The sequence below is a fragment of the Daldinia decipiens genome (genome assembly GCF_022478715.1).
Source record: "Daldinia decipiens strain CBS 113046 unplaced genomic scaffold F4813scaffold_15, whole genome shotgun sequence".
Classification (NCBI taxonomy): Eukaryota; Fungi; Ascomycota; class Sordariomycetes; order Xylariales; family Hypoxylaceae; genus Daldinia; species Daldinia decipiens.
Window position 1 is genome coordinate 592,374 of NW_026054558.1, and position 130,149 is coordinate 722,522.

The 130,149-nt window shown below is 47.7% G+C and overlaps 40 protein-coding genes and 1 non-coding gene across 41 annotated transcripts; 22 read left to right on the forward strand and 19 right to left on the reverse strand.

The window, feature by feature from the left end:
• Positions 1-11,180: 11,180 nt before the first annotated feature.
• Positions 11,181-16,897, reverse strand: F4813DRAFT_67212 (histidine phosphatase superfamily-domain-containing protein). The gene is made up of 4 exons (XM_049248747.1): positions 15,583-16,897; positions 12,493-15,524; positions 11,990-12,432; positions 11,181-11,879 (listed from the first exon to the last, which is right to left on the reverse strand). Exons 1-4 carry the CDS (start codon positions 16,622-16,624, stop codon positions 11,486-11,488), a joined length of 4,911 nt encoding a protein of 1,636 aa, XP_049099952.1. The 5' UTR covers positions 16,625-16,897; the 3' UTR covers positions 11,181-11,485.
• A 900-nt stretch (positions 16,898-17,797) lies between these two features.
• Positions 17,798-21,736, forward strand: F4813DRAFT_358717 (WD domain-containing protein). Its single transcript, XM_049243261.1, has 3 exons — positions 17,798-18,036; positions 18,103-20,782; positions 20,842-21,736. The coding sequence occupies exons 1-3, from the start codon at positions 17,926-17,928 to the stop codon at positions 21,177-21,179; spliced, it is 3,129 nt and encodes a 1,042-aa protein (XP_049099953.1). The 5' UTR covers positions 17,798-17,925; the 3' UTR covers positions 21,180-21,736.
• Positions 21,737-22,607: 871 nt separating this feature from the next.
• Positions 22,608-24,999, forward strand: F4813DRAFT_67260 (MFS general substrate transporter). The gene is made up of 6 exons (XM_049248748.1): positions 22,608-22,801; positions 22,884-23,360; positions 23,434-23,952; positions 24,000-24,150; positions 24,210-24,542; positions 24,592-24,999. Exons 2-6 carry the CDS (start codon positions 23,005-23,007, stop codon positions 24,943-24,945), a joined length of 1,713 nt encoding a protein of 570 aa, XP_049099954.1. The 5' UTR covers positions 22,608-22,801; positions 22,884-23,004; the 3' UTR covers positions 24,946-24,999.
• F4813DRAFT_67309 (uncharacterized protein) lies at positions 24,836-26,121 on the reverse strand. The gene has a single exon (XM_049248749.1). It carries the CDS (start codon positions 25,795-25,797, stop codon positions 25,054-25,056), a length of 744 nt encoding a protein of 247 aa, XP_049099955.1. The 5' UTR covers positions 25,798-26,121; the 3' UTR covers positions 24,836-25,053.
• Positions 26,120-28,272, forward strand: F4813DRAFT_358724 (uncharacterized protein). Its single transcript, XM_049243262.1, has 7 exons — positions 26,120-26,447; positions 26,554-26,646; positions 26,819-26,863; positions 26,911-26,976; positions 27,040-27,393; positions 27,450-27,549; positions 27,717-28,272. The coding sequence occupies exons 1-7, from the start codon at positions 26,418-26,420 to the stop codon at positions 27,749-27,751; spliced, it is 723 nt and encodes a 240-aa protein (XP_049099956.1). The 5' UTR covers positions 26,120-26,417; the 3' UTR covers positions 27,752-28,272.
• Positions 28,273-28,848: 576 nt separating this feature from the next.
• Positions 28,849-30,477, forward strand: F4813DRAFT_380691 (extracellular mutant protein 11-domain-containing protein; the record flags this gene model as incomplete). The annotated part of the gene is made up of 1 exon (XM_049245586.1): positions 28,849-30,477. The coding sequence occupies one exon, from the start codon at positions 28,849-28,851 to the stop codon at positions 30,475-30,477; it is 1,629 nt and encodes a 542-aa protein (XP_049099957.1).
• Positions 30,478-30,607: 130 nt separating this feature from the next.
• On the reverse strand, positions 30,608-31,896 carry F4813DRAFT_67328 (P-loop containing nucleoside triphosphate hydrolase protein). Its single transcript, XM_049248750.1, has 2 exons — positions 31,403-31,896; positions 30,608-31,325 (listed from the first exon to the last, which is right to left on the reverse strand). The coding sequence occupies exons 1-2, from the start codon at positions 31,698-31,700 to the stop codon at positions 30,739-30,741; spliced, it is 885 nt and encodes a 294-aa protein (XP_049099958.1). The 5' UTR covers positions 31,701-31,896; the 3' UTR covers positions 30,608-30,738.
• Positions 31,897-33,086: 1,190 nt separating this feature from the next.
• F4813DRAFT_358740 (NAD(P)-binding protein) lies at positions 33,087-36,228 on the forward strand. Its single transcript, XM_049243263.1, has 4 exons — positions 33,087-34,280; positions 34,339-34,767; positions 34,896-35,500; positions 35,569-36,228. Exons 1-4 carry the CDS (start codon positions 33,228-33,230, stop codon positions 35,864-35,866), a joined length of 2,385 nt encoding a protein of 794 aa, XP_049099959.1. The 5' UTR covers positions 33,087-33,227; the 3' UTR covers positions 35,867-36,228.
• Positions 36,229-38,896, reverse strand: F4813DRAFT_358741 (uncharacterized protein). The gene has a single exon (XM_049243264.1). It carries the CDS (start codon positions 38,479-38,481, stop codon positions 36,499-36,501), a length of 1,983 nt encoding a protein of 660 aa, XP_049099960.1. The 5' UTR covers positions 38,482-38,896; the 3' UTR covers positions 36,229-36,498.
• A 295-nt stretch (positions 38,897-39,191) lies between these two features.
• F4813DRAFT_t70 lies at positions 39,192-39,308 on the forward strand. Its single transcript has one exon. It is a non-coding gene; the product is annotated as a tRNA-Pro (tRNA).
• A 286-nt stretch (positions 39,309-39,594) lies between these two features.
• F4813DRAFT_358743 (glycoside hydrolase family 27 protein) lies at positions 39,595-41,781 on the reverse strand. The gene is made up of 2 exons (XM_049243265.1): positions 40,632-41,781; positions 39,595-40,573 (listed from the first exon to the last, which is right to left on the reverse strand). The coding sequence occupies exons 1-2, from the start codon at positions 41,201-41,203 to the stop codon at positions 39,718-39,720; spliced, it is 1,428 nt and encodes a 475-aa protein (XP_049099961.1). The 5' UTR covers positions 41,204-41,781; the 3' UTR covers positions 39,595-39,717.
• A 1,558-nt stretch (positions 41,782-43,339) lies between these two features.
• F4813DRAFT_389261 (uncharacterized protein) lies at positions 43,340-43,821 on the forward strand (the record flags this gene model as incomplete). The annotated part of the gene is made up of 2 exons (XM_049246801.1): positions 43,340-43,654; positions 43,726-43,821. The coding sequence occupies 2 exons, from the start codon at positions 43,340-43,342 to the stop codon at positions 43,819-43,821; spliced, it is 411 nt and encodes a 136-aa protein (XP_049099962.1).
• A 931-nt stretch (positions 43,822-44,752) lies between these two features.
• Positions 44,753-46,052, forward strand: F4813DRAFT_358745 (S-adenosyl-L-methionine-dependent methyltransferase). Its single transcript, XM_049243266.1, has one exon. It carries the CDS (start codon positions 44,979-44,981, stop codon positions 45,918-45,920), a length of 942 nt encoding a protein of 313 aa, XP_049099963.1. The 5' UTR covers positions 44,753-44,978; the 3' UTR covers positions 45,921-46,052.
• Positions 46,053-46,931, reverse strand: F4813DRAFT_358748 (uncharacterized protein; the record flags this gene model as incomplete). Its single annotated transcript, XM_049243267.1, has 2 exons — positions 46,839-46,931; positions 46,053-46,748 (listed from the first exon to the last, which is right to left on the reverse strand). Coding segments are annotated over exons 1-2 (386 nt in total), but the record flags the coding sequence as incomplete, so codon positions are not given.
• A 556-nt stretch (positions 46,932-47,487) lies between these two features.
• Positions 47,488-48,225, forward strand: F4813DRAFT_389264 (uncharacterized protein; the record flags this gene model as incomplete). Its single annotated transcript, XM_049246802.1, has 3 exons — positions 47,488-47,545; positions 47,726-47,793; positions 47,914-48,225. 3 exons carry the CDS (start codon positions 47,488-47,490, stop codon positions 48,223-48,225), a joined length of 438 nt encoding a protein of 145 aa, XP_049099965.1.
• A 417-nt stretch (positions 48,226-48,642) lies between these two features.
• On the reverse strand, positions 48,643-50,492 carry F4813DRAFT_396127 (uncharacterized protein; the record flags this gene model as incomplete). The annotated part of the gene is made up of 5 exons (XM_049247788.1): positions 48,643-48,830; positions 48,939-49,116; positions 49,175-49,212; positions 49,337-49,628; positions 49,731-50,492. The coding sequence occupies 5 exons, from the start codon at positions 50,490-50,492 to the stop codon at positions 48,643-48,645; spliced, it is 1,458 nt and encodes a 485-aa protein (XP_049099966.1).
• Positions 50,493-51,197: 705 nt separating this feature from the next.
• F4813DRAFT_67518 (P-loop containing nucleoside triphosphate hydrolase protein) lies at positions 51,198-53,967 on the reverse strand. Its single transcript, XM_049248751.1, has 2 exons — positions 53,515-53,967; positions 51,198-53,450 (listed from the first exon to the last, which is right to left on the reverse strand). Exons 1-2 carry the CDS (start codon positions 53,695-53,697, stop codon positions 51,204-51,206), a joined length of 2,430 nt encoding a protein of 809 aa, XP_049099967.1. The 5' UTR covers positions 53,698-53,967; the 3' UTR covers positions 51,198-51,203.
• Positions 53,968-54,008: 41 nt separating this feature from the next.
• F4813DRAFT_67589 (synaptobrevin-domain-containing protein) lies at positions 54,009-55,197 on the forward strand. The gene is made up of 2 exons (XM_049248754.1): positions 54,009-54,396; positions 54,458-55,197. Exons 1-2 carry the CDS (start codon positions 54,359-54,361, stop codon positions 55,134-55,136), a joined length of 717 nt encoding a protein of 238 aa, XP_049099968.1. The 5' UTR covers positions 54,009-54,358; the 3' UTR covers positions 55,137-55,197.
• A 236-nt stretch (positions 55,198-55,433) lies between these two features.
• F4813DRAFT_67585 (uncharacterized protein) lies at positions 55,434-56,526 on the reverse strand. Its single transcript, XM_049248753.1, has 2 exons — positions 56,124-56,526; positions 55,434-56,060 (listed from the first exon to the last, which is right to left on the reverse strand). Exons 1-2 carry the CDS (start codon positions 56,211-56,213, stop codon positions 55,659-55,661), a joined length of 492 nt encoding a protein of 163 aa, XP_049099969.1. The 5' UTR covers positions 56,214-56,526; the 3' UTR covers positions 55,434-55,658.
• A 1-nt stretch (position 56,527) lies between these two features.
• F4813DRAFT_67584 (NAD(P)-binding protein) lies at positions 56,528-58,052 on the reverse strand. The gene has a single exon (XM_049248752.1). The coding sequence runs from the start codon at positions 57,912-57,914 to the stop codon at positions 56,652-56,654; it is 1,263 nt and encodes a 420-aa protein (XP_049099970.1). The 5' UTR covers positions 57,915-58,052; the 3' UTR covers positions 56,528-56,651.
• Positions 58,053-58,131: 79 nt separating this feature from the next.
• Positions 58,132-59,062, reverse strand: F4813DRAFT_358765 (uncharacterized protein). Its single transcript, XM_049243268.1, has one exon. The coding sequence runs from the start codon at positions 58,738-58,740 to the stop codon at positions 58,336-58,338; it is 405 nt and encodes a 134-aa protein (XP_049099971.1). The 5' UTR covers positions 58,741-59,062; the 3' UTR covers positions 58,132-58,335.
• A 312-nt stretch (positions 59,063-59,374) lies between these two features.
• On the forward strand, positions 59,375-60,365 carry F4813DRAFT_358769 (uncharacterized protein). Its single transcript, XM_049243269.1, has one exon. It carries the CDS (start codon positions 59,502-59,504, stop codon positions 60,204-60,206), a length of 705 nt encoding a protein of 234 aa, XP_049099972.1. The 5' UTR covers positions 59,375-59,501; the 3' UTR covers positions 60,207-60,365.
• Positions 60,366-60,619: 254 nt separating this feature from the next.
• Positions 60,620-63,630, forward strand: F4813DRAFT_67623 (Sec1-like protein). The gene is made up of 6 exons (XM_049248755.1): positions 60,620-60,850; positions 60,968-61,138; positions 61,243-61,280; positions 61,364-61,451; positions 61,508-61,857; positions 61,917-63,630. The coding sequence occupies exons 2-6, from the start codon at positions 61,105-61,107 to the stop codon at positions 63,579-63,581; spliced, it is 2,175 nt and encodes a 724-aa protein (XP_049099973.1). The 5' UTR covers positions 60,620-60,850; positions 60,968-61,104; the 3' UTR covers positions 63,582-63,630.
• A 1,415-nt stretch (positions 63,631-65,045) lies between these two features.
• On the reverse strand, positions 65,046-67,460 carry F4813DRAFT_389272 (uncharacterized protein; the record flags this gene model as incomplete). Its single annotated transcript, XM_049246803.1, has 3 exons — positions 65,046-67,111; positions 67,167-67,300; positions 67,363-67,460. The coding sequence occupies 3 exons, from the start codon at positions 67,458-67,460 to the stop codon at positions 65,046-65,048; spliced, it is 2,298 nt and encodes a 765-aa protein (XP_049099974.1).
• A 1,213-nt stretch (positions 67,461-68,673) lies between these two features.
• F4813DRAFT_358774 (ribosome 60S biogenesis N-terminal-domain-containing protein) lies at positions 68,674-72,398 on the reverse strand. The gene is made up of 2 exons (XM_049243270.1): positions 72,101-72,398; positions 68,674-72,032 (listed from the first exon to the last, which is right to left on the reverse strand). Exons 1-2 carry the CDS (start codon positions 72,258-72,260, stop codon positions 68,752-68,754), a joined length of 3,441 nt encoding a protein of 1,146 aa, XP_049099975.1. The 5' UTR covers positions 72,261-72,398; the 3' UTR covers positions 68,674-68,751.
• A 653-nt stretch (positions 72,399-73,051) lies between these two features.
• F4813DRAFT_380699 (cell morphogenesis N-terminal-domain-containing protein) lies at positions 73,052-81,229 on the reverse strand (the record flags this gene model as incomplete). Its single annotated transcript, XM_049245587.1, has 6 exons — positions 73,052-75,841; positions 75,878-76,136; positions 76,167-76,200; positions 76,234-80,014; positions 80,069-80,854; positions 81,206-81,229. 6 exons carry the CDS (start codon positions 81,227-81,229, stop codon positions 73,052-73,054), a joined length of 7,674 nt encoding a protein of 2,557 aa, XP_049099976.1.
• A 3,278-nt stretch (positions 81,230-84,507) lies between these two features.
• F4813DRAFT_67682 (NADPH-cytochrome P450 reductase) lies at positions 84,508-87,064 on the forward strand. Its single transcript, XM_049248756.1, has 3 exons — positions 84,508-86,409; positions 86,459-86,737; positions 86,851-87,064. The coding sequence occupies exons 1-3, from the start codon at positions 84,628-84,630 to the stop codon at positions 86,866-86,868; spliced, it is 2,079 nt and encodes a 692-aa protein (XP_049099977.1). The 5' UTR covers positions 84,508-84,627; the 3' UTR covers positions 86,869-87,064.
• Positions 87,065-90,829: 3,765 nt separating this feature from the next.
• Positions 90,830-92,708, forward strand: F4813DRAFT_389276 (uncharacterized protein; the record flags this gene model as incomplete). Its single annotated transcript, XM_049246804.1, has 7 exons — positions 90,830-91,728; positions 91,788-91,878; positions 91,932-92,021; positions 92,072-92,163; positions 92,222-92,464; positions 92,522-92,560; positions 92,618-92,708. 7 exons carry the CDS (start codon positions 90,830-90,832, stop codon positions 92,706-92,708), a joined length of 1,545 nt encoding a protein of 514 aa, XP_049099978.1.
• A 481-nt stretch (positions 92,709-93,189) lies between these two features.
• Positions 93,190-94,807, reverse strand: F4813DRAFT_358788 (RIO1-domain-containing protein). Its single transcript, XM_049243271.1, has 2 exons — positions 94,577-94,807; positions 93,190-94,507 (listed from the first exon to the last, which is right to left on the reverse strand). Exons 1-2 carry the CDS (start codon positions 94,637-94,639, stop codon positions 93,329-93,331), a joined length of 1,242 nt encoding a protein of 413 aa, XP_049099979.1. The 5' UTR covers positions 94,640-94,807; the 3' UTR covers positions 93,190-93,328.
• Positions 94,808-95,279: 472 nt separating this feature from the next.
• Positions 95,280-98,565, forward strand: F4813DRAFT_67836 (26S proteasome regulatory complex, non-ATPase subcomplex, Rpn1 subunit). Its single transcript, XM_049248757.1, has 4 exons — positions 95,280-95,521; positions 95,575-95,645; positions 95,706-98,195; positions 98,263-98,565. The coding sequence occupies exons 1-4, from the start codon at positions 95,383-95,385 to the stop codon at positions 98,287-98,289; spliced, it is 2,727 nt and encodes a 908-aa protein (XP_049099980.1). The 5' UTR covers positions 95,280-95,382; the 3' UTR covers positions 98,290-98,565.
• F4813DRAFT_358791 (ATP-dependent RNA helicase dbp10) lies at positions 98,545-101,669 on the reverse strand. Its single transcript, XM_049243272.1, has 2 exons — positions 101,264-101,669; positions 98,545-101,174 (listed from the first exon to the last, which is right to left on the reverse strand). The coding sequence occupies exons 1-2, from the start codon at positions 101,532-101,534 to the stop codon at positions 98,650-98,652; spliced, it is 2,796 nt and encodes a 931-aa protein (XP_049099981.1). The 5' UTR covers positions 101,535-101,669; the 3' UTR covers positions 98,545-98,649.
• Positions 101,670-101,699: 30 nt separating this feature from the next.
• F4813DRAFT_67838 (DnaJ-domain-containing protein) lies at positions 101,700-103,083 on the forward strand. Its single transcript, XM_049248758.1, has 3 exons — positions 101,700-102,102; positions 102,158-102,201; positions 102,260-103,083. The coding sequence occupies exons 1-3, from the start codon at positions 102,022-102,024 to the stop codon at positions 102,786-102,788; spliced, it is 654 nt and encodes a 217-aa protein (XP_049099982.1). The 5' UTR covers positions 101,700-102,021; the 3' UTR covers positions 102,789-103,083.
• On the reverse strand, positions 103,083-105,535 carry F4813DRAFT_67849 (uncharacterized protein). The gene is made up of 2 exons (XM_049248759.1): positions 105,006-105,535; positions 103,083-104,937 (listed from the first exon to the last, which is right to left on the reverse strand). The coding sequence occupies exons 1-2, from the start codon at positions 105,399-105,401 to the stop codon at positions 103,378-103,380; spliced, it is 1,956 nt and encodes a 651-aa protein (XP_049099983.1). The 5' UTR covers positions 105,402-105,535; the 3' UTR covers positions 103,083-103,377.
• Positions 105,536-106,096: 561 nt separating this feature from the next.
• Positions 106,097-108,629, forward strand: F4813DRAFT_67895 (uncharacterized protein). The gene is made up of 5 exons (XM_049248760.1): positions 106,097-106,873; positions 106,929-106,997; positions 107,050-107,235; positions 107,297-107,671; positions 107,724-108,629. Exons 1-5 carry the CDS (start codon positions 106,249-106,251, stop codon positions 108,533-108,535), a joined length of 2,067 nt encoding a protein of 688 aa, XP_049099984.1. The 5' UTR covers positions 106,097-106,248; the 3' UTR covers positions 108,536-108,629.
• Positions 108,630-108,797: 168 nt separating this feature from the next.
• Positions 108,798-109,543, reverse strand: F4813DRAFT_389283 (uncharacterized protein; the record flags this gene model as incomplete). The annotated part of the gene is made up of 4 exons (XM_049246805.1): positions 108,798-108,878; positions 108,941-109,002; positions 109,065-109,244; positions 109,339-109,543. The coding sequence occupies 4 exons, from the start codon at positions 109,541-109,543 to the stop codon at positions 108,798-108,800; spliced, it is 528 nt and encodes a 175-aa protein (XP_049099985.1).
• A 665-nt stretch (positions 109,544-110,208) lies between these two features.
• Positions 110,209-113,144, forward strand: F4813DRAFT_358802 (MATE efflux family protein). Its single transcript, XM_049243273.1, has 5 exons — positions 110,209-111,434; positions 111,491-112,030; positions 112,097-112,341; positions 112,416-112,744; positions 112,814-113,144. The coding sequence occupies exons 1-5, from the start codon at positions 110,774-110,776 to the stop codon at positions 112,899-112,901; spliced, it is 1,863 nt and encodes a 620-aa protein (XP_049099986.1). The 5' UTR covers positions 110,209-110,773; the 3' UTR covers positions 112,902-113,144.
• A 318-nt stretch (positions 113,145-113,462) lies between these two features.
• Positions 113,463-114,938, forward strand: F4813DRAFT_68010 (Isopentenyldiphosphate isomerase). Its single transcript, XM_049248761.1, has 3 exons — positions 113,463-113,762; positions 113,813-114,151; positions 114,209-114,938. The coding sequence occupies exons 1-3, from the start codon at positions 113,573-113,575 to the stop codon at positions 114,439-114,441; spliced, it is 762 nt and encodes a 253-aa protein (XP_049099987.1). The 5' UTR covers positions 113,463-113,572; the 3' UTR covers positions 114,442-114,938.
• Positions 114,939-116,699: 1,761 nt separating this feature from the next.
• On the forward strand, positions 116,700-117,791 carry F4813DRAFT_389286 (uncharacterized protein; the record flags this gene model as incomplete). The annotated part of the gene is made up of 3 exons (XM_049246806.1): positions 116,700-117,007; positions 117,203-117,455; positions 117,582-117,791. The coding sequence occupies 3 exons, from the start codon at positions 116,700-116,702 to the stop codon at positions 117,789-117,791; spliced, it is 771 nt and encodes a 256-aa protein (XP_049099988.1).
• A 527-nt stretch (positions 117,792-118,318) lies between these two features.
• Positions 118,319-119,462, reverse strand: F4813DRAFT_358811 (replication protein A, subunit RPA32). The gene is made up of 2 exons (XM_049243274.1): positions 119,349-119,462; positions 118,319-119,243 (listed from the first exon to the last, which is right to left on the reverse strand). The coding sequence occupies exons 1-2, from the start codon at positions 119,353-119,355 to the stop codon at positions 118,465-118,467; spliced, it is 786 nt and encodes a 261-aa protein (XP_049099989.1). The 5' UTR covers positions 119,356-119,462; the 3' UTR covers positions 118,319-118,464.
• Positions 119,463-119,991: 529 nt separating this feature from the next.
• On the forward strand, positions 119,992-123,448 carry F4813DRAFT_68209 (ATP-dependent protease La). Its single transcript, XM_049248763.1, has 3 exons — positions 119,992-122,872; positions 122,927-123,096; positions 123,181-123,448. Exons 1-3 carry the CDS (start codon positions 120,314-120,316, stop codon positions 123,266-123,268), a joined length of 2,817 nt encoding a protein of 938 aa, XP_049099990.1. The 5' UTR covers positions 119,992-120,313; the 3' UTR covers positions 123,269-123,448.
• Positions 123,449-124,713: 1,265 nt separating this feature from the next.
• F4813DRAFT_68206 (uncharacterized protein) lies at positions 124,714-125,581 on the forward strand. Its single transcript, XM_049248762.1, has one exon. It carries the CDS (start codon positions 124,945-124,947, stop codon positions 125,482-125,484), a length of 540 nt encoding a protein of 179 aa, XP_049099991.1. The 5' UTR covers positions 124,714-124,944; the 3' UTR covers positions 125,485-125,581.
• The last annotated feature ends 4,568 nt before the right edge of the window (positions 125,582-130,149 follow it).

The following is a 130,149-nucleotide window of genomic DNA, read 5'->3' on the forward strand; positions in this document are numbered from 1 at the left end:
TGTTTCCCCAACGTTGGTTGCCGCGTACAAACGGTATGTGCCACGCCATCTTTCCATAATAACCCAATGGATCCAATAGATATTCCAAACGTTCCAGAAGCCGACGGGACCTTGCAGACCGCCGCGTGTGCGAAAGAAACGCGTGTCTCCCACGTCGCACAGCGTTTGCATGTAGCCCTGCCTAAATCTCAGCTGCCCCCCTTTACCCCCTTACCCCCTTACCCCCTTACCTCCGTTGGGCTGCACGCAGCAGCCTCAACTTTGACTTCATTCTAACCTGATCTTACCTGATCTTTCTCCAACCTCATAGGAACCAATATCCATTGAAACGTGGCATCGCTGTTAGATTGCCTGAAACGTTATCTCCGAAACCAACAATATGATTTTTCTATTTGAGAGTACCTAACAGACATGAATAAAATTTTTGGCGTACTTGCGTACTAATCCTCTTTTGCCGTAACTTCTTTTTTTCTTTTTTTTCTTTTCCCTTTACGCCGAACCAAAAGCCCCTTGTAACAGGAAAGGAGAAAACATGGGCCAAGGTAACCCAGCTGGTTGGTTGTTCACCTTCATATCGTAACCATGTTGGAAGGGTGCCCCTTTGCAACCTGTACGAGATAAAAAGGAAAATGAAACATGGTCCATCGCAAACACGCACTTAACCATTGACAACCCCCAAATCCTACACCTGCGGCAGTTCCAATCGTAATTTAACATATTCCATTGTGCGTTCCGTTGTACAAAAGAAAGGGGATATTTCTATCATGCGCAGACGCCGACCTAATTGGCAATGCTATTCCAGCATGCCTCGAAACTCCGAGAACGACCACAGTAAGAAACGGAAAAATTGGGCCAGTCCATACCCGTGTGGGAAGACACCAGAAACCTGCGCAAAATACATTGTCTATTGGGGTACATGAAGGAAATCATAATCATGAGTTGCCGTCAAACAGGGCCAAGGTGGTGCCGCGTACAGCCTATGACAACAGTGTGACAGTTTGTCGGGAAGTGATCTATCTCATCATCGGGATCTAAGCATATTGGACCGAGATGCGCTGTGGCTTCATCGAGTGGCTGAAAACGTAGGGGCAGGGACCTGAGGGACTGCTGGAAATGCCACTGAGAAGACAACGGTTTAGACCAATAGGATGATGCTATGGCTGTCTTGGCCAACACCTGCAGAATCTTAGCGTTGCCGACAAGGGGCCCCCGGTAACAACTTCCGAATATCCATGGTCATTGCGTGTGTCGAATCTTTTTTCCTGTCGGTGTTCCAGAACCTCGTTATTCTTTTTTCCGTATGTAAATCCTATCCGGTAACGCCAGATGAAAAGGTTCCCTCTAATCGAAAAAAAAAAAAAAAAAAAGTGAAGCTTAGCTTCAAAAGAGCCGGGACCGAGGCTCTGGGACTAAAATGAGCACTTTGTTAGCTTTTTGCTTATTTTTTCTGTCATATTGAAATCCTAGATAATGACATGAGACGTGACAGATACGAGTTTCCCACTTACATCTATGAAAAAGGCCAATAATAATAGAACAGCACGGTCCGGATCCTCCCCGTGCTTAGACATTGTGGACACAAGCCCGGCACGTGTGGATCTTGCAGTATCTACACTCGAAAATCCACCAGTGCGGGCCCGAGTGACACAAATTACAGGTCCATTGGACAAGCGTGCTGTCTGACTTCAGCATCTTGAAAGAGTGCGCGCAGTTGCTTCCCACGGCCATGTCTTAAGAAAGATGTGATCAAGAATATGTCCTAGAAGCCTTTTTTGAACGCTAAGGATAAGAGGGCCGGACAGATTGGGTGATAGTGGGCTTGCTTAGTCCTTCCTAGAGGTGGTGTTAGCCGCATAGTCAACGAATTGGCTTTTAAGTAGTAAGATGCTTACTTGTACAAGTACCGGTGCAGAGGTAAGGGTTAGTTGGCAAGATGGTGTGATGGATGCTGCTGGGTGTAATGAATAAAGAATATGACCGGTAAATATGGAGAAAAGAGTGTCGAAGAGGGAGACTCAAGAGGTGATGGAAGAGAGGCTTTAAATAGTTGACAGGCTACAAGTGAATAGGTAGAAGTGACCTTGAGGTCCAACCAGAGAAACGCGTTGGGTTATTTATTGTTTGCCAAATGTGGGTTTGTGACGGGAAGATAGATGTTTACGGACAGCCTGTTTGTAGTCTAGAGCTGGTAGAGAGTCATGTAGACCAGGCGAGGTGGAAGTTATCTTTTGTAGCAAAGTGAAAACAGTCAATGGGCGGTGGAAGTGGAGAGGGTAGGGGGGGTAAATGTGATGTGTAACTAGCAACTCGACAGGACGTCGTTGCAAGCTTGAAAGCCATGAGGGAGGCTCAAATAATATGTACGTACGGCTCTATCATATCGTCCAGCTTGTGCCTATGACATACGGTCGGCAGTGTTCCCGTTAGGTCCATACTATGTAACTTGGCACCAGGAGCATTACCAAAACCAGGGACGGGTAGTTAGGAGACTAGACTAGGAACAGGACTTGATCTTGGGTGAGGTGATTGACATGAAGGAGTTGGGGTGGAACAGGCGTGTCGTCCGAGATTTTTCGATGACAGGGGAAGTGTCGAGATTTATGAAAGAAAATGATGTTCTGCGACAAGGGCTCGACCTGATCCGGGGGTTTTTTTGACTTCAACCTCCAAGGTTGTCACTTCTAATTAACCTTAATACCTACCTAACCTAATACTGAATGACATGTACCTAGGTACTTAACTCACTAGGTCGGGGGAAGGTACAGAGGGTACTTGATAATTCGTACTTGATGTCTACTTTAGGTAGGTTAGACGTAACTGCCTGAAAGGTGACCGCGTCTGACCTGTTTCTCCTTCTGTAGAAGGTTGGGTCAAAACTACCTTTACAGTCAAACCTAGATACATCAAATGTACGCGAGAAAGTAAGAAGTACATTATAGATGTGTAATTGTGTAAGAGACAAGTACCTATATGTATACCTACCGTATTCATATGTCGAACATGTACCTATTCACATACAAATATTTATGTACGTATGCGTGGTTTGCTATACGCAAGGAATATAGAAGAATCTAAAACGGACAGAAGAAGAAACCCCATTTTTAGTCTAGGTTAAGTAGTTTGGAAGAACAATTAAAAACAACAACAATAAAAAAAAACCAAAAACAAAGCAATAGGAATTTAAAGCGAAGGGACGACCTTAAGCTGCTTTAGGAATCAAAAGCCTAGGCAAAGCACTGACATGTGCATGGGGCAATGACACGACATGGAACGAGAACGGTTGTCACTTATTAATAAGGTTTATTAATAAGTTTATTAAATGCAGATTGTAAATTTAGATCAATTAATATTTTCTTGCCATACATACTGTTGCTGCTGTTGCTGCTGCTGCTGCTCTGGTCTGACTGCCTGCAGCACCAAGACCGGTCTGAATGGCAATACCATGTTTGAAATATGACAATGTACCTTTTTCCATCCGTCCGTTTCTACATGTATACCTCAGGGTGGAATATAAGTTCTCATCAGAGAGTCGAGGTCTGGGATTGGACAAGGTAAGGCGTACAAAAAGGATTCCTACCAGAGCGCTCTAAGCATTCAAGGCCAGTCACAATCCGAAGCTAGCAGACGGCACGTACTCGGAAACGTATTGGTCTTGTCCTTCACCGGTCGGCCCTCGCCGCCTACCCCCTACACTACAGCAATTGCCGAATCGGTAACCAGAGAGGGCCTTACCGGTGACCATATCCTGTTTCCAATGTACCTCGCGTAAAAGTACTCATATACATATATCGTTTGTGCCTAGAAACAATATAGAATCTCGACCAAAGGTTGCATGTTTACGGTTTCCTGTTTTCGATCGGAGAGAATATAGTTCCGCAGGACATAGTACATACATGTAGTAGCAGTCCAGGAACCATTGGCGTACATACACTATGTATGTACATCCTCGAGGTAAGGTGAGCCGGAGCTTGCCAAAGTCTGGCGCGGTTCGCAATGACCGGCACGGTTCGCCAAGGATGATTGTCCATATCTGATTCCTGAACCGGCGCTCTCATTTATTGGTTGGTCTAGGGAGGCACTTCATCGTCCGGGCTATAATACTCCTCTGTACCCACGCAGCGTAGTCCAGCGTAGTCCTGCGTAGTCCTGCGAACGGGTCCGGGGGTCACATTATGTGCGAATGTAGGTAGGTGACTATGTATCCGTAGGTACAAGACCATGCTAAGGTAGCCCTCTGAGGCAACATCCCGACGTGCTACCTGGGGGATTGTTGGATGAGTTCCATCGAACGTGGATTGCAAGATCTGACTACGACGTAGAGCCATTGTGAGGGTATGTGACGTACCCAATATATGTATTGTTTTCCGTGCTACATCGGAGTTATGGGTAATTGGTTGGTGCTGGCGAACGCATAAAGGCAGGGCTAGAGCAAGCATTAGGGCGAGGGCGGGAATTATCAGATCGAAGTCACCGCGAGGCTTGAACAAACCGATGGTTTGGGTTTGACGTTCTACGTGTAGTGTAACATAGTCGACAGTAAGATTCCCGGCTTATTAGATAGGGAGGGCTTTTATAGCTGACTAAACAACCCGGTGTGAGATGGACGGATACATGTAATCTTACATACGGCGGGTTTGACTTTGCGAAGAGGAAAAAAAAACCCTAAGCTAGCGAATTAATGAACATGAACCCCACCACCTCCTTCCGAATTTTAGTCAGGCGAAAATAAGAGCGTAGGTAGGGTATGGACTCATATGTATACGTGCGCATAGGTACGTCAGACATATAAAACTGCGTAATCCGGCATCACGAGCTGCTTCCCCTTATTGAAAGAGAAACTAACTACCCACCTAGGTAAATTATAGGTCGATGCATACTGTACAGCGATAGTGATGGTAAGGCCGATGATGTTTTACTTTGACCTGATATAGTATGACGGGTCTTGCGCACATTGAAGGCATTTCCACTAGCTGCTTCGGGGAGCGCGGGGTGATGTATGATACAGGTAGGTATGTAGAAAACGTACCTACCTAGGTATGTAGGCTGTGTGTTGGGTGTACATATAATGCATTAGGTACCTCTTACCCTCATATACGCGCATATACCCGCCTTAAGTAAGTGACTTACGCATTTGCTCAGGTACATACATACCTTAGGTATGTATATTGCACCTGCTTCATTGTCCACCTATACCTATCATGTAATACGTGCATATTCAGGTACGAAGGAGGGTAGGATGGCGGCGGCTGACTAGCTGCCAGGTGTCATCCACTCAGGTACCGAGGACACGCAACTTCGGGAGCTGAAATATGTAGCGAGCAGTTACATACTTAGGTAATAATACATAGTGGATATTAGGTACCTATATACCTACATACCTAGGTACCCATACCTACATACGACACATACGTGCATGTATTGATGTAAGTAAATGCGCTGCGTTGTGCGTGCATACATGGGTTAGTAATTTCCTTGAATTTACATTCTCATAAATTTTTTTTCTACATAATTAGTGACCTCAGCAACCTTCGGTGTTCCTGCCGACGCCTGTATATACATGTGCCTGGGCGTACCTAATCTAGATGCAGCAGTCGGACCCACGAGTTGCACATTACCCGCAACTGCTTCCTATTTTGAGCCTCCTGCGGCATCTACATACATATGTGTTAAATTGAAGTCTTGAAAGGGGGTTGGTTGCGTCCAAAATCAACTTAATCAAGGAGTTTGACGTCTACGTTTTTAGCCGAGGCTGTCTGGTCTAGGCCTCTACCGTTGCCGTTCTCGCCCAATCCTCATGTCATTGTGACGCTTGGTATTGTACTTGAACTGGCCAAACTGCTATCAGGTAATGTCTTCATACTCTCTCAACTGTATACTACGTACTACATACAGGTACAAGATAACGACTCCGGCGGGCGTGTAAGCGGAATGAAAATCTCTTCCCAATTAAAATCGTCTGTACCTATGGATGTATTTTATTTTACGAACACGAATGCCCCCAACGTTACGAACGGCCTGCCTTCTAAACCATGACCATACGACAATAGAGTAAGCTCTATCTTCAGGCGCCGCTTCGAATTACTACAGAAATGCTTCTGTGCGGGTTCATGGGAGACGGTTCCGGCTGTCCGGTCATAGTCAATTCATCTAGACGACTGCCTCCCATTAGAGCTGCTTTAAACCAGCTCCCTGACCTAGTATAAGCTATATCTGGCTTATTAAGGCTATTGCTTGTTCTATGTAAGGATCCGTACCCCCTGAAGGTTGAAACATTAAACCGCAACTGCAACATGTACACCAATATGATGTACACAGCCAAGCTTATTATCAAGACCCAAGAGCCGGGCAACCCCTAGTAGCGTCGTTTCCTCATTAGCTACCGCTGTAGTGGCAGTACATACACTACGACACCCTGGACCTTGGGGCATGGGATACCCGCTTTCTTGTGGAGATGAATATCTTCATCATAGAGCCCTACGAGTCCCGCGACGTTACCTCAAACCTCCGACATGAGCTTGTCTCGCTTACCAAGCCAGCAAGATTTGCATTATGCCTCGTTACATATCATTCCCCCTTCGGAACTGAATGCCTAGTGTATTGGCTTTCTTTGGTGCGCTTGGGGGCTCCGAGGGAAAAGATGGTGATAATAGCTCGTTCTATACACGGCATCTTGGCGCTTCCCAAAGTGTCGGTAATCTAGGTACTTAACCTTCTCATGTCGGTACCATGTAGGTACATAACCTACATACATACCTACCCAACTTGCTCCAACGTCCATTGTACCTTTATACACACGGACCTGTGTCTTGGGCGCACTTAGAGCCTTGTTAGTGTTAAGCCAACTAAACTAGTTACTACATCCTATTTCATCCTTAAAGTATTTTGTTACGCTGGCGTCTGCTGATGTCTGCTGACCATACCTTCATGCGCAATAACCTGCGGCCGTCCCTGCGACCAGCAGGACCGTGTTTAGGATGCGAGGCCGCGAACCGGTCTCGCTTAATGAAGGATTCTAGCGAGGTGATCCCCGTCTAAAGGTTTCACGCGCTCTACATACATAGGCCCCGGAGAGTTTTAGTGAATAAATCACAAAATTCCCCGACAGCGAGCGAGGCCAAGTCCACGGTCTAGGTACAATACAGATCCAAACCTTCGAAGCAAGCTTCTAGTATCATCCTCCCGGCTCCACCACATAGTGCCGCACAGGCCTAGGAAACCAATGCCGCACGTGGTTTCGACATTGTCGGTTTGTTGGTTCCAAGGTTGTACATAATTCGGTCCCTCCTGGAAGCTGACCCCACTGTCTGACCAGAGCCAGGATAACCTAACCTAGTAATAATTCTGCCGTCTAAAGAACATTGGTCAGCATCAACGCCAATCGGCTGGCTTCCTTCGTCTTCAACTACTTAAGACCGTTTACACCAGGTACACTACAAGGCTGTGATGATAATATGTACAATGTCGACTATGTACCACAATCAGCTGTGGATACGGAATGCTAACGTGCTACCATAGTACTTAGAGAGACGAGGCCACGTATTCCGATGCCATGCCAAATGCCAAGATTCGACTTTGATTATTCGAGTATCCAATTGCTACCCGACAAGTCGAAATCGTGATCGTAGGAGTTTTGTAGTACAAGATTCATCTTTGTCGCGTGCGGGAGTCATCACTCAATTTTTTATGTTGGTCGCCTCTGGTTGGTCACGACGAGATGCAAATGGCCTAAAACGGAAGTACTCCAATTTGCCATGGCACCAACTACCGGCCACATTAAGCTCGTTTAATTGAACTGATTCGCGCGGCGCCTGTTTGGGAACGAATCCAGGAAAGTTGCCGGTCGTATTAATTATCCTAGGAACAAATTTATATATTATAGCTCGGGGGTAGGCTCACCGGTTGGTCGTCAATACAACATCAAACAATCATCAATTTTGTTCCCCGTAGCCAATCGTGGATGATGCAGGCATGGTTCAGTCTAGTAGGCAGCCAGACATCAATGGAATCGAATACGATCTTTTCTTTTCGACATGGGCTAACAACTGGACTTTGGCAAACATGTCTTGCGTGGCTCGCGCAAATACTACGAGCCTATGCACATTCAGGGTATTCCTTTCTCCGAATGCTTTGATGCCAACGGTTCCCATATCAAAGAGGACAAACAAAACTTCGGGAAGGAAACAGGACTACGTATCCACATACGCAATACGCATTACTGCCGACATTGTTGAAACTATCCACCGGTCTGGGTTTGCATTACCTAATTATCCCATTGGTGGACAAAAACATCAACAACCGTGCTCATGAAGCTTCCGTCTCTGTGCGGTTAAGCAGGAGAGCATCGTGAGGTTCCGATGGGCTGGTCTTGAATATCGGTGAGGTTAGTGTCAGTGTCAGTGTCAGTGTTAGTGCCAAGTTGCGAACGGGCTCCCCAACATAATCTTCAGATTCAAGACAACAATTTTACAAATCTATAGGCTAATACCCAAGTGTCCTCATTACATACATACATATGGAGCACCCCCTGTTGTACCTAAGGTACGCAATACGGAATCTGATGAGAAGCCATCAGGGTTCATCGACTACTACGCAATACTGTTGAGGGTGTGAGCTTATTCCGTCCTGCCTAGCCCTGCCAAGACATCCAGATCCAAAGAGACGTTTCAGTACCTGTCTGGTAGTCTCTATAATAGATTGCAACACGACCTGACCTACCGCTCTTTTTGGCTAGCCATGATAGTTAGCTGCAGGTCTATCTGATATAGCACTATGGAGAAGTACCTGTCAGCCTGTCAGACTTTCTTCTTCCCCGTCATCTTCCCTGTATTTATTTTTGTTCCTTATGAGGGGCAGCGCCTAGATTCCCTGTCAGTCCCCCACTATGGGTGTCTCTCTTTTGCCTTGTACAATACACCATGCTTGTATGATCCTCACCAACTTACTGCCCCCACATTGGATGATCCCACGTCACACAGTCCGGTCGACAAAAATCTCTGGAGACAAGGGAGACAGCGATAACTAATTGGTAAAAATGCCGGAGGCGTGGTAAGCTTGACGTGCTTTTATTATGTACAAGGCAGACCATGTTGTGTGTTCAACTTTCTGATATTAGAACGGTCCACAATCAACGTTGTTCTATGTTCTATGTGCTATGCTGCTACTGTTGACAGGGCAAAAGCTCGCTGGTTTTCTCATGGTGCCTGTGGGCCCGCTGGCCATGCCACGGCTCTCGGTTTCCCAGCATGAAGGGTTAATACCAGGGCTCGTGAACATTAAGCGGAAGGAGGTCTAGGAAGAGCCCGAAGTCGCAGATACTATGTAAACAGGCAAGCATCTACTGGGTCAGGTTTTGCCCTGCGTCGAGTATGGTTCGGTAAAATTAGACGGCCGGAAAGTTGATGATGGACGCAATGCGTCCTCCCCCCCTTGGGCTCTGGACGGCTAGCTGTTCCGAACTTGATGACGAGGTTGATGACGAGGTTCTGACCTTCGTTATTGGGCAGTTTATCAGCCTCGTTTGAAGGGGCCTCGAAAACGACGTTACGGAGTTGCACTCGAGCCGGAAGATTCAGAATCAGCCTCAATTTAAGGTGACGCAACGGCCCGTCCTGCTGCCGCATGATATTGACAGCTTATATTTCGTTTCTATTGTACTGGCGATCCGACAGACGCTATTCAACAATCCGGGGGCCGTAGACATATTTCCGTGTTCCTTTTACTCCCCCTCCCCCCCTTTTCCCTTTACTTTTCGGTTCCTAAAATTTGGCGGGGCGGACTACTAGCTGCTCATAATAGTCCAGATTTCGTCTGACAAAGTTATAATATGATTTATCACATTTCAATCCTCCTTGTGGTCTCCCCCCTCCTTCATCCTTCCCACCTCTTAAAAACCCGGCCTCTACATAGTTACCCACCACCGCCACGACCATACCTATGATGTATGTGTCTGCATCTGCATCTGCATCTGTATCTGCCTATCTACCTACCTACCTAGGTAGGCATGCTTCTTAGGCACGAGGAGCTACATGCATAGCCCAATTGGCAGGTCAAAGAAACCTCGGAGATGCAGACCGGCGCTTTTCTCCGTACGCAACGCACTTGCATACACATTAGTGCCGCGCATCATACCTAAACATGTGAGCTGCACCAGCACACAGCGGACGCAAAAATCTGGATCGTCACGGTTACGCATCTCGTCCTGTCAATGATCAGATCAATCATGCCAGTCATCTGCCTGCGAGGGAAGAAGAAGGGGGAGGGGGGGGATGGACGAGAGAAGACTCTCCGAAACTTTCCCTTCCCCCTTTTCTCATATCTTGCATCAAAACTTCCGACCCGAACCCCGAACGATAGGTAACTTTTAGGGACCGGGGGGACAAGGCGCGGCTCGACACTGCAACCTCGCTTCTTGAATGCCGGGATGTCTACCACCTACCTTACACCTACATGCTTACTCGCAATACCTTTAATAACCCAACTTAGACCTTTCCGTCTGGCTGTCACTTTCCTTATCACTTCTTACCAAAAACGAAGACCTAAGACCAAGCCCGGTGACGTTCGATGATGCATCGATGATGAATAGCGCAAGGGGATCCGGGCTCTCTCGCCGGCTGCCGAGAAGGGTTAAAAGAAAGCGGGAGCGGTTGCAGTAACTAACTACCTGTAAAAGAAGCAAGAAAGGAAAGAAGAAAAAAAAAGTCTTCTGAGTCGTCCCCCTTTTTCGGCATGGCGGTGAAGGCAAAGGAAAAAGAAGTCATATTGGCAAGGTTTTTTTTTTTTTTTTTTTTTTTTTTTTCCTGTCCCACGCTCCTTCACATGGTGAAAAAGTGATGGGTCAGAGGGGCTCCCCAAAACAGAACCCGCTTCAGGAACCATCTTGCATCGGCATACGGGACGTCGGGGCCATGCGCGGACAAATCTACGGTTAGGTAAGATCTATTCGTGCTAACAATTCCAATACATGCAGGTGGTCTCTAATTCGTAATAAATCATCTGTCATGCTGACACACGTGGGTTCGGCTCGCTACGGTTCGCTTATCATGTTATGTTCCTCGTCTAACAAATTACAAGCGTACCTATCTGCGCATAACATATGTACCTCATAATAACGCCCCGTCATATTTTAATTTTCGGTAGCGATGAATACGTGCATTACATATCTAACTAACCTAGGTACATACTAAGATGACTACGAAAAGAGAAAAGAGAAAAAAAAAGGGTCCGTTTTAGACGCACGTCATGATGCTTATCTCAGGTCTATTTCCTTTCTTGACCTCGCTGCATGTAATGCTTGTCTTACTCGTTCGACCCCCCGGCCCCCTTACGAGAATTTTCTCACCGCCCACAGGCGGACGAAGGGCGAGGAGGGGGGCGGCCATATCATTGACAAATGTCCCCGTAGCATATCTCCCCTCCTATTAATCCACCGGTTCCTCATCCGGATTCCGTGCCGCTCTTGCAGGAGACAGACAGAAAAAAAAAATCATCATCCCGTCTTAGTGGTATCAGGGTCGACAGTGGTGGTAGTGGTGGTGGTGCCTGCGTCCTTGGTACCTTCTGATTCAGGGGCCGTTGTTCCCGCTGTATCCGCGGCCGGAGGCAGATCAGCCGCATTATTAATCGTTGCAACGGGAGGCGGAAGAGATGTCTGCTGCTCATCATTAATAGTCGACGCCTCAGTGTCGTCACCGCGCGGATCGGCCTTCGCAGGCGAGGACCGCGAGGAGCCCAGCGCTTTCATCTCGAGACCTTCAGTTTCGGTTTCGTTGCCACCGGGATCCTTCTCGAGGCATTCCGCCTCGGAATTTTGCCGCTCCTTCTCTTGGAACGTGAAGGCGTCTGAGAGGTTGACCGCGAGGAAAGTCTTGGGTAATTTGACCCTATTGGTTACCGTGAGTCAGCTGTCCTGCTGTGATGATGATGAAGAGGGAGGTATTCTCTCGTGGTATGACGTCGGGGCTACGTCGTGGAAAGAAAAAAAAATACTTACTGATGGAACTTGGCTCTGAGCGTCTCGATGACCTTCTTCCAATCCGCGTGAGGTGTCAGGCTCCTGCGCGGTGCACATCCTATACAGTGTTTACTGTCTAGTTGGATGTCCAAGGGGTCGAAAATATGGCAACCGGGGCTGATGGTGATGCGGATGCTGTAGTTGAAGGTAGGCTGATCGACGAGGGATGCATCTACTGGGAGTTTAGTCTCGGATTCGTATAGCTCGAAGCAGATCTGCGAGAGATAATCAAGTTCAGGGATCGTCCTGCGGTTGATTTTCGTTTCGATACCACCCTCGAGGATACAGTTTAGCAACGTGTAGATGTGTGATTCCTTGGTGAAATAGAAGAATGACTTGGCGTCATCAGACGCCTGCATCTCTTCGAGGTCTTGGACGATCTCCTTGAGCAAGGGGAGTGATGTCAGGAGTCCGATTTCGAGCTGCAATACTGCGTCAGTCATATATATATACCTGCCTAAAACGAATAGAGATGAACACACCTTTTCGCTGTCTGAAATGCCATACTCCTGCGGGCAGATGAAGTCAAACAGAACTTTGGCAAGCTGGTAAAGTTCCCGCAGAGGTTCGAAACATTCGTCTGTCTTTGCTTTGGTCTGGTTGTTACCTTTAGGTAAGTGAAAATATTCGGCAGGTCTGTCAACCTCATGAGGATGTTTCATCCATGACCTCCTTCGGAAAATACGCTTCATGGTCTTCTCCGACCTCTCGGTCCTCTCCGGCCGGTCCGACTTATCCACCTTATCCCCAGGCGACGAGCCAAGGACTTGGCTCTTGTCTGACTTGTCGTCGGCTGTTTTGCCGCCTTCTTCGGATTCCTTCGGTGAGGCTTTGCCCTCGCGGCTTATGGTGATGCTAAATTCTTCCTCTAGCATATGCTTTGGCGGAGTGAAGACCCATTCGAGAAATTGTCGATTGTGTAAGGCGTCAAACTTCATCGTATCGTACAATTCTGAGATCTTGCTGGGATCAACCTTCTCGTGATCGCAGAATTCCGCAAAGAGTTTTTCCCAACGCTCGCGAAACAATTCCGCATCCTCGCCACAGCACCAGCGAGCTTGGATGCCGTTGATAGCATTGGCTTGAGAAAGTGACGAGGTAACAGATGTACTAGAACTCTCGCTATGAGTCTTATCTGAGCTCGGGGTATTGATAGCGTTGAGGGAATTTACAGCGCCAGTTTGCAGTTTGCTATAATTGTGCTGCATTACGCGACGATGAAAGTTCATCAGCTGCACCACTCGCGTTTGCACTTCAGAAGGCTCTGGCATTCCCTCTGGCCAAGCAAACTGGGATGGCCGCTCGTTCCCCTTTCGCAATAGACCCTTGAGCTTCTTCTTGACTTTATCCATCTCGTCCTTGGCCGCGTTGGAATCATCCAACAAATCCTTCCGTATTGTAATAAAGTCTTCTGGAAGGTCATTCTTCTCTATAAACGATGCTGCCCAAATCTGTGCACTAGCTGTAACTCGTCTCTCAGAGCTACTAAACACGTGAACTTGGTCCAGAATATCACGATTTAGCAGAAGATAGTCATTACGCATATTTTGTGCTAACTCTTGCGCCTGGTAACGTGCCGAGTGAGTCGGCTCGCCTCCCCACTTGACAATAAGCTGCAACTTATCTAAAACGAAACTGTTGTCGGCTGCGGTGAATTTGGACATCGTTACCCCTGACATGGAATCTTGGCGTCGCGGGGGGTGTTTCGGCTGTTGTTCAGAGTCAGATACGACTACTTCCGACGGATCAGGCCGGCGCTGACCGTCTTCGGCTTCCAGTTGCTCTTTTACCGGGGGTTGGTCCGGTTCCTTTTTAGCTTCTGCTTCCTGAGGTGGGGTTTCTACAATTTCAGACTCCATCTTTACTCCCTCGGTGACTTTAGGAGTTGATTCGTTCATCTCGGCCGTTTTCTTCTTACGAAACATCGGCTTGATTTGAACTTTTGTGCCTGCCCACCCCCCTTTCTTAACTAACACATTACGAAGGGACTTGAGCTTATTTCGGTCCTCCTCGCCGGCCTTCAAAGCCAAGTCGACCGCATCGAGGACGCTAGCTAAGGCAGGCTCTCCAATAAGGAGAACCTCTTCTTGGTGGCCTTTTAGAAGGTCGATAAATGGCTGTGTGTGAAAGGTAAACTTGTACTTCTGTTTCGGAGTACGGTCTGCATGTCGAATGACCGAGACCATCCCTTTGAGCTTCCACGAGTGTTTGGGGGGAGGGGGAGGCGGTGTCGGTTCTTCTAGGTGGTCAGCTTGCTCCTCTGCTTTACTTGAGGGTGTAGCCGGAAGAGTTGAAGGGGCCGTAGTCGGTAAGCTGCTTGCAGCAGAGCCACCTGTAAGGTAAGTTATAGGACTAATGATTCCATTTTGCAGTCTTGTTGCGAGACCCGCCACTCCCGTATCAGACTTGGGCGGCGAGGCGTTTGCTGCGCTCTGTTCATCCTTACTTTCTTTATTCTCTTCGGGGGAAAGTGTGCCTACGCTTCCTGCGGACTTTGGCTGTCTTGTGCTAACTACCGCATCTTTTTCCTTGCCACTAAAAATGGCTTGCTTTAGTGGATCGCCAATGTCGGAAATAGTAGGCGATGGGAGAGGCGGCGTTGGCCCCCCACGACGAATCTTCTCCTTGATAAAGATATCCTTCAAGATACTCGCACAGTGATCGTAATAGGTTTCGTTATCTTTGACAAAGCTCCAACCGTTGACATCTATGACATAACTTTTACCACCTGCTCGAAGTAGATCGAACCCGCAGACGCGTTGTCCAAACGTATTGGCGATCTTGCTTGCAATCTCCTTCTCTTCCGGGCCCAACGAGGTGACATAACGTATTTCTTTGCCATGCGTATTGCGCCGAACGATACCATCTACGACAGGGGACTTTCTTGTCTCGGCATGGCAGTAATGCGGTCCAACGGTGTAGGCCTTTACATCTTCTGCGTTATCTACCTGCATAAACTTCTCATAAATGAAGCTACCCTCTGGCTCGGTAATAGCACGGGGAATAATAAGATCTTTGACAAACTCCGAGCTTTTGTTACCAATTTTCCTGAAGAGTTTACGGGCACCCCCGCCAGAAGATTTTGGGAAATAGATAATAATGTTGTGGTCTTCGCCGCTGGTTGGCTTCTCAACAAATGGCTTCTTTAATAGGGCACCGTCTACGCTTAAGATGTCTCCATCGTCAAGCAACTCTACCTTGCGGGGGAAACGATAATTTTCTGGTCCGCTAGGCTCAAGGGTAATGCCGGTAACATCTTTTATATGTTTTGCAACATCCGTGTTTAGCAAACTCGGCCCGCCGTCGCGATTTATTTCGATTCGTTTCGGGGTTGGTACTTCGATCTTGTCAAGTATTCGCAGGCAGAGCCGCCTATCCCAAAGTACCTTTTGCATCGGCACATCATTAACACAGAACGGTTTTCGAGCTTTAACATAGGCTATAGCCTTTTCCAAAGGAAAGCCATCTGAATAGAAAGATATTAAGTAATCGCATATCGGCCAGTTTTCCACTTCTGTTCTGTTGTTAGTATTCTGAGCCACCTCACTTTATTACCAATGGCGTATCCTTACCTTCGTCTAAAATTGTCTTATCCCCGAACACTATAACATCGAATTCACGGTTTGAAATTAATCTGTTAAGAATATTCCTGCTCGGTTTGCTTCTGGCTTTAGCATCCAGCGCGCAAACACCAATAATACCCCATGGTGCTGGTTTAACCTCTTCCTTCTCTTTCACGTGAGGACCTCGCTCGCTGCTAGGGCTGTGGCTACTATTAGCAGTACTGCCGCTCAATCGCCGCTTAGCCCTGCTTCGAGATCGGGTCACCTGGGGCCGAGGAGCTGGGTTCGGCGCAGGTACAGGGTTCCGCTTGACGAGGTCCAGAGGATTGGTATGATGGGTTTCCCGCGGAGTTAACTGAGGGCCGCTAACAGGGTTCGGGTTATTCGAGTTAGAAGATGTGGTGACTGTTACGTTAGACACGCCAGACTCGGATTGACCTGGGGATGGACCCAAGCCTTTGCCAGAAGCCATGATGCCCGATACGGTGCGTTGAATACCGCCGCCGTCCGAGCCGTTTGTGGAGGGAGCAGAGCTTGCAACACCACGAGACGATGCAAGAGAGAAGACGGAAGAGACAGAAATGCGTTTCCCGACCTCGTGCTCTGAGGACGAGGAGGGTATATTTACTGCAGGTTCCGGTAGTTGGCAAGGTGAAGTTGTGTCAGGAACAGAATGACCGGGCTGCTGTTTCGGGGTATTCTCGATGTCGTCGATAGCAACCTCGTCGGTTGTAGCAGTACTAGTGTGAAAGTCTTCATTCCAGGTATTGGAACTGAATGACTCGCGTGTACGGTGAGGAGATGAAGGAAGATGGGGCGGCTTTGATGGCCTAGCTAGAGGTGGCATGGACAAGCTCGCGGGTTCGACTGATACATCGGTAGTCCCAAGAGGCTCGGCATGTCGACTTTTCCCGCTTGCCATGGAACTGGCGATGCTACTAGCTACAGAGGATGGTGAGCGGGTGCGGGAGTGTGAAAATGACCAGGAAAGTCTCTTGCTAGAACCGCTTAGGCTGCGACCCGACTTGTTATTAGTATTATTAGTCTCCATCCTACATGTATGTTCCTAGGACGAACGACCCATAGAGTCTAAAAATCTGTATAGTGGTAAAGTGTACTCGGTACTCGGTACTCGGCAAGTCTGACCGTTTACTGCAGTGTTTCGTCATTCGATAAGTTCCAAGTACCTATCGGCCTGTCGGCGTGGCTAGATAAAACCTTGGATGCTCAACTTCCCACTTCTTTCTTCTCGTAGTAACTCCTAGGCAAGACCTCTACGATCAACCTATAAAGGAATCCAATGTTCGGGTCTTGCTACTGAGTTTATTGCGCATGTGTGAAACTATAAATTATTCGTTAGGAGGAACGGAACTGGGTTAATGGGCTCAGTGTTCAGTGCTCAGTGCTCAGTGTCCCCTCGAAAGAAATATAAAGAAATATCGATTCGGGCCCCGATTTATTTTTAGTTTGCCGCGACTTCGTAAGTGTTGGAAGTAATGTTGGAAGTGGGTTGCAAATACGGCAATTCGGAATATCAAGCGTCAGGGATACACTGCATTATGAACTTCATTGGATCATTGGAAGCTCAGATACTGTAATTATGGAATTTTGTATAGTGGGAATTCTGTAAACCGCATCATTATCATTGGCAATATGATAAGGTACCTCATGGTGGCGTCTTGAGCACATGCCAATGACATGACGTCCAATGCCAAGGTCACAAGGGTAATCAGCCAATAGCATGGAAGAATTGAGGTGGTGTGGCACTCAGTACAACGCTTAGTTTTGTTGTTTTCAACAGGTATTAAGGCGGTGAAAGTAGGAAACAATTGCCTTAAGTACATAAGGTGTTATTAGGATACTGGTATTGATAGTTATCGATAATGATAAGAATTACAGCATTGAAGCTAAGCATATGTACGGATTATGGAGGTACCTTAGATCCCTAGGTATTGAAGTTGAGTAGGTAATTTGTAATAATAAGAGAATCGTTATAAACACAATTGCTAAAGTTATTTGTTACTAGAGTTAATTGCAGTAGTTGTAGATTCTCCCTATAAGTTTCAAATATAAAAGCTCTATCAATATGTAGCAGTCGTACATATCTACCTCTTTACCAGTAGCTTGGGATAAGATCTAGGTAGGTACCTACCTAGTGGGGCCAAGGTACCTAGTACAAGACGCCAAAAATACTTCGCGCTGTTCCGTCCTAAGAAAAAAAAAACCTCCATTTACAAACGGCTCTAAGCAGTCGTTGCGCTGCGATTCTTAGATGCGACTACAAAAGCCCTGGCAGTTAAAGCGCAATTCAAATAGGTGCTAACCGATTATTCCGATGAATAATTCTCTATAATGCCTCATTCAGAGCCAGAAGGACCACTAGTCAAGCGTCAGAAGCTCAATTCTGTCGCAAAATCCGAATCATCCACATCGCAACAGTCTAGGATCTTCGCTCCATATCGGGTATGTTCTATGTTCAAACACTCTTGGAACCGCAATGACCATACCTAGTTCTAATGCAGTATTAAGACAATCGGCCTCGTTTCTCCTACTAATGTGCCCTTCACCTCTGTTCCTCTCGGAAAAACCACCTTCCAGGTTACAACGTCTATAGGCCGCTCGCTCCAGATTTATGACCTTAAACGCGGCCTCAATCTCGTCTTCATAACTCGACCTCAGACGCCAAGTACCATCACGGCGACATGCGCTTGGAAACAGAAGGTATTTGTTGCCTGGGGCGACTCCCAAGATGGCTCCTCTCAGGGTATATGGGTTTTCCAGAGAGGGAAGAAAGTCGGCGGGTTAGAACTTCCCTCTGATCTACACCAGCCCATTAAGCAGATTCTCGTTTTCGGATCTTGGATTGTTGCCTGTGGCTTGACAAGAATAGAAGTATGGAAGACGGCGACATTGGAACACTATACGACTCTTTTCACTATGGCTTCGAAAAAACTCGACAACGAACTCACCGGAGGTATATGTACTATGCCGACCTACTTAAATAAGATATTCGCCGGACGTCGGAACGGATGGGTTGAAATTTGGAACATCTCTACTGGAAAACTTATCTATACCATCCTACCTCCATCTCCAAGCTGCGGTGCTGTCACTTGCATGCAGCCAACACCTGCGCTTTCTTTAATGGCTATCTCATACGCAGAGGGGCCTTTGGTTATTCATAACGTACTCACAGACAAGAAGGTACTTGAGGTCAACGCAGGTACCGAGGATGCACCCGTGACTAGCATTTCATTTCGCACCGACGGTATGGGCGCAGGCCAGGATGGGCGCAAAGATGGCGTTATGGCGACAGCTACACAGTCAAGCGGCGATGTCACGTTTTGGGATCTTAACCAGGGTGGTAGGATTATGGGTATCCTTAGAAGCGCGCATAACCCTCCAATGCAAGAGGGGACATCGATTCGCGGAGGTGTAAGCAAAATTGAGTTCCTTGCCGGTCAGCCCGTCATTGTCACCAGTGGTAGAGACAATTCCTTAAAAACCTGGATATTCGATGAGACCCCATTTTCGCCTATACCACGAATACTACACACGAGGAGTGGCCATGCTGCATCAGTCACCAGTTTGCAATTCTTGCCGACTGATTTTGAAGGTGCTGAAGCAGGTAATAAATGGCTTCTTAGTGGTGGTAGGGATAGGAGCCTCTGGGGCTGGAGTCTTCGTCGAGACGGTCAAAGCACGGAATTGAGTCAGGGCAATATACGCAAGAAGGCTAAGAAATACGGTATTCTAGACAGCAGCACTCTAAGCCGTGGTCCAACTACCACGCTCGATGACTTAAAGGCGCCGGAGATCACATGCATAGCATGTTCTTTGAATAGGGATGGTGGCATGGGTGCCTTGCCCGGGAAGCAGGTGTTGTGGCAAAAGTCTCAAACTCAAAAGAAGCCTATAGACGCCGAGATTAGCGGTATGACGGGTTGGGAGAGCGTAGTTACAGCACACAAGGACGACCCGTTTGTTCGAACCTGGTTTTGGGGCCGAAAAAGAGCTGGAAGATGGGCATTCCAAACCGGCGACGGCGCAAACGTATCATCTGTGGCCATGAGCCCATGTGGGACCTTTGCTGTCGTTGGATCTGTTGGCGGATCTATTGATATGTTCAACCTTCAATCAGGACTACATCGCCAACGATTTCCGTCCAAGCTCACCCCGGCGCAGGCAAGACAAGTCAAAATGCAGCAGTTAAGACAGGCGGATACCGTCGTTCAGCTTCAAGCTCGATCCGCAACTGGTTTTGCACCAGGGATTGGAAAGCATACGAAAGCAGTCACCGGGATTGTTGTCGATTCAATGAACAAATATGTGATTAGCTGCTCCTTGGATGGCAAAGTAAAGTTCTGGGAATTCCTTACGGGAAATCTGCTTGAGGAAATCAACTGGGCTCCGATGACAGGAACCATAGGCTGCCGCTATCATGCTGCAAATGATCTCATAGCTTTTTCCTGCGACGACAACTCTATTCGGGTCGTAGATATTGAGACAAAACAAACTATTCGTGAATTCTGGGGATGCCAGGGCAGAATCAACGACTTTGTTTTCTCTAACGATGGCCGCTGGATAGTAGCTGCCTCTCAGGATGCTATAATACGAGTTTGGGATCTACCGACAGGCCACTTGATTGATGCTATTCGATTAGAAAAACCTTGCACCGCACTAGCCTTCTCGGCAACGGGAGAATATTTGGCTGCAGCCACTGAGGGAGAGTTGGGTGTTAACATATGGAATAACAAGGCTCTCTTCACACACGTTCCAACCCGGCAAATATCCGAAGATTCAATCAAGCAGATATCGGGACCGACGGCATCAGGAGAGGGAGGCCAGGGCTTACTCGAAGCAGCTTTTGAAGAAGCAGCCTCCCAAGAAGATGATGAAATCACCGCACCTGGCGTGGATCAGCTCAGTGCCGATATGATGACGCTAAGTCTAGTTCCGCGAAGCAGATGGCAAACACTATTACACTTGGACTTGATTAAGCAGAGGAACAAACCAACTGAAGCTCCAAAAGCTCCTGAAAAGGCTCCTTTTTTCCTGCCATCAGCAACCAACACCAGCGCGTCAAATCTAGGCGCAGCCCAGCCGAACACAGACCAAGCTCAGAGTCAATCGAGGATCACCCGTTTCGATCGGAACAGGGCAGAGCAAGTATTCACGAATAAACTGCAAGCGGGAGCTACTTCTGGAAATTGTGAGAGACATTGCCTATATCCTCTATACCATTATAATTCAAGAGCTAACTCTAATTAGTTGCCGAATTCATCGAGCATCTTAAATCTCTCTCTCCGGCTACGGCGGACCTAGAATTACGCTCTCTATCAACTGGGGACGATGATGAAACCAACGAGCTGCTTCATTTCATCCACGCTATGACCAGCCGCCTTGTGGCACGTCGTGACTACGAGCTCACCCAAGCCTGGATGGCTGTCTTCCTTCGTCTACATTTCGATTTGATCCTGGCGAGTGATACCCTAATGAGCGCACTGTCAGAATGGAAAAAACATCAGGCAGAAGAATGTAATAGATTAGACAATCTTGTTAGTTACTGCGGAGGAGTTGTGAACTTCCTAAGAAGCCCACGGACATAATTTTGAATTGCTACGTTAGATATATCTACCAATATTCAAATATGTACTTGGAAAGTCTTTTCGAATTAAATGAGGGAAACGAAGATGGTAGGACGATATATTAGCGAGATTGGTCAACGGCGTTTGCTTGCAAGGTTTTGATCTCTTGCTGATAGGGCGCCGAAGCGGGTAATTGCTTTTGCTAATTAGGTACCTAAGGCAGCTTCATTGCCTCATCCTAAACGATTCGACCAGATATAACCTAGAAGGCCTTTCTGCTCGATACATGTTTCTAAGCCCGAAGATGAGTGAACTACGTAATAGGGGTGAGAGGAGAGATAAATTATAACACACTGAGATGCAATTGTAGCCTAACGATTGTTCGAGCTAGCTCTAATACTCTATAAGGTAGCTACTTCGTCGTCATCGCTTAGCGGGTTTCCGCGATTATGAAATTTGAAGGCGCCCCGTAGATGTAGTTGGTGCTAATAGGGGTTGAATAAAGAGTTTATCTGAAATATAGAATGAGGTTTTTGCTGTGGGAGTAGGGATGACCATAATTACTAGGGAAATAGTAAGATACCGACAACTATAGTAGTTACCTACCTGATACGTATTTCTGAAATTATATATATTTTTATTCTATTGTTAAATGTAAGACTGTGTCTTAGATTGCTTTCTGCCATGGTCCTAGATGAGACATCTAGAATAGGTAACTATAGGGTATTCTTAGTGTATTATGTATAGCCACGGGTCTTCGTAGTTTACTAAAGGTTTAGAACTACTTGCGAAATAACAAAGTTGATTCCATACCTTCGAGACCTACCTTGTGATACCTGCTTCCAGTGCTACCAGCGCTGTGCGATGTTAAAGAGCACGAAACGTGTTTGTATGCCATTCTGTGCGTGGTTGTTTCCGTTGGTGTTGTGTTTTGGCTGTCATACACGTAAGGAGTGTAAGCACCTGAAACAACCTATGTTGTTTTAGTTTACCGACTTTGATATATCGATTCATGAAGGTCATCATGCATTCGCTTTCGAGGACATGCACGGTTCGCCTGAAGTCGTGAATAAGTCATTTCCACGCGTGTAACAAACCATCCACGTCCTAAAGTTGTGGGCGTGACACAGGTATACACTCCCCTTGTACCAACAAACCACGACATTTAAAGGGCTTAAAAGATATTAATTTAGGAATGGTGTAAAAGAAGTCGGCAAATCAGACTTGATTAAGTAAACAATGTACCTCTGTCATTCTTGCCTTTAAAGTTTTGAAGACTTTTAAGTTAATGAGGCCCGATTGCGCTTCCGTTGGGGGAAAAGCTTGTTCAATGGGGGATGTGGCATGTGGCATGTGGGAGAATGGAATCTGCCCCTATTTGGGCAATCGCGAGCCTCGTTGCTTCTCACTGTTAGAAGATAATTAGTTTGAATAGGACTAGACTCAGTAGGTAATTCAGTGGACCTGAGTCAAGCTTATCCATTATGGGCGTAGTAGCTTCTTAAGATAGAAATATGTATCTCTTGTAAGACAAAAAAAAATAACCAACATTTCTTATAAATGCCCACGATTAGCAAGCATATCTCCATATGCGTCGGATTTATTCCCTGTGAGTCCTTATTCCGAGGGATAGAACATATCAGGTAGGATGTGGTCTTTAACCACGATTATTGCTACCTATATAATTATTGTGTGCTAATACACTCATTGATGATAATTGTTAAGCAACAATCATTGTTACCTCTCACATATTATTCCCGCCGCGGCACATGAAGCTTAACACCGCGCTTCATTGACTTAGATGAATATCTTTCTAGAGGTCTAACTCAGAATATCTTCGCACACAATGGCGGTACCGTCTGGACAAACCCCAGAAATCATCGAGATGTCGCTCGACCCAGCAAAACCCGGGCAAGATGTAGATTCGACAGCTAAAAGCTCCAGCTCTAGTGGGAGCATCCACACCACAAATGGCGACGAAGAGCGCGGCATGTCGACGCTTGAGAGGATCAAATCCAAGTTTGGAGACCGACCGGAGTGCTTTAAGAACACGTTCCAGGAGATATCCTTCATCTTCCAAGCTACCATCGCAACCGCTACGACATCTTTCCTATCCGGCGTTGCTCTAGTTATCACCGTTCCCGTCTCTCGCGACTTGGGTATGACACAAGGTGAAATAGCATGGATCAGCGCCGCGACGTCGTACGTATAGAATATTTTTCTAAACCCTTAACTAGGTGGTTTCTATATATCATTAACTAACTTATCATTGTAGACTTGTGGCTGGTGCCCTTCAGCTCGCCTTGGGGCAGCTAGCCGACTTGCTAGGGAGAAAACCCATGTTCATAACTGGTCTGGCCAGTTTCAGTGGATTCGTGTTGCTGGTGGCTTTCTCCCAAAACCCCTTCTGGATGTTGATTGTCTGTGGTATCCTCGGTGCTTGCTCCGCTATGGTGGTTCCTCCGGCCATAGGTATACTCGGCGCGGCCTACGCCACCCCTTCGAAACGGAAGAACTTGGCATTTTCGGCATTTAGTGCGGGAAACCCGTTAGGATTTGTGTTCGGTACTATCATCTGCGGCATTGTTACCCAACTGAGTAATTGGCGTGCTGCCTTTATCGTCCTATGCGTTATCTGGGCCCTTTTCACCCTTCATGCGATTTGGGCCGTGCCTAATGTCGAGAATTTCGATCGAGCTCCTCTGAAGGAACGCCTAAAAACGCTGAAGCAATTCGATATTGTCGGCACGATTCTGACGATTTTTGGGACGGGCTTGTTTACTGCTGGCTTAACGTAGGTACCCTTAGAGTCTTAAGAGTCTCAAATACTGACGAATCTAGACTGGGCCCCGAAGATGGTTGGGCAAGTGCGCATGTGATTGCGATGTTAGTTGTTGGCATCGCGCTGCTTGTCATTTTCATCCTGTGGGAAAGGGTATTTCCTCACCCCCTGATGCCTCCACATATCTGGAAGGACAGGAACTTTAGCTTTGTGAGTTATTATTCAGAGATTACCTCTTATCCTCAAACCCTCAATACTAACAACTGTAGATCATCCCTACTATTGCCCTCGGCAATATGGGCTTTACCGCTAGTTGTTTCTGGGTAGCCTTTTTCTTGCAGGAAGTTAAACAGTATTCCACCCTCATGGTCGCCGTTCATCTCCTTCCTCAGGCTATCGCTGGGCTGCTATGGAACATAGTTGCCGGTCGCATCATGCATCGCATCAACAATACGGTTATTATGATCTTCGGTGCCACCTGCTACCTCGCTGCCAACTTGCTGCTCTCTTTCATAAGGATAGATACTAGCTACTGGGCCTTGATGTTCCCAGCCCTCATTTTGATCGTTGCTGGTGCTGATCTTCAGTTCAACGTGGGCAATGTAAGTTACACTCCTGTGCTTAACATTTTGACAATTCTGACTTCACCAGATGTACGTGATGCAGTCGTTACCTAAAGATAAACAATCCTTGGCGGGTGGCATTTTCAATGTGGTTATTCGCCTGGCCAATACTGCCGTGATGGGGATTTCGACGGCAATTTTTAGCTCGGTGCAATTGACACCCGAAGGCATGGCCGATCCGATGCTCAAATTCACCAGAACGTTCCAAATGTCTATTGGGTTCTCTGCGGCATGTTTGGTCTTGACCTTTTTTATTCGGCTAGGAACGCAGGGGAACTCTCCGGACGAGGAGAAAAAAGATAAGAGTAATTCGGAGAACTCGGAGAATCCGACTGTCGTAACTAACAGTGCAGCTGAAAGTGAGCAAGAAGAGAAGAAGTAGGCGGATATGGTTTATGAAGAATGAAAATTAGGATTAGAGTCAATTCGTCATTACGAACTTAGGTAGTCGGTACTAAATAAAAGGTTAGGGAGTGCGTTGATATATAATTTAATCTTGGTATTCCTGCCATTTGGTCATCCTATCCTTCAAGTCCAGAACCTCGCCATCAATGACGAACGTGCCATCGCCGCGGTGATGGAACATGCGGCCACCCTCTCCGGGTTTCTTGTCCGGATTGAGCCACGCCTTGACGGGCTTTAGAACCCACATGGAGTATTTGCTCACCATCTTAGTGTCTTCGACCACGCACTCGATATTCGCAATGACATCGCCGCCGCCTACAAGCGGCGCCTTGACCTTTGCAGCCGGACAGGCTTCCAGCCCGAAGCGCTGCCACTTGCCGCTGGGCTCCTCCTCGTCGTCGGCAGAGCAATTCCCGATATCGACGACTGTGCTGGCTATTGCTACGTCGGGCACAGCGAGCACGCACTCGCGGTTCTTCTTGAGAGCGGCGAACGAGGCGTCCCAGGGCCCGAGACAGATGCCGATGAGAGGCGGCGACTCGTGCTGCATCACCATGTGGAAGCCGATGGTCATAACGTTGTGCGTCTCGTCGGCTAGCGATCCCGTCGTGACTAACAACACGGGGCCGGGCTCTATTAGTCGGAACACCCGGGATGGCGGGTACGTCTCGAAGCCATGGTGGAGGTTGCGGCCTTGTGGCTTGGAAGAGGAGGCAGAAGAAGCGGAAGTGTCCACTTCCTCTTTACTATTGGCTTTGCGTTGTTTGGAAGGCGACAAGGAGGACGCTTCGCTCTGCTGTTCTGGTTGGCTTTTACGCTTTGGACCCATGAGTTGTATAAGTCATGTGGATAAGATTAGGTTAGGAGGTAGTTTCCCATGAAGCTAGGGGGTTTTCTAGGTTAGAGGTCGCGGTTACGTGCAGTAACCTTCGTTAGCTCTGTTCTGTTATTATGTAACCTAGGTAGGTACCTAGCTATAGCGGGGTGCCGTCAGATCTGATAACGTTACGATAAAGTTTGGAACGTCGCTAGTGGCCCGTTCGTAACGCCCTTACTATTACATCAACCGAAGTCGGACTAGCCTTTGTTAGCCTTTCTTTTTCTTTTTCTTTTTTTTCCGTCGTCAATAGGTAGAGAAAGGTGTAAGACGGTGGTTATACCTAGCAGCGTTTATGTAAGGGGGTTCTATCGTAAATGCAGGCTTTACTATACGATTATCGGAGTGACTCAGACGGTATACAAACAAGTCTTACCTATCATATTGACACCGTGTAAATTGAGACAGCTCAGGTTGAATTTGAAGCTTTTGCCCACCTCATATTTGAAAATTAATCCTCATAGACATCTATCTATTTTTGTTTATGACTTATTTTTGTTTATAACTGAGTGTAGCTTTACCTACCACCTTGCCTTTAGACTCGGTTCGCGCTACTAATACACCCAATAATCATGGGGTCTAAGCATGCTTGGAAAGTAGAGGTTCGCTTCACCCTTGGCAATTTACTTCCTCCTATAGTATACCTTACTTGCGTTGCTATACTCACGACACCAAGGATAAATGCTGATATTTTTGGATACTACGCAGCTTCTCCCTTGGGATCATTCAAGTCCAGATCATGTGCAGAGGATGTATGACCAACGTGTTGCTTGTGGGTGGAGGGCTGACGAAGTACCATCGGCAAGTATATCCTTCGTCACATCTTGCTCCATATTGCTATTTGAGAGTATATATATACCCTCCGGGCACGTCCGAAAGTTATAGATTACCGAGCCGGTTCCCGTGACTTGAGATCGCGCAATGTGATCCGAAAACTTCCGTGAATGGCAACATCTAATTCTAGCTTCTATAGTGGGTAGAGGCTGCGCAGAAAGGCGGAAAGATATTTTACTGGGTTGTGAGTTATATAATACCCTCTTAGCTTTGTGGTAGCTGATAGATTAGCTCCTTTCGGATGCTCTTCCGGATAGAGAAAAGGTACTTGAGCAGCACACTAGTGCCTATTCAAAGGTATGCTTATGATTGCCCGGCCAATATACATAACTACTGGATGACCTAAAACCTTGTACAAAGGAGGCAAACCCGTTGAGGGATACAGCAGCAGAGATTCGGCTCGTCCCGCGGCAGCCTACTATGGTGGAGTTCATCCCTATTGGCCATGTTGCTCTTGACGTCCATGAACCCGATGAGGACATCAAACTTGGCCTTCCAGCTACCGGGACCGTGTGGGTTCATCAACTGTACATTTCGCGAGCGCTCCATGGAGGTGGATTTGGTGCCGGAGCCATGTCCAAAATCGAGACGCTAGCCACGCGAAGCCCAATGAATGCAAAAATAGTAGCTTTGGATACCCTATCAAAGGAGATGCAGACCAAACCAGAGATACGAGACCTCATATATGGGAAAGGACGTATTCCTCCGTCAGTGGTAAGTCGTGGCAATATTGTTAGAAGTTGTAGCACTCCTAAAACGTGTTGATGCAGGTTTCCAATGAAGACTGGTATATCAATCAGGGGTACGAGATACTTGGACGAGAGAAAGATGCATATATATGGAACCTGCAGGAAGGTGTCAGTATGTCTGGTAAGTTACATCTCAGCCGTTTCGGGGCCGTTGTGTTACTTTAAAGCATGTGCTGTCGTCCCCTCTCGACCTGATAAAGGGCCAGGAGCTCGTGGAACAGGCCCGACGACTCAGGTGTCTTTTTAAGTCTCGGCGTATTTCAGAATTGCTAACACTTGGGACTACAGTGGACCTTGTGTATATGAAAAAGTCGGTTGCTTGAGAAATCCTGGGTCTCGGGATAAGTTTAAGGGGGTACTGGATAGAAAGACACTCCCTTTTCTTAGCCTTAAATTAGCCTCACGATAGATCGATTGGTCTGAAGCCACGTAAATGGAAATGAAGGCACTCCACAGCGTCTGCTATCTGAACTCCGTGCTTGCATCGCATATACATAGAACAGGAGCAATAGGAGTGGAGAGCTCCGTTGCCGCGAAGGACGATGAGAGGTTCAAAATAAGCAACCGCCATGTACTTCACAAAAGCCTTGGATGACATGTTTGTCTGCTGCCCAACGGCCATGAGAAATTAGACGCGAGCAAGGTGGCATTGCATCGGGAAGAATCGTTCAATGCGCTCCTTCCGAACAGGTAGATAGGCGCGTCGTGATAGATAAGTGGCCAGATATCACACAAATGGTGAAAGAGATCATGCAAGACAAGTCATCTAGCGGCATCTAGAAAACAGAGACGAGGTGAGGCGACCTCTTAAGTGGTATAAATGATATGGTCTGAGGTAATTGGGGAAGGGGAAATAAGCCGTGGGGGTTGATGCTCTAAAAAGGAATCCGGGGGTGACCCGTGCGCTAGCATGGCAGCATGGATGCACCGATCCACAAATAACCCCACTTGGCCTAACCCGGAAAGGCGTTAGAACATTGCAGACGCGACGGTGACTCGACTACGTGCAGGGGAAGTCGCGAGGCTTCTAAATCAAAAAAAGTCCTGTTGTAATTCCCCACCAGTCGACTTATTTCACCATTTCAACTATTGGACCGTCGTCTTTCGCCCTCTATTTAGACCTTCCAAAGCCATCCTCATGCCTCACCAGTAAACATTGCGACCCAACCTCGTCGTCGCATTGGGCAGGATGGCGGTATGATACATAATATTAATCAAGCTCAACCTCTCCGCCTGTCATCCGTCCGATTCTACTACCATCCGTGGTCAAACACGTCAACAGTGGGATTGGGACCACGAAAGACTCGCAGCCATTGAACGCGTAACGGATATAGACAGAGCTTAGGAAAAGTAAACAAACTCAGCTTATGTGTCTATGTGTCTTTCTTTCCGAAACATTACCAAATCTGCCTCCGTTCAGATGCCGCCAGCCAGCCAGTTCCTGAAGCATTCAAAGACGAAAATGCAAGCTTGGGTCACGAGCAACGGGCTCAATAATAGCCAACCTGCTCCTGCTGGATCTGGGCCAGGAACGGGACATGATGTCCAAAGCCACCTTCCCCAACGCCACGTCTATTTACCTCAACCTACGCCTGCGACATCGCAACCCACCCAGACGATACAGGCAACGCAAAATTCGCCTCCACGATCACGCGCACCTATAGTCAATGCAAATTCCAACAGAGCGGCCGCCGTTGCGGCAGCTAAGCTACCTGTTCCTGCCGGCCGTACTGGCCATACCCGAGATACGTCACTTAACATACGGCGATCGGGAACCGTTGCTTCTGAGCCCATTCAATCTTCGCGGCGGCCAGCGCCATTCTGGGAGGGCTCGACGGTAGATGGCTCCATGTTTAGTGACACCGCTAGCAATGTTGACGCAAACGCGGCAGGCACCTCTATGTATCGGATGCCTTTTCGGGCGCCTATTACTTACCAGCAGAGAGGGAATACCCCACGTCCTCGCCCCCCCGCTAAGGGGGCAGTCAATATGCCGGATCAACATGCCCCCTTCGTTATTGGACCTAACGGGATCATAGATGTAGTAGGTGGTCCTCTTACTAGAAGTGCTTCGACACCGGATGCTAGGAATCACCGTGGCCACCTGAAGGGTGTATCATCTCCGGAACTTGACCAAGAGTCAGAAGATAGCCCATATCAGACGAGCCCAGAAAAGACCCCTTCCGCTAAGCGGCTTCATCATACTAAACCTTTGGCCTTACGTACTAACCGTCGTGGTTCCTTCTCCGAAAGGGCCGCCTTTCCTCAAGAAAATATCGTACCTTCGCCTCCACGTGAGGCCTACCCAGTTCCTGATAATGATTTAGATGATGATGCAAGATCTGAAAATTCCATACACTTGAGAGTGAAGACATTACCAGAACATCAGCACCGTCGCTCGACTATTTTTGCTGATACCGATACGCCTATGGTTAGCCATCCGGACGAGTCAGATCGCGAGAGCCCTGCTCCGCCTGCACCCAAGCTAGTCGCGAAACCTAAGTCTCAACTCAATCGACAACTTTTTATCAAAGGTGGTAATAAAGGCGGTCTAGGATTGCACGAGAGTGCGATGCCTCGCTCATCGATAGAGAAGCGTGTTTCTAATCCAAAGAAGCGTCGATACGAACTTGACTACGATGATGGGGCTCTGGCGGCAATGGACTATTCCGAACTCAAGGATGAAGTATTCGATTTTGACCCGGCCCAAGCAGAGGCCCAGTCGGCGATAGGACCACCTCGAGGCACATTGCCAGAGAAACTTGACCACTTTTTTGACAAGGACCAGGAAAATCAAATGGAATTCTTTTCTAAGATGCCCGTTAAAGACTGGGAGATCTCCGGGGATTGGTTTCTTGAAAGATTTGGCGAGGTTATACAACGGTTTAGAGAAGCCCGCCAAATGAAGCGAACAATAATACAAGATTTCGAGAACGAGATAGCCGACCGGGACGAAGCTGTTAGGAGTAAGATCCGAACAATTGACAGCACTCTCGCCGAACTCAAAAACGAAGGCGAGGGCATGATGAACGGAAAGGAGTTTGATTGAATCAAGTAAGCAAGTACGCGGTACCGCAGGCTCTCCGTGACCGATAACTTACCGCCGACGGATTTTTACGAACTCATTCTAAAGGGAAGGATATACGGCTGTGCGTTAGCTTGGGCTGTAATGTTGCTGTTATTATAACATGGACTGGAGCTATGGTGTTTGCGCCTTCAATCCGGTGCTCTATGTACGGCAACAAATGATGCTATTGGGCCTTGTCACATTAAGTGAGGCTACTTGGTAAGATACCCGCTTGTTCGCGTATCAAACGATGACTGTCTGTTTGACTTTTCTGTCTTTGCCGACAATTAATCTCAACTGACATCCGGGTTTGTCGGCGAACAGCCCATCTCTCAGCTTGTCGGAAAAAAGTTCGTACGCGGGATAATAGGCATCGACGAACTTGACGACCTGCTCGTTCGTCATACCTGCCCCTTTCTCCCTCCGCAACATGGCTTCCTGCTCTAGCCTCCAGTCGTACACCCATTCGGTATCTCCGGCGTCGATGTGGATGAATGCATTGAACATGTCTGTGATGACATCGTAGTCCCGGAGGCGCTCATTGATGAAGTTCAGGTGTTCTAAAGGGTGTCGGTGTAGCGTCCTGCTTGGCGAATTCCACTTGAGTGACACCTCTACAGGACTCAAATGCCGAAAGCCAACACACCAGCCCTCGAAGATGACCACCTGAATCTTGGGTTGACCCGGGCCGTTAATCGTCTCCCATTGCGATTCTGGGACCCTGTCGCCCTGGCCCGAATAGGCCGACTTGTCATATTGAGGAATCTTAACCGGCTGACCCTTACATAAAGCCGTGAAGAAATCTCGAGCTAAGTTCATGTCATGTGTACCTACATAACCGTAGCATTAGAATCAAATAAGAATAAATATCCTTCTGACTTAAGATTTTGGGTGCAGGTTGTCGTACCTGGCTCGCCTCGGACCTGGACTAACAAATTGTCCGGGTGAGACTCTGCCAGTGCCTTTTGATCTTCATGTCGCAGGTAAAAATCATCAATGCTGCAGACCAACGTTTGTAGACCTTGGTCATTCTGTAGCTTCGAGGCAAGGGCTTTTACCAGAGTTGTCTTCCCAGCGCCTTGCACGCCATTCAGTCCGACGATAAAGGGCCGAGTAGAGTTAGAGGCGCTATATTGCTTATACCGTTCGAGTATAAATGGCATGCATATAGGGCTCTTGTCGTCGGTTATCTCCGCTGTAGCCATTTAAGCAGACCTTATTGCATCTATACTTGTGATGCTCGTGATCGGCTACAGGTACTGTATGTTCGGTTATTCGGGCGTTTGATGTTTATTTACCCCAACGGGACTACACGCATGGGATTTCCAATATAGCACGTTTTAAGGATGCATAGATAGAACATTACATAGAGCAAGTGTCATTAGCATCAGCTCCCCTCTCTCTCCCGGGCTAACTTTGTGGGGATGGGGAAATGCGGGGAAGTTTTGGTTCAGAGGCTCGGATGGGATGGTTGATGATTGGGACTAATAAATCTTCAGTGCATACCTAGTAACTATACAAATATACATTTGTTTGCTTAGAATTTGGGTTATGAGGTTTGTGAGTCTAAATGCTATAACCGATCATAAGCAAGCCCTTAAAGAGAAATACTTGGTAGATTCAAAATTCTAATCTCCCGCGAAGCGGCAATACAAAACTTCGGCTTTTCATATTGTGTTAACTACCTACCTATACATATGTACATGTAACTACGGCTAATTACCTGCCTTAGGTTAGGTAATCTTAGAGTCTTATAATCTTAGACCCAGCATTCCTGACATAATAGCACACGTGATAGTGATATAGGAGGCGCAATACACATAGCGTACGCATGACTTCATACAAGGTTCGTAAGCATTTCAGAGTCTACCTACATAGAGTTTGTCGGCATGTGAACGGTCTTGTAAAGAAGGCGCGAAGGATAGGTAGGTAGGTAAGTACCTAAGTACCTATGGGTAGAAACAGTTGCTAAATCCGAGGGCTATACCCAATTAAGTATAGCTAGCTTGCTATGGCCTGGTTCTTTGAAAAAGTGGATCAATCTGGGGCCCCTCGGCATTCCTGGCAGCTCATGCGAAAGCTGCCTCGGCTGAATAGCCGGAGTTCAAATGCGGCACATTGACCAACTCTTTATTATCAGGAACTTAGACCTATCATCCCGTAATTAAGCCAGCTTTTTCTATCATTAAGTTCTGCTCTCTTGCCAATCGTGCATTAGAAGCCATCTCCGACCCAACATTTGTATTATTTATCATCCAACTTTTCCCTCTAATCAACCCCTACCTCGTATCCTATTTTTCAGAGCTTCAGAACACGACACCATGGCAAGCGAATTGCGCTTTGACGACCAAGTCGTTGTCGTCACCGGCGCTGGTGGTGGCTTGGGCAAGGCATATGCTACTTTCTTTGCATCAAGAGGAGCCAAGGTCGTTGTCAATGACCTCGGAGGCTCGTTTAAGGGTGATGGCAATTCAACAAAGGTAAATAGGAGTCTCAACTTTCTTTCAATTATTCCAAATATCAAACGTGTCCGCTGACATGTTTTTTTTTACAACCACCAGGCTGCCGATGTAGTCGTAAATGAAATCAAAGCCGCCGGTGGTCAAGCCGTGGCCAACTACGACAGCGTCGAGAATGGCGAAAAGATCATCGAGACCGCCATTAAGGCTTTCGGCCGAATCGATATTCTACTCAACAATGCCGGTATCCTACGAGACATCAGCTTCAAGAACATGACGGATCAGGACTGGGATTTGGTCATGAAGGTACACGTTAAGGGTTCTTATAAGTGTGCACGTGCTGCTTGGCCGCATTTCCGCAAGCAGAAGTACGGTCGTGTCATCAACACCGCATCTGCTGCCGGCTTGTTCGGCAGCTTTGGTCAGGCCAATTACTCGGCTGCTAAGCTGGCCATGGTTGGCTTCACCGAGACCCTCGCCAAGGAGGGCGCCAAGTACAACATCATCTCAAACGTCATCGCTCCCATCGCTGCGAGTCGCATGACCCAGACCGTTATGCCTCCGGACGTCTTGGAAAACCTAAAGCCCGACTGGGTCGTTCCCCTTGTCGCCGTTTTGGTCCACAAGAGCAACACTAAGGAGAATGGCAGCATTTTCGAAGTCGGTGGTGGTCACGTTGCGAAGCTTAGGTGGGAAAGGTCAAGCGGTCTTCTCCTAAAGGCAGACGACAGCTATACACCAGGTGCCATTCTTAAGAAGTGGGACAAGGTTGTCGACTTCTCAAACCCCCAGTACCCGACTGGTCCTGCCGACTTCTTAGCTCTCCTTGAAGAGTCGCTGAAGCTGGGCCCGAACGAACAAGGTGAGAAGTTAGACTTCACCGGTCGTGTGGCCTTGGTCACGGGCGGTGGTGCTGGTATCGGACGTGCCTACTGTCTTGCCTTTGCCAAGCACGGTGCGTCAGTTGTTGTAAACGACTTGGTGGATCCCGATACTGTTGTCGGCGAGATCAAGAAGTTAGGCGGCAAGGCAGTTGGTGTCAAGGCGTCTTCTGAGGAGGGTGACAAGGTCGTCAAGGCCGCCATTGACGGCTTTGGTCGCATCGATATCATTATCAATAACGCTGGCATCCTCCGGGACAAGGCATTCACTAACATGGATGACAGCCTTTGGGATCCCGTTCTGAATGTACACCTTCGAAGCACATACAAGGTCACCAAGGCAGCTTGGCCCTACTTTCTTAAGCAGAAGTATGGACGTATCGTAAACACTACGTCAACTAGCGGTATCTACGGTAACTTTGGCCAGGCAAACTATGCGGCAGCGGTAAGTAACTAAAACGTGGAATGATAAAAACGAATCGGGTAAAGCTAACGAATCTTAGAAATGTGGTATCCTTGGATTCTCTCGCACCATCGCCCTTGAGGGAGCCAAATACAACATCTACTGCAACACCATTGCTCCTAACGCCGGAACTGCCATGACCCGAACCATATTGCCAGAGGAACTAGTCCAAGCCTTCAAGCCCGACTACATTGCTCCTCTCGTCCTTGCTCTCTGCAGCGACAAGGTGCCTAAGAACCCCACAGGTTACCTATACGAAGTAGGCAGCGGTTGGTGTGGCCGGACAAGGTGGCAGCGGTCAGGAGGTGTTGGCTTCCCGGTAGATGTTAAGCTGGTTCCCGAAGAGGTCGCCAAGAACTGGCCCAAGATTGTCGACTTTGACGACGGCCGAGCAGACCACCCTGAGAAATCCCAAGACTCGGTGGGGAAGATGATGGCCAACATGGCGAACAAGCGAGGGGCATCTAAGGTATGATGAGCCCTCTTTATTTAATGTCCTCCTATTCGGGCTATCATGTATATATACCTACCTATGTAATATGTTCTAGTCTAGCAACCAAATGAACTATTGATGTTGACTTTTTGTGTTTTGCCCAGACTCCCTCCGAGAGTAACAAATATCTCGAAGCCCAAAAGAATGCTTTGGCTGCCAAGTCCCAGCCTACGGAGTACACCTACACGGAGCGCGACAGCATGCTCTATAACCTAGGCATCGGCGCCAAGAGGACCGAGCTACAGTACGTATTTGAAGGCCACGAGAACTTCCAGGTGCTACCGACGTACGGTGTGATCCCGCAGTTCGACACCAATATGCCGTTCAGCATGGACGAGCTAGTGCCCAAGTTCTCCCCCATGATGCTGCTGCACGGCGAGCAGTACCTCGAGGTCAAGAAGTACCCGATCCCAACGGCGGCCCGAACCAAGAACTTCGGCAAGCTGATCGAAGTCGTGGACAAGGGCAACGCTGCTATCCTCAAATACGGCGTCACCACCGTGAACGCCGAAACTAACGAAGAGCTCTTCTACAACGAGGCTACTGTCTTCTTGAGAGGTTGCGGGGGTTTCGATGGCCAGAAGAAACCGACTGATCGAGGCGCGGCTACTGCTGCTAACGCACCGCCGAAGAGACACCCGGATATTATCGTCGAGACTAAGACGACCGAGGAGCAGGCTGCTATTTACCGACTTAGCGGCGACTACAAGTAAGTTTTTTTTTTTTTTTCCTTTTCCTATCGCCAGCTTAGCAACCCCAATACTAACCACACCACAGCCCCCTCCACATCGACCCGAGCTTTGCCAAGATGGGCGGGTTCAAGGTGCCGATCCTACACGGGCTATGCTCGATGGGCGTGGCGAGCAAGGCCGTGTACGAGAAGTTCGGGCCGTTCCGCAACGTCAAGGTGCGCTTCGCCGGCACCGTGCTGCCCGGCGAGACCCTCGTCACCGAGATGTGGAAAGAAGGCCCCTCCAAGGTCGTCTTCCAGACCAAGGTCAAGGAGACGGGCCGTCTGGCTATCTCCGGCGCTGCTGCCGAACTCGTCGGCGGCGGAAACGGCGGGAAGTTGTGAATCCCCCTGGGACAAGGGGTTGGCTGGCTGTGGTTGTGGGTGGGGGATTTGGTGGGAGGAGGATGGGTGTACGAGTCTGGATAAGATGAAATGAGATGATATATGGGAGCATTAATTAATTGTTAGCATTGGGAGTTTTCCTTTTTGTTTCGCCTTTTATTTTTATTTTTATTTTGGTTAGTCAGGTTGGGCGTCGATATAAAAAGATGATGTATGTAACCTAGGTATGTATGTAGCTTAACTTGGGTCAACAGGACATTTTCAGTTTGAAGTGGAGGGATCTATGCAAGTACTCCAAATATATGGGTATTCTATAAACACAGGGGCTTCGGACAACAGTAGGCCCTAGTGATTAATAGCAGGTTATGTCAAAATAATGGCTACATCATTGTATATAATAGTGTTGCTAGAGGCCGTAGCCTGTGACAAATAGTTGCATGTATGATGCTACTAATGGGTATAACATACAGATGGCCTCCTATCCCTTTCCCTACCATACGACCGATATACTCTCATACGCCCGTTCCCAATGCGAGGTTCGCGTTCAAATTTCAACTTCAAAGAGAGGTTCAGTCGATGACCAGATAATGCTCCATTTTACCAAAACTCCGTGCCCAACTCGGTCCGTTCCGCTATACAAACAAGGTCTCTATAACAAAATCACAAAACTCTTCAATGCTCGGGACTTTACCGCTTGGAAGCAGCCATGTCAGACTCTTGTCTCGACTGAAGCTGCCTACGCCATCTTCGAGATACGCCTTCTCTGCGTCGGACAGTTCGCGTTTCTCGGATGCTCTCCATTTCTGTTCTGCCTCTATCTTGGCTTTTCGAAGGATTTCCTCGGTATTCTCAGCTTCCCATAAATTACACTTGCTACATTCGGTACATTGTCGGCCATCGCCCTCGGGCCTGAAATGTTGACAAAAATGCTGGTAGCCTTCATTTGGAGTGCCGATGTTTTTGCGACAGACATAGCACATCTTATAGCCGCAGGGACAGGTCAGTTTGTTGCATCCAGCTGTCTTGACGAAGGATGTGCTGCACCGGGGACAGACACGCTTGATCGCCATAGACATCGCCTGTTCTACTTGCGTGCGTAGGGCGACAAGAGACGACTCGTGACAGACGTGAATATCCACCCACGCCTTCGAACATGATAAACAAGACGAACGTCGGCAGGTTGGATTCTGGCAGTTGAATTTTAACCCGCGGCGGCGACGCTGGTACCTTATGATGGCCGCTCCTAAATGCCAAGATATATAATCCCTAACCGAACGATTCAAGCACAAAACGGCAAAGGCTAACGCTAATATGAGAATGGGAAATAAAAGGGGAGATATAATCAAGCAAATGAAGATGATGATAAAGTTTGGAATATTGCTGACACGGATCCTAGGTCTAGATATGCTGGCTGGTATATATAGATCGTCGACTTCGGCGTAGGTGCAAAAGGGACATCGAACCAAAGGCAAGCCACTAGACAAAAGTCCATGCTCTGCTAGTCGTTGTTCAAGTTTGCGTATAATCTCATCTCCGTTTTTCTCCCCTTGCATAGCTCGATGGATGTGCTCAGGTGATACGCAGCTTTCGCACTCTACCGACGCCACAGCAGGGCATCGAAGAGCACCTGTTTCCTTCTCGATGCTACGTTGCCATCCCTGCCCAAAAACCGCCTCGGTGATGGAATGGCGAACGCAGTTAAAGCAAACTATATGCCCTTCGGCAGTACATGCGGTAACCTCTTCGAAAATCACATCCGAATAACAGCAACTGCACTCAAACATAGCTTCGTGAGCTTCGGCGTCCTTCGTAAGTAATGAAACGGCCATAGCGCGGTCCCTTTCCTCTCTCAGTAGTTGCTCGCGTTCTTTTAATGGTATTATCAACTCTTCGAACAGCTCTCTATCCAATTCGGCACTACCGGTTGCCTTTAAAGTCGGGACCATCAACCCATCGTCCGCGGATTTCCATGTGATAAGAGGATGTGTTTCGGCCTCAGCAGAAGTCACGGGCTTACGACGAAAGAAAAAAGAAGATATAGTGAATTTCCACGTCTTGGAAGACAGATCCACGAGGGTCTGTCGCGCGTCGAGATACGAATAGTTGAACTCGGATAAGACTGCGTCGATCGAGGATCTAGATAGTAAACCCTTGAACTCTTGTGCCGCTAAAGTACGCACTGCCTTCTTGTATTCCGCTGTTCTGAATGCCTCTGTTCGCGAGACTAGAGCGTTCGAGTCCGAGCCGGTATGCTCGCTAGCTCTCCGCCGCCCCTTGACGAATTCACCAGGGTTCTTTAACAACTTGTCCGTGATGATGAATAATCGCGACTCTTCGGAAAAGGATGCAAGCATCTCCCTGAAGACTTCGACTTGGATATTGGGAAAGAGGGCAGCGAGCCTTTCGAGGTTCTGGTTTAGATCGAGTACATCTGGCGGCGGTTGGCTAGCAGGCTGGATTTGCGACTCGTCGGAAAGATACTCAGGAGTAGAGGAAGTAAAGTTTCGGGGACGCGACGGGGAGACATCAGGAGAACCTTGGGATTGTTTAGACCTGCTTGATCTAAAGGAAGCCCTCCGGCCTGACGAGGCACCTAGTAAGCTCGAAAGAAACATTTTACGTCGAGCCAAACGAAACTATGTCGAGCAAGTAAAGCATCGTCGTTTATGGTAGCTGAGCGTTGAATCTCGACTGGATTTTAAAAAATAAAAAATAAGACCAGGGGGGGTTGCTATATGTAGTATCAGGAGGTATGGGTTGGGAAATTTGTTATGCGCGGACTCAAAAGATCAACGAAGGCGCATATAGCAAAGTTAAAAAAGTATAGGCGTCAAAAAGAAAGGCAGCTGATTAGTTGGAAGAAATGGTCTGTCTGAAAAGTGGTTTGGAAGTGGTGCAACTTGCAGCTTAAAAGAAGTCACGTTAGGTAAATGTAAATGCGAGTGTAAATGCAAGTACAAATGACAAGTGCGAATGACAAAGGAGAAATACATTATGTACCTAAGGTACGGTACCTACATACATTTTATTACGTACCTGTATGGCCTCAATCTTGGAGAAGTCCACCTTCCGGGGCTTGCGCTTGCCCAGACTCCAGCCAAAGTACCCGTGTAAAAAAAGGGTCGGATGCTACCCCAATCTGGAGCGTGTTAATGGAAGCTACCACATTAAGTTAGTTGCACATGCATGGAACTTTACATGTGCAACTTTACGAACTTACCAGAACTTAAGAAATATATATAGACCCACATATTTTTGCTTCACATATAAACAAAGACAAGAAATTCGAAATTCTATCCAATCAAAACAAAAGCATCAAAAATACGGCTCAATGGTCCAGTGGTAAGATACTCGCTTCGGGTTAGCTATGCTCTCTTCCCGGTCTCTTTCCAAAAGGGATTGAAAATGTGAGTGGTCCCGGGTTCGAATCCCGGTTGAGCCCCTTTCTTTCTGCATGATTCGCATGTTGATGTATTAATTCGATGCAAGATAATTTTTGTGATTTTTTCTGCCTCGAAATGATTCTCTGAAGTGGAAATATTGTGTCGTAACACATATGTACATCAATTGTACATCAATTGGGAGACCCCGAAGTCTCCAAATTTACTTGGTGAGATCTGATTGGCTTGGTCAAGTCTCCTTAGCACCTGTTGCACGTTTTACGTAATTGTACGTCTTTCGTAGACTTTTCTCAACTCTATTTGGTTCTTCCTAGAACAACTAAGTGTCTCATCTATAATTCTAACAAGGACGACAAAACAAGATCAGCCGAGAAAGAGGGTATCGATTACTTCTCTATAACTATTCAATTTTAATTCTCAACTAACTAATCCTTCTATTTCCGGAGTTCTCTATGATTGAGTGAGCTTGTATAAAACGCTTTGTCCTTCCCCAAGCTGCACAGTCAACCCCGAGCTCTCAACCCCTAAATCATTATTAGCCCATACATCATGGACCTCAAACCCCCCACTAATCCCGAGGTCACCCCATGATACCCTAATAGTCTGCACGCCCGACAATGAACTCCCAAAGCCGCCTTGGCCTTCGTCTGGGCCGTAGTTAACGATTACCACCACCGCCACTCCTGACGCGTCTGGCCCAGCGATCCACGCCTGTAACTGTTGAGAGCTGGGGAAGCCAGTTCCTGGATTGCGGGGTTGCATCGGGTGATGGGAGGTAAAGTCAGCAATTGCAATAGCATCTGTGTTTGTCAAGAGATTGAGCCCAAATGCATCAAGATTGGTTAAATCAGAGCCGATGATAAGGTTAGCACCAGCTCCGAGCCAGTGTGTCATGATAGTCTGGCGCTCGTCATCTGTTACTCCTGATACTGAGGCAGGATTACCTACAAACAGGTTATCCATATCAGGATAAGTGGTTAGAGTTGTATTATACAGCATCACAGTAGTAATATACTGTCGGTAGTTGTCAATGGCCCGTTGGACAACTTCCCAAGAGACAAATGTAGTCTCCCCGCCATTATTGATGTCTTGGTCGGTGCGCATAGAGTCAGCATTCGTCTCCCAGATGTCGAAATACTCCTGTGAACGGTCCAGCTTCCACGAAATATCCAGACGCATCTCCCGTCCCGATTGTGCAATTGCTTGGTGATACGCAATAACCTCGCCACTCAAGTCAGGAGGCAGGTTTACGTTATTTGATGGTGACCCCGGCGTCACATAATCAAGCTTGATGAAGTCGACGCCCCTTTTACTAAAGTCTTAGCTTCAAACGGCCGGGTTTTATCTTTGATGTGAAAACTTACCAAGAAGCGAATAGGTTCACAACAGAATTATGCCAATCTTGAACGGCCGGTTGGGAATAATCAAAATTGCAGCGAGCTAAGCCGTTATCGCCAGAGCATACCGAGCCAATAGTGACGTCCGTCCCAAAGATAGTTTTCGCCTCGTCGGCGATGAAAGCACCGGGTACGACGTACACGCCCAGGAGTAAACCTTCAGCGTGTAAGTGGCTGGCCAAGCTCGGAATATCAAATATAGACGAATCATAAATGATACGTCCGAACTCATCGCCGTTGCCACCTACAGACCATCCAGAATCGAGACTGCAATATACATATCCGGCGTCTTTAAGTGCAGTGGTTTTCGCGAGTACGTCGCATTGGCTTATCACTCCAGTCTGGTTGAATGAAAAGTCCGGCGTTGTACTAGGGTTTGCAATTATACCGAAAGGGTTCCACCCCCTAGGTGAACTCGTGAAGCCATTGGGAGTTGTTTCGATCTGAACGATATTTAAGACCGGCCCAGATGCAGCTAAGGCAACCACAGCCGTTAATGTGCCACTTGCGGCTACTAAAACGGAACGCCGGGGTATCATGATGAATTAGGATAGTGAGTAAATCTCGACACTGTCTGGATGGAGCAGACCTGATATCTGGATGTTAAGTCGTTGCTTAAAACCCGTGCCTCTTAGTCCTACGAGTAACGATGAGCCATCATCGGGTACCCGGCAAAGAGCTTTCCATAGGACGCGGAAGAGCGGGACAAAGTATCGTGATATATCTCATAATAGGGTTAGTCTTACGAGACTTACGCGTAGATGGCGGTCGGCGGTAAAGGTTTATCGCCAGCAGCGGCCCCCTTTTTAGCTGGCGTCAGCTTCTGACTAATATTTACGGACAAGTTGTGGATTCAATGTAACGGCATGAGTAAGGTATGGGCTAGATTGTATGAATGAAGTGAAAGACAACTTTTCGCCAACGTATGTTGCAATTCCAGATAAAAGCGCAACCATTAATACGAGGTTATGAGATTTTAGCTCCTTCAATCATGTGTTGGTGTTTTATCTCTAGCGGGCAGATTAGTTCCAAATTACTCTCCTATCATACTAGGTTAGCCTGTATAAAATCTATATTTAGGTTAGGTACTTAGGTATGTAAAGACCCAAGGTACACATATATAGAAAGCTAGCGAATGTCTTCGAGTAACACAATAACTTTCTGAAAGAGTAAAAGTTATGTATGTCACGGTATAGCGGCATTACGTAAGCGCGCTTAGGACTACTGATATACCTACCTTAAGAGCCTCACAGCCAGTCAGTAAGCGTGGTAAGTTGTGTAACTATATCTTGCAGTTTAGTCTTCTGACAAGGGTATTAGCGGCTTACTATCCTTGGGACGGCACTTGATCATTTTCATGTATTTCATGTGAGATTATAGCCTATAGGCTTAAGTCCGGCAGATACGAACTTGATGGTTACACTCACAAAGGCTTTGATAGGGTATTGAGTTAGGATATTACCTTGTGCAACCGTTGCATTCCAGGCGTAGCACAAAATAATAAGCCAACAGTCTCAATACAGATTATAACTCTTCCCCTTGCAGCCGGGGCCCATGACTGGCTTACATCTCGTCTTCATTGGGTTACGGCGACAGCTTGTTATCTCTCAAACAGAAGCGGGTTACGAGCGTCTTACTTGCAGTTGTTGAGTTGTTGTTAACAATTGCATGTTTGAATATGATACGGCAAAGAAAAACTATATTATAAATTAGCTTGTAGCGGAGTATTAGAGCTCCGAGTGGAATGCCCCTATAGATTTTGACTAGGTATTTCAATAGTGTAAGTGGTCAGCACCTGTCCGAACCTGTTAATTGGCTTGGATTTTCGGGTCATCGGTGTTATACTGCAGTGAAGGGGGGATCGATCTTTTATAGAGGCTCAATTTGTAATCTATTTCTATGTCCACATAAGCGCTTTCAGCCTGCCGTTTTATTCCCGGTTGAGCTGAGATGAGATGCAGTAGTATTGAGGATGTCACCGCACCAGATCTCCTGGGATAGCGGCTAGCTTGGATGATATCTAATAACCTTCAAGTCAACCAAATGCGTGTTATTGGGGACGATTAAGAATAAGTCGTGTCTGTTATGTGGGTAGGTACTCACGTATACCCAGAGCGCCAAAGAGGTAAATGTCATATGACACAACAAGTTACAAACAACATAGTTAAATAAGTTGGATCGCAGTGACCAAATAGCTAATAGCTGATAATTATGTACCTAGGAGGTAGGTAAAGGGGGCTCTCGGAACTGGTCACTTTAACTGAAGGCCAGTACGTAAAACTCCTAAGTTATCATTAGTTTGATAGTATCTTGTTAGTAAAGACAACCTCACGCTCGAAATGTTGTCTTGGAACGTGAGATGGTAGTGGATAGTCTATTTCCCCCTTAAAATACTATTGGTAATCAAAACTCTACGAGACTGCGGGATTATGGTAGTATAAGCAGCTGTAAATGGACTGATCCTACTAGTCTCCACCCCATATCATCTTATACACATATACGTATCAAGCTCCAAAGGGTAGGTGGAATTAAAAAAATCAGTATATATATATAGACCCTTTTTCACTCGCCTTTCTATCTTCTAAGTAGTCAGTAAACATCGCTCTCGAATCTTCTCTAAACAAATCGGCCACCAAGGAATCTTCCATACATACCTTACTATCCAACCCAGTATCATGCATTTTTCTCTTCTCGCGCTCCCCTTTGCCGCTCAGGTTTTTGCTGCGGCATTGGCAACTCCTGAGAAGCCTGGAAATATTGCGGAGCGAGATGCTGCTAAAGGAGAAATAGAGTCGCGAGATAGCGGGTTCCAGATCAACTACTATACAGACGGCGGCTGCTCCTCTTACCTCACCTCTGTCTTCCCGTCCACCGATGGTAGCTGCTATGGATACTCATACAATGGCGACAATAGCGCCAACATCGCCAACTGTGATGCTCCGGGGGGCTACACGTGCTACTGCACCTTCTATGCTCAGTCAGGCTGCCAGGTAAAAGACCCAAGATCTAACATATATTAGATTAAATGCCGCCATGAAAAAACAATCTAACAGCTTTACAGGGTGCTTCGCAGACTGTTGCGTACAACAGCGGCAACTGTGCCTCAAACTATGGTCATGGCTTCCTCTCCATGGAATGTTTCTATCTCTTCAGTTAAGAGTCAGGAGTATAGCAGTTGGAATGTTGACTCTCTGCGGGAACAGTCTAGGTGCAGGACCAACCAGGGGCTTACGGACACTCTTTCAATGGCGGTACCTGACTATGGTAGTTGTCCACGGCGTCACTCATTTGAAAAGAAAAGCAACGAAGGGTTATTGTATTGTGATATATTGTTATCTTGGTCATTGAAACCAAATCGGAAGGACACTGTCAACCAACTCTCCCACTACACTGGTTATTTAAATGCCTCAATAAAGCAATTATAGTACAAGCCAAGCTCCTGCTCTCCAATATAGAAAACATATCCGTGGCCAAAATCGCCTCTTTATTGCTTTATCTTCTTCGCTCGTATACTATCAGATATTATACTGTAATAGCCTAAACATTATTACGAAATTACCTTTTAGTGGTGTAGCAGTATGTTCGACAGATACTGCAACCTGATATGGCTTATCTACTTTGATATATTGGGATGATTGCGTGGTGGTTTTCATAATGTCTTAAATGTGCTTCTTAAAGCGTACCTATGCATACTGTGAGGCCCCTTTCCGATTATCGAAACTGGCTGAAGGAGGGGGACCTTTTAGCTTATTGGCCTAGATAAGCCTCAGAGAAGGCTACTGTAAGCCCTTATGTATAGGAATGGCTTTGTACTTGATCAATTAATTTTTAACTCATTGCCTGCCAATGGAAACAGAGATGTTTTGCGTTTAAACTGATAGAAATCTTTGAAATAATAGGTAATTTAGGTGCCTTAGGTACCTAAGGTTAGGTTAAGCCAGGTTCCCAATTCAGGCCAAGTTATTTACTTACATTCCAGATTTCTATTATTCTGGAGTTCCTAAATTGGCACCATGCTTCGGGCGTATGTATATGTCTTATCTGTCCCTCCATTCCGGGGAGTGCCATCTCCAACTTAGGAACGTCACAAGAGCGGATACATCACGATACTTGATACGCAATGTCGTATTCGCTTTGTTTAAACCTCCGCCCTGTACTACGTGAGGCAATATACGTATAAGAGGGGACAATTCTTCGGAAGAAGACGGTCTTTATAGTAGAAGTGTTTTCTGGGGGTTTTTTTCTTTTCTTTTTTTTTTGGGCAATCTCATCCAAAAATTTCCATCGCGCTTCCACCTCACACATTATCTCGCCATGGCTTCTGCTCCAATTTCAAAGCGTAGCATAGATATTGCAGGCAAAAAATTTGCATTTTCTGCCCGCCAAGGTGTCGACTGGTCAAACTATCTAGCCTACCGCCCAGCCTACCCGCAATCGTTTTTCGAGCGCATCTATAACTACCATGCCCAAAAAGCCGGGACGGCTTGGTCCGTAGCTCATGATATTGGCGCTGGTTGTGGGGTCGTCTCTTCAGTCCTCGCTAGTCGCTTCGACAGCGTCATAGTCTCGGACCCTAACGACGGATATGCTGAGCTCGCCCGAGAATTCATACTTGAAAAGACATCGTTCCCCGAGTCTAAATTCAAGTTCCTTCAAGAAACTGCCGAGGAAAGCTCACTTGAATCGGGTATTGTCGATCTGGTTACCGCGTGCGAGTGTATTCATTGGACTACGCCGGAAATTGCTATCAGGGAATTCGGGAGGCAGCTTGGAGCTGGTGGGACGCTTGCGATCACATATTATACTCGCCCGCTCATTGAGGCAAACGAGCGGGCTGTAAGGGCCTATAAGGCTGTCTGGGATGCTTTTTCGAAGAAAGTTCAAGGCGAGATATGTGAGAGGGCTTGTAAAATCAACAACACTGCACTTGAAAGCTTGGAGTTCCCCGAGAAAGATTGGGAGGCTTTAAAGAGGATATACATCAATACCCAGGGGACTCTCGACAGCTTCATGCTGGATGACAGGACAGTTGAAAGCAGGGTCAAGGAAAGCGAGGAGAAAGTCTGGGTAGAAGATGATGATTGGTGTGACATGTGTGGTATCGAGTGGCTCAAAGGCTATGCTGCTACCTGGGAACCGCCCATCCAAGAGTCAGAAATACAAGACATTTGGGATGAGTTAGAGCGTGCTTTGGAAGGGAAACAAGTTAAGACTAGGACACCGGTTGTGATGATTCTAGCCACGAAGAGGGCATAGAAAGTATGTTCGGTAGTCATATCAGATACTACATGATAGAATATTGATAATAAGTAGCCACATTAAGAAAGAAATCTTGAGCATTCTATGGAAGCTTACTAATTATGAATATTAAATCAACATTCAAAAAAAGGGGGAATTAAAAAAAAATAACCACAAAAAGGGGGCAGAGAATGATTTTCTAAATACCTTAGGTTAGGTTACCTGGTAGTTAACTGCCATAAAAGTGATAGCTACCCCCTTTTAACTGTTAAGTAGGCTTTCCCATCTTAAAAATTCATTGACGGTGTAGAATACCTAGACTCATATGAAAACCTATATGTTTATGAGGCATATCGTAACTAACATTGTCATGATTGCTTCTCATTATACGATTTGCCCCTACCTCTTTACATCCTCGGACCTTTCCTTCGTTAAATATCCGAAAATGACGACGTATCGCTAGTTGCTAGCTAGCATTCCCTCCACGCAATCGAACAGTTTTCCTCGGAGACATCCACGACCTAACCGCTAAAACCCATAATATCATTAGCTTGAGCATTGTCGGTAACGCATCGTCTCTGACAAGCCTTCCGACTTCTTCATGATCTGTGCAAGGCTTGATCATAGTTGCACTTCGAGTTGCCCCGTTCCATTCCCGGCCTAAAAGCGCATTCAGATTAATTAATGCCTTGGTATTGCTATTGAGTGCTGATGATATTTCTGTAGTAGTTTCCGGCTGCTGGCTATCAATTTGTGGCGATATTTTTGGCATCGGAGTCTGGCTAGTTTGTACCATGGAAGGCCGGCCTAGAGAAATTAATGCTAGTGCCTCTCCCTTGATTTCCTCTATAAGTTCAGACTTGGATACATCTACGCTGTGTGATAGGAGGAGCTGGTTGTAGCTGTCTTGGTTGTCTTGGTTGTGATTCAACATACCTTCCTCCATGATTTTGTTGGATAATCCAGTGTCTAAGGGCTTGCTGAGAACCCGAGTAACGGGCTTGATGTTTTTTTTTTTTTTTTTTTTTTTTTTTTTGGAACATTTCGTTAGGTATGTTTTCGGCCAGTTCGTCAAGAGGGTCTCGGAACTCGTTTACTCTACCGCCAAAGTCTACCAGTGTTGTTGCGGATTGAGGCGTAACAGGAAATTTAAATTTCCTGAACTACATGGACGACCTAATTATTCTTCCGCTGTCAGCCACAGAAGAAGGAGCCACATCAATCCAAGAACACAGTGCGGTAACGTAGCGTCATACATCACCCACTATAAAATACCCGGGTCCTAGCGCTAGAATTAGCTTGCCTCAACCCTGTACCCGTCCCCCAACGAGGAAGGTATGAAGTAATCCTCCATACTGTCCTTACCCACCCCCGGACTCAGCTCGCATAACGCCCCATTCATTCATCACCAACTTTTCTGCAACTTACGATCCTCCTAAACCTACCTAGTCTTCTTTTATACACATACCTACCTACCTACCCACCTCTATACAACACAACACTCTTCGCAATTTATTTCTAGATTTCCTTATTGTTATTTCCCTTCCACATACGTAAAAAAAGGAAAACCGAAAATCATATCAACATGTGTTCCGCGGACCTGTTCCTCGGCCTTCTGGCTATCCTATTCCCCCCTCTGCCGGGTACGTCATCCCCCCAATGAGTCTTGCCCCCCCTCACCCACGAGCCCTCGTTATTCGTCTGCCTTGCGTGGATAGACAATCCATCTCACAACGGCCACGAACAGCCATCAACTACTATTGCGATTTAACCGCCGATTGCGATTTAGAGGCAAATAGCTAACGATGCAATATAATTAATAGTCTGGGTTAAAACCGGTCTCTGCTCCGCCGACTCCATCATCAACGTCCTGCTATGTGTACTAGGCTACGTAAGTCCCACCCTACCCTACCACATACTCCACGACCCACGATATCCACCCCCATGCATACCCTATCCGCATCAATCCCAATCCCAATCTCAATCTCAATTCTTTCTAACCATCCCACAGCTCCCCGGCCTCATACACGCCTGGTACATAATCTCCAAGTTCCCCGAGTCGTACGAGTACGAAGTCGTGCCGCAGGACAGCGAGCGCGCCCACGTCACCTACGTCTTCGTGCAGGAGCCCCAGCCCCAAGCCCGCCCTCAGGCCCATCCCAAGTCTGCCTCTAACGCGCAGCCAAACTACGGCGCTACCGACAACAACCACAACGCTTCTTCGTCTGCTGGTCCCTCCGACGCCCACGACGACGAGGGCAACGCCCCGCCTACCTACGCCGAGGCCGTCAAGGGCGACCACAAGATCCAGACCCACGACTAGATGTCCTACGTGTTGTCCGCCGCGCCGGTCCGGCGGCCGCGATGGTGGTTGTGGATGGACCGGTATCCCGAGGGGTCCTAGGTTCTAGGGCTGCTCTTGGGGACTCAGCTAGAATATCTACAGGAAGGCTTTGCATAGCGGGACTCACTACGAATCAGACGGGAGCAGGGATGCCTTCTTAATCTAGGAGCTGGAGGTAGGACTGGCTCGGACCGAGCAATGTTTTGCGTTATGCCCTGCTGGTTCGATCATTCAACGAGCGTTCTCGGGGTTCGTCGAGATTTCATCTCTGGTGCTATGTAATACAACAATATTGTAAAAGAGTAACCTAATATATCGTGGTTCAGCGAAGATATTTTTATCATAGTAATATATTCCGTCTACAACTGATGATATCTCAGCTAATCAACGGCTTATCTATATCCATCTATCCCCGTCGTCGTCATCAACATCGCTCCTAGCATTGCCCAGCATGTCTCTACTCTTCTTCCTTCTGCCATGGTACACGCAGATCCCCGTGCCACCGGATGAGTGCCTCTTGTTGGCCGGGCACATGGGACTGTTGGGCAGATGCTCCGGCATGTCAAACTCGAAAGAGCCGTGCGCTGCGGTTTCATATCGGTTTAGAGCCACCGGCACCTCCCACCACTCTTTGCTCGAGCTGCTCTTCCTCTTGTCTCTCTCCTGCATATCCCGGTCCTACACAGTATTACGCTCGGGAGTAGAAGGGGAAAGAGGTGCAGGGCCGCGAGAAGGTTCAGGCTCGCTGTTGCTATTGCTGCCGCTTCCGTGGTGGATCGGTGGTGCTGAGATATCGAAGAAGAAGGACTGTGGCTTGCAAGCATGATGGCCGCTCCCGCGCAGAGGGGGTGTCTTTATGCGAGTTGCCTCCTAGTTGTTAAGTAAGCGGATCGAGTGTCAACGCAAATATTGTAGTCGTCAGACTTACACCGCCAGGGAACTCCGCGCAAAATGCATGCGCCGGTTCTATATAAATCTGTTAGTCAGGCCGTCTCTTGTTTGCCTAGTCCGCTTGTGCCTATCCTCCCATCTGTTCTTCTATATAACTATTGTAACAGTCTCAAACTGTAGGGGTCTTAGAGATACACACCGATATACGAGACCGGGCTCGTGACAGGTGTCCGGCCCCGGAGCACGTCGCGGATGGAGCTTGAGGTGCTCACGTCAGAGCTGGCAGACGCCTCGCGATGCCAGGGGCTCTTTCCGAAGAGCTTAAACGAACGCCGCCTCTTGCTCTGCTCGCGTAGTAGCGATGCCGCGCGACCCATGAGCGGCGCAGGCGAACGGCTGTGACCGTGACCCAAGAGTTGTGCTTGTGCCCCCGTCACCGTGCTTGCCGTATAGTCGTATGCGTCATTGTCGCTGTACATCTTCTTGATTTTCTACATCAATCGTGTAATGTCCTCGTCAGTGCCCAGGTACACTTGGGGGAATAAGAGATAACTAGGGGTATATCGAAACTCAAACACGTTCCCTCGACTTACTAGCCTATGGTCCGGGAAGAGCCTTAAAAAGAACGATTTCCTAGGTTTGGCGTCGGGCATAGTTGTAGGTAAATTGACGATAGGCGAAACTGAAGCTCCCGAAGTGCTTGGCAGTTGGCTTGCAGAAGTTGCAAGGGGAGTAGCAGAGTCTGAATTACCACTTATTATTGTAAGTGGTGAGCTTTGTATCGGTCTAGCCGGTCCCGAAAATGAAATACCACCTTCGCTGCCTTGAAACCATTGGGGTGATCTCTGTAAAGACTGGACGTGGGCTTCTTCTGTTAGATAGGGGCTGGGCAGTGGTGATTGTGTCGTTCGATTAAGAGGGAACATAGACTTGCCGCTCTCGCTGCTCGTGCCATGGCGGTTGAATGATAGCCCCTGAAATGACTGGTTATGGCTGTCCTCGCTAGGAAGGGGGCTAGGTAAAGGCTGGGAAATCCTTGGTATATGATCCCATAGACTACTGGATGAGTTCTCCAAACCATCTTGGGTATCCCAGCCGGAGCTACTCTTGCCAGAGCGCTTTCGCCATTTGAAGTGTCTCATGACCTTTCCAGGGCTTTCAGCGACTTCGCGCTCGGCCCAATAGCCTGCCGGAAACCAGACCCATTCGCAGCCTTCTCTGGCCGGCCGCGGCGGATCAATATATGTATTCGGGGTGACCGGCGCACTCTTGTATGACTCTTTCACAATTTGCCGTCCAGAGGGGTGCGTAGTTGGTACTGATGATGACGGTAGCCTGCTCGTTGGTCCGTCCATACCGGAGATGCTGGGAGGTCGCTATCGACTGGTAGTGCTCCGGTGAGACCATTCTGATGACGAGCTTCTATCTTCAGCGCTGCCCCCCATAGCGAGGAACCGGGGCATTTTTATTAAGGGGTGGGGATGAATAATAGTCATTAGGTCTTGTCACTTTAAAGAGTTAATTTTATGCGAGGGTGACAAAAGATCCATTGTTGATATAGGAATTTCGATCATGTGAAATACGACTTATAGGGAGGACTATACCAAGGCAAACATGGCTTGGTTAGGTAGAAGACAGATAAGAATATTGAAAGGTTGAAGTCGGTAAAGATATCTTACGCAATATCTACCGCGCTTCCAACAGTGTTGCATATGCCTTAGGTAGCGTTGCCTTTCTTTATAAAGCACTTGCCTTGCTTCTTTTTCTATGTTGAAAGATCTTCCTTCTTCTAATTAGTTATGAATAACTAGTACATGCATACATGTGTGTATGCACTTTCCTCCTTACTCTAATTATATGTACCTATATATTAGATACAGGTACCTCTCAAGTCTTACATATGTATTCTTTATCATTGTCCCATTTTTGGTATGTTTATACCTGGCCTATAGGAGGGCTATATGTGATTGGAGTTATCCTGCAGACTTAGTCCTCGCTAGTCGCCATATTGTACATTGTGTTACATCCCTGGATATATACGTACGAAGCCAGTAATTTATACCAGTCTACGGCCTCATTTCTTTTTTAGAGCGCGGCTCTAGCCGAGTGATGGGTGCCAGTTCCTTAGGGCTGTCATATAAGGGTTCTTGATGCCCTTCCTCATTCCATTCGCCAAGTATTTCGTGTCCGGGTCCATCAACCGAAGCATTTCCACCAAGAACTCTTTCTTTCTTACGCTCCGACTCACTAGCTTCCTTACGAATCTTTTCTAATCTTGCTCTACGCTTCGCGGTGTTAACGCTGATCTTAGCCAGATGAGCATCGATCCGAGCCTCCAATAATTCCTTCACGTGGAAGGCAAGGTTCTGGCTTCGAAAGACGCCAGAGTACCGATAGCTAAGCCAGAGGTAGAGTGTTATCATCTTGTGAAGAGTCTCTAGTCGTCGCAGATGCTCTGGCGAGTCACCGAAGGCCTCCTTGCCCGTGTCAAGAAGTTCCAAGTCGATCCCCGGGATGCTGAGGAGTTCGCCTCCTTCCATATTAGAGACGCACTTCGCGAAAGATTTTAGTATCTGAACGCCCGCCTTATCAGCCAGATAGACCGGCGCATTTAGGAAGACGCATCGATCATAAACTGACATGGGATAGGGTTGGATATGATCAGAAACCGCTAGCATTTCTTTTAGACCGCACATATGAAATCTCGAAGAAACTTGGGCGATGTCTCGCAAGCGAGATATTATATAGCTGAACGGAGTATTAGGCGGGAAGTAGGATGAAAATCGCTCGATGACCGACGGTGGTGGCTGTATACCAGCCGACAGTATAGGTTCCGGCTCGCGAAGGAATGCCTCCTTGACGACAGGAAGGTCAGCCTTTTCTAGAGTCGTCACATATCCAGGCTGGCCAGCTTTGGGCGGTGGGGTTCCAATTGTCTTGTCTCCATTTACGTCCGTTGTCGATTCTGATTCGGTTGCTTGGCGTGCCGTCCTGTAACGGCCAGCTCTGCCTCCTATCTGCCTGATTTCGGACACTGATATTTGCCGCCAGCCGGTTTTCGTGCGTTTGTGCGTTTGCTCAAAGATGATCCGTTTGATTTCTAAATTGAGACCCATGCCAATAGCGTCACTAGCGACGAGAAAATCGTACTCGTTATCGGGATCATTGAAAAGTGCGGCCTGCTGAGCGCGAGTTTCGGGTGGCAATGATCCGTAGACCATGGCACATCGGCGCCCTGTAAGCTTCTCGATCTGATTCTTTATGGCGTGGATGGTAAGTCGGGAGAATGTGATGACAGCGTCCCCCTTTTGAAGGTCTGAGTAGTTATCTAGGCTTTTATCCATGGTTTCTAGCGGGCTGAGTCTGTTATATCTCGTTATAACGCATTTATCGCCAATAGTATCGCATAGAGACTGAATCAGTTCCACGGCGCGCTCCTCTCCACAGAGATGGACTTCCTTGGCTTGTACACCTAGGACCGCTTGAGTCCACGCCCACCCTCTTTCGCTATCTCCAATCATTTGGATCTCATCGATGACTGCAACATCCACTGGTAAGTTAAGAGGGGCCATCTCAACTGTACAGCTTCTAAAATAATTGTCTTCGTCCTCAGGAATACGCTGTTCTTCACCGGTGATCAAGGCGCATTTCTTGCCCTTAGCATTAAAGCGAGTATATACTTCATGTGCTAACAGCCGAAGAGGCCCCGCGTAGATACCGGAATTGGAGTTTTCAAGCGCCTTTAGGGCATTGTAAGTTTTCCCAGAGTTGGTCGGACCGACATGAAGATAAATTGTGCGTTGCATAGCCCGTGTAGCAGGAAACCACTCGTAGGGGAACCGAAAATCCGCGATCTTCTTATGCGTAGAGACGATATTCTTGGGAAATCTCGAGCGCATAAGAAAGTTTTGGAAGCCATAGGCCAACTCCTCAGAGAGCCCAACTATATCATTCTCAACGAAAGCATTGCGCAAGCCCCAGAACAAGGGGTTTTCAAGCTTTGAGATAGCATTCTTCTCGCTCGCAAGATCGTAGGCTCTTGCAATCGAATTCCTAAACAGCTTTGCCTCGCGGTCTAAGTCCATCTTGGAGTTGACACCGAATGATTTGTACTCATCCTGCTTAGCTTCCCAACCATTCGTAGTAGTCATCAACAGGTCATATCTACCGAGAGTTAGGTTTCGGAATATGCCATAGGTCTTGGTCGCTTCTCTTTGCGACAGTTTAGAATTCTTAGGACCGTTTTCGCCTAATTTATTCAAACGAGTTTGAGCTTCTAGATATCTTGGATTACTAAACGACGGCACACCTGGCTTCGACCGATATAAATTGTTAATATTTATTATTTATGGTTGGATAGTTTTATATTCTTCTTACCTGGAACTTTTTCGCCCAGGGGTTTGTACTCGACTTTTTTTGGACGCGAGCCGCGGCACTGAATGTTGTAAAGGCATGTCTAAAGGAAGCCCTTCTAAGGGAAACATTTCCAACGACTTGTCTGTGATATGCGCGAGTCGCATAGCTTGAACTAGCCGGTCTAGCCCTGAGAGGGAAGTGCATTTCACATATAAGGAATAAGAAAGAGGTCAGGAATCATATCAGATTTTGATCCATTTGCATTAAAAATGGCTTGCCACCAACCCTGAAGCTAACGAAGCAAACGAAGTATTCAATGGGAGGCAAATCACAGACCTCATACCTTAGAAACTTCAACGATGGTGGGCGACCAACCGATAAGATACATGAATTTTTCTTATCGATAAATCCGTGGCTTATCCGAGGGACGCTTACATACATGTAGTACGACTTGCATTGCGTACCTAGGTACCTAGGTATGTAGGTACGCACGGAGTACAAACAGTACTTGCCTATTGTGATATACTGGTTCTTAAGCTCGGTCTTTTATTGGCTAATGTTGGCTAGTGCATCACTTAATGCATTCCCCCATTCCCCCATCCCCCATCGTCATTAATGCATCTTGAGTTCGCCTAAGAAAGGTAGCCTCACCTCACCCCAACCGCCCTGCCGCCTGAACTTGCTGACTTGATTTTTGTCAATCCATTTGCCAATCCTATCCCTTACCTTCGAAGGTCCCCCCCCTCCTAGATATTCCTCTCCTAGGTTACTGGATAATCAAGACTGAAACCCACGAATACTATCAAAAGTCTCGAGCGATCAGCTACATTCTACATAGATTGAGTGTCTCGATACATCATTCACGATGGCGTCCTCCTCGACACCTCAAACTCCACTTCTCTAGTACGTCCTGATCCATCTTATCGATCAAAAAGGAGCCAATGAGCGTAGCTAACAAGCGCAGTTCGTGCATCGCGCATCATACTACCATACTAGCTGAATGTACGACTTCGGCCTCGTCGCAAACCTCGTCGCTCGCCTCCCTTATTCTCCCCAAGATCAACCACGACACTCCTCAGAAGCTCACGTACACGCATGGCTCGCACCACATCCACTACATATCGGAAGCGCCCTCGGCGCATCCGGGCAACCGGTCGGCCGGCGGGTTGACGTTCCTCGTGATCGCGGAGTCGTCGCTGGGCCGGCGCGTGCCCTTCGGCTTCCTATTCGAGATCCGCAAGCGCTTCTTCAACGAGTTCTCCGCGGAGACGGCCGACTTTGCCGACATGCCTAACTATGGCGCGGGAAGCTTCAATGCCGAGCTCAAAAACCTGATGGTCGAGTTCGGCACCACGAGCGGTGGCCGCGACGATGCCATCACCAATGTCCAGCGCGAGATCGATGACGTCCGTGGCATCATGACCCGCAACATCGAGGGTCTACTCGAGAGAGGCGAGCGCATCGACTTACTTGTTGACAAGACAGACCGCCTCGGTGGCAGCGCGCGAGAGTTCAGAGTGCGCAGTCGCGGTCTCAAAAGACAGATGTGGTGGAAAAACGTCAAGTTGATGGCGCTGCTCATAGTAGTAATCCTCTTGATCATTGTCGCGATTGTGATTACAGTCAAGAATGCTGCGGGATGAGTCGGAAGTACAGCAGCGTGCATGTATACGTTCTTTGAGAGCTAGGGGATATCCATGCGCGGGCTAAGGAAGAGAGCGTGAAAAGCCTCCTAATTTGTTGTGTTTTTAACGGCGTTTTTTTCTAGGCTGACAAGTGGAGAGGATGTAAGTCTTTGCCAATACCAAGGCTCACGAATAGACGAAAAAGAAACAACATGCCTTGTTCTTTTTGTTGGCGTCGGTACTCGAGCCGGAGGGATTGCTTTAGGATACCAGGTGTATTCTCGTTTGTAGCTATGTACATATAGTTCTGTATCTTTAACAAGCAGATTGGTTCAAGCCGCTATAAGAGGTATGTAGGCTTTTGCCTCCTATAGGTAATTATAGCCAATTCTGTAGCAAGCAGGTCGCCTTATGATATAATAAGAATAGCTTCTTTAGACAAGCTCAAAGATTGCTAAGAGTACTCGACTATCCATATTCTTGGCCGAAATATTGATTCACGACCTCCCCCTCTACCGATTTTCCCACAAAAAGCATCCCTCATAATCTAGAAGAAATAGTTCCATCGGTTCTCCGCTGTGTTTCCGGATAGGCGTATCCATGGGCAACGGGGCTAGTTACTCCCGCTGCGTCAAACACGAACGGTGACCTCTGTAACCTCTCGGTGAAGAAAACAGGATGCAGACTCGAAGCGTCCATTTTCATAGTCGCAAGTGTCGAAGTGTATGGTATCGGTGCCGCGATACCTTGCGGCATGTGACCGGGCAGCGGCAATGGCTGAACTGCCGGGACCGGAACCGGAGTGGGCATCGGCATTGAAATTGGCTCTTGAGAGTATGACGACTGAGGTGATGAGTTTAGAGATAAGACATTTGGGAATATAATGTCGGATTCGTGAGGTGACATTTGAGCCGACAACTGATTTGTTGTTACGTTGGGCGGCTGGATGTAAGAGTTAGTAAATGAAGATAAGGACGAAGCCGTAGCTGTGAAATTGAAACTAACCCGAGGTTGTCGTCCAATGTCGTCATTCTCACGTGGGGATAAAGCAGGGTGCTTTAAGCCGAAGATTTGAGATACCGAGTGCCGCAGCATTATGTCCCGTTCGATTGAAGAAATAAAACAGATTGGAAATTAGTAGATATTTATTTATTACGATGATACTTTCCTAGAGGTAGGTAGGAATCAATGTTGCCCTACGGTGGAACCTCTAGGTTAATCCCTTGTGTCTCGTTGAAATGCATAACGTATACTCGGTACGTTTAACCCATGCAATAATGATGCTAGCGCACATCTATAGCAAATTAGGCTAGATCTACAGGTAAACTAATGCAGTTTAATCCTTTACGTCTAGGTTAGAACGTTGCTGTGTAAGTCGTTGGGGGAAATATGCAAGTTTAAGTAATGGGATAGTTACTCAACCTAAGGTATTCAATATATCCTCCTCAGTTCATTGAGACTCTTTCGTCGAAAGTTGCACAAGAGAATTAGAGCGAGGATACTTAGAATTAAACCATCTATTTAGAAGTCTATTCATGACGAAGTCTTCTTACCCTTCCGTCGCGAAGTTTTCTTTTCGGCCTCTTTCCCCTTCTTGATCGTGTTTATTAACGAGTCAATCTCCTCGGCCTTCTCTGCTTCCTTTTTTTCCTGCTCTTTTAACTCTTGCTTTTTCTTTTCTAAAACTCTTAGCGCTGCCTGTTCTTTCTCGGTCTTCTCAATAAGCTTGTCACTGGCTTCCCACAGCTTTTTTGCTACCTCTTCATCCTTTACCTCCATCCTCGCAAAGTCAACCTCGCTACATTCCTTAATAAGCTTGCCACCCGGTCCCATCCCTAGCCTTGGATCCATAACAGCATGAAGAATAGACTGGGCACCCATTTCCGGGCTCTTTAAAAGAAACCAGGGTACTACGTAAGATAATACATATACCGCAAGTCCCCAGAGCGAGCCCCGTGTCAACCATCGCCGCATCCCAGGAGTGCGCGTAAAGCCAGGGTCGACAAAGATGACTCGGGAGTTCATTGGAAGTTCGTCTGGTCGCTTGTACGCATCGAGATGTTTTTGATACGCTTGCCCAAATACCATTAACGCCAACTTGCTTCGGGCATAAGCTTTCCCCGGGGTCCATTCCTTCTTCACGAGCGCACTGTTGAGCGTCGGAGACCGAATGTAAGAGGAACAGGTCGGAATGATTATTCGTACGTCGCGATCGAAGGGTTGGGCTCGGAGAGCCGGACTTAATATCCCCAATAGATGGAAGTTGGCGAGATAATTGACCATCCACATCTCTTCAATCCCTTCTTCCGTCTCCGTACGTTTGCCCCCTGGTGGTGTAATGGTAGCAGCACATAGAATGAGCATGTCCAACCGGCGGGGCGGTGCGTTATCGATCCATTTGGTAGCAAATTTACGAATGCTATGTAGAGAAGAGAGGTCGACCTGTTCCGCATATATCATTTGGTTCTTCGTTCGTTGACGTAACTCTCCGATATAATCAGCGAGGAAGGGGTTCGACGGCGGCAGGTGGGTAAGAAGCACAATTTGGGCTCCTCGTTCAGCCAAGTCTCGTGTTACAGCAGCGCCTATTCCTGATGTCCCACCAGTTATCATGACTATCCGGCCATGCATTTTGCGTTCTGCCATGCTCACAGTTCCGGCAGAGTATCGCTTTAGAAGGTACAGGAATCCGGCAACAGCTCCAATTTGGAACAAGGTCCATGGGTCGCGCGCCCAATCGGGAGTCCAAGCCGGGGGGCCATTTACCAGTACGTCGTAGAAGAATGGAATTGGCATGATAGCCGGGTAAAGGCAATTGAAATTCTAAGGGAAATTTGAGAAGAAGTCGTTGGTGGAAAGTCCAGCTGGCGGAAGCATCCATTTCTAAGCAATCCGTGAATATGGCGTAGCGTTGTACAGGGGGCTGTGGCGACAACTTTTTTCTGTCCTTTAGATCTTTACGGATTACAGGGGTTGACAGATCGGAAATGCAAGGCTGAATGTGCCGAGATGGTGCCCACTTTTGTATATTACATAAATAGGTACATAGGTACCTAGGCAACGCCGCTTTAAACCTGAGCCGCACTTGAGGCTTACCTGAATTACCTAAGTACCTGTACAATACAAGCCAGCTGAACCAGGTGCCCCCAAGGGCGTTTTTGAGTTGGCCTCTCCTTGCACCAACTTAGGTAGGTTTCATTCTTCTAGCGGTTGAAAATCACCTCTCACGTTTAGTTGACATATACCAAATTGCTAAAAAATCAAGTGTGATTCGATGGACCATGTTGGACATTATTCTGCCAGACAATCTGATATCTGGAGCGGGGTTGGATGGGTTCTTGACGCGAATATACGAGGAAATGCGCTCTAGTTGAGGTGCTAGGGGTGCGAATGATACAAAGTGTATCGTCACCGCGGGATGCTGTTCCAGCACAGATTTTGCTATTGCTACGAACACATTCGATAACCCAGCTTCGCTGTTGACGAGAAACAAGACAACATTTGCGCGACCAATGACAACAGGAGGTGACTTGGGACTTGGGCTCAGAGTTATAAACCGAGCAAGAAACAATGCTGATATGGAAATTAAGATAGAAAGACTATAGAATAATCGTCTAGACATAGTGCAAGGCTTCCACGATCGTGAGGCGAGCAGCTATCAATATTATGCAACATCTGGCTACATAGTTAGACGGACTTAAATGCATGGATGGGCATGAATGGGCCTTACAATTACTTTTATACGCCAAATAAATTTTGAAATGGGATGCAAGGGCTAAAAGGAAGGAGGTAAGGGTTGAAAAGGAGTGGGAGATGTTATACGTAATATTGATTATAACTACCAGGGGGCCAAATCTCTGGGTCATCCAACACTCCAACACTCCAACACCACCTAGATACTTTGTCTCGCCTAGCTTAGACCTTGATGACGGGGTAGAATGATGTTGATTAGGTTAAGTTGATAATTACTGGGGCAAAGCCCAATAATTTTCAGTATAGCTACCTGTAATTACGTAATCACCTGCCACAACCTCTAAGTTGACGTTCTAAGTTAATAGTTAGTGCATAATTTTTGGCATGTAGTCCGGTTTATTTGCATAACTGCTGAAAGTATGCATAAATCCAGCTGAATCCAGCTGAGCTAGGCACGTGCCTGAGCAAAAGCGGCGAATGCGCTAACCCAAATTTGTAGGAGGCAGGGTCGGGTCAAATGTAGTGAGGTACCTAGGCACCTATGTAATTCACATAACCTATCAGCTCTTCCAACTTCCTGACTTCCTGACTTTCACTATTCTTTATTTCCTTCGCGCACAACATAAAAGATTACAACTATCTACGAATATAGGTTTCTGCCCAGATGGTTGCACTTCATTAATTATCAAAATGGTGTCTGATGAGTGGAGCGATCCTGAATACGACATCCCTCTTCAAGACAAGCGACCATTTGGATCAGGACTAAAGCGAAAACGGGTCGTTTTCGTCCCTGCTTCTTCAGGTAACCTCAACACTACAGAAGAAGACACAGCTACGAAAACTTCCAAATCTGTAGCTGATTTATACCTGAGCATTGTATTGCCTAAGGAAAAGGAGGTTAGCCAATCCACCTCAAAAGAGAGTTCAGATGTTGCTATAATTCCTCGAGCCTGTGAAATCTGCCGGTTGCCCTTGGAGGAACCCCTGGAAGAGGGTCCCGACTCCGATGGGAAAGCAAAGACAAGCTCTCGGCCACATGAAGCTTCGATAGCACATCAGGTATGCCTAACTCATTCGCACCCGCCTTCGGCACTAGACCGGTCGCGAATGGGGTTGAATATCCTTCAGTCTCAAGGCTGGGATCCAGACTCACGAAAGGGACTGGGCGTTGAACAACAGGGTGTGCAATATCCCATCAAAGTAAAACCAAAGAATGATACCCTAGGGATAGGGGTCCAAGTGCCAAAGAACCTACCGCCCAAGAAGGAGAAGGCGAAGACTTATGACGCCAAAAAGGTGCGGAGGATGGCCTTGGAGGATAAGAAACGGCATGAAAAACTTCGGCGGCAGCTCTACAGCAATTCGGATGTGGAGAAATACTTGGGGACCGGATAAAACACACCGCACGTCTTTAGTCACATGTTATTATATATGGGACTATTTAATCTTTAATATGAATACCCCTTTTCCAGACTGTTAATAGACTTGAGTCTGGTTACTCTATAAATGCCTTAATACGGAACAATATAACTTAAGTGGCTGGATTATATCAATCGTGGCTTGACTTATTAGTTCCATCATATCTTCATTAACTAAGAACCTTGACAACCACCTGATGTGTCACGCTACGTATGACGTCCCGCAACTTTAAACTTCTATTGCGAGTACCTACTTACATGTAGGTATGTAACAATTCCATCAATTGCATGTATTAGGTACAAATGTACCTATATAAGGCTGGGTGCCTCCTGTAGATGCATGTGGGTATACCTTGTAGTACGAAGTACGATACCTACCTTAGGTAGGTACGCTAATTCATGTTGTCCGCTAGCGACGAAGTGGGGCTTTCCAGTGTCCAACTCGGTCGCATTAGCGGATTGGCGCCCTGAAACCGAACCCCGCCAAGGGCCAAGAACCAACTTTACCACTTTACTACATTCTCACAGTCCCGTCTCTCTGAAACTCAAATCCTCTTACCACGTTGCTAGGTGTAATGCGTTCATCGATACCAGAAACTTGCATATGCTTTGGTGATACAGGTAAATTCCTCTTACGTCCATCTCTTATCACCATACGCGCCTACCGGAACTCGTTACTCGTACATGCGAACAACAATTCCCGATAGCGACACGTTGGTTAATAGGTATATCTTGTAGGAGCTTGCCTTTAACCTACCTACCTCCTACTTCCGAGCTCACCAATTACACAACACGTCGTGTTCCTTAACGTCGAAAACCTCGTAGAAATAGCGCGTCACCATAATATCTCCGTAGTGCCTACGGGCTAAGACAAAATGGGGGTATCCGTGATCGAAGAACAACGCGACGGTGAGAGGACCCCTAGACCTTCACGAGGCTGGAAGCTTGCCTTTCTCGTCAGCAAGAGCCTGTTCGTAGCATAGCTAACGTTATGACTTCTCTCTCGCATATAGTTATCATAAATACCGTTAAGAACATTACTGCTGGTGATGTAAGCTATACCCCTTATACCCTTATACCATCATACCCCTTTCTAAGGCCGAGACCACCATACTAACAGGACAATGCGTATAGTGGAAAATTCTGGTCATCGATGCCGACTCGAAGAAAATAATTGACAATGCCGTCAAGGAGGATGACATTCTTAATCATAATATTGCGAGTACGTTACCCGAACACGTCCCGTCTCTGGCGCATTGACTGAAGAGAATGCTACAGACATCGAACTTATCGAAGATCGGAGAGATATGAACCCGAGTATGGACGCTATATATATACTGTCACCGCAACCTCACATTGTAGACTGTCTCATGGCCGATATTGAACGACGGAGATATAAAAAAAGCTATTTAGTATGGACCACGGTACTCGATCCTCAGCTAAGGAGGCGGATAGACGGTTCAGGTCTAGCAAAGCAGCAGATTGCGGGCTTTGAAACTCTTTCGATCGACTATTACCCTCGCGAGTCCCACGTCGTTACGTTTAGAGACCCTTGGAGCTTTCCAATCCTATTCCATCCCGCTTGCAATGGACTTATAAGGAAGCACATGCAAGATTTGGCTCAGAAGGTTTGCGGAACCATATTAGTTTACGTCTGGTACCTGTCGTCTGACTTGAATGTTGATAGATCACTGGTCTATGTGTGACCCTTGGCGAGTACCCTAAGGTCCGCTACTACCGGCCCCAGAATCCAATACATGAGGCCAGCGTGTTATCGTCACATCTTGCCCGTTTTGTGTCAGAGGAGCTCGACGAATATGCACAATGGAATCCTAACTTCCCACCGCCGAGTTCCCGTCCGCAGGGAGTTCTCATAGTGACGGACAGATCCATGGATTTGATGGCTCCCTTGATACATGAATTTACATATCAAGCAATGGCACACGATCTACTACCGATCAAGGACGGAGATAAGACGACGTTCCACATGACCGTTAACGAGGGATCCCCAGATGCAGAAGAGAAGGACATGGAGCTCACCGAAAAAGACAAGGTATGGGTTGAAAACCGGCACAGACATATGAAGGATACCATCGATAAGTTGATGAGCGATTTCCAGAAGTTCCTCGATCAAAACCCTCATTTCACAAATTCGAACAGCGACACCACTAGTCTGAATGCAATTAAAGATATGATGGCGGGGCTGCCACAATTCCAAGAGATGAAAGAAGCATATTCCCTCCATCTTACCATGGCGCAAGAGTGTATGAACATCTTCCAACACCATAAATTGTCCGAGATGTCTCCTACAGAACAGGATATGGCTACAGGCCTTGACGAGGATAATCGGAAACCAAAAAACGTCCTCGATGCAATTGTTCGCCTCTTGGATGATGATGCTGTCACCCAGTCGGATCGTCTGCGTCTTATAATGATGTACCTCCTTTATAGGGACGGAGTAATCCCTGAAGATATTCAGAGGTTACTAGCACATGCGTCTTTGCCGCCCCAGGACGGCGAAGTTATAGGAAATTTGGAATTACTTGGTGGCCGTACTACACATGGTCTCAAGGACATCCGTAAAGACATAAAGCCCCTGTTTCCCATCGACCCGAAGGTACCGGTCCCTGAGGATAACTATATGTCACGATTCAATCCTGCGGTGAAAACCATGCTGGAACACCTATGCAGAGGAGCATTGGATCAGACAGCATTTCCCTATGTCAAACCACCACTTGACCCCAACGAGGACGCGCTCATTGGCCAGGGCTCTCTGCGAGCAACGAAACCTAGTTGGGCTGGTGCTGGTAGACGTGTCGTAGATAACAGACAACGTATTATTGTCTTTATGGCCGGTGGGGCAACGTTTTCCGAATCGCGCTCTTGCTACGAGGTTGGCGCGGCTTTGAACCGCGATGTCTTCCTAGCAACTAGCCATATGCTCACACCACAGCTATTTGTTAGACAGGTGGGTGATCTGGGCGTAGACAAGAGACGACTCGATATACCTATGGAGAGGCCACCCCAAAGAGCACCGGCACACTTATTCGAGCGACCCGCTCCACCACCGATGGCCGCTCCCCCGGTACCACCGGGTGGCCAACGCCCGCCCCCAGGACGAGCACCACCTCATCCTGGTGGGCTACCAGGCGGGCCAAGAATAGGTGGCGAGCCTCATGCTCCGTCCACACATACTCCGCCTGTACAGGCAATGAGCAATATGTCGCTTCACACTCCTAAACCATCAAACGGAAGTGATGTCAGACCTCCATCGTCGGCGAGCGGAGGCAAACCACACAAAATGGAAAAGGAAAAGAAGAAGCGTAACATCTTCGGAATGAAGAAGAGCTGAGGGAAAGAAGAGAAGGACGTAACCCCATAGGGGTAAATCTCAATGTACAGACACGAGGCAAAGCGCTCAAAGACTAATACCATAGGACTAAGTAGGGCTTAGTTCTTTCTTGGGTAGCATGACTGTCGAGCGTTTGGAGATAGGAAGCCAGGTAGACCGAGAAGGAATCGATAACATGCACATACATTTGGCAACGAATGCATAGCGTTGAGGAGTTGGCGTCTTGAGAGCGAGCGTTGCGTTCTGTTGCTGTATAGAGTTCCACATGGCAAGGCAGCCAGGGAGGGAAGAGATTGGTTGGTTGGTTGGTTGGTTGGGTTAGTTATACAATACATCATCAGCCTTTGTGTATATGGCCGCGCGAATATAATCCAAATCATAGACACACTATTTACCTATTGTTCAAGAACTACGTTGAAGATCTGACTGCTTAACAAATATCTTATGAGCGAATCTTGTTATTTAGGTATGTACCTAAGACCTAAGATATCCCATAGATAACTGAATAGAAGAAAGAGATGAAATATGACGGGAGGCTTTTAATTACCCTTTCTCTTCTCCATTGATCGTCCTAGTTATACCGTTCCTCTTGCGCGTAATAACTACCTAAACATCCTCCCTCTCTTCAACCACTCCTTTTTCCCGTCGTTTGTCAGCACTTCCACCTCCGGGGTTCCGAATACGCATATCCTTCCTATCTTACTATTGTTAATATTATACATCGTATTTCCGCCCACCTAATGCCGCAGACACGCAATCCAGGTAAGCAAATTACACCGAACAGCCCTTTCTCGACACCCATCCGTCCGGTCTCATTCTCCCTTCGTCCGAACTCCGTTCTCTTCAGATTAGAAATTGTCCGGAAGTCCTGATTTCGGTCCGGAGGCATTATATATACCTATATATACCTATCTATATCACAAGTCGCGGATCATGTCGCATGAGAGGCATATAAAGGGTAAAAAGGGAAAACCTACCTAGGTTAGAATCATCTCTTCCATTATCAGGTTTCATAATTCATTCTCGTTACTACGTTACTATCAGGCCAATACGCAAACTATTACTCTGTGAACCTGGTTATATTCGTTTTGACGCAGAGACAGAGCCCTGTAATGGGATAACTAGCAGGGTAGAGCCTCTGTTTGGTTCTAAACTATTTTCTTTGCTTTGCTTTGCTGTTGTTTGGAGCGAGCAAGGAGGGTTGTTACAATAGTACACGCTCTAATCCCTTTTACTTCCAAGGAGAGAAAAAAAAAAGAATCGCCTAGACTCTTGTCTTTTCGTCCCTAGTCTTCACGTCCGACCTGATCCTACCAGTACACACATAAGCGTCCCGTCGCCTCTGCTTAATCCAGTTACTACAGGGAAATATTGTGAATATGACACGATAAACCCACTAAGTTTACATCTGAACTGAGTGTGATGCAATGTTTAGTCCTCGAAGTAATCAGATTCGGAGGACTCCTAGTTCCGACGGAAAGTGCCGGGAGGAGGAGGCATGCCGCGGTGATCGAAACTGAATGCCACATTATCCGGTCCTTGGAAACCAGGGATCCCTGGCGGTATGAATCCCGGCGGTGGCGGGCCGCCGAAGAAGCCTGGAGGCGGTGCCATGTTGCGTGGGGGGCCGACTATCCCCTCTGGAGGAAATGCACCTATGGGAAAGTTTCCTGGTGGGAATGCACCCGGGATGGGGACGTTGCGCGGGTTCCCTGCTAGCCCAGGAGGGGGGATCATAGGTCGACCTAGAGGGGGCAACTGCTGTGCGTTGTTCTGCATCCAAGCAGTTGGATGAATCTGATCCAAGCCCGGGGGAACTTGGCGCTGGAGAATCTGGGTGGGCTGCTGTGGGCGACTATCTGGTTCCCTATGATGAATTGGAACTTCGTCAAAGAAGCTGGGCAAGTTGGTGGGACGACCAACTGGATGTTGAGCGGTAACACGCTCGTGTTGATAATCGATTTCCCTATCTGGCGTAGGAAGGATTTGTGCTGGCCTAGAGGGCTGCGGCATTCTCATAGCAAGTTGCTCATTTCTCTGGGCTTCGGGCGCTACTCGGGCGCTCTGCATTAGAGTCATGAGGAACTCAGCATTACTGTTGCTATTTCGACTTGGTGGTTGTTCAGACCGCGCTGCGCTCTGCCGCTGGCCAATGAGGTCATGCAAGATCTGCTGTTCTGAGCGCATTCCGGCAGCAAATTGCGGATGTACTTGTGGCCTAGGTGTGTGAACATCTTGACCTGGAGGAAGTCCACGAGAGAGCGGTTCTTCGCGGCGGTCCTGCGCATAAAGCTGGTAAGGGCCGGGGGAAGCAATCACATGGCTAGGAGGAGGCTCTGAAAACCCGCCAGATGGCGGCGTCGTAGCCTGAAGGGTTTGTTTCTGCAGCTTTTGCAACAATGCTTGAAAAGCGACTTTTTCGGCTGTGTCATTTTGTGTTTGCCCACCACCTAGAGCGAAAAGAGGGTTCATCTCACTGGCTGGCGGAGCACTAGCAACAGGAGTCGGAGGCTCAACTTGACGTCGAGATTCTTCTTGTGAAGAGAAAAGTTTCTGAAATCGAGAACCTGTCTTTGGCTTGATAACAGGAATAGCATTCTCCTTAGCAGCTTCACCAGTGCTCATTGGCGTTTCCATGCTTGAACTCTGTGCAAATGCAGCGAAAAATTTATCCGGTCCAGTCTCTACAGCAGGCGCCGATTTGACTTTTGTCTTCTCGGTTTCAACCTTCTCGGGTGGTGCTGATACTTCAGTAATTGACTTAGGGGCCGGCTCAGCCTTTGCCGAGTTCTTCCCTGCCTTCATACTATCCATAAACTTCATGAAGTCCTCTTGAGTATGCGCTTGGGGCTGCTCTTCGACGGGCTCATCAAGCCATTCCGGTTCCCGTTCCTGACGCTGATCCCGGTCTCGATCCCATCTTCGTTCAAATGTTCTTTCCCTCGGCCTATCTTGCTGTCCTTCACCCTGATGCTCGTTTCCGGCCCTATCTCTCCAACTCTTGGACCTGTCAAAACGTTCCCGAGGCGCGGGGGCGTCATTGTCCCTTAGCCAGGGTTGATCGGTCCTGTTCTTGTTCAGGCCGTTTCTACGGGGTTTATCGCTATCTTCCCCTTCTTTGTCCTTGGCAAACTCGCCGAAGTTGCGACGGGGTCGATCCCCATTATCAGTGTCATCTTGATCGCGCGGTCGGCGTTCTGGTCCAAAACGTTCAGGCCGGTCACCCATACGACCATGGAATCTTTCAGCGCCTTCATGTCCAAAACTTTTACGGGGCTTCACGGTACTCCAGCCCTCACTGTCCTGGTCGTCACCGCGTCGGCGGAAGCCATTCCGAGCGTCACGATCGCGGTCACGGTCACGGAAGCGCTCAGAATTGTCAGCATCGCCATTCCGGGAGCGGAAGGCGAAGCGGTCTCGAGTATCGGTATCCTTCAAGGTCTTATCAGTATCGAATGGTTTGTTGGCCCTTGTGAGAGTAGCCGACGAAAAGGTCGTCCGCGGTGGTCCGAGGATAATATCCTCAGAAACTAGGGAAACCAGTTAGAAGAATTTAGATAGAGGGGAATTGATATAAAAACATACCCCCGGCGTTTCGCGATGTGTGTCTGTCAATGCCTACTCGTCTATTAGACGGGTCTAATAGGGAGCTGTCGTTGCTTTTTCTCTCGGTCCCAGGTTTATTCCCTTGGTTGTTGCGGAAGGCTTCGGGCGGTGGCCTGTATGGCTTATTAGTATGGCGGCAAAAAGTAAATCCCACGTTTTATTAGCTTAAACGTACCCCATCCATTCTTCTGCAGGGGGAAGTGCGCCCGGCTTGACGCACAAGGGCGACTCGCGCAGAAATACCAGCGTGTCTACTGTATATCGTAATGCCATATCATTTGATGGTCAGGTAGTTATCTAAATTTGGAATAATACGTATATGCGGCGGGGAGACGTGGACAGCGTCCACGTTTGAAGGGCACGCGGTCGTAATAGGGGCGGTAGGATGGATTATCGTGAGTTGGCTAAGCAAGGCTCTCCTTAAAAGTATTTGTCTTGTGCGGGGTGGAAGAGTTAGTGAGGGCGTGACGAGGTTTTTTTTTTTTTCTGTTGGCGACACCGGTCGGGTTCAAGGAATCCCGGGCCCTAGAAGGGAATTATGTCGCTCATCAAAGTTGATCAAGGTCGGATTGCTAATTGGAATTGGAGGGAGGAGGCGCGTCAATTGCCAAGGCGATCAATCTGAAGACGAGGGTCCGAGAGGGTATGAGCTACCTCGGATAGAGAGAAGCGACGTGAAGGGGAAGTGGCGGTGGTGGTGGTGGTATCTCAAAGACGCATTTAAAACTTAGATGTTTGATGAATTAGTTAACTAGGTAGTTAAAAGTAATGTTGTACGGAAGAAGTGTCTTTAGTGTCGTATTGTTGGGTGTATGATCGTAAAATGTTACAATGGATGTATGGATGTATGGATGTATGTTGTAGGCCGACGTCAAAAACATTTGTCCAAATAATTAAATATTTGCTTGAGGAGACCACCAGAAGTTTATTAATTGCCCTGAAGATATGAGAACTGGGAAATGTAGAAAGTGGTCCGTGTCCCGTGTCCCGTCTTTCGGGGTATGTACCTTAGGTACCTACCTAAGGTATGAAGTACGTAAATACGTAAATATGTACTTCTGACAAGGTATCCCCGCGAGCCGCATGACATGTACATGTATGTACCAAACATTACATGTAGGGGCAGCAGGCACAGAGCAAGGCCTGACGTACTATGCAGATGCAGTGTATTGTACAGCTAATTTAGCGTCACGCTGGCCTGAGTGGGTCGATACCTGCAAGCTTTTGATGCCTAAATTGGGTCAGCTAAGAGTTCCATAGGGCAATTATATAATCAATTTCTACATATTAAATGACTTTCATATGTTAGGTAAACTTTCATATTTAGTTACCTTGCCTACTTAAAATATAACATATATCGACCTATAGGGGTAACGTGTTGTCCCTGTCTAAGACCTCTAGTCGTGTCAACGATTATGGCGAACCGACTAGAATTTCACATTACACTATAAATCATAGCTTATACAAGAGAAAACGGGATGCATGTGTGGGAGTTATAAGTAACTCTGAATTAGCTTATGGCATATGTAAAATGGCTATGTTTTGGTAGTATATACGGATACTATCATGACTCTACAAGCCTTTCGATGCCGCCCTTGCTCCACGCTGAGATGCGTTTTTGATCACAGGTTTCCCATAATCTTCTAAGCACCGCTTGATACAGTCCGCGCTCAGTAGCCTCTGTTGCTAAATCCCTCTGCGCTAGAAGCCAACTCGCCACTCCAAACCTCGTGATCAAAGTATCGCTTCCCCCCTCGATACTCGACATCCTGTAGATGATCCTCAAAATTTGCGTCCTCAGATTAGGACCCATAAAGGGGTTGGACGTTAGAGCGAACAACCTCTCGGGAACCCTTCGTTTATGAAATAGAGCCACGTCCGCGGGTGTTCGTAAGCTTTCGAGTAGGAAGCCCAGGAGCCAGCTGACTTCGGAGTAGAAAGCCCCATCTTCAGTCGGGCCCTCTTGGAGGATATTTTGTATAAGAGGTATCTTGTCTAATGACCATACCGGCCCACTAGTGAGGAACAGATTGACCTTCTCATACAGACTATGCAAGGGGTTCGTTAGAACTTCAAGGGCCTTGCAGGCAAAAGCGACGATCACACTCGGTAGGGGCCCGTCCGTAAGCGAATCTCGTGCTGATTCGGTAAGTTCCATAAGCAGGAGCCAGACTTGTTCGTTGTTCTCGTATGTTGAATCCTTGATTTTTGCAGCCACCTTGACTATATTTATGAGTGCTTCCTTTCTAATGCTCGAATGTTCAGACAAAAGCAAGCGAATTAATGAAGATGCATACCCCTCCTCGACAAGTTCTTCAGGTGTTTTAGATGCCCATTTAGACAAGGAATTATCTTTGCTCGCTATGATTGGCACTGCCAGCCTCTGTTCTAGGTCCTGAGGACTGATTTGTGCGATTGAATTGCTGTCCACTTCCTTAATAACTTGGTTACCCCACCCATTAAGAGGCAAGGCATTGTGATTAGGGTAATATTCTTGCGATTCTGGTATGAGTTTCTTCCTTTTTGGGATGCGCAACTTTTCTTTGAGCTTCTGATCTGTAAAGCCAATAGAAAAGAGCTCCTTCGAAGCCTCTATGAAAGGCTGGCTTACACCATCGGCAAGTGAGTGTCCGAGGTATTCCGAGAGAAACAGCACAAATGCTTTCAATGTGGTCTTGCTAGAGGATGATGAACTGAAAAAAGGAATCTGCTCCGCAATCGTCATCATGAGAGGGCAAGTAACTGTATCTTCGTCTTCAGAGATTTTAAATTTATCTAGTTGCTCTTCAATCATCTCAAGGTATTTGACCGGTGTCCTAGCACAACGCTCGATACAGTTATCCAGGAATATCCAGATTGCTGAATCGACGGTTTCAAGGTTCCTTAATGCTGCAATTAAGGGATATAGCCCCGGAGACTTTGGTTGGTCTTCTACCAATTGATGTTCACTAGCAACCCAATATAAGACACCATCTAAGCTCTCATTAGATAATCGAGTTGTCTTTTCGACAGATAATCTTAAGAGGGTTGTGAATGGAGAGTGTGGTATATCGGAGGTTCGAGCAAACCACCGCATATTTGGGGAGTATTTCGCAATTGCGCATAAGTTTTCGAGTTCTAATAGAGACATCACTATATCTTCATCTGCTCTATCGGATGCCTCAACTCTCTTGATAGTAGATGAAAGTATTGGTGAGACATCAAACTTTGCTCTTAAGGCGACCTGGGGGATGACTTCGTAATAGAGTAATATCAAGCGGCTTGCGGCTTGCCGTTGGAGTAGGTCATCTTGCTCCATGGCAAGATAACATTTGATAACATCCTTGATGTCTGGGATTCTTTGGTAAAATTCACCTAAGAGCCGACGAGCTGCCTCTTCCCAAAGAGAATCAGATGACGACGATGCCTCTCGATACATCTCCAGAGCTCGGCCGAGCTTTTGCAAAGCTAATATCAGGAGACGGATGGCGTAGAAGGAAGCCAACTTAGATTTGATAGAGAGGCATCGAGTTATAGCTTTCGGTGTCATGGGTAATGGGATTATGTTTCCAAGCACCACAGAAGTAGGGGGAGGGATTCTTGCATAGCCATTGGCGTGTCCAAACCAAGAGGGGATCGGTAGCTGAACAACATTATAAAGCAACGTGGCGTAACCAATCCAAGTAGCCGTCAGCTTTGGGTCAAATGCGAACGACTTCTTGTGACAAAAGTAGTTGGCAGCCAATTCCGGCGATGTTTCAAAAATCGCTACTAGAAGTTCATTCTGCTTCGTGCTGGACCACGGCCGTAATGTCTGAATGAACTCTGCTAACAGCGAATTCCGTACGGGTACATCGTTCTCAAACTTGCCCATCCACGGAATGCTATCGATACCAAAATCCACAGGTTGATCATCGTTGACCGCTGATGGTATTGCGTTGGGATCTACGCCCTCGGGGTAATAACCATGTTCCGATCGACGAACACCAGCATCGGAATCAGTGCAAGCAGCGGTCAAGAACGCATGAGCTGCTTGCTCGACTGTTGGGCGCTCGCGCTCTGATTCACTCTCATGCTCGGTAGGGACTTCAGGATAACCATAGAGCTCCGCTATCCTGATAAGCGAATGCGCATTTAGGATTCTAATCTTGATCTCCTTCGGCAGCTTCCTGTCTAAAATAACTGAAGCTCTTAGTGTTTCTAAGATTTCATAGATTAATGAAGGGGGGTCCTTTCTGATGTGCCTCATAAGCGCCGCCACAATGTCCTTCTGGGATAATAGATCGCGCTTCGCTTCAAGATGAAGAAGCTTCAAGCTACTTAGAAGAAACCGTATCGCATTTGTCCTGACAGACGGTCGTTTAGGGTCTTCTACGCCTTCTCCTAGGTACCGAAGACCTATATTCCTAGCGAGGGATTTAAACGTATTATTTCTGGCTCTGAATATCGGGGCTGCAAGAGCTCCACCATCGAAGCATACCGCTTCTCTGAGAAGCCTTAACGTAGGCGATATTATGAAATCTTTGCCGTTGTCAGCCGAGAGATTTTTAGCAATCAGCTCTTGCTGCCGTTTCTGAACGAGAGTCCGACATATCCCCAAACCATATGACACCAAATTCACTTTCCCGGAGAGAATTTTGAGAAGAAGCGCGAGGACAACCGCGACGGCGGACATGACATTTTCGTTATTTAACTGTGAAGCCATGCTCCACGATTCCATCATATCTGGTAGATACACGGGGACTTCGTCATCCTGTTCTCGTGGCTTCACCGAGTCCAAGAACTCCTGTAGTATTTGAAGCTTCTCATAATCCTTGTCTTCGTTGTTGACGATGCAATCGAGGAGGTTTTTGAACGATTGGAGACCTAAGATCAGAGAATATTAGCATTTCGTATTATAATGAATAGCTGCAATTGAGCTCGAACCAACATACCGTGCCTAGCCTTCCGAAGGTCTTGCTCGAAAGATAGCAGCTCACGAAGTTGTCTTCCGGTATATACATCCTCAGAGGTAGGGGGATCATGCACGTGGGTGGTCTTTTGCTTTTTCCCCGAATAGCCTCCTTCGCCTCCGTAAGACTTGCGCTTTGCCATTTTATATGGTTTAAGGGAGTCGCGCTTGACTACGGCATCATCAGGATGATTATTAGGCACTCAATGACAGAAGCGCTCTGGACGAAACGGCTGGTAATTATCGAATCTAGGGTTTACTATGGGAATTTAGGAGCTTAGGTAGGTTAGCTTTGTCTTTTACTCGATGTCGCATCCAGAAAATATCTTGAATTGCCGACTCTGACCGCTCCCCCACAATTTCGTACTTGGCTTAGTTCATGCAATAGGGATCTGTATTGTACATTAGAGTATCTTATGTAAGCTTGTTAGAAAGGTAGAAAGGGCAGTCCAAGTGGATCCACTACGTTCTAATACATAAGGTTTAAACCCCGGCTTCTACACTAGTAAAATAACGTCTATCCAATCATATGCAATAATTAGGTGTTATTCACAACCTCAACTTTAACCTTTAGGTCCCGACATCATCACGAAAGCATCCAAGTCAGGGGTCATAAATAAATTATATCATATACGGAGTAACACTTCGCCGCAATGCAAATGCACGAATAGCGTCTCTACTCTACACACGACAGATATACAACGTTTCCAGGGACACAATTCCCTACACACACACACACACACACACACACACACACACACACACACACACGAAGATGGATATCATACTACTTACTCCCCACCGCAAATCAGGCCGTTCGCTACGTTACCCGTAAAATGCCAATTATATCACGTATGTCCCAGCGTCTGCAATTAATAGATCAACATACTCGTGCTCTCGTCCCACATTAGGTACATATATCCTATCTCGACGTTCATAGCATATCGCCATGAGACGGGCTCGCCTTGTGCGGTAAGAACGAGTTCGGCACCTTGGGCACCTGCGGCGAGATCTGCTGCTGGCGCGCGCGGAATAGTTCCCGCTGCCTCTCGGCGTCGCGTCGTCCGCCGCCCGTAAGCCGGCGCATATGCGTCCTCGTCGTCTGCGCGATCGGCTTGATCATGTTCTCTAGGAAGAACGAGCTCTCCGGCGCGCCGTTCGGTGGGCGGTCGTCGTCGCCGTCGGAGAAGACTTCTTCCGTTAGTTCGTCGTCGGAGGTTAGCTCGCCGAGTTGGGGTTGGGTCCACGACGTCGGTGCTGAGGGCGAGGTTATCGAGCGTGAGTGTAGTCCCGGCCGGGCTATTGCAGCGAGGTTGAAGGCACCTGGGTTCATGGTGTTGGGCTTGATTTCTTTCGACATGGGCATCCGGTCTACGAAGCCGTTCTGGAATGAGGTATTGGTCGAAGCTTGGTGTAAGATGGGTAAGACGTCGTCGTAGAGGCGAGCACCGGACTCGTAGCTCTCGGGCGAGAATTCCGTCACCGTTCTTGATGATCGACCCTCACTAGGGGACGTTTGTGACATATCATCGAAGAAGTCGTCTAGACTATCTAGCTTGGTTACTAAGTCGGCCATCTGGCCGTCGCCCTGGACATCATCCGACATCATGGTATCCGTTCGTTCTGGCATCTCGAAATAACCGTATCGGTAATCGTCAGCATGGAATTCGACCTCTGGTGTTGGTGTTGGGTCTGTGGCCGCGCCATCCTCGGGGTTTGCCTGACACATATAGAACGCAGCATGTATATTAGCCCGTGTGTTTTCCGTCTTCTTTGCCGGGACTGGGATCGACCAGCCAGAGTCTTCCGGAATACCAAATAGACTCTGAGTTGTCTCGTAGTCTTTCCTATCTTTGGATGCCGCGCTGGTCATGCTCATACGGACGTAATGCTTATCCATCGGAGTACCAGACATGGTCATGATATTGTCGAGCACATCTAGCGCTTCCATGCAATACTCGGTCTGCAGAAGTCGGAAGAGCGGGGAAATCAAGTCGGAACCGTGACTAGCAATTTCAGGTTTGCGCATCTCAATTTCGGGAATGATAACGCAAAGTAGCCTCATAGTCATGATCTTCACCGAAGGTAGGCTGTTTGTGAGGAAACCCAGTATCATTGTTAACATTTGGAAGTCAAGCTGTGGTAGGAAGATTTCACGAAGTGCAGCAAGAAGCTGGATCATGAAATCTTTACCAGAGGGGTATCTCGACTCCATAAAAGCTCCCAGAGCCGCGCAAATCGAAGACAACCCTTGCGCCTCGGCCACCGCAAAAAGGATTTCCGCAGTTTGCAGTGTTCCTTCGTCGATAGGGCCATGTTCCATGGCCTGCAAGAAACGTGGAAAATTACCAAGGATGGAAAAGAATAGCCTGTTGTCATTTCCGATGAGATCACAGCTTGGTAGCTGAACAAGCTTATCTAAAATGTTAAGTGTGGGCTGAAGACAAAGAGACGATCTCAGACCCTTATAGAGCAAAGGCTGGACGCCTTCGAATGAGCCCTCCCACCTTGGAGGCTGACCCTCCATAAGAGTATTCCGAATGCCCGGGGAGTGGAAATCAAGCTTTTCCAAGAACTCATCGAGCATCTCAATTGCCTCAAGAAATTCGACCTCGTTAATCGAGTCCAGGCACGCACATGTCGTCCAGAATAACTGGGGGAAGGATACGAGTTTCTCCGGCTCGAGTTTCGAAATGAGGGTTTTCAGAGTTGTCAAGATTTCCATAGAGAATGTCTGGATCTCAGTATCTTCATCCGCAATGGTATTAGACAATCGAGCAAGCATGTCGCCAAGCATCAGCTGGTCGAGCGAGGTAAGGATACAGCGGAAGATCTGGAATGAACGACAAGCGAGATGCCTAACAGGACACGAAGTTGCCCAAGTTAGCGATAGACGACTCCACTGTTCTTTGATTCCCGGGAAAGTGATTTCAAACGTCTTGACAACTTCCGCGGTCAGATGTTCCATACTCTGAGGTACCTTATTATCACGGCCGTCTACTTTGCCGTTACTCTCTTCGTAACCCCAGACAACAGCACGATCGTGGCGTCGAATTGCATCAACCACGTCCTCGACCGACTTTTTTGTTTCCGTGGGAGTACCCTCATCCATTTTTGAAACAACAAGCTCGTGGATCAAGTGAACTAACATTTCCCGAGCTTGCTCTTGAACGAGAGGTGTGTAATGATCCCAAAGTACCGTAATGACTTGCAATAAGACTATCAGATTGTCGGTATTGAGTTGCACAGGTGATACCATCAAATCAACTAAGAGTATCAGGGATAACTGTCCCAGGGAAAAGCCCGCCTGTTTGGTTCCGACGGGCAAGGCTTCTGACAAATCGGCGCAATAAGGTAATTGTAGTTGACTAAGATCAGGAGGAGACGGAACAATATCCCTCTTCTCGTTAGGGACCATAGCTTTAGGAGTGATCTGCATCAACAGAAACTCTACTACTTTAATGCCCGGCGTGCTAGGAGTGCTTGATAAGAAGACTACTATTTGCTTGGCGTACTCGACGAAGTTCTGCTCTCTCCGTTCCAAACAGAGAGAAATGATGAAATCAAGCACAAGCCGGACATTTCCAGGAAACGGACCGGTGGCGAGTGCTTGCCAGAGCGCCTGCACCTCGTTATGAAGTGCGGCGCTGGACTTGATGGTAACTTCAAGAAGATTGGCAAGGAGCACGTAAGATTGAGCCGTAGGCCCACCATTTGGATCGACCTTTAATTCAATAGTTTGAATCCAGGGCAAGATGACGGCCACGACATTTCGCTGCGCACCTGGGGGGAGATTCTTGAAATAAAGTGTAACCTCGGAAAAGATATGAAAGGCGAGTTCAGGATGTTGCTTCGCGAGACGTTTAGAAATCTCGAACTGGGCCAACTTGTAGACAGCCTTAGTCTTATCCGCAATGCTGATCTCGAAGTCTCGGATCTTGGAGTTCTGTGCGGCTTGCTGCCTCTCCCCGAGAGCCCTGAGAACGTGGGCTGACTTGGATCGGATATCGCTTTGGTCGCTTCCTAGGGTAAACAGACATAGTCCTAACAATTTCCAGAATGGAGACGGGTAGTCGAGATGCTCTAGTAACACCTCGGTAATCACAGTGAAATAACTTTCAAGCACCTTGGGCACTTCGGTGAGGTAGCACCGCGCGATGCAGTGCTCCAAGAGGTAGGGATGGTCCTGGTTATAAACGATCAGGTTTTTTATGGCTCTTCTCCCTATAACATTGACCCGGTCACTTCCGGAGCTGAAAATCGATTCCACCCAGTTCAGCATCCGTCTCATGTCGAAATGAAGCGTAGCACCGCTCTCGGTGGTTACACTGACTGGACCAGCACAAAGGCTTGCCATAGCACTCAGAGCTGCTGTCTTTAAATTTCTCTTTTCTATTTCCATAGCTGCAGTAATAGTGCCCCTTTCGCCGAGAGATTGCTGGTCAATCAATGACTGTCTCATCGTATCTTCTCTTTGGCGGATCTGCATCTGATTTGGCGAGAATCCACACCAGTCCTCCATCAAGGTGAAAGAGGACTTCCGCGACTCAAACGTCATCCAACGAGATGGGTCTTTCGTACGGTTAACCCCCTCGAAAAGCCCTTCAACTAGGCCGCAGTAGTGGCGCCTTAGTTTTTGAAACTCCCAATCCATCTGAACCTCGCCATCCATAAGGAAGAGCTTTAGGTCCTTCGTGTACGTACAAAGATTATTGAGGATCCAATCATCCTGGTAAACCTCAGGCTCCTTTAAAAAGTGGCAAGTCAACTTATATACGTAAGTGATCTCTGTCCGTAACAGGTCCGTTTTCCGGTTTCTACGCGGGCCACTGTTGGTTCGCTGGTGTATCCTGGCGCGTGCCTCGTCATTACATCGGGATACTTGTCCCTGTAGTTCCTCGAGTAAGGTTCGATATATGTTAATATTGATCGAGCCCATAGCAAGCACAACAGCTTCACGAACGGAAGCCGAAGAAGCCAAGAGCAACGGTATCAAGAATTTGAAGAGCGTCCTAGCCGATACAATCTTGTCGGCAGCTTTGGATACTTTCCGCGCATGCTGGCTGTTTTGCGACACGCCATTTATAGTAGTGCCAGAGTCGGCCAAAGTCGTACAGGCAAAAGTCAAGTACAGCTTCCATTGTTCAACGAGCACGTCAGGCTGCGTCGTCGGTGTCCTTCCCGTGTATCTGGCACTGCCAGGGTCGGATCCATAATAGAGACCCCGAGTCGGTTCTGATAGAACAACTATACCCTTGTACATCTGTAGAATTCGGTTGCACACTAGATCTCGGCCGATAGTCACAGTGAAGGGACATCGATCATAAGCAATCCGTATAAAATTAGGGAAGATCTTAAACCAGAGAGTTGTGTCATATGAAACGTCGCTGGTGCAGAGCTCAATTAGGGCCCCTTTGTTGTTGCTGTTCTGCATGCCTCTTTGGAGTCGGCTTCGTTCTGCTACGGATAGATGTTCGTCCTTGAAATTCATCACTTGCACCGAATCATTTTCTAGGATATCAATGAGCCGAACAGTTTCTCCCTCTTGCGTACTGTCCTTGCCTAGGGCGGCATCGAACTCGACGATCAGCCGAAGGACCGTGATCGCAAAGTGTCGTACCCTACGCGATTGGGAGCACAGGAAGAACAAACCGCGGGCCTCTACGTGTTCGACTTCGGCCCAGATGCTAGACAAATCTAGTTTCATTCCCCGTTTATCGGTACCATTAAGGTCCCCAATATCAGACGCGGCATCTTTAGTTTTCTGTCGTATTTCGTCTCTCCATATTTGCAGCAGCTCGACGTAAAGCCGTAAAGTGCTCTCGATATGGCCAGGTCCAAGCATCCCCCCATCAGACATCGTAGAGTAGCGGTCATCAAAATTGAATATAAACCGAGCGAATCCTACCGTGACTTGGTGTGCATATGACTGCCGGGCAATAGATTTGAGAGATTGGGCAGAAGATTCAGCAATATTATGCTGTACGTGTGCCGTGCCCGTACAGAGAAGATTAATCAGTGAATTAAAAGGTATATCAGCAGGGAGGCAGCGAGGCAGGGCCTGCACAGCAACATGGAGAAGTTCGTAGAAAGCTTGCTTTTGATCAGCAGGACTTGGATGGTCGTCGCGTCGTGAAAAGTTGAAAGTCTCAGAGATGGGCGTCTTCGGCCCTGTTGGGCTACTGAACTTCTCGTCAAGCGCAGCCTGGCCTCCGAAGGTATTATCGCAAATGATGGTAATTTTACCGAGAACTTCCGAGAATTGTTTATAGCGGGTTTTTGCGCCGTCACCCAGTGCGCCGATTTGCACGGGTTGCGATAGGGATTCGTCGCGGTCGTATGCGAGCGGGCTTGTGGGCATCATGCTAGAAGTTGAAGCCGATGCTGGTGAACTCGGAGGAGCCCGATCGGAAGCAGATGGGAGGGGATAATGCTGAGGAAATGGAGGCCGTTCACCCTTTTCTAAGTCCGATATGACTGCGAGAAATGCCCTGATCCCGATGACTATCTTGTCCGGCTCTAGCTGTTCAACTTTAAGATCCTTATTCTGAATCAGGTCGGCATTTATTAAAGGAAAAATAATACTATCGCAGCAGTATTCTGGGTATTTAAAGCCAATGATTCTAATAAGTTGTATCAATGGCCCCGTGGAAGCTATATCCGCAGCTGAAAATGTACGCTTGGTAGCAGGCAAGACGAGTTGCATTACTTCGTCTAGTTTTCGCCCAGCCCCAGCAATAGTATTGGTAGTTCGATATAAGTAAGCCCATACTAACCGTGAGATGACTTGCAGGCACACAGGACGCATATTGCGATCTTTAAGTCTCGGCTGGACTGTTCGAATTAGTTGCAGCCATTGGTTGCTCAGATTCTCCGGAGACGATACACAGAGCATCGTTGCTGTTAACGGGAAAGCAGACTGCCAATGGCGCGGTTTTACAAACATGGTAGCCAGGCGAGGGCTAACATTGCTAAGCACCTCGGACCACTTCAGGTAAGAGAAATGCTTGTTAGTAGCCTTGGCTGCGATAGGGAGGAGCAGCGTATCTAATATCTGGCAGAACGCCGCCTTCACCTTCTGGCCGTGGGATCGAGCAAACAGTTTAGCTAGGGACACAAGAAAGTCGCAGGCTTGGTCCCAGCTTTCGTCGGTGTCAATCTTTATATGCAAATGCTTCATACCTCCCAGCACCAACTCCACTTGGCCCTCGGGGTCCCTGTTCTGAGATGTCGAGTTCCTTACGGTAAGTTCCTGGAGGGTCCGATCGAGATCGTTAATAAATCGATCTGTAACGCTGGTAAAATTGATCACGCTCATGGCACCAAGCAACTGAGCGAAAAGGTTCCAGTTGGCCAGCTTGAGAGGGGAGATGTACAATTGCTCTACGTCAGCAATCTTTAGCTGGCCAAATATAATGGCTTCAAGCTTATCCTCCATCTCGAGAGTAATGGAACTGAGGCTACTCTGGGTGATGACTTCCAGAAGGACCCGGCACAATATAAAAATAGAGACGATAGATCGACGCTCGGCATGTGCTGCTTCGTTCTGCTTCTCCGCGAGGGCGTGCGGCATGCCGGATGTCGCATCTCCAGGATTCCCGGTGATGAGCTGCAATGGCTCTGTATTACGCCTGACGAGAGACGCCGCCGGGAGGTTGGATTTCATCTGGTGAAGCAGACTACGTGCCTCGTTGGCTGCTTCGCTCTTATGTTTCCGCCAAAGCATTATAGAATCGATGAGTGGTCTTGGTTTCTGGCTTGCAATGTGCCCAAGAGCCTCAATAAAGCGGTCAAAAGCTGGATCAGCTCCAGGACCGCATATCTGCTCGATTGGTGGTTCGGGGTCGAAAGGCACTGTGATGCATTCCTGTAGTTTGTCTTCGGCCATAGCAATAAACTTAACCTATATTAGCAAGTATTATACGGATATTGGGTACCACCCGCTACTGACTGATGTGAATAGTACATGCATGGCATATTCGCCTACAGTCTTCGGTTCATCCCTGTGATGTCTCGACGAATGCGAGTGGTGATGTGAATGATCACGCCGAGTTTTGCTGTGCTTCCGCTCGAGCTTCTTCTGAGTAATAGTACCTCCAACATTATTCTCCTGGCTGGATTGTGCTCTTTCTGAGTGAATGGATGCGTTGGCGGTAGTGCCCGACAAGGCAGTCGTCGGCCGTGAGGCCATCGTAGGTATCGAGGCTGTTGACATTTCCGAATCTAAGCGGTGGATAGTTGACATGTCTGACCGTTCTGGAAGAAGCCCAGCACCTGCGGCTGCTATCATTTGCGGACTGAGAGGACTCGAAGACGAGCTTGCGAGACTCCCATTCCTCGAATGTTGGATGCCATGAACAATAGATGTCTGACGATGGTGTCCGTACGATGCAGCCTTGGGGTCAACGAGACGCTCGAATATGCCGCCTGGGCCAGAACGCGACGCGGCCGCACGTAGGCCAGGGGATGTAGTGGGGGACGATGCTGATTGGGGCGATTCGGGGATGCCAGCGAGTGCACCCGACTGCAATTTGTCAAGCGAAGACTCGCGCGAGTGCGCAATGGCTCGAGAAGTAGAGGAATCGAGGGCTATAGGTCTAAGAGTATTATCCCAGCCGCCATTGTCATCTTCGTCGTCATCGGCGTTGTCGTTTTCGTTTTCGTCGTGAGCATTAAGTCGCGGAGGAGATAGTCGCGCAGAGAACTTTAACTGATCGTGGAAGTGTTCCGGCAGCGTCTGGGACGGAGCTAGGTAGTGCGACAACGTTGTCAGTAAAGACAAAACAGATAAAACGGACGACCATCAGTGCGCAGGAGAAGGGGAAGGGGAAATATGAAATATGTTGGAGCCCCCCTCGCCTTGTGAAACTGTACATAGTAGAACAAAATCCCGAAAGTGGGAACATTTATCAAGCGTTGAAGCGTCAAGCCTCAGGCGTTAAGCGTTAAGCATTGTAAGCGTTAAGCGTCAAACGTCATATACCCTAAGTACCTAAAGGTAGGTAGCTAACATTTCAATATATCGCATATACGTTGGCGCGGCATACTCGAAATATCTCCGGGGAGACGAAGCGCGGAATCCACTCACCCATTGTTGAGCTTCGATGCCCATGATATGATAATATAATGAGATACGACAGGATTCGCAGACCCCAATAATACGGTCTGGTGGGACTGGGGTTTTGCTGATGCTGTTAACGAGTGGAGGAGAAGAGAGCTTGACGATGCTATGTATGATGATAATAGTATTTTGAGTGGACAACGATTAATGATGAATGGCGGTTCCAGTCTATTTTCTTCCCTTCTTCCCTTCTTCCCTTCTTCCCTTCTTCTTCTTCCCGTCTTCCCCTCCAGGTCCTCTTATTTCTGATCTGACTTACGTAGTATGGCCTAAAAATGTGATGTAGGATATCCCATGCCGCAAGTCACTGCATAATGCGAATGGGCATCTCTGGAATCGAATTTCGTCCAACAATGCCTGATGGCCGACTAACTTTTTCGTCTCACTGGCTAGCCCATCTGTCTCGTGGAGCTAGCATAGCCAGATAAAATCGTCGACCTGAAGTCTTTTTTTTCTTCTTTCGTCGGCTACCACTCTCCATTACCAATTAGATGTTGATACTGTACGTACTGTATCCCTCTCCTGAAGTCCCACCCTAAAGAACTTGGGTCAATCACAGTCTTTGTAGCTCGACCTCTATGCAGGACAAGGGTCTTTCTGCAAGGGCCATATCCTATAATGATCCACCCAAGACCGCCAGCGGGAGGTTGGCTGGCTGGTTCAGGGACTTCAGGTACAGCCCCGTACATCCGATAGAAATTTCACGTACTGTATGAGCACACCACGTGGCTTATGAGCCTTTAAGTGCATACAACCTTGACGTATGGTGCAATCCCAGCCTTTTTGCGGTCGGGTTATCCTTGTACTATGTAAACATCTTCGGGTCTTGCAAAATGTATGGTACCTTATGGTAAGTATCGAACAATATACTCCTCCTATTCTTGCATGTATATATTATCATATAAAAAGATCCCGAAAATGAATTACGTACATAGGTACCGCATCTCGATCGGAAATCTCTCCCCATCCTTCCAAAAAGGTCGGTAGTGTAAAGTACCTTAGATACTCAGAGCAAACAGCGTTAGGTAGCTTTTGCTACCTGTTCCACGTACGTTTAGTAGGTAATATCGATATTCTCAGCACGGGATCCTAGTAGAATGGGGGGTAGAATGGGGGGTAGGGGTAAGACATGAGACAGGCCGTGAAGGAGATGATATATTTAATAATTCATCGCGTTTGATAAGCGAGGCATTGAAGAAGAAAGCTCTGGCAGTTGAGTCTTGGGTAAGATTAGTATGTCATCATGAGATATTTATTACAAAGTAAGAAGCTCCTATAGGAACCCGTTGATTCCAAGTACATAGTAAATTGTACATGGCGACTTAGAACTATAGAATATTTGGTAATAGCCGTGGGGGTGATCGATCTGGCAAGGCACATCGCGGCATCGGCCGAGATTTTAGGAGATAGTTGCATTATCGGTTGACTACCTAGCTAGTAGGAGTAGGATGTGGTGGGATTACCTCAGCCTCGCGGGGAGAAACTAATTATATTTCTTGTAAATCTGTAGTATACGACGTATTGATTGGTGCGACGTACAGAAGCGCATAGCAATGGATGTTTAGGATGTTTAGGAACTTTAGGTAGGGCTATATATATAAGGACTTAATGCCTTAGGTAGAAAGACAAAAATAACAACTTGAACCCCACACGCCGCAAGTTACTATACAACTATGCAGCTGCAGACCATGGAACTAAAGTGTTCTTTCCCGATTAACCCGGACGGATGAAACAGTAATGGAAGGTAAGGTATAATTTCACCGATTAAGATTACCGCTTTCCCTCGGATGGTCCGAACAATATGCGGGCCCGCCGCTCCGGTCATCACGGAGCTTATAATCGTAGTTCGTCGGTGCAAAAGAGTGTGAGACACCATGTTTCTTATTATGCTATACCAAAAAAGCCTATCTATTCGGACATCGTGTGCTCACTCTTCTTAACACCGATATGAAGTAAGCAGGCATCTAGGAGGCAAAATATTTGATCCTACGAAGCTGAATGGTTAGGGCTTACAGGTCATACCATGCAGACCGCTTTTCGAGAAAAGAAAATTTATAGAAAAAGAAACGACTATTAAGAAGAGAAAAACTAGGTACTGGGTCTCCCTTATAAGTTAAAATGGCTCGTACCAAAAGGAGTCGAGTCAGATAGGCCAAAAGGAGGAGACTAGCCGAAGAGCGATAAAAAGATGTTAAGTTAGGGGATCAGAGGATAGGTATGCATAGAACATCCCAGAAGGCTATAGCAATACCTTGTTTGCTGCGGGCTGCGAATTGCCGAACTTGGGAACAATAACACATGCGGTAGCCGATTGGACGTCCCGAAGCCCGTTGAAAGATTCGGTGCTCGGCGCGCTTCGAAGGGTTACTTTTTCTTCGCGTCGGGCTCTCGGGGAAGTTATTCTTGCAGCCACCATTGTTGAGGCTATAAAACCTGCGACGCGGTAATGAAGAACGTCCGATGTCGAGGAAATTGAGGTACCTATATGTCGCGGTCTCCACAAAAAGACAATGTTGAATCTCGGAGTTTAGTGTATGTAACTAATCCGTATCTGAATGCACAGAAGGAAAACGTGTACATTCAATATGTACATCCATGATCTTACATACATGTACCTAAGGTACCTGGGCCTACATACTATGTAGTAAAGGTTTATTAAGGGTTTTGCTTAGGGTAATCCGTGCATCCATAGCAATTTCGGAGGGTCTAAAGGAGCTTAACACCTGAATAACTCTACGCTAAATTTTCCTAGTACTTAGCTGGGTACAAGTAAGCGGGAAGTATTCGCTAGGCTAGCAGCATGCAAGAGTTATGTACATAGTGGCTCTTAGACAAGTAGCCGCGCTTATGCTTATCTTGAAAAGAAATCCCACCATTACAAGTCACACATTTCCTCCGGTTCCTCTTTCATACATACCTATCTACACACAACTACCTAACCCGCAAGGCCTTGCCACGCACACAATTCAAAGTCAGGGCTTTGCTCCCTCTCTTTTTTTCCTAGCGTAATCGTATGATTCCGTCGTGTTCGTACCTTGCCGCAATTCACCAGCAGGGGCTTCTCTCTTTAAGTATTTATTGCTAGAGCCGCGGCCCCGTCCCGTCGCACATAGAACCTAGCCTGGCTTTTCTCGAGCTGAGAAATTCCTAGGAGTTCCCCAAACCTGCCGTTCCTTCCTTCCTTCGGCCGACGACGCACTCGGACACGTTGCACCGCTGCAACGCCTCTCTAGGGAAAAGCCTTAAATCAGTGTTCTAGTCGCATAACCTAGAACGACCTCCGACGTAGTGGTTCCGTTTCTCTGCTTGCCGCACCGCTCCGAGGCGCCATCCTCTCGCCGTGACAGAACTCAAGAAACAAGTCTATTCTCCGTAGATAAGCTGTCAAGATGGCTCAACTGGACACCTTGGACATAATTGTCCTGGCCGCCATCCTCGTTGGCACGGCTGCCTACTTTACCAAGGGCAAATACTGGGGTGTTACCAAAGATCCATATGCCAATGCATTTGCCAACGGAAATGGACTCAAGGCAGGAAGGACAAGAAACATTGTTGAGAAGATGGAGGAATCCGGCAAAAACTGCGTCATCTTCTATGGTTCTCAAACGGGTACCGCCGAGGACTACGCCTCCCGATTGGCGAAGGAGGGTAAGAGTCGCTTCGGTCTAGAAACCATGGTAGCGGATCTCGAAGACTATGACTTCGACAACCTCGATGAGATCCCCTCCGACAAGGTCGTTATGTTTGTTCTAGCTACGTATGGTGAAGGAGAGCCTACCGACAATGCTGTTGACTTCTACGAGTTCATAACTGGCGATGACGTGTCCTTCTCCCAAAGTTCAGACCCCGCTCTCGGAAATCTCAACTATGTTGCCTTCGGTCTAGGAAATAACACCTATGAGCATTACAACTCCATGGTCCGTAACGTCAACAAGGCCCTAGAGAAACTGGGTGCCAACAGAATTGGTGAGGCTGGAGAAGGTGACGACGGTGCTGGTACTATGGAAGAAGACTTCTTGGCATGGAAGGACCCTATGTGGGCTGCGCTAGCAGAGAAGATGGGTCTTGAAGAACGTGAAGCCGTCTACGAGCCCATCTTTGGCATTGTCGAGCGCGAGGGTCTTACTAAGGATTCCCACGAGGTCTACCTAGGTGAACCTAACAAGATGCATCTCGAAGGAACTGCTAAAGGTCCCTTCAACGCTCATAACCCGTACATTGCACCCATTGCCGAATCTAAGGAATTGTTCTCCGTCAAGGATAGAAACTGCCTGCATCTGGAAGTTGATATCAGTGGCTCTAATCTGACATACCAAACTGGCGATCACATTGCTGTCTGGCCCACCAATGCCGGTCAGGAGGTTGATCAATTCGTTAGCATCCTAGGACTGGAAGATAAAAAGGATACCGTCATTAGCGTCAAGGCTCTTGAACCCACAGCTAAAGTACCATTCCCTACGCCTACCACTTACGACGCCATTATTCGATACCATCTTGAAATTTGTGCACCTGTTTCTCGTCAATTCCTAGGCACGCTAGCCGCATTTGCCCCCGACGATGCTACCAAAGCAGAAATGGCCAAGCTCGGCAGTGACAAGGACTACTTCCAGGACAAAATTAGCAAGAATCACTACAACATTGCCAGAACCTTGAGCGTCGTCAGCAACGGACAAAAGTGGGACAATGTCCCATTCTCGGCTTTTATTGAAGGTCTCACTAAGCTTCAACCTCGGTACTACTCTATCTCATCGTCCTCGCTAGTTCAGCCCAAGAAGATATCCATTACTGCTGTTGTTGAGAACCAGTTAATCCCCGGCCGTGCTGATCCCTTCAAGGGTGTGGCTACCAATTACCTGCTTGCTCTCAAGCAGAAGCAAAACGGCGACCCCAACCCTGAGGCATTCGGACTCACCTATGAACTTAACGGACCAAGGAACAAGTACGACGGTATTCATGTGCCTGTACACGTTCGCCACTCGAATTTCAAATTGCCCTCTGACCCATCTAAGCCCATCATTCTTATCGGACCTGGTACTGGTGTCGCACCCTTCCGTGGATTTGTTCAAGAACGAGCAAAGCAAGCCGAGTCTGGAGAGAATGTCGGTCGCACGCTACTTTTCTTTGGTTGCCGAAAACAGAGTGAAGATTTCATGTACAAGTCAGAATGGGAGGTACGTATAACGCCAGTATTAATATCGGCCCTAGCTCACACGTTAGTAGGACTACAAGAATGCCCTTGGTGACAAATTCGAGCTGATTACCGCTTTCTCACGAGAAGGACCAAAGAAGGTATACGTGCAACATCGACTAAAGGAGCGAGCTCAAGAGGTCAACGAGTTACTCGAGAAAAAAGCCTATCTCTACGTGTGTGGTGATGCAGCAAATATGGCTCGTGAAGTCAACACCGTGTTAGCCCAGATTATTTCAGAGAAACGTGGTATTCCCGAGTCAAAGGCAGAAGAGATCGTCAAGAATATGAGAGCAACGAATCAATACCAGGTAAATAATACTACTACATCCACTACAGCAGCCTACAAGATATTTTTTGTCTTTCGTTCTACCCTTTCTCGTGCGTCTTCAATACTCGTCCACAATACTAACTATGCTTGTAGGAGGATGTCTGGTCGTAAGAACCGGTGGAGATGTAATGTGCTTTTTAATGCATGATGGGGTGAGCGTTGCGGATAGATGGAATTGCATAGAAGAGGTTCACTGCTAGCCTTGCCTTGGAGTCAGGGAGATGTGACTTTTAATTGGATTGGGTTGCACGCTGGCACGATCTCGGTTTGGTATCAATGCGCGTCCTATTGCGGTTCCGCGCGCTCTATTCGTATATATATTGGAAGCTACGTAATGATTTCTATAGATTGAGTTAAACATTTACAGTGAACTATCGCCGTGAAAATCCCGAATGCTCCTATATAATAGCAGCTGAGACTATCGCGTAAACTTCAACTTTACAAAATAAAACGCAACGTCCAGCTTCAATTCTCGGTTCTGATTCACGTATTAGCTATGGACTCAGAACACGTTTTCTAACATCTCATGTAGATGAACTACGTGGCATGTGGAAATCCAACCCTTTCCAAATTGTCTACTCGGTCGAGTCCAAACCATTTGGTCAACCACATATGATACACATGGAGTATGGTAAGTAATTGACCAATAATAAATCGTATTCAGCCTCGGCAATAATGTCATGAATTATAGGATGTATGTTAGTAAGAACTATGTATATTCTATATGCCGAGATGGTCTAAACGTACTCCCTAGTCGCCCCATTTCGACCCCTCTCCTACTCCAGCCCTCTTCGGCAGTACCTGGATTAAGAACTGAAGGTTACAAAGGCCTCTTGCTAAGCTAGGGACTGGATTATTAATAGTAGCATCAATATTGATAAAAATAGAAGGCAGGCGTCATTCATATTACAGAGCGTTACTAATCGTCGTATTCCACAACGGCTCTAAGACCTAATGATATTCAAAGCCATTTCGCCACCTGGAATATTGTCCAGATGTAGATTAATATATATAATAAAAAATACTAATAAGATGCTACAGATGCTAGATAACCAGGGACTTGCTTGGTCTTAATAGCTATAAACATATCCATGCTGATACTAATAAATGCTAGGTATCGTAATCACTCCAGAAGCTCGTATAGCCTTTTCTACATTATAGGACAGCAACCAAGCCAAAAACCATCCAGTCTATTACTCCGTTGCGTCATCCGATAGGAACACGACCAAAGTAATTCCTCTATTTCTCAAAATAACCAATAAGCTACGTTTAATAATTGTCTACGAATACGGTTAGCAAAAGGTGTGTATGAAGCCCTATGTGTACATCAAAGGGGAAAGCTTGGTTCGTGGCTCACACGAAATGTTGGTTCTAAACCATGTATTCTCCTCAAGCGTTTATATAGACCATCCTATAGGTGTTGCCCATCAAAGAATACCAGCTTCAGGGATGTAGCTCTGGTAGATCCTATCTAAACCCAATTTTGACCCTCTCAACAATAAAGTCCCGGGGATTTTTCTCAATGCTAAATCATGTTTCTCTCGTTAAATACGTACCGAATAATTCAAACAGATAAAAGCGACGGGCTATGAGGTCTATAGAAATCTTATCTACATGGGCGGAGGTAATTGTCATACGAGAGGATATGTTACCTAAAACAACACCCTTTATATTAGCAATCCAGTCATATCTGGTATTGCAAATACTAACAGATATATCCGTAACTGATCAGGTCCATTGCCCCTGTTATGCCTTGTCATGTTGGCAGAATTAAATCAGTGCCTATGTGTATTGTATTTTTAAAGTTAACATGTAGGGAAACGCGACAACACCAAGTGGAGAGACTTCTCAAAGGAACAGGGAGTCAATAGTCAAATACACAGCTGGGTAACTTCTAAGCGGGTAATAGTGCCAGTTCGCCCTGTGATCTTGGATAGAAATAATTGAAAGGGTTCAATCAAGGTACCAACACGTGGCATTTACGTGCATGTAATGATATGCCCCGGTATTTGGGTTTGGCTATTCTTCTTGGAAAAGAAAGTTAGAGGCAAGTGCGACTCCCACGAGGACAGCAACGTATCCGAATTGAGGCCAAGAGGCAGCATGTAACTGAGTACAGGTACCTAGGTTAGGTAATTATATGTAAGTCGACACCTGCCCATCTAAGTCAAGAGGCATCGCCGTCACGTAGCAACCAAGCCCGAACTATTGATGGTATTACATAACATAGTTTGATAGCTTAGGTTAGGTACCTTAGGTTAGGTAATTTTGTAGATCTATGAGTAGATTTAAGACTACCTCTAATAGGTAGCTACCTATACTGGCCTATACATAATTGTATGTTAGGTAGATGTGTATATTTTAGTTGTCACCATTTACAAACATTGTCAACACCTTTATGAATTTAACGACAACGAAGTATAAGAAGTGCGTTTGTATGTCTTTGGTAGGTATGTACCTCAGGTAAATAACCAACCGGAAGTGAATTGTGAGTGCATCTCTATACTGATAGCAAAAGTATACACATCTGTATATCGTTTATCAGTATACCTATGTGTCTATTTAATACTCAACCCTTAATTTTTGTTACTACCTTATGTAGCGTGCGTGTATCAAGTACATGTTTCCCATCTTAGAAGAATATGAGGCTGATTTGATTTGATCTGTAGCAACAAGCCTAGCAACACACCTAGTAACGCACTTCGTTCGCACTTCGTTCGCACTTCTATTTAACTTCGATTACTTCTCGCATCGTTCGGATTATCTCTTTCTATTCAACAATAATTACGCGCTGCGCCGGTCTTTCAAAACGCGAACGAAGCAACACTACACACAGGCACAACCATATCATACGTTGTCCCTTCTATCTTTTTCCCGTCTCTCGTCTACCTCGCAATCATTTTTAGATTGTTATCTCTAGTTGGCACATCCTTACATAACATCCTTACTTTACATCTTCAACTACCCCTTTGGGAGCATCGCACCTTCAGTATACGCATGTGTTTAGGTTCAAATACCCCTGCACTACTTACGCCTTCCGTACTATACTCTGAAGCCTGTGTAACTGCCTTTGGGCAACTCAAACCTTGTGGTTCATTCCTCACCTTCTGAGTTGGATACCAGCAGGTAAGTACAACTACCTTTCTCTCTTGACAACTAACACTCTTCATCTGTCATGTGTTTTCTTTCTCTCCTCTTCTTCATTTGGTTCCACAGCATAACATCCACTCATCCAAGCACACACATCACCACAATCTCTTCATTCTCCCATCTTGCTCTCTAGCTACTCTATTTTACTCGGACCCGCTCGCTTCATCACAATCCTCTTGGTACTAACAGTATTGGCATTACCAGCCAGATTTCCCAAGGTTGGTTTTGTCTCTGCTGTGTCGTGATGGTTACTTTTGACTACAGCCTTCACGTCCTATCACTCTACTACCTTTTCTTGGCCTTTGGCGACACAGCGCGACATAAGGCAACTCGATGTCATGGTTCACCAGGCAAATCTTTACCACACAAACACCCCCTACGACTACCGACAACCCCCATAACCTATTCCATATTTCCTCATATCACTATTTTCTTAGTACTCTTCCTTTATGTCGGATCGATATCACGGTGCCCTCTATGTTATCCTTGTTTACTCTTCTACTTTACCACTAACACCATGAGTGCAAGCCTCTTTTAAATTTTGTCTTTTTTAACTTAACTTTGCACTGACTATCATTATTAATAGGTTCTAACTGTTCTTACCATCAGACTTGGTCGAGTTAATTCTTGTACAAGGTATGTCTCAAGCCCTTGCAATATCGAGTCACTCACTCGTGTGTTTACACAATGAATGACTTACACATCTGTCAATATCACATATTCTTCGACTCATCATACTCTCCATCTATTCTTCAGCCCTGAATCAACCTTAGTTTCATAGGTTTACAGTCACGAATAGTTTCTCCTTTTACCCAACTGGCAAATTTCTTTTCACCTTTGCTGCTATATATTGATTTCTTAGAGTCCTGCTAACAATGCATATTTCTACAGAAGTCTATCGAGTTATTCTACTCTCAACATCATGCATCACGACAACGGTGCACCCGTTCGCGTCAACACTCCCGAGGAACCGACCTCAGGTATTCACCAGGCTGCCCAGGCTACTAGCGCTCACGACTGTGTCAACATGAACGGTTCTCAGAGCCACACAGTTGTTGATGCCAACATGAACGCTATTCTTCACCAGTTCGGCGGCCTTGGCATTAATGGCCTTCCCCCTATTCCGGGAATGATCCCCATGGCGACCCCTGACGGCCGCATTGTGCATGTTGCTGCTAACTATCCGACTCATACTGTCTCGGCTCCTGGAGTCCAGGCATCTGGCATTCCTACCTTTGGTTATCCTTCCACTCAGCCTGAGGCTTATCCGGGCCCTTATGGCGGTCCTTACTATGCTCATGGAGGTTTTCAGCACCACCCTATGCTTGCCCTTTCGCCTTACACTCCGGCGCGCACCAGCAGCGCACGAGAACACACTGACACCAGTTCTCGAGATGTTCCAGGTCTAGACATTCGCCGCTCGTCTTATTCGACTAATGAGTCTACCCCGGCTACACCTTTCCTGGGAAGCATGACGTCTCGAGACCAGGGTGCTCGTGTGACCGTGTTCGACCGATCCACCTATACAACTCCCTCGCCCCACCAGATTGTGGCTGCTGAAGCTCCTCAGGAGCCAAAGTCCCCTCTACTCGACCGCAGCCCCAAGATTCCGTTCGCTGTTCCGGCTGTCTTTACCCCTCCCGAGAACATGAAGACGCTTGAACAGAGCCTTGTTAACCCTATTCCGGGCAACAGAAATGTGTACATCCGCGGCCTTCATCCCACTACGGACGATGCTCTTCTGCTGAAGTATGCAGAGCGCTTTGGTCCTGTGGAGACCTCCAAAGCCATCATCGATTCGAACACTGGTGCTTGTAAGGGGTGAGTTATCTTGTAGTCTATAGTCCCGTCCGAGACATTTATATTAACACAACTCCTAGATTTGGGTTTGCCAAGTTTGTCGAGGTTCGCCATTCCGAGAATTGCATCCGCGGGTTCTATCGTCGAGGTTACGAAGTCGGGTTTGCAAGGGTAATTAATCACCGCCGCCTTCCTTGGTGACCTTGAACTAACCATTAGACTAGGAGTCGTTCAACTCGCGACTACGAGCTGAGGGCGATGAGAGCTCAACCAACCTTTATCTTTCTAACCTTCCAAAGAACTACACTGAGACTGTAAGATCAATGGTAGTTCCGATATAGTCTACACTGTCTAATGGCCATAGGAAATCAATCTCATTTTTGAAGGTTACACCATCTTGTCCAGCAAGGTCCTTCGAGACAGTTTGGGCAACAGCCGTGGTGTTGGATTTGCACGGTATGTCAATCCTCTAGGAAGGACATGTAATTTTACAAACCTCTAATGCTGTTTTCAGCTTCGAGTCACGCGATATCTGCGACGAGATCATCAACGAGTTCACTGGTAAACTCATTAGTCGTGAACGTCTTCCACTACAGATCCGCTATGCGGACACACCCGCCCAGAAGGAGCTCAAGCGGGTGACTGCTAAGCGCCGCCAGTACCGCACCAACGAATACAACGTCAGTGCCTATGGTACGACCCTTGTGGGAATGAGCCCTGCTCGCGTTCTCTATCGAAACGGTCCCTACGTTTCTGAGTATGTGCCCATCCGTTTAAATCCGCCCTTACAGTTTTGCTAACTGTTGTTTTCTAGTGGTGCTCCCCAGGACAGCTCGGGTGGTTTTGGATCTGGGTATAGGCCCTCACGCCAACGATCTCGTTAGTCAAAGAAGCGCTAACTTGGATGTAGACCCGGTGATGGTGTCGAGATTCGTGTCGAGTCCCCATTAGTCGCGCATGGCAGCAGCCAATCGTCTCCAGCAAAACAGGAGAAGGAGTAAGAAGTTGCGTGATGGCCTCTGGTGTTGTTATTGTTGTTATTGTTGTTACCGCCTATTTGGTCTTGTTTTCATGGTTTCCGGCATCACGGCAGATCTTTTGCTGCCATAATGTTGTTACTGGCATGCGCAATCTGTTCATCAGCCCTAATTATGGTTTTCTGTTGAGTTTTCTTTTCCAGCTTCTTGTTGCACAGCTCGAGTTTCTTTACTGAGTTTTAGGGACGGGACGAGACGATACGTTATGACTCATCGCGATGATAATTGGAAGATGATACGTGGAAAGGTGTAGGCGCGGGTGTTTGGACCTTTTTATTTTATGATAAGTCTTCTAATGTTGTCCTTACTCTCTTTATTCAATGATGGCAGAAGGTTTTTTTTTTGGAGGGGTTGCAGAACATTAGTGCAGCATTAATAAAAATTTTGCTCATATAAACTACCTACCTAACCTAGTTTCCGAGGCGTCTCTCTCCTCTTTATTGTGAGATTGAATAGGTATCTTCCTGGTAATAGGCTACGGCTTGGGTGTACAACGTCTTCAAGAACTCCAACTCCATAACAATTATGAGTTTGAGATAAAAGGGGTATCAATTACTCGTGTTCTAGTAGAACTATTCGCTTATTCACGTCTTAGCTTCGATTGGAAGCGTCTCCATCTCTATCTTCTGAACGTCTGCTTCTTGGTCATCTTTGCCACCATCTGATTCATCCGCTTCAGTATCTTCCCCGTCCTCTTCCTCGTCCTCATCCGTGGATGCTCCATCATACTCATCTCCCGAACCGGCCTCGTCTCCTCTTGTGGCCTGCTGCTCTCTGATAGCAGCCTCGAGGTCTTTAAGAGCCTTCTTTGAAAAACCCGACGCTTCGACTGCAGCGTCAAGCCTCCTGGCACCGTCCTTGCCCACTGTCTTCTTGGCATCTTTGAAGAAGGGCCCTGGTTGGGTGCCGACGAAGTGGAAGCGTCGCTCGAAGAATTTCTTCACACAGTTGACGTCTCGGTCAAAGTACATCTCGGCATTTTGATGGTCCATGGATACCATCTGGGGAAAGTCGATGAGGATGGGGGTTACCGTAAAATTCTCCTTGCTCTCGTTTGTCGTGCCGTCGACTTCTTTGCCCTTAGCGGATGGGTTTGGTCCATGCCGCTCTTCTTTGATTAGGATGTTGAACTCGTTGAAGTCACCGTGGATCAACCCGTGCTTGGCTAGTCGCAGGATCATGGATATTAATTCTGCGTATAGGGCAGCAGGGTCAGGGACCTCGGAGATCTGGCGTAGGGGGAAGGCGTCGATGAAATTCATAAGAATAGTGTGGCGACTTTGCGCTATGGGCTCTGGTACGGGGAATCCTTCTTCCTTTAGGGCACGCATAAAGGCGAACTCCTTCTCAGCGGCTAATCGTGATAGGTACATCCAACTGCCGCCATGGCGCTTTCGGAGGTAGTCACGGTTGGACTTGACGGTACGGAAGGAGATACGGCCTAACCGGTGGATTTTAAGTACATGTTGTGTGCCCGACTCATCGGCTACGACTAGAATATCACTCTCCTTGCCGACACCAATCCGGTTTCCTACACTGTACACTTCCCGCCGGCTCGCGTACGTATGAAGTGCTAGGTAGTCCAAGCCACCGTAAGTCAGCCGGTACCCGTCATACTTGGCCTCCTTGAGCCGCGCGATTAGGCCGACCTTGGCCAGCGCGGATATGGACTTGTGCACGCGGCTGCTACCGCCGCGAAGTTTGGAGAGAGATTCTATAAGAGGGGTGGGGATAATTTCATGGTTCCTGCTGCCGATCTCGACCTGCCCAATTTCGGTCAGTCGAGGAGCGGCTTTTCAAGATGGGAAGAGGAGGAGGAGGAGGGGTCGTACAGCTGTCAGGACTCGCCAGTCCTCTGCTGTGAGATGGCGCATGGCCTTGGTGTCGAGCTTCATGGTGGCTGATCCTCGTTCGACGTAGGAATTTGGTTACTATTATAAAAGCCTTTCTAAAACGACGCGAGTTCTATAACTAGGCGTTGGTTCACGAGGATTGAAAATAAGAGAAGTAGAACAAGAGGTGCATGAGATAGAATATGAGATAGAATATGGGATAGAAAACCCCCACCAAATTCTAGTAGAAAAATACAAGGGACCCTCTATATCTAATCTACGATAAGATATGATCTCAAGTACCCTGACGCCCTGATGATACATGCCGTCTTATTGGCTGTAAATGCACCAACTTTTTAGAATTTTGATTGGCCTAATCGACGTCAATCATCAGGAAGGCTCTGTTGAACTTTTAGCGCACTGACCACTTTTAATCACTAAGCAATAGGCGGCAGAGCAGTCGCGTACCTAATAGCAAGGCCCTTTCCGCCTTGCCTTAGAGCTTCGACCTGACCTGCCACTTCAAGAGCTTTCATGTTGGGAAAGCTTATCCGCAATCCGCAATCCGCAACCCGCAACCCGCAACCCGCAACCTTCATTTTCTACATCCACTACATTCACCACAACAACCTTACCGAATCGAAACGTCCTTTCCCCCCCTCCACCGTGCCCGTTCATAGGGCTTCCATCATATTAATATCTCAGCTGTCTGATCCCTATTGAATTAGTTCATCTTGGGAACGGCGTCTGGAATCTTATCCACTTGTAGTTTGTATTAGCTACCAGATTTGCCCCCCCAGACGACCATGGCGCCGAGCAGTAACCAGCCCACGTCGACCGACAAGGGAAAAGGCAAGGCTGTCGAAAGCCAACCTGGCGATAACAAGAAGGCCAAAGATGCTCAGTCTTCAGCTACTGGTAAGAAGGATGAGGAAAAGGTCGATTGTGCGTCTACTCCCCGCATACCGCGTCATCATCCTATACTAATGGTTACGTAGCTACGGAGGAGTTGAGCGAGGAAGATCAGCAGCTCAAGAGTGAGCTTGATATGCTGGTAGAGCGATTAACGGTATGATTGTGATACCTCCCTGTGCTGTTCATCTTTCAGAAGTGCTAACTCGGTTCGTAGGAGTCCGATGCATCCCTCTACAAGCCGTCCTTAGAGGCCATGAAGACTTCCATTAAGACTTCGACATCTTCGATGACAGCAGTACCGAAGCCATTGAAGTTTTTAAGGCCGCACTACGAAACCATGACAAAACTTTACGACGAGTGGCCTGAGGGAGAGGACAAATCATCTCTGGCAGACGTCTTGTCGGTCATTGGCATGACCTTCTCAGACGAAGATCGCCAAGACACCCTGAAGTACCGTTTATTATCGCCAACACAAGACATAGGGTCGTGGGGCCACGAATACGTCCGTCACCTAGCCTTGGAGATTGGCGAGGTCTACGCAAAACGAATCACCGCTGAAGAGTCTGTCAAGGACTTGGTAGATCTTGCATTGATTCTCGTACCGCTGTTCTTGAAGAGCAACGCCGAGGCCGATGCTGTCGATCTCATGAGTGAACTCGAGATTATCGAAGACCTCCCTAAATTCGTCGACGAGAACACCTATTCTCGTGTCTGTCTATACCTCATAAGTATGGTGAACCTCCTGACATACCCAGAGAATGAGCAATTCCTTCGAACTGCATTTATCATCTATAGCGCCTACAAGGAATACACTCAAGCTATGGTAATTGCTATCCGGCTTAATGACCTGGATCTTATTAACAGTGTTTCCAATTCGACCAAGGACCCCGCGTTAAAAAAGCAAATGGCTTTCCTGATTGGTCGTCAGAAGAGCTGGGTAAATGTCATGAGAGACATAGATTCTAAAAAAGACGCGATGGAGATGGAGGAGGCTGTTAGCAACGTCAAGTTGGCGGAGTACTTCAAGACTCTAGGCAAAGAGCTGAACATTCTGGAGCCTAAGACCACCGAAGATATTTACAAGAGCCATCTGGAAAGTAGTAGAGTTGCTGGTATGACAAACTTGGACTCTGCACGGCACAATCTTGCCGCCGCGTTTGTCAATGCCTTTGTCAATGCCGGCTACGGCAACGATAAGATGATGCTCGTTGACCAGGACAAGGAATCGTGGGTATGGAAGACTAAAGACGAGGGTATGGTCTCTACTGTCGCCTCCCTCGGAACCCTCCTCATGTGGGATGTTGAAACAGGTTTGGACAAGATAGATAAGTTCACTTATTCATCTGAACCATTGATAGTTGCAGGTTCGATGTTGGCTATTGGCATCATGACCTCGGGCGTGCGTATAGATAGCGAACCCGGTCTGGCGCTGCTAGGCGATACGGAAAAGCTCGAGAGTAAGCACCGACTTATCCGAATAACGGCTATTATGGGTCTTGGACTTTCCTACGCTGGATCTCATAAGGAAGAGGTGTTGGAACATCTGATTCCTATTATTAGCAATCCCGACAATGACATGCAGATAGTAGCTATGGCTGCTCTATCTTGTGGTCTCATCTGCGTCGGTTCCGCTAACCCTCTTGCGATAGAGGAAATAATGGGTGTTTTGTTGGACGATGAGCGCGGAAACGTTTTTTCGGACAAGTGGTTTAGATTCTTAGCCCTTGGACTCGGGCTTCTCTTTTTCGGCCGTCAGGAGGAGGTCGATGTTATCTTAGAGACGCTAAAGGCAGTTTCTCATCCCATGGGTCGGCCAACAGCGATCCTATGTGAAGTCTGCGCCTGGGCTGGCACCGGAGCCGTGCTAAAGATTCAAGAACTACTGCATATATGTAACGAGCACTTTGATTCCGATTCCGGAGACAAGGGCTGCGAGGAATTATTGCAAATGTACGCAGTCCTTGGAATTGCGCTGGTAGCGATGGGTGAAGATGTCGGGCAGGAGATGGTGCTGCGACAGTTTGGACATCTCATGCATTACGGCGAGGCCAACATTCGGCGTGTCGTGCCGCTGGCTATGGCCTTGATTAGCCCTAGCAACCCACAAATGAAAGTCTACGATACACTGTCTCGGTATAGTCACGACAACGACAATGATGTTGCGATAAACGCAATCTTCGCAATGGGATTACTCGGTGCTGGCACGAACAACGCAAGGTTGGCCCAACTCCTACGACAATTGGCTAGCTACTACCACCGGGATCAAGAAACCCTCTTCATAGTTCGTATTGCACAAGGTCTTTTGCACATGGGCAAAGGCACCATGACGCTTAACCCCTTCCACACGGATCGACAAATTCTCTCGAGAGTGGCGACATCTGGTCTGCTAGCTACTCTTGTCGCTATGATTGATGCCAAGCAATTTATCACATCTAACTCTCATTACCTCCTGTATTACCTTATCACGGCCATGCATCCCCGTTTCCTCGTCACTCTAGACGAAGACCTTAAGCCTTTGACAGTCAACGTTCGTGTTGGTCAAGCCGTCGATGTTGTCGGTCAGGCCGGCCGACCCAAAACGATTACTGGATGGCAAACGCAGAGCACTCCCGTGCTTTTGGCGTACGGCGAGCGAGCAGAATTAGAGGATGAGCAGTATATCAGTCTCAGCAGTACGCTAGAAGGCCTCGTCATCCTTCGCAAGGTAAGGCCGAGTTCTCTTTTTCAACACTATTGATTTAGTAGGAATACATATACTAACATCCTAATAGAATCCTGACTGGGAAGATGGAAAGTAGTGCAAGTCGGATCCACTTCTATGACATCCTGGTAGATTATCGTCTTGACCTTGATCTGGAGCAAGACTTGTTTGCTCGTGACTCTGGACTAGCTACAGGATGAAAAATGTACTAATAAAAACCACATAATGCACTTCCAAGCATCGCAAGTTTAGAACGCGACGTCGCTTGGTCTCACGCATTAGATATATGGTGGAGACGGCACGGGACCTTAGGACCGGGTTCGACATTGTATGGTTGGTAATGAACATGGTTACCTACTTGCTTTATAACTTTGCTCTTCTACGTAGACGTGATTCTTGAGTATTATATACGTTAGGTTAGGTAGGCATGTACTACCTAATATCCATGCCGACATCTTTACTTCCTTGACGGCCTAGCATTCTTCGCCTTCTTCTGCTCCTTGACCACACGCGCCTTGCGGATGTCTTCGGCGCTCTTGATCTCCTTCTTACTACCCATACCATCCTTAAAACGACCAACACGCTTCTCGCGCGCATCGGCCACGCGCTTCTTGCGCACGTGGTAGTCGTCGCGGTACTTGTCAGCCTCCTTAGGAGCCTTCTCCTGCTTATGTCTGTACCGCCCACCGTTTTCGTCTCCCGCGCCGGGCGCACCCAGGCGCGGGAGTTTCTTCTCGGTCTCGCCGACGCGGGGTAGGCGGCCGAGGCGCTGAGCGCGGCGCCACTTATCAAAGCGGCCGCTCTGGAAGCTAGCAGCGATCTTGACGCCGCTCTCGCCGCGGACCAGGCGCTTGCCGGCGGCGGCGGACTGGGCGCGCGAGCCGTCGTCGTCGTTGTCCCGGGCGACGTACTTGGAGGCTTTCTTGTCCCAGCGCATGCGGGCGCGGGCCGGGGCGCCGAAGTTCTTGGCGCCCTCGTCGTTGGTCAAGTCCATGGTTAGGCTGCGGGCTGCGGCGACGAAGTTGCCCGTGGTGCTGCTGGCGGCGGCGGATTGCGAGTTGGAGCCCGAGTGGACGCCGTAGCCACGCTCTTCGGCGGCGTTGATGGTGCGGGGGGTGTAGGACATGAAGACCTCGGAGTCTTGGAAGGAGGAGGTTGGGTCTTTGGAGGAGGAGGAGGATTTGTTGTGGTTGGATATGGTGACTTCGAGGTCGGAGTCCGAGTCGGAGACCTCGATGTTGGCGGGTTCGGCGTCGGATTCTACGGCGTCTTCCTGGGGATCTGCCATTTCCTCGTCTTCCTCTTCGAATGCATCTATACCGTCCATTTCTCCGGTTTCGTTTGCCTCTTCATTATCTTCGTCTTTACCAGACTTGCGGGGACCGAAGCGCTCGCGAATGCCCTTCATAACGTCGGCCGCATCGTTTTTGCCCGCCTTGGCTGATCTACTAATCTCAAAGATCGTCTCGTGTGGCTTGAAGCCGCTGATCTTCGCAAGCATTTCCGCGCGAGCATCCTCGGCCGCTCCCAATTCGTCACCAAAGATGGGGTGAAGTTGCACCCAGCCTTTCGACTTGATGATTTCTTTTGCTCGTCGAGCACTTTGGCTAGAAGCCGAATTACGTGTCCTCAGATAAAGCTTCTCGGCTTTCTCAGACACTCTCCGGAGAGCGCTGATGTCTTCGCTCTCCCCCAAGACTTTGTTAAGCCACTCCACGTTGGTTTCTACCTTGCTTCGAACCGGGGCTCCAACCGTAATGTCTTCTGCAAAGTTTGCAGCATCCTTGCCTTCTTTGCCGAGGACGAGTTTCTTGCCCAGAAACAGCTGCAAATCTAGGAGATACGGGGCATCCATATCTCTCACGAGGCTGTAACTCCAACCTCTCTGCCCTGCTCTCGCCGTACGACCAACTCGATGGACGAAAATTTTGGGTTGCGGGGGGAAATCGTAGTTGATCACATTGGCAAGAATAGGAATATCAATACCTCGCGCGGCCACGTCTGTTACTACCAAAATGTTGGAACGGCCACGTCTGAAGTTTTCGACTTGCTCTTTTCTCGCCGTCTGGTCTAGGGAGCCGTATACGTACGAGACCGCGAACCCTGATTCGCCTAGTAGAGATTGTAGGTACTCGACATGATGTTTTGTAGCAGCGAATATAATAGTCGAGTGTTCTGTTGGTTTCTCTCTTACTCTTGGCGCATCAGATCCTCGCTTTCTCTTTTTTGCGTGTCTATCGGGCTCCGCCTGAACGCCCTCTGGTAACCCCGTGGGCATTTTGATAATATCGTTTAGGATGTGGAGAAGGGTACCTTCTTTCTCGGCGCCCTTCACACTGAAAAATGCTGATTGAAGGTCTGGAGATATCTTTGTCTCGGCATCTAACCGAACCAGACTTGGATCCTGTAAACCTGCACGAGCAAACTCGACCAATGAAGCCGGTAAGGTGGCCGAGAAGAGTAAGGTCTGCCTTGAGGCGGGCAGGGCGTGTAAGATCTCGGTTAGTTGCGCAGCGAAGCCCATCTCGAACAACCTGTCTGCCTCGTCGAAAACGACATACTGGATTGAGGATAAATCGAGAGACATCTCGACCTTGAGATGCAGGAATCGGCCGGGGGTACAGATGACGATATCAGGATTTGTTGTCATAGCGCCGAACTGTTCTTCTAGACTATCACCACCAACAAGGAGTACGCAATTGAGGGTTGTTCCGCGACTGAATTCCTTAACGACCTTTAGAGTCTGGATGGCTAGTTCTCGAGACGGCGAGAGAATCAATGCCCTTGCACCAACCGTGGCGCTATGGGCCCTCAGACGTTCTATCATAGGAATAACGAATGCTGCTGTTTTACCGGAACCTGTTCTCGCCATACCAACGACGTCCTTCCTCTGCATAATTAATGGTATAGCTTTCCTCTGCACAGGGGTGGGAACCGAGAACCCTTTTCGCGTGATGGCTCTTAATAGATTTGCATTGAGGCCTATGATTAGTTATATTGTTAGACAGAGTTATATATATATATATATATATAATAGTATGTTACATGTCGTCGGACGGGTGTGTACGAACCCATGGCCTGAAAACCACCACCCTTCTTAACAGATTTTCCTTGAAGATTGCTCGCTTTTCTAAAAGAAGCGGCCTGCTTAAGGGCAATAAAGGCCGCGTCGCCATCGTCTTCTTCATCATCGTCGCCGTCGAGGAAATCAAAGTCTAGATCGTTCTGCGTGTCATTCTTTTTGCTCTTCCTGCTCGATGCGCCAGTGTTGTCTGTGAGTAGCGATCCTAGAATATCGACTTCGTTTTCGGACGGCGTCGGAGACACCGCGCGTGACGGCATATTGTATATTGTTGGCTGGCTGGTATACCGATATGCAGCCTACATAGATGTACAAGCGACTACAATATAATGCCGAAATTGAGTCTACAATCTCAGATTGAAGCTGTCGTGGGGCGGCTCAAGAACTTTTTTCGAAGTTGTATGTAGGACCCTTGCTAATGTTATCGATACGCTAATGTCTGATAAGCATTTCATCCCCACTACATAAATCCATCAATGCTACATGCATAAAGTACACAATGTACATACCTCATATGGACATGTAATTGTACAAATACAAGTACAAGTACACCCTTGTTTGTACCTATCGTATCGTAACTTCTATTCCTTATCTCCTCGCCTCCAGCCCCGAACCTCTTACACTTACATTTGATTTACTTACACACTTACATTGCATCTGATACTTCATTCTTCCTCGTACATTCTTTTTAGTTTCTAGCTGCACTAAGCCGGCAATTACTCACGGGATCGTTCTATAACAAGAAAGATGGCGACCAAAGAAGAGAGTCCTGTTGAGGATAAGGATGCAATTGACACGCTCGAGGCGGAAGCCAAGGAGTTCGACAAGGCAAGCTGAGCCCATCGCATCCTCGTCGCATATTTACTAACATTATTCAATTCAGGATGCTGAGATCGATCGCATTCTAAAAGCTTTCCGTTTAGATGCGTAAGTCATTTTGGCGAATTGCGGCTAGGAAAAGAGATAGTACTAATATTTACTATAGCTACGCAGTTCTAGATCTGAACCCTGGTGTCCCGGAATCCGATATCAAGCTAGCCTACCGCAAGAAATCACTACTTATCCATCCGGACAAGACGAAGAATCCTTCTGCGCCGGAAGCCTTCGATCGGCTGAAGAAGGCGCAGACCGAGCTGATGGACGAGAAGCACCGGGAGCGGCTAGACGAGGCCATCGCGGACGCGCGCATGCTACTGATCCGCGAGAATAAGTGGACGGTCGACAGCCCGGAGTTAAAAACGGAGGACTTCGCAAAGCAGTGGCGTGTGAAGACGCGCGAGGTCCTGATCGATAACGAGCTAAGACGGAAGCGTCAGATGAAAGCCCAGATGCAGGAAGAGGGCCGCGAGCAGCGCAAGGTCGACCAGGATCTCGAGGACCGCAAGCGTAAAAGGCAGCACGAGCAGGATTGGGAGAGCACCCGAGACCAGCGCATTGATAGCTGGCGGCAGTTTCAAAAGTCCAAGTCCGGCGACGATAAGAAGAAGAAAAAGAAGTTAAAGCCGATTGGTTGAGTGCGGGAGCATTTAGATGGGGGAACTACATAATGCGGTACAATGCGGTTGCACATATGCTTGCTTACACGGGAATCGCACGCTCGTCGACCCTAGGTCAGATGAATGGGTGACGGATGACTCCATACGTCATGGGTTACTACGTGAGTTCTATTTGATAGACCGAATTACTTATGAGCCTAACTCCCTTAGTGACATTGAGACCGAGTTTTCTTTTTTTTCGTTTCCATCACAGGAACAGGATATCAAGGTGAGTTTGTACGTGCTTTTATGTATTCCAGTGTTGGCGATGACTGCACACAACAGACCCAGTAGCTGGACGACAGCAGGGAGGTCGGTACTCCTGGTCTCAACTTGATCCTAAGACGAATTATCCTAAGACGAATAAGGGGCGAAGACGCATCAGCTACCCAGATTCCCTCACATCTCGACATAAAATCTATATGCCATATGCAATAGGCCAACCCTCCTAAAGTAGCCATTTCGGTTTCGTAGATTAATACGCCTTACTATCCTGATCGCCGGTCCCTGAACGTAATTCTTTTGCCTTTCTACTAATGTGCCTAATTCCCAACTCCTAATTCCTAATTCAAGGTCTATGCTTCTGCTTATACTGAATGAATCTAGAAAGATTCATGTTCGCTTCTTCGGCACGCAAACGCAGCTCGGTTGACTTCCTCCTATCAATCGTCTTCACCATAGCCTTCACCCTTGGAATGGCCTCTTCAAAATGCTGCAGAAAGTTGTCTTTCCAGAAGACTTCTTTGTCCCATACCTTCTGCTCATCACCGTAGATATCGAACAATTGGTTCAAGGCTTCTACAACGTCTGCGGCCGGTGTCTCGGGTAGTCCCTTCACTACAGTGAGGAGGAAGATACCTATCTCCCGATTCAATTCGATCGACTTGACAAGCGCGAGTTGTCCGAGTGCTCCAACGCACTTGACGCCAAGACTTTGGAATGGATCTTCCTGGTCTGAATTGAGGTTCTTGGATGCGTGGTACAGCGATATGAACTTTTGATGCTCATCTCCGCTGAGGAACGTCTGGCCGTGCAGAGTCCTTGCTACAGCCCATGCGAGGCTCGTCACGATCGTAGCAAGTTCGACATCAGATGTATTGCTCGAAAGTACCGGTGCTATTATCTGTTGCCAGATCATACGTGCTGTCGGCGTCCAAGCGTGCAATATAGCTGCATTCGATTTCTCGGCGAAATCAATACAGCTCACCGTCCAAGAGATATTATTCAGAGCCGTTAGAGCATGACCACGAATTAGCTCTGAGGTCTCGTCGTCGCCACCATTTGCACGAACAATTTTCACAACTTGTGGAACTGCCTTCTGGATAAGCTCTTTCAGGGTAGGCAAGTCATCAATGCCCTCGATCTCGTCGTCGCCATCGTCTGCTCCAGTGACCATTTCCATGTCTGCTTCCATTTCGTCTTGGTCCATCTCTTCGTCCTCCCCATTCTCTTCATCGGATTCCTGGTCAAAAACGTTCTCCTCGCTATCAGCCTCCATAGCATCTGCCTTTTCTCTCCTTTTTCCTTTCTTGTTCCCCAACTCCAGGGTCTGCTGTAGGGTAGTACCGATAGATGCCAGAATCTCAAGAGCCAGCCGCAAAACCTCGGCTGGGCTTGTCGAGCTGTTGCCATTTGTCATGTTCCCGCTGGATTGAGTGTGCTCGAGTGTCTGAGAAAGCGTGGGGACGAGAACAGCGTCGCAAGCACCATCCTTGCCCGGAGTATAATCATTCCATTGCACCATAGGGAATATGTTGTGCAACACACCGCAAGCTAAGACCGCCTTATAGCCATTGCTATTCTTGAATGCGATGAGCTGTTTATAACACTTAGTGGTGTTATCAGCAAGCAGCACTTCCGCAAACTGTTTGTTGTCCTCGGAAAGCGTGATCATACACGAGAGGGCACTATTCAAGACTGGTGCGGTTGTGAAACCTAACGTGACGAGGGTAAATAGAAACCGAAGTATTTGCTCATTGCGAGTGGCCGCATCTAGAGCTTCATCTTGTGATTCAGCTAGAGCTGATAGTATAGCAGTAAGTGACTCTGCAATCCGCCAGACGAAATTCTGCTCAGCTTTAGTGGTCTTGCTGAAAGCAGGACTTGTTGACGTGAGAGTAGCTGTTATCTATGTGAGGGTCAGTAAATTATGATATGATCATTTAACCTTTTGCTCTAAAGGTGTTCAAATCTTACCTTCGCACAGGCATGCTGAATAGCAGTTAGAACATCAACTCGATATAGGTGGATACAGAAGTCTGCCTCTTCCTCAGCTGTAAGGATGCGGAGAATTTCCCATCCCGCTGCCCGACTCTCTAGACTTGCATCGGTTAGAGTCTCATTGAGAAGAATATGAACAACCTTCTCTCGTAGAAGTAGTTTCCGGCATTTGGTATCCTGAACTATGTTGGCGATGGCCCCAGCAGCGGCAGTCCTATATTTTGGCTCGGTGCTCTGGAGATCCTTCAGAACAGGCAAAATACTTTTCTCTCTTATCGCTGCTAATTCTGGGTCCGAGGGTGGCTTTACTGGTTTAGCAATTGGATCGGAGCGCTGGCCACCCTTCGCCCTGTTACGGCGGGATTTGCCCATAGTGAAAAGGCAATAGGATTTTAGAAAAGATTTGCTTAAACTAGGAGGTAGTTAATGTCTTTTAACTTGGAAAGGGGGTTCACCAAATTTTGGTAGCTTTAACAGGCCAGAAACGTCGAAAGATGGACACTTACACGTGAAGCTGAATTTTAATTTTCTTAGCTAGAAAAATTTCCAAAGATTTCCCAAGGCTTGTCTTGTATGCAAGACTTGCAAGGTGCGTTAAGGCTTAACGTACCTAAGGTAACTACCCCACTATCAAACTTTACGATACGGATGATGCACGTACAAGAGCTATGTAAAATGTACCTAGGTACCTACCTATGTGAGCTTTATGTGGGGTTTATCTGCCAAGCTTCCGTCGTGGGGCTTATCGTAACTGACGGAGCTCTATTTTCGAGGCAAGTCTGAAGTAGTTCCACAGTCCCGCAGTCCCGCAGTCCCGTCATATTAAACCTTACAAGTATCTCATTTGTAGGTATATAACCTATACGAATACCCATGGGCCATGCAACATAACACGTTTTCTGTAATAAGATCATCCGGTTCGCGGGAATTGTAAAACTAAGCTGGGACCCTTAAAAAGCAACGGGATCGGCACTCCTAAGAGCTTCGTCGTCGCTCAGCCCCAAACTTCCATAGTTGGACTTTAGATAACTAAACTTTTTGTCGCCAACCACATCTAATTAATCCATCTTTTTACTACGAAACCTTTACTCAATCTTGGGGTTGCAATTTTGAGATGCGGCTTTCAACGCCTCTGCCACCCTCAAGGACCGCGCTGTGATATCCGCCTAGCTTGCCCATCTTCTGCTCGCGCTGAAGGGCCCGTGTCGAAGTTTAGGGTATGTCTGCGTGGGGGAAGATGCGAGGATTCTTCCTCAGCGAGGAGGAGCTGGGTAAGAAGGATGATGACCATAAGCCCTTTAAGAATGGCACTGGCTTGCGACAGCCTAATTGGCATCCTGCTAGAGTCCCTCCGCGGCGGTCGCTCAAACGTATAGCTATCGCGCTTGTCGTAGCTGTGGCCATCTATCTCTTTATCAAGAATATACCCGACCTCGGTCCTAACGCACAGATGCGCCGTCCAAGCTACACTTACCTGGACGACCTCGATGCTGCTACTCCCAAGCGCCCGTCTTACGAACGGCCTAAGTCCTCTCCGGCTAAACCGCATGCCCGTCCGCCGAACACGCCCGAGCGTAATTTGAACGGACCCGTCAAGTTCCTTGAACTGGCGCAGACACTACATGCTATCGGCGGCACAAAGGGGACTATGGCGATTAATAGGAACGTTCTATTTGCGACCTCGAGTCTTAAGAGCGCGGCGACGCTACTGCCGATTGCTTGCCAGATGGGATTGGAACTGCAGAATTACGTACATTTTGCCCTGATGAGTCGGAGCGATATTGACATACGAGACCTGCGGAAACTTAACGGCATCGACGATTCATGCCACATCATATTCCACGGTACGATACCTGTAAAGGTTATGATGACGTGAACGCCTACTAACTTAATTGTAAGATGCGCGTACCGAGTATGCTCAGATATCGACAGACGATCGGATGGAAAATGCGGTATTTCGAGCGTTACGTGCGTATTATTTCTCTCGCGGCATAGGCGCAGTTACTTATGTGTATTTCAGATCACATCTTTTATTATATGCACCCTCAAGCTATTTTTGTAGATGGTTCGAATGACGAGGAACCCTTCTTCCGACGGGCCGCACAGCAGCACACGAATGTCAAGAAGAATACTTTAATTGAGCTACCGCGTGGTTCCGGGAAAAGGCTCGAGTGGCTAACAAAGCTCGATAGTCAAGCTTTACGCAGTAAGATATAATTCACCACCTAACCCTAACTGTGCCTAGCATTACTGACCGTATTTTTAAGTGTGGAATAAAGTGCATATTGATATTCTTATTCATGCAGTACCGGGCACTTCGGGGAGCTTGATCAGACTTCTTAGATCACTTGGTGCTGCGGATTATACTTCGGGTTCGGTCCCTCATCTCACCATCGAGCTCCCTCACGACATTGACTATTCAACTAAACACTTTCTCGAAACGTTCGCCTGGCCACCTGCCCATGTCCCTAACCCGACTAATGCACGGCATCTTTCTCTCCGCCATCGTATACCTCACAAGAGGATGAACGAGGAGGAAAGTTCTGCCCGTTTCCTTGAATCTTTCTGGCCGGCCCAGGCAGAACTCTCACACATATTAGTACTTTCTCCGCAAGCCGAATTATCCCCTGATTTCCTCCATTGTAAGTACTATGCCCCCTCTTACAAGAGTACAATTTTGATTAACCCCTATAGACTTAAAATATTCTTTATTGGAATATAAATACTCTGCTATTTCCACCCACCAGCACTGGGATCGCCGGCTTTTTGGCATCAGCCTCGAACAACCACTCCAGCTACTAGACGGAAAAGGCTCATTTTCTCCGCCTTCAATTCTACAAAACTCCCAGTCTAGTGATGTTCCACAGAACGAAGTTTCAACTTCGTTCCTGTGGCAAGCACCCACCAGCAATGCTGTGCTTTTCCTAGGCGACAAATGGGTGGAGCTACACGATTTTGTCTCCAGATCACTAGAAGCTAAGCAGAAGTCGGACCCTGTCCCAGCGCTCTTATCAGAAAAGGTCGTGAGCATGCAACATCCTTCTTGGCTGGAATATGCCCTAAGACTCGCCCGAGCACGCGGCTATTGGATATTGTATCCCGGTGTTGATACCGCTAGGAACCTAGCCACGGTCCATAGAGAGCTGAAGCATATACCCGAGGAGTATGCTACTAAAGAAAATTCGAAGCCGCTCTTGGCAGACGACGCAACCGAGGAAGAGATCGAAAACGTTAGACAAAAGATCCGAGCAGGGTCGGAGATTACCCTTGCCCCGATATCCCTGCTCGACAGTCTTCCTAATCAAGGAAGCCTGCGCCCATTTGGGGACTTGCCCATACTAGCTTGGGATGGCCAAAAAACAGATTTCGAAGAACTGAACTCCCTCTCCGCCAGGTATTCGGCTGAATTCAGAGAGAAAGCTGGTAATTGTGGGGCAGAACCTGCAGAAAAGTTGAAAGAGAAGGAGCGTTTGTCGACACAAGACCTATTCTGTTATACAGAATAAAGGCTGTCATAACAAGCGAGCTATTAACATAGTCTTTGGAGCTTTGGAAGAAGCTTCGATATACCCTCAGCACCGTCGCCCACAAGGCTATATGTAGTTGGAGTTATTGAAACAGCGGGAACTGGCATTTGATCATGGTGTTTGGCGTACTTTGCCCGGGATACAGGGTACATATATCAACAGATTCATGAAGGCAGATCATGTATATATAACTTCAGAAGTCAAATGGACAAGAAGACAGCTAGAGTCGAGAAGATTGCAGTTATTCTTCTGCCTGTGCTTTAGTGATTACCAACAGTATAACACAAGTGCCCACGATGGACAATGCGATAAGTGTCATGATCTTTGCATCTTATCAGTTCCAGATCTATTCAAAGGGGGTCACGGTAGCACGTGAAAACTCACAGATTGCGTCCTCCAGCCTGTCTGGACTATAGCCACTTTCCTACTATACTTATCCAGAGTCTCTGCTCGCGGTCAACCATTAGCAATCTATACGATCTATAGTGAGAAGCTAGAGTGCACGAACTAATATAATTTCCGAGCCCGAGAATCAAGCAAGCCAGAGATAGCAGCCAGAAAACGATGCCGAGCGGCTGGGCCATGCGCAGCTCAAGGTCTGAGGGCTGCGATTTAAGGTGGAAGGACAGCACGATGGCGATGGCGACAATGGCCATGTAGACGGAGAGCCGTAGGTAGGATAAGAAAGCTATCCCGGGGCGGGTCTTGTTAGCGCTTTCTTTTTCTTTTTCTTTTTCTTTTTTTGACTTATAGTAAACGATGGTAGTAGAGAAAGAACCAACTTCGCTCATTGGCGCAATGATCACGCGTGTCGCTGCTCTCGTTCTCGACGAGCAGCGGGCCGAGGATTGGCCAGCTCCAGAATACGTTACTGATAGATGAGTCGTTGACCTCGACCGGGCGGCTGAGCTCCGCGAGCGAAAGGCCGCCGCAGCAGCAGGAACGCGATGGCCGGGGGTCTTCGGGGTCGGGTTGGAGGATGGGCATATTAATGAATTAATTATTAAGTATGTTAGGCTAAGTAGGTAGGTACCTAAGGTAAAAAAAAATATTAACCTAGATAATATCGAAGTTTCATCTGTTTTGTTATTATTATTAGGTAGCGTGGAGGTAAAGATGCTATGATTGGCGATATACCTAACCTAGGAGGTAGGTATATTGAAATGGATCAAAGGCTTAAAACGGTAGAATCTGGGGACTGGCGCGCGAACCAATGATAAGCGGGGTTATGAACAACTATGCATGTACAATACCTACCTAGGTTAGGTACGTACATATCCATCCCATTGACCGCCGGACATGGGTCTTAAACAATATCCACACCTTTCCCAAACATTCTGACATTTCATTGAAAATCGAACATGGGTCTTAAAATACTCGACGTTTTTAACGAATTAAAAAAGAGAAATAAAGTATATTTACCATCTTATCTTGGTTGTTGTGGATTCGATCGCAGGTTTTCCTATGTACATACATACATAGTATGGTAGCAAGCTTGATTCTTTAAAATTATTGGACAAAGTAATAGATGAAGGAAGTATGGATATTTTTAAGACCCATGTCCGGCGGTCAATGGGATAGCTTACACCTATCGCCTAATGTAATCCGTACGCAGATAGAAGTTCAAGTTACGTACATGGTATTCCATTCCTGTCTCACCTTCTTCCCGATATGTACACTTCCAGCCCACATTAGCAGCGCCGTACGTATCTACCCGCTTGAGCTAGACCGAGATAAGACAAATATATGACGGCGCACCTGAGAGCGAGCTCCGGTGGCGGCCAATCAAGCGGGGGCCAAGCCGGTGTAAATCTCGATTGCTTTCAAAACTGGGGACAGATGTAAAACTGGAGATGATATTGAATCAACCTAACCTAGGTAGGCTTATCGTGAATCTACTGGGTTAGATAGTAGATAGTGGTGTATCATATCTTATGCTTTTCCTGAACCATCATCTCAATATATAAACTAGGGGCCCTTGAATGATGTATTTTAAATAGCATCTTCCCACTAGAAAAAGAACTTGCGCTTTGAACTTGATAAACATTAATTAGCACGAATATTGTTTCGCGCGCCTCCTGTTGTTGATGTAGCTGAACCGAATTTCCTTGCTTTTTTAAGTGTCTTATTGAAAAGCCTTGCTCTCCTTGAAGTCACCTATAAGACGACAAGATACCTAATTCTAAACCGATTCCTTCAAAGAGGAGGGGGCTGGACATGGCTTCGTCTTTCAAGCCCGCTTCGCCAATAGCGCAGGAGATACTGGCTAGTGATCTGGCTGAATGCTCCGAGGATGAGATAGTCGATGATGCCTTCGATGACAGGTCCGAGTCCGAGTTTGAAACTGAAAGTGGACCTGTCTTATATACGCAACCTACTGGAATGGCCTTTGGGTATAGACGACCGAGTCTTGTAACCGACCCGGTCAGCGAACCTATTCTTACCAGAGCCGTAAAGAGGCAGTCTCGTGATGCTGAACGCAGTTTGCTAAGAGACAACCACATCATTCCACCTAAACATATCCCAGAAGAACGGCCCGGGACATTTTCGAGGCTGTATAAGGCCATGTTCAGCACCAAGATTCGCAAATTGCCAGAAGATGACGAGGCCCCTAGGATCACGGCTCGACCCTCCGAGACCTCACCTCTACTAGCTGGCACTGTAGGGCCGTCGGCCTTACACCATGAGAACCTAAATGAGCAGTGGGATGCCGCGGTGGCCTCTGGGATGATAGAGACCACCTGGCAGAGGGAGGCCAAGACTATTGCGATTTATTCGCGGTCGTTAATCTTGACATTTCTATTGCAGTATAGCATCAATATCACTAGTATTTTTGCCGTCGGGCGGATTGGAAAAATCGAGCTGGGTGCCGTGAGTTGTAAGTTGGAAGGCCTTGTTCTCGTTCGTCTTCCGGCCATTGCTAATGAATCGTAGTGGGCACCATGACAGCGAATATTTGCTGCTACGCTCCAATGCAAGGCCTAGCAACAAGTCTGGATACTCTCTGCGCACAGGCATACGGATCTGGCCACAAGCATTTAGTAGGTCTACAGCTCCAGAGGATGACTTACTTCTTGTGGTCGCTCGTTGTCCCTGTCGCTGTGCTGTTCTTCTTTGCCGAGGATATACTCCTCCTTATTGTCCCCGAACCGCAATCTGCCGAACTAGCCGGTCTCTACCTTCGTGTTATTATCGCAGGCGTGCCCGGCTTTGTCGCCTTTGAAACAGGCAAGCGGTTTGTCCTATCGCAAGGTTTGTTTATTGCAACAACCTATGTCTTGTTGATTGCGGCTCCCTTAAACATCCTCATGAACTGGCTTCTCGTTTGGCACTTCGGATTCGGATTCGTCGGTGCGCCTATTTCTGTTGCGATAACGCAGACATCAATGCCATTCCTCCTACTCGCCTATGTATTCTTCGTAGACGGTTCCCAATGCTGGGGAGGCTTTACCCGACGTGCTCTCAACAATTGGGGTAAGTTTCAACACGGCATCAATGCAAGTATCGTTCGACGTTGATTAGGTACTAACGTACTCGCAGGTCCTATGATTTGGCTCGCCTTGCCCGGCATGGTGATGGTGTTGGCTGAATGGCTTGCATTTGAAATCCTTACCTTGGCAACAAGCCAATTTGGAACATCTTACCTCGCGGCACAGAGCATCTTGATAACTCTGACGTCAACAACTTTCAATATTCCCTTCCCCGTTTCTATTGCTGCTTCTACGAGGATTGCTAATTTAATAGGGGCTGGGTTAGTCAAAGCTGCCAGAACCTCAGCCAAAGTTGTAAGTTACCTACCTATCTACCCTTCTATACGTATCGGCCAAGCTTTTAAGACATACGGACTAATGAATCCAAGGCATTCGGAGCAGGTTGTATTATTGGATTGTTGAACTTGAGCTTGCTCGCGGGTCTCCGTTATCAACTCCCCCTTCTCTTCACCCGAGATGAAGAGGTAATTGCTATAGTGGCGACGGTCATGCCGCTTGTGGCTGTAATGCAGGTTTTCGATGGCCTCGCAGCTGTTGCTCACGGGTTGCTTCGTGGTATCGGGAAGCAGTCATTTGGTGGTTACGCAAATCTGTCGATCTACTATCTCCTCGCGTTGCCCATATCTTTTGCCACTGCTTTTGCACTTGATTGGAAGCTTATAGGCTTGTGGCTGGGAACTACGATAGGATTGGCCCTGTAAGTTCATTTATTTATCTACGCCTCTGGAAAAATCCCGCACAGGAAGGTTGCTAACCCTTATGAAAGAGTTGCTGCAGTGGAGTTTTGGTATACTTATGTATCGGACTGGGAGCAGTCGGCTCGGGATGCCGAGGATAGGAATGCAGCTGGTTGAACAATGTTTTGAATACCTAATGTAATGTTGGAGATGTAGTCATATTGTATGTTTAAGTAAGGGATAAATGTAATTGTGTAACCTAGGTACATATCAGACTGATTGTGTTAGGTACAGGTATGATTGCGAAGGTCCCCCTTGCTCCATACTATCTTTCGATGATAAACGAAACTTCTTGCCTACATACATATGTTACATAACTACATAGGTTAGGTCATAGTACATACGTAAGAAATTCAATACCTAGTCTAAAGCACCTAGATTCGCACAGTATTCATATTTGGACGTGCTGTTTAACCTTAAATCAGCCAAGAATATATTGATTGGACAACAAGGTAAGATGCATCGCATGAGTGAGGCTGATAGTCTATCGATAGGACATGGATATGTCAATTCCATTATTATTGAGTTAGGTGTGCATAGCGACCGTGCGCTGTGTAACGACCCCTAAAAAAAATCTACATAGTCCGTTTATGTACCTGTGTACCTCGAGGGCAGCGTCCCCGTCTGACGCTTATTGCCCCAGCATTGGCCTTGAAGGTGCTCTTGCGCTATCGATATGCATTTCTCAACTGTATCTAATTCCACAAAAAGTGCTACCCACCCACCGCCCCTCTCCTTTTTCTAGAAGACGAACATAATATTCAATATACCACGATAACTCGGCTACGATGTCTACTACCACGACTGTTACCCAGAATATCCCGACGGCAGAAACTCTGCTCCGTCTTTTTCCAGACATAGATACTAGCTCCGCCGAGCTGGAAGGTCACGATGCAGAACAGATTCGGCTTATGGACGAGGTATGCATTGTCCTCGATAACGACGACAATCCAATTGGGACGGCCAGCAAGAAGCTCTGTATGTAGCAACTCTATAGGAGATGGTAGAAAAACAACTAACCTTCGTAGGCCATCTGATGACAAATATCGACAAGGGCTTACTACACCGCGCCTTTTCCTGCTTTCTCTTCGATGATAAAAATCGATTGCTTCTTCAGCAGCGCGCGTCCGAAAAGATCACATTCCCTGACATGTGGACGAATACGTGCTGCTCTCACCCCTTGGGAATTCCTGGCGAAACCGGTTCCAACCTGCCAGATTCGGTCGACGGTGTTAAGCGCGCTGCGCAACGAAAACTCGACCATGAGCTAGGCATTAAGAAAGAGCAAGTACCATTCGAGGACTTCCACTTCCTAACACGAATCCATTATAAAGCTCCTAGCGACGGTAAATGGGGCGAGCACGAGAGTAAGAAAGTTGTTTTCGATATTAAGAAAGCGATAAAATGCTGATAATCGCCATTAGTTGACTATATCCTTTTTATTAAGGCGAACGTGGATCTCGATGCCAACCCTAACGAAGTAAAGGATACTAAATACGTCACTGCCGAAGAGCTGAAGGCTCTCTTCAACGACCCAAAGCTTAAGTTTACGCCTTGGTTCAAGCTCATATGCGAGTCGATGCTCTTCGAATGGTGGGAAAACCTCGACTCCGGGCTTGAGAAGTACACCAACGAGCAGGAGATTAGGCGCATGTGAAGCGAGGTTATACTTATTAGAGGAAACAAGAGAAGAATCGGATTGCTTACTGATTTCTTTATTCGATTTTTAGAACTCGCCTGAGAAAGGATGGGAAGAAGAACCTTATATACCTACCTTAGGTAGAGTACACTGTTTTATGCCCAATGGCAAACTGCATATTTTCATAGATATCCCCCTTATGCGCTTATACCGTATTTAAAGCGAGGGGTTTACTTTTCAATTATTTCGGAAATGCAAGACCCCGTCAATATCACATCCAATCATCTAACCATATCTACTATGTAATATCCTGATGTAAGATTATCTTCAACCTTGTAATAAGGTGTAATAAGGTATCAGCACACCAAGGTTATCAGCATATCACCGACTCCGCAGCCGTATGTATACCAACCCCGGCCGATCCGGGGGGCCTAGGCTATCTGGGCAGCTACGCTATCTACATACCTACATCTACCTACTGTGCAAAGAAGACAGGTAACCCAGTGCGCCGTTCTTACATAGTAGGTTCACACAAAAGTGTTCACAAAAGTGAGTCGTATCCGATTGATAGGATAACATTAATGGCTTAACCTAACAGACTAAAGATAGTTTAATAGACTAAAGATAGACTAAAGCTCAAACCTTGGATCTAGGGTCTAAGGTCTAGGGTCTAGAGTCTAGGGTCGTAGGGATGACTCTCCCCCAGAACAAACACCGCAACCGCAACCCCACGCCCCGTCTAGGGCTCCCACACGCCTGCAATGAAACACCTGTACGATAGTCAAAACAGGATGGCTGTCAGACCTCAACGTTGGGCCGACCGCCTCAAGCGCTCGTGTAACTGACGTAGGTGGTCGCTCCGGGTTTCCGAACTGCTATCCCTCCCGGCCAGACCGACGTCGAAGTCGAGCCGTCAGGTGACTGCTATAGTATCTATAGTATCTATAGTATCTATAGTATCTATAGACTATAGTAGCATGCCTGCCTACCTAAGGTAGTATACCTAGCTAGGTAAGCTGCAGTCTGTGCCTCCGGTGTGGACGCTATGAGCAAACTTGTAGTGTAGGATGCGTGTAATAATGTGGGATCAGCGTCTGCAACACTGTCTGGAGCGAGGTATGCGAGGTATGCGAGGTATTATCCAAGCCGAATCACTACGACATTCATACCCAATGATAACCACACCATTACCACACCTTAGCAAAGATGTTTGCTCCGTACCAATGGGCAAGTTCCCAAGCCCTCCCACACCAACTCCCCGCGCACGAGACTGGTGTACAATGTATGCAGACAGGTCTGGCAACTCGAGATTCCAATGTGTTGGGTCTGACGCACTGTGACTGCTAAACTAAGAAGCCGGCACACAGTTGTGTGGTGCCCAGATATAGCGTCTAGATATAGTGCCCAGACGGTCGTTGCCGTTATCCGATGCGTACCGACCGACCAATAAACCAAGCCGATATGAGATTCTTTGTCTACTACTTCGTACTACGTAGTAGTCCACGAGGGGCATGGATAGGGAATGAATAGTGTCATACATCTATCCCCCAGCGGTTGGTTGGTCGCTTGTGCGTCCATGCCGTCTGCGGCTCCCTCAGCTTACCATCCACTATTCAGGCTCTCTGCATCTCATCCCACGCACCTCACCCTTGGCTCTTCGCCTCACCCAACCATTGTACACTGTGCTTTGTACTCCCGGCTCGCCACTCTTTAAACCCCCCCAGACTTCCGGAAGCCCTAATTCCTTCTTCCTCCGCTTCTTCTCACTCAACCCAAGAAACTAGGAATAGACACAAGCTCAGGTACACTGATCGATCTTGCTATAGCACACTATCCCTTCACACGGGATTAGTACTTTCAAGACTCAGTTCCTTGTCACTAGCTATAACCTACCTTGTCACTTCAATCCAACTTTCAGCTTCAATTCTTTCGGCTGTCAGACTCTAGGGCTCTTCGACTCCCTTCGCACTGACGTCGATTGTCCTTTGAATTAAAGTAACCTCAGTTCTAAGACCGACACCCTCGTCAACTCAACATTGATGTCTGTTGACCTACGCACGAGCCTCAATTGCCTTGCTCATCCCGCGAGATTTATGCCTATCTCAAGAACTCAGTTGTCGAGAGTCCATACAGGAGATAGTATACAAAATATATCAAATAATAATATTTAAGGTAGGTAGTCCTATCTGTTCAGTTCCAAATGCCATAGCGTCGCGACTAATCCATGTCTGCTATTCTCAGCTATCGAAAAGGTTCGAGTAAACAAGCTGCCCAACATGGAGCACGTAAGCAACAGTGTTTCCCTCGTTGAGTTGAAGAAGCGTTCTCTCGTTCCGCAAAAATGGGAGGGCCAAGTCCGTGCTATTGGAATATCGGAGTATAAGGAAACAGCGCTATCTCTAGCGCAGGCCTTTGCTACTGATGAACTGGCACAGTACGTCCTTGATACGGACGACATGGTCGGTTATGATGACGAGACCAAGTGGCGGCTCCACGTTGATATCTTCAACTATATCGTGGCAGCTCACTGCTACAAGGGTGTCGTAACCACCATCGGGCCGGACTACGAGGGCGTGGCGCTCTGGTGAGTCTGCCATCAGATCAAGAGGGGCGACCGGGGAAAAGAAAACAAGGGCTCTAAGGCTACGTATACATGCTACGAGCCAACGATACGTAGCCTCGACTCAGGTTTTACTTGCTTCCCGGGGCTTACCTTGGTAAAAGCAAAGAAGTAAATGCACATAAGTGTCAACTAACACGTGACTCTTGCGACGCACAGGATGCCGCCTGGCAAGGAGATGGACGACTGGGTGACCATCGTCCGCAGTGGTATGTGGAGACTCTACTATCAACTGTCTGCCGAAGGCCGGAAGCGCTACTACCAAGAACTCATGCCGGTGCTCCACGACACCAAAGCCGAGGTCATGGGTGACAGAGACAACGACTGCTACTACCTGGTATATCTAGGCACCAAGCCCAATGGCCAGCGTAGGGGCTACGCGAGGAAGCTCATGGAGCAGATGGCCGCCAAGGTACGTGTTATAATATGACGAAGAAAAGGGAAATATCAGGAGATACAATAATAACTAGACCCTCTCATCATGCGACCTTACCAAGCATCAACTATAAATGTCTACCGATGTGCTGATTCTGTATAGGCTGACGCCGAAGGCCGAGCCATGTACCTCGAGTCCAGCTCGGAGAAGAACACGTCGTACTACAAGAAGTTCGGCTTCGAGTTCAAAAAGGACATCTACCTCGGTATCGATTGCAAGTCGCCAGTCCGTCTGAGCATCATGGTCCGCGAGCCGCAGAAGCTATCCAAATCGATCCCCATCAAGCTTAACCCCGGGTTCAAGAAGATGTAAGGGTTGTCCAATGGATGAGACAGCTTCTGTTGCCACCGCCGTTTTTTTTTCTCTTGCCGCTGTTATTATTACTGATGAAGATGACGCTGAAGTTGATAGGAGTCGATGAGTTATGATCTAGCTTGCGATGTGAAATTACTCGATTTGCTGAAAGTCTGAGTTTCCGTTTGCTTCTTGATTCTGCTTACTCTTCTGCTCTTTGCTTCTAGGGTCCTCGTGGGGTGGAAACCCCCGGTGTTACTTTCTCACACTCTTTTGACGATAAAATATTAGGGAATCCTTCACTTCTAGAAATTATACTACGTTTCCGCCTTACTAGGCCTCTCGGCGCTGCCCGCGTTGCGGTTACGGGTGCTTCGGCCCCGTCTAGTTTTGTCTCGGATTGGTACGTCGCTACTATTTACTTCTCGGGGGAGATTGGGGGTGCATATTATCTTAAATTCTGGTTCTTCGTTTTAGGTATCATTAGTCAATCCTTCGTATCTTGGTAGATAATATACACTACCTAAGAAAGCATTCATTATAGATGTTGGTTCCATTCTTAGCCAAACCCATGTGATCGATGTCCGCTTTATGCCTTATAATCTTTCATCATGCCAACAACGCCGGAACGTGACATGTAACAAAAATTTTGCCTTTGCCTCGATAGCAACCCGCTACTGAAACCACATTTTTAGAATCCTTCCAGGACGGCAAATGTCTCGTCGTCAAGAGTAGTGTAGATTTTGCCGTGACCTAGCAGCTCTTCGGCAGCAGCCATAACATCCTGGATCGTCATGCCTGTCTCCTTAGCTATGACGTGCATGTGGGTGCCCTCCCCGCTCTTCGACTGGTTGAGGTACTGGTACATCTTTCGTGCTTTAACCGACGCGCCTTGCAAGAACATAGCATCGTTGTTCTCTACGAACATGCTGTCGTCCTCGGCGGCATTTCCATCGCCGCCGCCGCCGCCGCCGCCTAACGCACCACGGGTGAAGAACAGATGCACGTAGGTAGCCTCGAGCAGGTGGTAGTTGACCTCGTTGAAGTCGGTGACGGGCTTGATGACGTGGACGCCGACGTGGCGCTTATTGCCAAAGCTGCGGAGGCGGCCCCAGACGCGGACGTACTGCTCCTCGTGGAAGGGGTTGTGGGCGGCGTCGTCCTGGCGGTCGGCGTCGAGCCACTGCTTGACCTCGATGATGCCGGTGCCGTCGTCGAGGCGGTAGGTGATGTTGGTGGTCTGGGGGCTGATCTGGCGGACCATGCCGACGAAGGTGACCTGAGAGACGTCGGCGCCGTCGATCCGGAAGCTGTTCTCCCGGTTGAATAACTGCTCCGCGTCGATGATTTGCTTTACCGTTACCGGCCGCAGCGAATCTTCGCTCACCGCGTTCGCCGCTTGGCTCCCGCTCTGGGAGCCCCCGAAAAAGCCCCCGTCGTTGCCGCCGGTCGCGCCGTATCCGCCGTAGCCTATATGGCGAGGTTAATATTCATGATATACATATAGATATATAGATGTGTGTGTATATATTATATGGACTTATACACTACAGAGATCTTGTGGCGGACACGTACTAGTCATTGTCTGTGGTATGAGGCGGTGTTTTGTGGAGGAGGAGAAGGGAGAGGAGGTGATGAGACGCGTTTAAAATGTCGAATTACGCGACTTAAACTTTTTAATTAATTTCTTTACTCAACTCTTAACTGCTCAGATTACCTACGCTAAATCGCGGGGTAGCTTGTGTAGCCTGCTGTGGCTTGTGCCGTGCACCTTTGGCCTGGGTACCTACCTACCTAGGTAAACAGCCTTTTAGGAGTACCTGGTTACCTAGGTACCTACATGATGTACTTACCCGGTATTTTAAAACTTTCTACCTACCTCATATCTTATAAAGTTACCATACAGTAAATTTCATTTCACACTGTCTCGTAACCAAATTAATGCACCAACAGACGACAAGTATGTAGTTAGAATGAAGGTATCACACATTATCACAATGCCATCGAACCGTAGAATCTTGTGATGGTGGAGTCCTCGGCTTCGATACGGATGATATCCGGGGTTCTGGCGCAGCGGAGATGGACCTCGGTAAGTGCTGTTCTGGGATGTACATAGGTACCTAAAGTCTACCCGCAGCTTCTGGAAGGAACGGCACCCCTGAATCAAGACCTAAAGCCAGCTGTTGCTGCTGTGCTGCAGCCCGAGCTACGTAGCCTACAGGGTTGGTTTAGGTTAGTTACAGTGCATGAGAACCTTCTACCATTCTGACATCAACATTTATGATTCCACATGCACGCACCTCCATACACTACATACATCCATACATCCATACATCCCATCCATCCCATACCTCCCCAACCGACCCGAACCGAACCGAAACTGAAACTTCCTCTCAATCAACTACGAGCCAGCGACTAATTCGCCGTCTCGTCTGCTTCTTTGTGCGACGTAGTAGCAGTACGACCCTCACACCTTTGAAGTTTATTGCTCTTTTTCATTTGGCCAATCGATCGCAACCCAAAGGGGAAACCACGTCAACATGGCGCAATCGACAGCTATGCCTGTGATCCCCCTGGGTAAGAATAATGTTCTCTTTCCCGGCTCTATCATTCGAGTGCCCGTACCTACAGACCGCTCCGACATACCCGCCTTGCTTTCGAACGTCTATGCCCGTGCTTCCAAAAACTCGAGCCGGGTCGATCAGATCCCCGTTATCTGCGTACCCATTAACTCGCCCATGTTGAATTCTCGCGGCCAGGCACTTCTAGAGGAGAAACCTGTCAACTACGAGGAGCTTATTAGTGCGAATAATAGCAGGATTAAGAAGGACCGGTTATTTGCCTACGGAGTATCCGGAAGGATCAATGCGATTCAGGGACAGAATGGTGCCGAGTTCAACTTGCTTGTGCAAGGAGTCTCGCGCGTATCTATCGAGAAGATCACCCAAGAGCGACCCTTCTTCGAGGCAAAGGTGTTCCCTCACACGGACCAGCTCGATGCCGAGGAGCTCAAGAAGCCTTCTTATCAAGAGCTCTTCGGTACCCTGAAGCGACTGTCGCGAGAACTAGTGTCCTACCTTCGCGTGTCGGCTTTTCTGCTATCCAGCGGTACCGCGGGGCTGAACCCTCTTCTAACGCGGAGGCTCGAACAGCTCATTGCTAGGAAAAACCCCAGCGAGGGAGGTTCGCTAGCCGACTTCATGATGAACGTGGTCGATACTTCTTACGAGGAGAAGCTCCAAGTTCTCGCCGCTCTTGATGTTGCACCCCGTATGCAAAAGGTTATTGAGATACTTGACCGCCACGTGGAGGACCTAAAAGGCCACATCAAGGTTACTACTATTAGTAGCGGAGCCATCCCTATCCGTATCGACCCCGAAGACATAGAGAAGATAAGAAACAGACGGAATATCAAACCACAGCTACCAGGGCTTAAGCCCCCGGCTGGTCTTAATCTCGGTAGTGGATCACCGTTCGGCATGTTTGGCGGCGGACCGGGCGATCAGCAAGATTCGGACGACTTACAGGATCTCGAGAAGAAGATCGCGGATGCCAAGCTTCCGCCAGATGCCGCGGCGGTGGCCGAACGCGAGCTAAAGCGGTTAAAGCAGATGATGCCAGCGCAGGCTGAGTATCAGGTCGTCAGGACCTATCTCGAAACATTGGCCGAGATACCATGGTCCGTCGTTACAGATGACCCAATTGGGGTTGGCACATTGGAGACTGCAAGGAAGCAGCTTGACAATGACCATTATGGAATTGAAAAGGTGAAGAAGCGCCTACTATCATACCTCACAATTGTGAGATTGATGCAATCAGCCAATAAAGCAGTGGAACATCAAATCAAGCAAGCCGAACAGGAGGTCGCCGACTTGGAGTCTACCAAGGACAGTGCAAAGGACGCCGCGGTCATCGATCCCGAATTGGAAGAGAAAATAAAGGCCAGCGGTCTTAAAGTTCAAATGCTGAGGAATAAGCGACAAGTCGAAAAGGCGCCTATCTTGCTCTTGGTCGGCCCCCCTGGTGTCGGCAAGACTAGCATAGCCAAATCTATTGCTACGGCCCTTGGTCGTAAATTCCACCGTATCTCGCTCGGTGGCGTCAGGGATGAAGCGGAAATTCGAGGACACCGGAGAACATATGTCGCCGCGATGCCAGGTCTGATTGTTCAAGGCTTAAAGAAAGTTGGCGTGTCTAACCCGGTTTTCCTGTTGGACGAGATAGACAAGCTGGGCATGTCTAACCATAATGGCGACCCTGCTGCGGCGATGCTCGAAGTGCTCGATCCCGAACAAAACCATGCATTCCACGATCATTACATCAACACTCCAATTGACCTAAGTAAGGTGCTATTCATTGCTACTGCGAATACCCTTGACACCATCCCTGGTCCGCTACTAGATCGTATGGAAACTCTGGAATTTTCCGGCTATACCACGCTTGAAAAGCGACATATCGCGTTGCGACACCTTGTACCCAAGCAAATTAAGGTAAATGGACTCTCGGAAGATCAGGTGCGCTTAAGCGAGGAGGTAGTATCCAAGATTATCGAGTCGTATACTCGTGAGGCAGGAGTTCGTAACCTTGAGCGAGAGATTGGTTCCGTCTGCCGCGCGAAGGCCGTCGAATTTGTGGAGGCCAACGACCGCGGCCAACCAGAAACATATCGTGCAGAGGTTACGCTTGAGGATCTCGAATCTATTCTAGGCATAGAGAAATTCGAAGATGAGATAGCGGAGAAAACCACGCAGCCGGGTATAGTTACGGGACTTGTTGCTTATAGCTCTGGAGGAAACGGAGGGATCTTGTTCATCGAAGTCCTCGATATGCCCGGCGATGGCAGCGTAGAGCTTACTGGCAATCTCGGAGACGTTCTGAAAGAAAGTGTCAAAGTCGCGAGGAGTTGGGTTCGCAACCATGCGTACGAGTTAGGGTTGACCCAGGATCCTACGGAAAACATCATGATGAAACGCAGCTTGCACGTTCATTGCCCGTCCGGAGCCGTACCGAAGGATGGTCCGTCAAGCGGAATGGCTCAAGCAATTGCACTCATATCACTTCTTTCCGGACGACCTGTCCCTCCAACGATGGCCATGACTGTAAGTTGAGCAAAGTTCCTATGTCTATCGACGAGATACTAATACTTATGATAGGGCGAATTTCAACTCTCTGGCCACGTAAAGAGAGTCGGGGGAATAAAGGAGAAGTTAATCGGAGCATACCGCGCCGGAGTTAAGACGGTGCTGTTACCGGCACAAAATGAGAAGGACGCGAGAGAAGTACCATCAGAAGTAAGAGATGGACTAAACATTATCTACGTCAGGTATGTATTTGCTATGCCGTTTCCTACCTACCTAACCTATCCCCCGTCTATGTTTTTCCATCTCGCTAACTAATATTCTTTTAGTCATATTTGGGAAGCCATCCGTCACATCTGGCCTGATGTAAGATGGCCTGAAGAGAGTAATTTTCCACCAGTGCAGTCTCGCCTATAGTCATCTATACCTTTCAGTATAATGTTTGTTTCTCTAGCATGTATGCCATTATACGGCGTTGGGTAGCATTACTTTAGTGAGAGCCATATCATCTCAGGGGGCGTTGAAAATAGTATGTTTCTAGGTAGATATGGTTAATAGATGCATCATCTGCAAAGTTCCACGACGTTAGCGCCCTCCTCCTTCATCAAGCGCAGATTACCTGTTCAGGGCGGGTTTTCGTCTTATTTATCGCTTTGCCACGATCGTACCGGATCAGTGTCGGTAGATCTGACGCTATACTACGGCCGGCACCCCAGACGCAACTTGACGTCGCAAGACGTTTCCTGTCGTCCTCCGCCGCATCGGGCCACCAAAGCCACCAGATCGCTGTGAGACCTCGCACGGCATAGCCCCTTCGCCGGAAGAAGCGAGTATATGACCCGCCACAAACATTCTCGACGTTCTATCCCCAAGGTTGGGGCGCACGAGATTATATGCCCGCGTGAGACAAGATGTTTCGTGCTGCTATCCTGGCCCATCCCAGAAGATTGGCCGAGGTCTCGTCTCTGCTTCCATTCCATGTCTCTGGCGCCATCATTACGCAGAGTCTCATTACGTACCGCGGAGATGGTAGGCCGGATACGTACAGCTCTCCCCGTCAAGGCCTATGGATCCCACCTGTCGGAAGATAAACGCGGAGAGACACAGGCAGACGTTCAGATAGACGGGCTCGGTAAGACTTGCATGTCTTAGTGCTGCGGTCTTGTGTGGTACGCAGAACAGGATAAGCCAGTGCATGACCTCGAGTCGAGTCGTACTTGTGATATCATCGGCCAAAAGGGTTGGTTCTAGTCAAGCTTGACACTTGATACCGTGTAAAACATCCATCTATATTCCAAAATCCCCCTAGGGTTTCTTTCGTGCCTGTCTATGTTTCCAATTCGAGACATGATAGCTAGATGGGACACGGCTCCATTCGTCATAACAGGGATTACAGGACTGCGAGGCCCATTTGTCGACGCATTGGGATTGTCATATCATGTCATGTCAAGTCTGGTCCCGAGACAACTCGCCTAATTCTTTTCTCCTACCCGGTAAATGGGCAGGGAGGAGTGGGAAGAGGAAAAGGAACAGGAGCAGGAAAAGGGGAAAAAAGATCCGGTCCCAAGCAAGCGAGCACCCGCTCGAACCCGCGTCCCTGGCACGCCATTTTCCCCATGTACGTACATTAGGTGCGTACGCACAGAGCGAAAATCACCACACACGGCCGTAAGCGAAAGGAGATTATAGGATTAGGCCTGGGAGACGAACGAACGAACGAGCCAACAAATTCCCGCACTCCCCCCCCTAGCCTGGCTGGCTACTACGGACGGACCACAGACTAACTGCACGGTTACCGAAGACCTGGGAAACCCGCGCCAGCGGGCCAGATGTCAGTTAGCCGATTTGTGCGACGTTGCGAGAGGGAAAAAACGAGAAAAGGGAGAGGCGAGGATTTGAGAAAGAAAGAAAGTTGACTTACTTGCTTGTTTGCTTGGCCTGGGATCCCATGGCTTAGGGACGAGGGACGCAGACGTTCAGGTACACGATGTCATACCGAAGACTGTCGAGCGGCGAAGGCACGCGCGAGATATCTGTTTACCTGTCTTCCCCTTTCGTCTGTGTCTACGGTGTCTGGCTAACCATTCTGTGCTATGCTGTGTATCCGTGCCTCTTTTGCGCAACTCTGTGACGCAAACCTCTGTGCAGCGATGCTTCGTTTCAGGTTGAGGTCACGAAAGGGACGAGGATTAGTTCGTTCGTTCGCTCGCTCGTTCGTTCATTGGCAATGTAGATACCTAACCTACCTACCTAGATATCTACCTCCCATCCAACGTACCTACACAACACTCACTCTCTCGCCGTGCACCGTGCAGTCCGTCCGGGGTCCCGGCGAGATGGAAGGCGGATGGGCGGGACGATACCAACCAACCAACCAACCAACAGCAACGGCTCGAAATCGCGATTATGTCTCTGGCGTCAAAATTCTCCTATGCCCGTTTCCACCAACCCGTCTTCCCGTCCGTCTCTGGTTCCCCAATCCGTGCGCTCCCACCAGCCGCATCGCGAGACACGGGGGGTTCCCTCATGTCTCTCGTCGACTGGATCGCGGGTGCCTGCAGGGCTTGGGATCAGCGGGTTTGTTCTTCCCTTTCCCCTTTCCCCTTTCCCCTTTTCCCCTTCCCCCTACTTGATTGCTTGCTTGCTTATCTTACATGATCTGATTTGCCGTGCCGGCGCCCCGGGTCGAGTCTACCGGCGAGTTGGGAGAAACGCGCGTGGGCGCATGCGACCCTTGAGCATAGCAGCCGGCCAAGTTTCAGCTTGTCTCGCGGGTGGTAATGTCTCTGTTTACTATAACGCCTCCATGGCGTGTAAATATCTACTATTATCTATCAACATGTAGACTATAGAAAACGACTGACAAGTATAATCTTTTATCGTAGGACTTCAGGGATAGGATTTCATGAGCAACACACGTAAGACCATAATTTATCCAAATACTATGCAGTAGGACTGGTAATGTCTTCTTGATATTAAGTTATTAGAGCCATATATATAATGACTACAATGATGCGAATAAGTAAGTACCTAAACTATACTATAGTCGACGGCTATCAAGTGAAAATGATTTGTTTGACCATTCCTAATAACTACCTAATCTAATTAGTAAACATACAAAATACTAAAGCCAAGCATATTTTAATTTTTATTTATTCTCACACATGGGAGCTCATGATATCCTTACCTGAAAGCAAAGCCCGAGGAGGTCACCATGTCTAAAGGTCACACTGTCTTGATCAATTCTCCGGGGTTTCCCCCGATATGAGCGACGCTTCTCGGAGCTACCTGTTGATAATGATGAAGGTATAGGGACTTATGTATTAGCACGGTCCCGGCGCTAGTCAACGACCCGAGGCTCGTCGAACCCGGTAATAGGGAACGGGTATAATATACTTAAGTGGGCTGGCTATGTAAGAGCAAATATTCATATGACACCCACGATACACACGTAGGAATGGAGTAGGTTCCACTAGCCTAAGCTTAGAATGTAGTTGAGTCGGCGAGCATATGTATTGGATCCATTCTCGGCTTCGTGGGCCGTAGTCGCGATAGTGTAATTTCGTGTAGGGAGCCAAACTGCCGGGTTCGATAGACTAACGTGCGCAGGCCGTTTCAGAACCCGCGCAGCACGCTCACCAACTCCTGACTACGCACGCGAGGACGGGGAGTTCATCGCAACCCCTCGTAGCGTAGCTAATTGCCCTAGCGGTATCGAAATAAACCGACTAACTAACTTTGAGGGGCCCATCTTGAGCTATCTGAACCGGATAGAAGACCCGAAATAATATCCCGCTTGCTCGTGGCGCCGCATGGTACATAGTATGTAGAAGATCCTGAGATGCCGGATCTGTTACCTCTTGCATACGCTTGAGTCTTGCCGAGATTGACTTGAATGTTTGGAGAAACTCTGTGCCAACTCTCAGGTACAACTTGATGACCCTAGCTAACCTAGGTTCTGAGCTGAATCAGGGAGCAGAACTAAGACATAATACGATTCCGCTTGCAGCAAAGCCACATGCGGTGGACTAGATTGGTCGCTACTTGGTGCGGCTTGCACTAGCTGCCGTATCGTACATAATACAAGCTTCGGGCAATTTGATAGATGACGTTTTGATCATAATATGCCTCTCCATCTCATCGTATAGTCGATGCTACCGTCTGACCGTCAACGTTGTTAAGGGGAAGAAAATGAGTAAACCCTGTCATGTGTTCTAAGCCAAGGGGTATTGCGAGACCGGCTGAATACCGGGGACGTCAGGCTCATAGACACAAACTGGGTTAAGACGCCTCAGGCTATGCCACATGTGGGAACACTACCAAGGTAGGTCAAGGTAGGTCACCTTCCTGGCTCGAGCTCGGAAGAAGCAATTCGACTCTCCCTGCATCAACGGTCTAGACGGGCTTGACGCCCAATCAAACTCCAACTTCTTGAAGCCAACTCAACTCCGCACGACGGACCAGTCCATTTGAGCGGTTCCAAGTATTTTAAGCGGTGACTTTTGTTGCGGGATGTACTTGCAATAGGACAAGCCCCCAAACTACTGTATCGGGGAGATACTGAGCAAGAATAAAATATGAGACAAGATCGAAAATGTTATGGGACAAAACGTGGTTCGGTGCTGCTCCTTTAATCTGTTTCAGGGTTCGACGTCTTGCTGGGTTTGGGGGACGCCGAATGCAACGCTGCACATACATGAGACCACGGTAAAGAGATCGTGCTAAACCTTTATCCGCTAGAGGAGAACGGGTAACCATACGTTTGGGAATAAAATTTCCAGAATGTGGGGAGTTCGGCGCGACTCCGAGGACGGTGCGCTTCTGATATAGGCAGGGCAGCTATATTATAGAACTGGGGACGAGCTCCAGAGTCAGTTTGGAACGCACGATGTCACAGTAGATAGATTGAATCTGTAATGTATGGGCTTAGGTTGGCCGCCGAGTATTCTCCAGTCTTCGGTTCGACAGTGACACAGCTTGTAGCATCTAGGTAACGCCAAACTCGCAGCGATTCAGGAATAAATGTTTAGACGTGCAAGCAACATAAAGTTAGGGCATCTTAGGGCATCGAAAGAATGCACGTAGAATGTTCGACGTCGGTGGTTTATCGGCTGCTTGACCGGTTCTGGAAATTCATTCGTAAGAATCTCCTGCTTGGGACTCCTGAACCACGAAATAATATGCGCTGGGACGATGGAACGCGCTCAACAGCCGCCTCGTGTTCCAACCCACCCAAACCTCACTTGTAGACTTGTAGGTATGGCTATGAACGGAGAAGAGGCCTTTCAGGGCAATTTGTTCCACTACAGTAAGTGTAAGGAGCAAGTCCCCGGTACAGTACGTAACTCCCCACGTCGCTTGGCGGCGCGAGCCAGTCAATATATTTCCTGGTCTTTAGCTTGGGTATTAATTCACCGGAGGAGGCCTGGTTGGCAGTCCTAGCGTAGCCTTCCCTGCTCATGCCACGCCGATCTTCTTAGGGCCAAGTATAATCGAAGGGCCGCCCCGGACCTCCTATCTAAGCCCCTTTTATTCTTGTACCGCCCGGATGGTACCAGTTGCCGTTTCAACAGCTATGGATCTCTCAATTTTATTACCTAGACCCAGACCCAGATGCTGCCGTGGGTATTTTGGGGCAATAATTATCGTGGCCTTTTCGAGCAATATCCCTTCAGCTGTTGCTTCAAGCTACGCTTTTGCTTGACGGCCGGGGAAGTCAAGGTCCAGATCCCATCGGGGATGACGGACGAAATTGGTCCCTGCTGAAGAAAATCTCCGTCTGGTTGGCATAATAGTCCGGCGGCATTTTACGCATAATCTTGTAATTACGGATTGATCGCGTGCGACATAATCGTCCAAGGATCACATTTTGATCCAGGCGCATAAAAATATTCCGACTAGGCGAGATGAATTATACTGCTCTTCTAAACGATATTTTTATATCGTCATCGCATTAAGGACATTGACGTGAGGGTAACTCGGAGTTATCCCGGGCTCGTCTTTTTTGATCCGTACACTGCCGACTAACAAACGTTAGCGTATAGACCAAACGACTTTTGATTGTCCCGTCCTACCATCATCTCCACTAGTAACACATCTGATAATAGCTTAGTTCGGACTAGAATGTACTAGGGTTACTATGCATCTCGGTTACATCTTGTGGGTACGGTGATACGAGCACGGTTAATATACATCTGCTATACATTTGCCTCGGCTTCGCAGATACAACCGTTGAAAGTAGTTTGCGAAGGGTTCAACGTTGGCATTGACGTGCACACTTCGTTTATCCGGAACTGAACACTAAACGCAAGCAGAATCGATAGTGGCATATCTAACAGCCATGGTTTTAACTACCCAAAGTAGTCTCCGTAATGGTGTTACCTTATGTTGCCATATATAGTCGCTGACGGGCAATATGTGCTCAGCAAGCTTAGACGATATATAATATATAATATTAGGGCAGGATCGTTAGTTCGGGTTGTAAGATGACGGCTTCTTTGAACTTGACCAAGTGCAGCTGGACCAAGTGGATGCTCAACTGTCTATCTGTTTATCTAATGTATGATAATGGTCTGTGCCTTTCCCACTGGGATGGTCCAAGAGGGTTGATAGAGTGCTTAAACGCGAATGATCTACCTTCCGGGCGGGAGCACTAACTACGCCGGTACCTAGCGGCCACAGACCGCCCAATGCTCTCAGGAGAGGGCATGGTATGTATGTAGGAGGCAGTTAAGCTTGTCGGAGCCCCACTAGGTCAATAACGTCTGGGTTAGTGTGTTTGCACAGGCCAAATAATAACCTGGCACCGAGGATTAACTCTAGTGTACTCAGAATCGTGCAGCAATATCGCACGTTGGACAATGGCCGCGCAGTGGTGCCCGACTTGGCAGTTTAAAGCCTTTAGGTAACTGTACTTTACTTCAGTCCTTTTCAGGACTTCAAGTGAGGTAAGTATTGAGAATATCGACTGATGCGGATGTGAGTAAATGAAACCCCAGTTCAGATATATCCACAGTCGACAGCTTGGATTATCAAATTTTGACCGCCTTTGGAAGCGACCCCTTACACATCTCTTTGAAGCGTTGGACTCGGACAGCAATTATTGATATTGGACGGCTTATTATGGCAAGGATGGGGAACAAGGATGTCAGCCGTAAATGTGTGTATGTGGGTGTGTTGAGAATCTCGGTTGATAACCTTGGCGAACAAAGAGCCTCTGCTGTACGTAGTGTATGTACATGGTAGCGACATCTTTCCCACACGATCTGATCTGGTTGGGGTCCGGAAGAAAGCCCTTG

Coding starts and splice junctions, on each gene's coding strand:
- F4813DRAFT_67212 (XM_049248747.1), bottom strand. CDS start 16,624: ATGGAGACTAATAATACTAATAACAAGTCGGGTCGCAGCCTAAGCGGT. Junction 15,525..15,582: donor TAAGACAATTTTAGACGAAG/GTAAGGATACGC, acceptor ACAACAGAACAG/AAGTGGAAAACTGGCCGATA. Junction 12,433..12,492: donor GCATTTCAGACAGCGAAAAG/GTGTGTTCATCT, acceptor GCAGTATTGCAG/CTCGAAATCGGACTCCTGAC.
- F4813DRAFT_358717 (XM_049243261.1), top strand. CDS start 17,926: ATGCCTCATTCAGAGCCAGAAGGACCACTAGTCAAGCGTCAGAAGCTC. Junction 18,037..18,102: donor GGATCTTCGCTCCATATCGG/GTATGTTCTATG, acceptor TGCAGTATTAAG/ACAATCGGCCTCGTTTCTCC. Junction 20,783..20,841: donor GGGAGCTACTTCTGGAAATT/GTGAGAGACATT, acceptor AACTCTAATTAG/TTGCCGAATTCATCGAGCAT.
- F4813DRAFT_67260 (XM_049248748.1), top strand. CDS start 23,005: ATGGCGGTACCGTCTGGACAAACCCCAGAAATCATCGAGATGTCGCTC. Junction 24,151..24,209: donor AGGACAGGAACTTTAGCTTT/GTGAGTTATTAT, acceptor TAACAACTGTAG/ATCATCCCTACTATTGCCCT. Junction 24,543..24,591: donor TTCAGTTCAACGTGGGCAAT/GTAAGTTACACT, acceptor TGACTTCACCAG/ATGTACGTGATGCAGTCGTT.
- F4813DRAFT_67309 (XM_049248749.1), bottom strand. CDS start 25,797: ATGGGTCCAAAGCGTAAAAGCCAACCAGAACAGCAGAGCGAAGCGTCC.
- F4813DRAFT_358724 (XM_049243262.1), top strand. CDS start 26,418: ATGGGGTCTAAGCATGCTTGGAAAGTAGAG. Junction 26,448..26,553: donor AGCATGCTTGGAAAGTAGAG/GTTCGCTTCACC, acceptor GATACTACGCAG/CTTCTCCCTTGGGATCATTC. Junction 27,550..27,716: donor GGAAGGTGTCAGTATGTCTG/GTAAGTTACATC, acceptor TTGGGACTACAG/TGGACCTTGTGTATATGAAA.
- F4813DRAFT_67328 (XM_049248750.1), bottom strand. CDS start 31,700: ATGGCTACAGCGGAGATAACCGACGACAAGAGCCCTATATGCATGCCA. Junction 31,326..31,402: donor CCAGGTCCGAGGCGAGCCAG/GTACGACAACCT, acceptor ACGGTTATGTAG/GTACACATGACATGAACTTA.
- F4813DRAFT_358740 (XM_049243263.1), top strand. CDS start 33,228: ATGACGGATCAGGACTGGGATTTGGTCATGAAGGTACACGTTAAGGGT. Junction 34,281..34,338: donor AGGCAAACTATGCGGCAGCG/GTAAGTAACTAA, acceptor AACGAATCTTAG/AAATGTGGTATCCTTGGATT. Junction 35,501..35,568: donor CGACTTAGCGGCGACTACAA/GTAAGTTTTTTT, acceptor ACCACACCACAG/CCCCCTCCACATCGACCCGA.
- F4813DRAFT_358741 (XM_049243264.1), bottom strand. CDS start 38,481: ATGTTTCTTTCGAGCTTACTAGGTGCCTCGTCAGGCCGGAGGGCTTCC.
- F4813DRAFT_358743 (XM_049243265.1), bottom strand. CDS start 41,203: ATGATACCCCGGCGTTCCGTTTTAGTAGCCGCAAGTGGCACATTAACG. Junction 40,574..40,631: donor GTGAACCTATTCGCTTCTTG/GTAAGTTTTCAC, acceptor CTTTAGTAAAAG/GGGCGTCGACTTCATCAAGC.
- F4813DRAFT_358745 (XM_049243266.1), top strand. CDS start 44,979: ATGGCTTCTGCTCCAATTTCAAAGCGTAGCATAGATATTGCAGGCAAA.
- F4813DRAFT_67518 (XM_049248751.1), bottom strand. CDS start 53,697: ATGCACTTCCCTCTCAGGGCTAGACCGGCTAGTTCAAGCTATGCGACT. Junction 53,451..53,514: donor CCTGGGCGAAAAAGTTCCAG/GTAAGAAGAATA, acceptor TATCGGTCGAAG/CCAGGTGTGCCGTCGTTTAG.
- F4813DRAFT_67589 (XM_049248754.1), top strand. CDS start 54,359: ATGGCGTCCTCCTCGACACCTCAAACTCCACTTCTCTA. Junction 54,397..54,457: donor CCTCAAACTCCACTTCTCTA/GTACGTCCTGAT, acceptor TAACAAGCGCAG/TTCGTGCATCGCGCATCATA.
- F4813DRAFT_67585 (XM_049248753.1), bottom strand. CDS start 56,213: ATGCTGCGGCACTCGGTATCTCAAATCTTCGGCTTAAAGCACCCTGCT. Junction 56,061..56,123: donor ACATTGGACGACAACCTCGG/GTTAGTTTCAAT, acceptor TCTTACATCCAG/CCGCCCAACGTAACAACAAA.
- F4813DRAFT_67584 (XM_049248752.1), bottom strand. CDS start 57,914: ATGCCAATTCCATTCTTCTACGACGTACTGGTAAATGGCCCCCCGGCT.
- F4813DRAFT_358765 (XM_049243268.1), bottom strand. CDS start 58,740: ATGTCTAGACGATTATTCTATAGTCTTTCTATCTTAATTTCCATATCA.
- F4813DRAFT_358769 (XM_049243269.1), top strand. CDS start 59,502: ATGGTGTCTGATGAGTGGAGCGATCCTGAATACGACATCCCTCTTCAA.
- F4813DRAFT_67623 (XM_049248755.1), top strand. CDS start 61,105: ATGGGGGTATCCGTGATCGAAGAACAACGCGACG. Junction 61,281..61,363: donor AGAACATTACTGCTGGTGAT/GTAAGCTATACC, acceptor CAATGCGTATAG/TGGAAAATTCTGGTCATCGA. Junction 61,452..61,507: donor TCTTAATCATAATATTGCGA/GTACGTTACCCG, acceptor AGAATGCTACAG/ACATCGAACTTATCGAAGAT.
- F4813DRAFT_358774 (XM_049243270.1), bottom strand. CDS start 72,260: ATGGCAAAGCGCAAGTCTTACGGAGGCGAAGGAGGCTATTCGGGGAAA. Junction 72,033..72,100: donor CCTTCGGAAGGCTAGGCACG/GTATGTTGGTTC, acceptor CTCTGATCTTAG/GTCTCCAATCGTTCAAAAAC.
- F4813DRAFT_67682 (XM_049248756.1), top strand. CDS start 84,628: ATGGCTCAACTGGACACCTTGGACATAATTGTCCTGGCCGCCATCCTC. Junction 86,410..86,458: donor TGTACAAGTCAGAATGGGAG/GTACGTATAACG, acceptor ACACGTTAGTAG/GACTACAAGAATGCCCTTGG.
- F4813DRAFT_358788 (XM_049243271.1), bottom strand. CDS start 94,639: ATGAAGCTCGACACCAAGGCCATGCGCCATCTCACAGCAGAGGACTGG. Junction 94,508..94,576: donor ACTGGCGAGTCCTGACAGCT/GTACGACCCCTC, acceptor GAAATTGGGCAG/GTCGAGATCGGCAGCAGGAA.
- F4813DRAFT_67836 (XM_049248757.1), top strand. CDS start 95,383: ATGGCGCCGAGCAGTAACCAGCCCACGTCGACCGACAAGGGAAAAGGC. Junction 95,522..95,574: donor GGATGAGGAAAAGGTCGATT/GTGCGTCTACTC, acceptor ATGGTTACGTAG/CTACGGAGGAGTTGAGCGAG. Junction 98,196..98,262: donor GCCTCGTCATCCTTCGCAAG/GTAAGGCCGAGT, acceptor ACATCCTAATAG/AATCCTGACTGGGAAGATGG.
- F4813DRAFT_358791 (XM_049243272.1), bottom strand. CDS start 101,534: ATGCCGTCACGCGCGGTGTCTCCGACGCCGTCCGAAAACGAAGTCGAT. Junction 101,175..101,263: donor TGGTGGTTTTCAGGCCATGG/GTTCGTACACAC, acceptor AACTAATCATAG/GCCTCAATGCAAATCTATTA.
- F4813DRAFT_67838 (XM_049248758.1), top strand. CDS start 102,022: ATGGCGACCAAAGAAGAGAGTCCTGTTGAGGATAAGGATGCAATTGAC. Junction 102,103..102,157: donor AAGCCAAGGAGTTCGACAAG/GCAAGCTGAGCC, acceptor TATTCAATTCAG/GATGCTGAGATCGATCGCAT. Junction 102,202..102,259: donor AAAGCTTTCCGTTTAGATGC/GTAAGTCATTTT, acceptor TATTTACTATAG/CTACGCAGTTCTAGATCTGA.
- F4813DRAFT_67849 (XM_049248759.1), bottom strand. CDS start 105,401: ATGGGCAAATCCCGCCGTAACAGGGCGAAGGGTGGCCAGCGCTCCGAT. Junction 104,938..105,005: donor TTCAGCATGCCTGTGCGAAG/GTAAGATTTGAA, acceptor ACCCTCACATAG/ATAACAGCTACTCTCACGTC.
- F4813DRAFT_67895 (XM_049248760.1), top strand. CDS start 106,249: ATGTCTGCGTGGGGGAAGATGCGAGGATTCTTCCTCAGCGAGGAGGAG. Junction 106,874..106,928: donor ATGCCACATCATATTCCACG/GTACGATACCTG, acceptor CTTAATTGTAAG/ATGCGCGTACCGAGTATGCT. Junction 107,236..107,296: donor CGATAGTCAAGCTTTACGCA/GTAAGATATAAT, acceptor CGTATTTTTAAG/TGTGGAATAAAGTGCATATT.
- F4813DRAFT_358802 (XM_049243273.1), top strand. CDS start 110,774: ATGGCTTCGTCTTTCAAGCCCGCTTCGCCAATAGCGCAGGAGATACTG. Junction 111,435..111,490: donor CGAGCTGGGTGCCGTGAGTT/GTAAGTTGGAAG, acceptor AATGAATCGTAG/TGGGCACCATGACAGCGAAT. Junction 112,745..112,813: donor ACTACGATAGGATTGGCCCT/GTAAGTTCATTT, acceptor CCCTTATGAAAG/AGTTGCTGCAGTGGAGTTTT.
- F4813DRAFT_68010 (XM_049248761.1), top strand. CDS start 113,573: ATGTCTACTACCACGACTGTTACCCAGAATATCCCGACGGCAGAAACT. Junction 113,763..113,812: donor GACGGCCAGCAAGAAGCTCT/GTATGTAGCAAC, acceptor TAACCTTCGTAG/GCCATCTGATGACAAATATC. Junction 114,152..114,208: donor TAAATGGGGCGAGCACGAGA/GTAAGAAAGTTG, acceptor AATCGCCATTAG/TTGACTATATCCTTTTTATT.
- F4813DRAFT_68209 (XM_049248763.1), top strand. CDS start 120,314: ATGGCGCAATCGACAGCTATGCCTGTGATCCCCCTGGGTAAGAATAAT. Junction 122,873..122,926: donor CTCCAACGATGGCCATGACT/GTAAGTTGAGCA, acceptor TACTTATGATAG/GGCGAATTTCAACTCTCTGG. Junction 123,097..123,180: donor CTAAACATTATCTACGTCAG/GTATGTATTTGC, acceptor ATATTCTTTTAG/TCATATTTGGGAAGCCATCC.
- F4813DRAFT_68206 (XM_049248762.1), top strand. CDS start 124,945: ATGCTGTGTATCCGTGCCTCTTTTGCGCAACTCTGTGACGCAAACCTC.